General features: G+C 32.8%; 8 protein-coding genes, 3 long non-coding RNA genes and 2 pseudogenes across 20 annotated transcripts; 7 read left to right on the forward strand and 6 right to left on the reverse strand.

Annotated features, from left to right (window-relative positions):
• Window positions 1–9,000: 9,000 nt before the first annotated feature.
• LOC132945553 (uncharacterized) lies at window positions 9,001–9,588 on the reverse strand. Its single transcript, XM_061015329.1, has one exon. It carries the CDS (start codon window positions 9,586–9,588, stop codon window positions 9,001–9,003), a length of 588 nt encoding a protein of 195 aa, XP_060871312.1.
• A 24,127-nt stretch (window positions 9,589–33,715) lies between these two features.
• LOC132945893 (uncharacterized) lies at window positions 33,716–44,195 on the forward strand. The gene is made up of 7 exons (XR_009664614.1): window positions 33,716–33,744; window positions 33,871–33,912; window positions 35,823–35,885; window positions 42,726–42,779; window positions 43,001–43,039; window positions 43,663–43,689; window positions 44,166–44,195. It is a non-coding gene; the product is annotated as an uncharacterized LOC132945893 (long non-coding RNA).
• Window positions 44,196–49,417: 5,222 nt separating this feature from the next.
• On the forward strand, window positions 49,418–58,821 carry LOC132945420 (uncharacterized). The gene is made up of 3 exons (XR_009664565.1): window positions 49,418–51,312; window positions 55,132–57,974; window positions 58,770–58,821. It is a non-coding gene; the product is annotated as an uncharacterized LOC132945420 (long non-coding RNA).
• On the forward strand, window positions 52,856–54,778 carry LOC132945477 (uncharacterized). The gene is made up of 2 exons (XM_061015237.1): window positions 52,856–53,588; window positions 53,655–54,778. Exons 1-2 carry the CDS (start codon window positions 53,504–53,506, stop codon window positions 53,981–53,983), a joined length of 414 nt encoding a protein of 137 aa, XP_060871220.1. The 5' UTR covers window positions 52,856–53,503; the 3' UTR covers window positions 53,984–54,778.
• Window positions 58,822–60,206: 1,385 nt separating the features above from the next.
• LOC132945419 (uncharacterized) lies at window positions 60,207–68,562 on the forward strand. 6 transcript variants are annotated; one of them, XR_009664563.1, is made up of 6 exons: window positions 60,207–60,249; window positions 61,304–61,330; window positions 61,462–61,482; window positions 63,652–63,708; window positions 64,689–64,843; window positions 67,673–68,562. It is a non-coding gene; the product is annotated as an uncharacterized LOC132945419 (long non-coding RNA). The 6 variants fall into 6 exon arrangements; XR_009664564.1 differs by having other exon boundaries at window positions 67,680–68,562; XR_009664562.1 differs by having other exon boundaries at window positions 67,691–68,562.
• A 3,156-nt stretch (window positions 68,563–71,718) lies between these two features.
• On the forward strand, window positions 71,719–73,187 carry LOC132944431 (uncharacterized; annotated as a pseudogene).
• LOC132945555 (uncharacterized) lies at window positions 73,109–74,023 on the forward strand. Its single transcript, XM_061015330.1, has one exon. The coding sequence runs from the start codon at window positions 73,109–73,111 to the stop codon at window positions 74,021–74,023; it is 915 nt and encodes a 304-aa protein (XP_060871313.1).
• A 3,529-nt stretch (window positions 74,024–77,552) lies between these two features.
• LOC132945556 (uncharacterized) lies at window positions 77,553–79,073 on the reverse strand (annotated as a pseudogene).
• Window positions 79,074–87,497: 8,424 nt separating this feature from the next.
• On the reverse strand, window positions 87,498–88,112 carry LOC132945557 (uncharacterized). The gene has a single exon (XM_061015331.1). The coding sequence runs from the start codon at window positions 88,110–88,112 to the stop codon at window positions 87,498–87,500; it is 615 nt and encodes a 204-aa protein (XP_060871314.1).
• A 16,129-nt stretch (window positions 88,113–104,241) lies between these two features.
• LOC132945172 (transmembrane protease serine 9-like) lies at window positions 104,242–126,699 on the reverse strand. Of its 5 annotated transcripts, none has more exons than XM_061014842.1 (20): window positions 126,462–126,696; window positions 126,333–126,381; window positions 122,444–122,614; window positions 121,997–122,161; window positions 121,800–121,933; window positions 121,557–121,724; window positions 120,992–121,148; window positions 111,540–111,747; window positions 110,675–110,820; window positions 110,352–110,516; window positions 110,155–110,288; window positions 109,907–110,074; window positions 109,357–109,513; window positions 108,650–108,857; window positions 107,005–107,150; window positions 106,686–106,850; window positions 106,492–106,625; window positions 106,246–106,413; window positions 105,234–105,390; window positions 104,242–104,781 (listed from the first exon to the last, which is right to left on the reverse strand). In XM_061014842.1, the coding sequence occupies exons 2-20, from the start codon at window positions 126,364–126,366 to the stop codon at window positions 104,597–104,599; spliced, it is 2,970 nt and encodes a 989-aa protein (XP_060870825.1). In that variant the 5' UTR covers window positions 126,367–126,381; window positions 126,462–126,696; the 3' UTR covers window positions 104,242–104,596. The 5 variants fall into 5 exon arrangements, with proteins under 5 accessions (XP_060870825.1, XP_060870826.1, XP_060870827.1 ...); XM_061014843.1 differs by having other exon boundaries at window positions 126,546–126,695; XM_061014844.1 differs by having other exon boundaries at window positions 126,542–126,695.
• LOC132945173 (uncharacterized) lies at window positions 115,552–119,630 on the forward strand. The gene has a single exon (XM_061014847.1). The coding sequence runs from the start codon at window positions 117,780–117,782 to the stop codon at window positions 119,628–119,630; it is 1,851 nt and encodes a 616-aa protein (XP_060870830.1). The 5' UTR covers window positions 115,552–117,779.
• Window positions 126,700–134,897: 8,198 nt separating the features above from the next.
• On the reverse strand, window positions 134,898–135,485 carry LOC132945558 (uncharacterized). The gene has a single exon (XM_061015332.1). It carries the CDS (start codon window positions 135,483–135,485, stop codon window positions 134,898–134,900), a length of 588 nt encoding a protein of 195 aa, XP_060871315.1.
• A 5,424-nt stretch (window positions 135,486–140,909) lies between these two features.
• Window positions 140,910–143,157, reverse strand: LOC132945560 (uncharacterized). Its single transcript, XM_061015333.1, has 7 exons — window positions 142,671–143,157; window positions 142,494–142,604; window positions 142,125–142,435; window positions 141,762–142,071; window positions 141,573–141,677; window positions 141,042–141,516; window positions 140,910–140,979 (listed from the first exon to the last, which is right to left on the reverse strand). The coding sequence occupies exons 1-7, from the start codon at window positions 143,155–143,157 to the stop codon at window positions 140,910–140,912; spliced, it is 1,869 nt and encodes a 622-aa protein (XP_060871316.1).
• Window positions 143,158–144,179: the final 1,022 nt, after the last annotated feature.

The following is a 144,179-nucleotide window of genomic DNA, read 5'->3' on the forward strand; positions in this document are numbered from 1 at the left end:
TTCGTGCTACTCAAAATCTAAAATTAGAATTCGAATACATTTGTAATTAAATCAAGAAATAGGGCTTGGCGTGCTTAGTGTATCACGCTGTGGCTGTATATTTGGTCAAAAATCAAGAGTTCATGTCCCAAACCTCAAAAATTTTAAAATATGGTCTTAAAAACCAGAATTCGAATAAATTCATAACTAAATGTAAAAATGAAAAAATGGGGGTGAGCGTGATTGGTGGATCGGCCTAGGTCTGCAAATTTTGTAAGAAATTGAAAAAAAAATGTATTATTCTTAATTAGAATTTATAATTACTACTGACCTAATTTGTTTAGGTATAATGAAATAAATGTATAAGTAATAAATACTAAATTTTTTTTCTTGGGGTAGGGGTGGTAAATTTAAAAGGAGCAAGGGTCTAGGAAGGCACTTGTTCTGAATCCGGCACCGCCTGTATAATATGTATATTAGCATATTTCATAAAAAAAATGCACATACTTCACGTCTATATTTAATATTTCAATATTGCATATAAACCTTAGCCCTATATTATATTTGAGTATCGTTCTATTACGTCTTGTGAGCCGGATAAACAGCGGCTAAAACACCACCAGGCATTAAACCGATATTCTATCCATGCATACGGTAAGATAACCTTACATATTATGTAACTATAATGAGAATAGTCAATCTGTAATAATTATTATATTATATAATATCATTTATATAGATAATTTATTAATGTACCCTTATAAGTAGGTTATTATATCGAAATCAATTATTTGCTGTCACTTACTTTATTTTGGTGTAGTATGTTAAACTCAATAAATCTATAATATACAGTCCATTGAAGTGACGTAATAGATACACCTATGAATAAAAAAATAGTTTACCATACACATCACACATATTTAAACAGGTTGTACAGGAATACCTGACAAATGAAATAACTATTGTTCTAATCAATATTTTTATTTTTTTTATATATAATTATTACGAGTACATAATTTATTGTCAAGTTATTGCTTTACACGTATAATATAAACATTACGTTATTGAGATACTGAGTCAGTGAGATAAATTCTTATCGACAACATACTACAGTTTACCTACAAATCCAAGCAAAGCTATTGCGTATCCTTTGTTCCAATATGTAGCTTTCAAACGAATAAACCAGTCGATGAGCCGGACGACAGTTCTTCTGGTAATTGTAAGTGAGACGGATAATTCCATCTACTGATGGCGTTTTCTTCAAGATTCATCCTTCACTTTTTACAATAAATCAGAAGGAAAATGGGTTCAGCTGTGCATTTTTTTGACAGTCAAAACTTTAAACGGTTACAATATGTATAGCTAATAACTTATTTTTATAATTAAGCATTTTTTTTTTTATTATTATTATAATATAAGATGTTCCTGGCCATGGCCATCTACATATATTGATATTAATTATAAAGGTACTTTTTTAACAATTTGAATATGATAATTTAAGTAATTATAATAATAATAATACATCAATAATAATAATAATAATACATCAATAATAATAATAATAACAATATAAAGGTATAACAGAAATAATGAATGGCAAGTTGTATAGCTTAATATTGACACTACGTGACGCTACGAGTAGCAACAGCTGTTGTATAATGTGGAGCTGTTTAAACTAGAAGGTCGTGTGGACGTCCACGTTTTAGTCTGCGTTGAGGCGGATGTACATGGAGCTGATAATGAAGTGAGCCAGGAGAGTTGAGCAGTGCGGTATGGAAGTTTTTTGATGAGGTTTTAATGTGGTCTGTGATTTCCTGGATCTGAAGGTCTTTGTATAGGTTTACGTTCCTTATAAACCATGGTGCGTTGGCAATAATACGTAGCACTTTATTTTGAAAAATTTGAATTTTAATAATGTGAGTGGTCAATTGAGCACTAAAAATACAAAATTATTCATTTAACAACCTTTTTATAGATAAGTTATTGTTTACTCATATTTTTTTACATTAATCATTTTGAATTCTGAGCGGAGCGATGAATGTATTGGTTTTACAATAATGTGTGTTTTTTTATTTTTTTTTTGTGTCTGTGTATACGATTAATATTTGAAATTATGCTTTGATTTTCAACTTCAGTATCTTGTTCAATGGGAATATGAATCTAGTTGGTACTTTTGGGAGGTCAAAATTTAAAATTCCCAATTGTTTTCAAAAGCGCCCGGAAAAACAAAATAAAAATTAAGGAAAAACGGGAATTTTTACGCAAAATCGGTTTTTGTCAAAATAGATTTTGGTTTTAGGTGTCACTCTAAATCAAATGATCGTAAATACATGCAATTTTCCCAAAATGTTTAAATTAGACTTTTCTATACATAAAATTTTCTTAAAAATATTTTGACTTGCTTTTAGCTGTTTACGGATATGCTCAGTTTTTAACTGTTTTTTTTTTTCTATGAATGTCAATAAAACTTTAATTGTTGTGTAAAAAGCTTGCAAATTTTATACAAAGCTCCTACTATAATGTTACAATGAAATTTAAAAAATATTAGATATCCTTAGTCATAGTTTTTTATTATAACCATATGAAGTTCAAATCTGGAAAAAATACGGCAAAATCGCAAAAATTAGCAAATTATTTTGAGTTAAGAATTCATAAAAATTTTTATTTTAAAATCTATTTTTATCTAATTTGAAAATGTAATACAAGATTATTCATAAGTTTTTCTACCTTTATAAAAAAAAAAATGTCCACAAGCAAATCAAATTAAATTTTTATGAGCGTTTGAAGTTCATATTTTTACAATATTGGATATTCACTAAATTTCTAATGTAGCGATTTTGTTATTATGTTGTAATTCAAAAACTAATAACTGTAGATACATGAAAATAAAGTTTTAATATTATTTTATGGTTCAATCAAATTTGGCATTACTAATTAAATGAAAAATTGTATTGTATGAGTAATATTTTCATGGGCTTATCAGATTTAACACAATTTCTTTGAAGATATTCTTGGAAATATGTTTGAACAATTATGTACCTATTATTAGTTGGTAAGTTATAATTATTTTATTACCTATTTAACTATATTTTATTATGATATCATGCTTTATAAACATTTAGTCTGTAATTTGAACAGAAAATTAAACATCAAATAACATTTTCAATTTCTCAAAACTACTAATTACTTAACAAGAAAAATTTGCAAAATAAAATATAATGAATATTTATTTAATAGCAAAATAACATTTTTGTTACAATTTGAGTATTATTTGTTTTAAATTAATTTATACTTAACCCAATTGTATTATTTCTTATTGCTATTGAAGGATAATCTAAGCCAAGCGGTTGTCAACATTCAAGTATTTTTGGTGATGTTAGAACTGTTTTCGAGTTTGTTCTATAATCAATAAGCATATTACTATTGCTTGGTACCTTTCCATTTAATAGTACTAATACTCACTAGTTAAACCTATCATACCCAGAGGATGCAAATGCCTATACGTACATACAACCATCGGAAGACTAATAATAGTATCCAGTTCATTACCAAAACAACATAAATCAAATGTTTGATTTTATAAAAAAAAAAAAAATGCAAATGGTAAATTATAGCTCATAAAAAAATTGTTTGTTGTAAATAGCCAGGTACCTACCTAATATTAATGTTTTAGATTTAGTGATTTAGTAAATTAGGAATTTGATGTATTAAGTGTTAAAAATTTTTATAGAACTCTAATAATATAGGAATTTAATAAATACCTACCTATTAAAATTATCTTAACAGAAAAATACAGTTGGCTATCAGCAGCCGTCACGTAAGGTCATTAGTCCTTATCCTTATATATTAGGTCATTATCCGCCGTCACCGCCTGTGTTACATTTTATTACGTAATATTAAAACCCGTATGTTCCCTAGAAGTGGAACTGGGTCCTCCAGGACCCAAAAATCCACCAAAACCATTAAGCGAACTAGTAGTACTGCTCTCTCACCTCCCAGTGCAAAAAATAAAAATCGTTAAGCAAATATTTTCAAAAAGGAAAAAAAATCGAAATTTACAATATGTGAACAATTTGACAATTTTAAGTAAATTTAGGAAAAAAAAACGTCGGATTGGAGACACAATAAGCAAGGGGGGAGGATACGAGATGGCGAATTGGTGCGGGTATGCAGTGTTGTTGGCCACTGGTCACCTCTGCACGTTCTCACGACCTGTCCCACGGGTGACGAGTGCCGCTGGCGCGATTCCTCGGACGCTTGACGACCTTGCCCAGCCGGCGAAGCCAGACGTAGACGGCTCAGGAGCGACCACGGTTGACGGACGGCGAAGATCAAGACGCAGAGCGAGATTGTGTGCTGCGAAACCGGTGGGGACCACGGGACGAGCGAATCGGCCGATGTGGGATTACCGCGGGGTGAAAATGCGAGAGTTAGCGGACCGCACAGCGATCCTCGACTCTCGGTAATTTTCTCCCTGGCGTTGTCCCTTCGACCGCGTCTTCATTCCGGCGCCGCGGTGTAATCTCCAGCCGCCAGACCCTGAAACCATGAAGTTTTAGCGGGTCTGGCGTCGCTGACATCCCCGATTTCCTAGCACGCAAATTTCTACACCTGTAACGAACCAACTACTTCAGCTCAATAGTGGAAGTATTTTGAAAAAAATAACAAGTTGAATGTATGAGTTATGTATATTTATTTGTAATTTAACGTAAATATTCTAAGTCCAAAATAATTAACTAATAACTTTGGTAAACGAGCTGTGACTTAATATTTGACTTGGTGGTTTCTCTGCTGGTGCTCGTCTGATGGACACTTGTCCATCGACGTACCTCGTTGGGTATTCCTAAGAGCTCCCTCCTATGGCATTTTTAGTATAAAAACGGTATTGTAAACCACTGTGTGACGGGGAGTATAAGACCATTCCCCCGGGGGTTGTTACACCTTTAGCCATATTTCTCGAGGGTGGCTATTTCACGCCTTTGTGACGCGATCGCGTCCCTCCGACGGGTTAAGTTCAGGGCGCCCTGGTGCCAGACTGACGGTCCCCCGCCGGCTACTCTCGTACGAGGTAGATCGTTGGGTCTCGCTGATCCGCGTCGGCGAGCGCTGGATTCGACCCAGTCAAATTCCTCCCCTTCTACTAAGGCGCTATTCCCGACAGCCCCCGCGAGGCCATCCACATAAGTCGCGAACGCGCGGCCGGCGAGCGTGAGCACGCGAGGTACACGCGCGCGTCGGCCGGACGCACGCCACACAGCTCGACGGGCACTGTTACCGTTCGGGCGTTAGCTAAGTCGGGTTTTCAGTGGGGCTGTCCTCGTCGCCCACGGGATGAGATTGAAGGATCCGTTATCCAGAGTACTCACAACGACTCTTTTCCCACTAGCATCGACACCGGGGCAGTTCTTACGCTGACGCGATGCGACCTTTTTTGAGTGGTACGGTTTTCTTTTGCCAGGTGCCGTGTCCGTACCGAATGCTCGGGTTTGAGTGCTTGTCGGTGGGTGTCCCCCAGCCGGACTTCCACCTTGCACGTGTTTGCACACGAGTTGGTCGGGCCCGTGTGCTCTCAGTCAGGTTCGTGCTAGAAGCACCAGCGCGCTAACGGAGGCCCGCGTCAGCCTCCCCCGTCATGCTCTGGCACCTCTCGCCCAAGCCCACTGGTTTGTCGCAGGTGGTATAGTTCCCCCATTTGGGTAGATGGTTCCCGTGCGGAAAAGGAAGGAGCCCTCCATCACCTCGGTCGTCCTTATTCGGGGACCCACGTCGAGGTCTTCTGACGTGCCTATCAGGTCTTCCCTTCCTCAGTGCGTTGATACGCCTGGAACACGGTTATTGGTTTTCCCCGTGAGTCCGCGCTCTGCGTTTCGGTCCGCTCCGATCGCTTGCACCTTGAGCGCGGAACTTTTTCGTAGCTGACGGTCGGGCAGTCGTATGTGTAAGCAGATGCTCTGCGATCCTTGAGGACCTGCATTTGGCAAGCTGCCCATCTCTGGGGTATATTGTTGGAGTGGCTGGTCTGCTGAAAACTGCCTAGCCAGTCCTCTTTTCCTTCATTGATGACCCTTCCCCGTCACCACCGGTAAGTCTCTAAGACCACCTCCAGGTGCTTCCTATTACCCCGGGAAGCTCGGTTTGGAGATGCGCCCTCCACTGGCGTTGAGATCGGAACGGGGTCTTCAGGTGGCCCGGGGGTGCGAAGACGCCTTCCGGCCGTTCGTCATCCGCCCAGTCCTGTACCCAGGCAGGACATCGTCAGCCGCGGTCTCAATCCCGCGGCTCTTTTTTGCTCCGCACGATTCTGCACAATCATGAGTGAGCTTTTCGTGAGGGCGCTCGAGGGTGTAGCCTTGTTCGAGCGCCCCCCCATCTTCCTACCCATTTCAGACCTTTTGTGGCTTAGCGTGCTCTAAACCACCGGGTTGCCGCCCTGGAAGATACTTATTACTATTAGTCCTGTACTCCTATCGATGTAGTCTTTCCGGGATTACTGATATTAGTGATATTATTACTATTAGTTTTATTGATGTATGCCACCCGGGGTTACGTGCTCCCTGTAGCATTTATGTCTATTATTGAATATATCATTATTATTTATTTATTTATTTATAATATATAAACGCCAAACGGCAATTTTAAATTAACAGATTCAGTTTAAATTTAATAGATATAACAATAATATAATAATACAAATACACACAAAATTAGAACATATGGAAAAACACAACATAATATAAACTAAATGGTAATACCTTAATTTAGCTATATAAATCTATGATATAACATATTTATAACAATGATATTATTTAATTACTTATTAAAATCAAAATAAAGATTGTTAATATTACGAAGCATTCTAAGCAAGGGGTTATTATGTCCGTATAATGTATTGTGAGTTGGAACTTGGAAGAGTGCGTGATTTCTGGAGAAGAAGGAAGGGATACGAAAACATATTTTAGAGAGGAGATCGGGTGCATCTATGGTGCCACCTATGAGCGAGGTTATAAAGTGCTCATCGGCATCTTGTCGATGAGTTGACAGCATTGGTATTCCCAATGAACTACGAATTAAGGAATAGTCATGCGTAGGGTGAGGGATCTTCATTATTTAGGCAATGTAGGAAAGAAATCTAATTTGTACACGCTCGAGTCGTAGTTCGTCTTTAGCTAGGTAGGGATGCCACACAACCACACCGTATTCTAATATAGAACGTACTAATGAGAAGTATAATGTGCAGAGACAACGAGCAGAAGAAAACTGATTAGTATTGCGTTTAATAAAACCCAATACTTTTAAAGCTTTACCTACAGTGACATTTATATGGTGCTCAAAATTTAATGATGGTGAGTAATGAATACCAAGATCTTTATAGAGGAAGACATGGTTAAGAGAAGTGCCATTAAGAGAATAGTTGTGGTAGATAGGAGATCGCTGCCTAGAAAACGAGATAACATGACATTTGCTTATATTAAGGCTAAGACCAATGGAGTACGCCCAACTTGCAAAAATATCTAGTTCTGACTGTAGGATATGACATTGATTAAGATTGTCTATTTTAAGGAATATTTTTATGTCATCAGCAAAAAGAAGGAGTTTAGCCTTAGTGATCCATTTGGTTATTGAGTTTACAAACAGAATAAATAAAAGAGGACTAAGGTAGCCTCCTTGAGGGACTCCAGATGGTATCACAGCTAACTCTGAAATTGCATTTTTGAATTTTATGAATTGTTTTCTACCTGTGATGTAAGAGTGCAACCAAGATAGTAGGGGATTCCCAATGCCTAAAGACTTAAGCACCATTATGAGGCAATTGTGGTCCACTGTGTCAAATGCTTTATTAAAGTCTGTAAAGATTACATCTACCTGACCTCTGTGTTCGATAACTTCTGATAAATAAGAAGAGAAGGCAACACCACTTGTTACGGTTGATTTATGTGATCTAAAACCATGCTGCTCACTTATAATAAGATGATTAAGACTACGCTTTATTTTGGAGTATACAATCGATTCAAATAATTTACCAATATGAGGTATTATAGAAATTAGTCTGTAGTTTTGGATATCAGAAGCGTCACCAGATTATATCCGCAGGTAATAATCATTTTTAAATTTGACATAACATATTTTAATTTAAAAAAAAAATTACAGGGAAATCTAGCACAAGAGAGTCACCTCGAAAACATTCAGGAAGGACGTTCGGAAAACGATGGTCCATTTGGACCACAATATAATTAATTTTTCTGTATTATTATTTTTCTTATTGTGTAAAATAAAAACAAGCGTGATATTTAAAAACAAGTTTTTTTATTTATTAATAATAATAAGGTTACAATATTTTACATAAGAGGAAAAACAAAATTATATACATTTTTACAATTTTCTAACTTCGCCACTAAACGGGCTATAATTTATAATCTGATCATGTAATATTAAGCAATACGCTGTAGTTTTTTTCCGGAATAACTGAATCAGTTTCAAATTCAATACGTAGGTCTACGGTTGACGACTTCACATTGTCGTTTTGACACGATAAATCAACAACGATGATTGGTGAATAGTTTTGAAAAATATGTTTTGACAATAAAGGTTCACTATACTCTTTCTCATAATATGATTTTTGAAAGTCTGCATAGGCCTTATACAGTATACTAGTTATATTATTTTTAAAATCAACACGAAAATCTTCATATGGATACAATTCAGAATTTAAGTGAACCTTAAGATTTTTTAGTTGACAGTGATCAAAGCGTCCAGCGTCTATTTCAATATTTTTTTTTTCGATCTGTTTGTAATCCGAATAACACAAACCTCGGTTTTTCTAACAAGTTGCTGGTCTTTACCGTCCACGAATGTGAGGTATTTCTAGGAAGAATAGGATATTCGCAGAGATCCCAGGTTCTGAACGCACATGATAGTGTTTTACATGAATCTACCACTTTTATCAACCTTAATTTTTCTTTATCACTAACTCTGATAATAGGCATCTTCCACACCACCCTAGTAAGTTCAATTGTAATTTTTCTATTTTTTGAGACTGCTTCGGTTGCGCCCGCGCCAACAACGTGTATCGCATCCAGGTCGGTAGAAAATCAGCTGTTGATTACAATTAAGCAATATTTTTTTATAGTCTTCACAAAATCCGAATAAATGTTTTAGAGGGATACACCCGGTAAATACATTGTTGTTCATAAAGTTTTTATTATCTTCGCCATCCATCGCCGAGTCCCAAGCAGCGTTCCCCAACGTATTCAAATCGTTTGGAGTATACGAACAATATGCTTTCAAGCAAGATGCAACTCCAGGTGTTTTTAATTTTTGAATTTCTATTCCGTTTATTTCATAGCGCATTTTGGAGTATAAAAATGCCAATCCATTATTTGAAAAACGTACATCCCCCACTGCATCGGCCGGTTTATTTACTCTCCCCTCTATATAAATATAGCTTTCACATGGTAGAGTGTATGCATCCATATTTAAAACACTTATCCTAATTTCATCGTTATTTGATAAAGACATATTTGAGTATGGAGTGAACGAATGATAATGCTTTTGTGTTATTTTACACTCATCGACATAGTCGACCCCAACGTCTAAATACGAGTCATCCATAATTATTTTTATACTTGCAACGAACGTAGAAAATTTAAATTATTTTTTGTGAGCTTGATCTTGCCTTTTTTCGGTCTAGATGTTGACTTTTTCACGACAGTCGGTAAACTAACTGGTTTTTTGATTGTAGATCTTTTTATATTAAATTTTAATGCCATTTCCACACGTTATTTGTAATCGAATCGTAATTGGTTCACCGCGCAGATTTATTAGACAACCGTTCTGATCTTTTAACACGATGTATACTCTAGATATTGAAGTCGTATTGAGAGCATAAAAAACTAGATGTCTAGGTACTTCGATGATTTTATAACCTGGTGGGACAGTTGGATAAAGTTCATGTATGATCTGGCTCGGTGCTCCATCACAGAATGAACCAGTAATCAAGTTGCACTCTACTTTTATACTATTGATTTTCATTATCTTAACTGTACTTTCAGATTCATGATTAATACCAGAAGTGTATAAATAATTTCTAAAACCCAATAACTTCGCTATACTATTCTCAACTGATGAGTCTATGTCATGACTACGCGAGACTATAAACATTAATGTGGTATTGTTTGCTTTTAATTCAAACCAGTCGATATATTCGGGCATATTTTTTTTTATAACAGTCTCTAAATTTTCAAACTCATACGAGCCTGTGGGTATAATAACTTCCTCTCTTTGTCCAATCATATTACGGAAACCGATAGTACTGCAACCGGGTTCAATGTTCGGTATCGAATAATTTGTCTGTAGACTCAAAAGACATATTTGTGCTGTGCTTTCTACTTCTAGCGGTGGAAAAATGTCGCATGACAATTCACTCGAGTTCCCGTTTAACGTTATCGTATACATGATAAACATTTTAAACATAAGTGTCCACAGTTTGTAGTATTATATTTCTGCTCTCTGCTGTAATTGAAATTCATGTCACATCCGTGAAAATATCGTTGTACTTCTAATGGAGGTGGTAAATTTCCAAAACTGTCATAATATTTAACTTGATTTCCGATTTTTCTATACGCTACCCAGTGAGTACCTGTACCGTTTTCCGTATCCAAGTTAACAACCGCTGATTCTACTCATTTACGACGTACGGGTAACCTATCTTGAGTAAACATACCGATGAAATGAGGTATTTTATTCAAACGTGCAAATTTTATAAGTTCGAAATCGTACAGCGCTCTTCTGGGTAACGTAGTTATTAGTTTTTTTTATTTTTTTTAGTTTTTCTAGTTTTTTTTCGTTTTCAAATCCCCTCCACTTTTATATGGTGCAAGATATAGACTTGGTCCGATTTTATACGAGTTACTTTTATACGGCGCGATGTATAATCCGCCGCCAAAATGAGATTGCGTATTTCTTTTAAATTCATTCGCAACCTTGACAACGTTGGCAACGCCGTCACTCAGTGCTCCTAGTGCTGATAAACCGGCGAAAATCTGGATTAACGGCAACACTCCACTCTTTTTTGGTATTGATATAACCCTTGGAACTTTAGTCTTTTTATTTTTGAATGTTTTTCGTGCAACGGTTATACACTTTTTACTTAATTTCATCAGGTTTTTTTCGCCGATATTTTTCTTTATCACGTTTTTAGCTGCTTTGATAGCTGCTTTAAACCCACATCCAGGCCCAATTTTACGTTTCACTTTCATGGCGGTAGTCACGCCCCAAGCTACAGCTTTTTCTTTTAAACTCGAATCTTTAGACTTGAACCTATCCCAGGCTCGTTGCTCTAATATATAATCGGCCTCGTTGCGATCTGCGATAGAGTTACTAAGATCGTATGCAATATCGTGTTCTCTACACGCAGTGTCTAAAGGATTAACCCCTTTATCTCCGCGAGCTAATCGTTTTTTCAAATTAGTGCCAGGTTCACAATATTGATAACCTATAAAGAAACAATATTTTTATTATTACTATCACCACGTTAGTATACGTGTATTTACTCTCACCAGGTACGTGAAGCTCTAATGGTAGTTTATTTATAAGCGTGTTTATAAGACCAGCACCTTTATTCTTGGTCTTTCTTCGAGCGAGTGATATCGTGTACTGCTTACGCTGTCAGCGTTACAGGGATATTTATTTAAAAAATGAAATTCATTAAACAAGATATACAACTCACAGTTGAAAACGTGGACCCACCTACTTCGTATAAAAAACAAAAACACGGTGTACTTCTACCTAATACGATTAGAGCGCTTATCATGGGTCCTTCAGGCTGTGGGAAAACTAATTTAATATTCACATTATTAACACATATAAATGGTATACGATTTCACAACGTCTACATATATTCAAAAACATTGGATCAACCAAAGTATAAATTATTGAGTGATATTTTATCAGGTATTAATGGAATACAATTATTCACGTTCTACGAAAACGAGCAAGTTATCGAACCTGAAAAAGCTTTACCAAACTCTGTGTTTATTTTCGATGATATTATTACTGAAAACCAGAAGATTGCAAGGACTTACTTTTCCAGAGGCCACCATAATTTAGTAGATGTTTTCTATTTAGCTTAGAGTTATTCAAAAGTACCTAAACAACTTTTACGTGATAACGCAAATTTTATTGTTTTATTTAAACAAGACGAGACAAACCTAAAGCATGTTTACAACGAACATTGCTCTGGTGATGTGTCATATCCCGAGTTTAAAAACGTTTGTACTTCATGTTGGTGTAAAGGAGGATATGAATTTATTGTCATATACAAAGACAGTGAACGTGACAATGGTCGCTATCGTCACGGATTCGATACGTTCGTTGTTATATAAACTATTGTTTTTTTATAAGACACTTAATTCACAAATATGTCGTCTAAAGGCGAGGTACTCGGAGAATTGATTAAAGCTAAAGAAAATATTAAACGCAAGTATATTGCATTAAAATATGGAAAAGCTGATATTCAATCTTTTGTATCACAAACATTTCAGCCAATAATCGAACCTCTGAACAAATTACAGACTTTTTAATAATAATAATAATGAACTTTATTGCAACAACAACAGTACATACATAATAAGAAATAACAAAAATAACACGAGTTACATATTGCAGCATCCCCTAAAAGCAAAGCTTGTGCTGGGGGAGCGAGTTCTTTTGACCTACCTAGAAATATACATACATTTGAATAATATAATAATAAATCTGTTTTTTATACCATTACACTATAAACATAATAATACATAATACAATATCTTAAATAATAGTCTCATTAAGTATAATCATATTTTCTTTAAATCAAAATGTCTAAGATAAGTTTTGAAAGACTTTAAATTTTCAAACTGATTAATATTAATATTTAATAATCGACATAAATTTAAGCCAGTATACAATACACTTTTTTGCCCAAAGACTTCCAAAGTCGATGATGATATGGTTTCCAACGCATCCGACAACCGGTTTACAAATTTTCGTAAATTAGAAGACCAAGAAAAAGATAAAGTATATGGCCCAAAAAAAAATTCTCAAGGCATTATCAAATTAGGTACAGAAGTAATACAATTTAAAAACGGTGCAATAATTGTGAGAGAAAACTCTTATCCACTGACACAGGGGCTTGGCGAGTTATTGTGTTCCAGATATCCAATGCAATACACCGCTAATGACTTAAATACTTATAAAGAAATACTGATACGTTACGTTGAGTACTTGCTTCACATAAGGTAACCCCGATCCCTAGTAATAATATCACACACCGAGGTCGAGTCTCCGAGACCTCGTTAATATAAACAGATTGACACCTGAACGGGTAAGAGCCCAGGTGAAGAGGAGACGTTACAGTTGGTGGAGGCGCCCGTCCCTGGAGTCCTGATTTTTTTTTGGAAATTATATTTTGTTTTTTCTCGAGAAAAATGTTGATTCTAAGGTACACCCCTTGTGTTGTGATATTATTGTTGGGTGTCATGTGAATCTTATGTGAAGTTATTGGCCTAATAATTCTTAATGGATGTCAAATTTTATATTAAACGAAATACTAATAATCAGATTGCTAAAGTAATAAAATTAAATATTTTATTTTTAAATGAACATTTCGATTCAGAAATAAATGCAACAGAATTGATCAGCATATTACGACAAATCGATGAGAATAATTTAGGAGATTTTTTTTGAAAATTTGAAATTTGGAAAGATACATTTATCGGCTAAGTTAGTTAAAAAATTTACGCTTTGCACATTATACGAGGTCAAATGTTTAAGTAAAGATGAATTTAATGCACTAACACCAATAGAAAAAAAAAATTTGAATTCATAATATCACAGAAAACGGTATCGTGGATACTTTTGTTAGATAAATCTGAAGTAGTCGGTTTTTTTAAAATTTTGTAACATACATTGTGAAGAATCATCAACCCTCTTACACTTAAGGGATCTCGTGAAATCAGCAATAAAAACTTTTAGAGTTGGACTTCTTGATTATAAACTTAAAAAGCTTATAATCTAAGACCGTGCTTAAAAGTTAAATTATATTAAAACTTAAAATACATAATATCTAATGTATTTATTATTTCAATTAAGTTGTTTTTATAAGTCACGGTAGTCAGTGCGTTTGAATTTTTGTTAACTAGTTTATTTCTTTTGGAAATGTTTGCATTCGTTTTAAATTGACATCTGATGATGATTTGGTATATTTAAATATTTACACTAATATTTCAAAAGTACTTTATATCTCATAGAAAAATTATATTTTTATTAATTACTATCATTATTTAAAATTTGAGAATGGTACGTATAGTTTGATTACTTATCAATTTGTTAATGCCTTCAATGTCATATTTAATTATGATAGTAATAATGTACTAACGCATGGTACATATCGAAGACTTAATAGTACGTAGCTATTATTGTATTTTTGTTTTTTCTCAGAGTGAAAAATTTCTTTCATTCATGACCTGTAATTCTTACAGTACCTACTATAAATCTTTTACGTTCTGGCCGAAAAAGGTGCTGAATAATAAAATATACCACTGAATAAAATAATCATATTTAATTATATCGATAGTTGGTATGTGAATATAGTATGCTTAATCTAGTTTTATATTCTGAGTGGTAATGTTAATATATTTATTGATTACCTTTACATTATACAATATACATTTTTATACCACTAGATAAGAGATTGATTTAACCCTAATATTTATTGGAGGTTTTGACTTTTGAGAACAATAATTCTTTAAACTTCAACTATTAATCTTATGAAATGTAAATTTTAAATCTAAAGAAATAACATTTTTCTTAAATTCTTGAAAATATGTAGATTGTACTTTGTGAGATTTTTAATGGCCACTAAGATCTACTAATTATCATACATACTTATATTAATATATTATTGTTATTTATAATCTACTTATTAATTTTACTAGAGACGATTCATATTCTTCAATTGTAAGTCATTGTACATTTTGTACCTATCTAAGATTTCAAATTTGAAATTAGCATTTTTATCACAATTCAATTTGTAATTTTCATTTATTTACAAGTATCGAGATTCTAGAGTCTGTTATTTATTTACCATAATCTTACCATAATTTTCAGTATGTTCATAGATTTTTGCTGTCGAAAATAGGTATTGCCATTCGAAAATTGAAAGTTGATAGTGTCTTAGCCTCATGTAGTCGTTAAATATGGTCGAGCCGCAATTCATGTGGAAAAGGGATTTCGGGACGCAATTCATGTGCAGTGAATCGGATGATGCCCAGATACAGTGTTGAATAGCTACGTAACGCCAATATTACAAACTACTGTAGGTATCACTGATCATTTTAGTAATTTCAGTATATTTTATTTAAACTAATGCAATATTGTAACAAAATTACTTTTTAAAAGTAATTTATAATATAATCACGTGTTATTTTCCAAGTTATCAAAGTAAGTCATGAATGTAGAATGTATGACAAAAACTAGGGGCTAGGATATTCGAGAAAAATTATAAATCATAATTAACAGTATTATTAAAGATCCCAGAAATTATAACTTATACATTTTGTTCTTGTATAATATTAAGTCATTAAAATGTACTTAATACCTACTTAATATCAATTATGGAATGATTTTTTAAAAAATGTAACGTTATTTGTAACGCTTTTTTAAAAAAAAAAAAGTAAAGTAACGTGATAAAAATAATGTCGGTAACGTGAAATTGATTTAAATAAAAATACTTAATGTAACGAGTAAAGTCATTGTATTACTTTTAAAAAGTAATTTACCAATACTTTCCACGTATAAGGCACGTAGTAGGTACGCATCGAAACTGAGCTGTGACAACGAGGTTAGACTACGTGTCGAAATCGACTCCTCGCGACGTGCTTCTATGACAATATTACTATTAGGATCATTGTTTTATTAAATAATTCTACATACAAAATAGGTACAGCCTTTATTAATCAGTGATATAGTGGTTTAAGTATAGGATAAGTAAAGGATTAAGCTAAGGATAAGTAAGATTACACCAAACAAACAATTTTACCTCTTTAAATTATCGGTATAGATTTAGATATAGAATATAGATATAGAAGTATAACACGTCATGTAACATAACTTGGTACATTTAAATATTTACACTAATACATCAAAGGTAAAGGATAAAGGTTAAATGAATAATTAACGAATGGCCTATAATTTAAAAAATAAATAATTACAAATTCCCTTATAAAAAAATAATTTTGAAAAAACCGTAATTTACAGCTCTAGTTATAAGTAAGCTATTGCGCGTTTAAAATATAAAGTAAACAACAATGTTACGCAACACCTGTCACCTGACCTCCACCCCGCAACGACTTACCACTCCCGCTTTTTTTTTGTTCTATCCTACCAACCGATTTAATAAAGCGATAATATTTCAAAAAACTGATCTGAATTCGTTTGAAAATTCAGAAATTTCAATATATTCAAGCTAAATTTATAGATGTTGGGGGGGGGGGGGGGGGGTGAAATTGGAAAAAGTGAAATGTTCAAATTACTTATGAGATCTAAGTATGTGTTTACTGAAAATTTTTAAAATTTGTAATCACACAGAGAAATAGAATAAAATAACACAAAATGTTCAACATTTAAAGGTACCAAAATGTAATGGTTATTAGTAACGTTAAGAAACTACAATGGTAATTTGTAATGCTAAGAAACTACAATTTTGGTTTGCGGTATGTAGGACGATGGTACCTAATGAATACAAAATAAATAAATAATTTACAGTTGTACACACACAGTTTGAATATTATCGTGTGTTCTACATAATATTATCTGCAGAAAGCTAGCAACAATCCAACAGCAATTTATAATATATAAAACAAGCAAATTTTTATATTTTCAACAACGATTAACCTTGAGATCCTTGAGATTTTAACTAAATGTTAATATATAATTCTATAATATACATGATGCAAAGGTGGGCATTAACTTAACTAGTTAATTATTTTTGTTTTTAACTAACCCACTTATTTAGTTAACATTTTTACTGTTGTAACTTTTTATAGTTAATTATCATTGTCGTGCAATACAATATTACCACCTAACTATGCATAGTATTAATTTCCTCCGACCTATACGATTATGTTAAATATATTATGAAATTAAAATATAAGAATGTAAAAATGAATTACCGCGTATAAAATATTGTCGAGTAGTGAGTACTGCAACACTCAAATCACAACCATGACGATACATATTTAGACACCATTCGCCATACTTTAATATTGATAACAAAAATTTGTTGTAATATTCGTATTTTAAATAGTGCACTCACACCATTATTTAATGGCTCACAAAAAAAAAAATTTTAATTGTATTCGTTATTATATATGGGTGCAATTTATAACAGAAAGTAAAATATTTTTAAGTAATTGGCTGCGCGATTGTTGAGTTTAATTGTATACGCTCATGGGAAATACCGATTTGATTAAATCATACACAATTATAGTACAGTATGTTACTCATTTATTGTAAAGCAAAAAACGTACCCTTTTTTGTTCGATAAAAAAAAATATTTTATTTAAATGCCATTATATGTATATCATTATACAAACTAATAAATATTACTATTGGTTTTTGCTAAATCTATATCGTTATTTTTTTTTTATATTTTTTTTTAATATTTTCTATATTTATTTTATCATTGATGAATGATGAGCATAATTAATTTAATAAAAATAACCTTATAAATAATCCTTATAATTATAATCTAGAAGATACTACAAGAGAAATACAATCATTTGCAACCTTATGGGTGTGTGGCACATGGATTAAAGAAGTATATTTTTATAGGAAAACTATTATTAAGTTGGTTCGGAATTAGTAAATGTACTTTAAAAGATTAGATAGGGCCGGACGCAATTCGTGTACTCCCTTATCAATTATTTTATTTCGGGACGCAATTCATGTGTATCCACCCGATTGCGGCTTATACATAGTAGGTAGGAAATACCTATACAGTGGTTATCAAAACTAAAGTTTGTAAAGACAAATATAGTAATAGAGGCAAGTTTTTAACATACATATTTGGATTACCATTTTTAGAACCTGAAGCGGTAGGTGAATATTAAGCCATAGATTTAGCTTCTATAACCTTCAGTGGCTAAAATCCAAACATTTTTCGTTTATTTGGTAGACACTAGACACTTATAATGATGATGATGATGATGATGATTATGGTTGATGATTTTAATTACTATTTATTGATATATTAATTGTTTTTTCTATGTTTTTTTTTATTGTAGACAATTATTTGACAATTTGTATGTATATACATATACTATTTACAGTCTTGTAAAATATAATTTTCGACTCTCAAAGGTCGGTATATTATTTGTAATAATCATAAACGAGACATTGTATTTGAATTTTATATACAAATATCTCCAATACTTTATTTTATTAATTACAAGCTGATCCAACGTACGTCGTTGCCAATTAAAAATACAAACTCTATATGAATTATATGTTTTACATATCATCATGGCAACCATTTATATACAAAACATTCCATCGGAAATTTCAAAATAATATATAAATGGTTGCCATGGTAATATGGACACACAGATACACAGACAGACGACATACATTCATTTTTATATTTATATAGATAAGCTATTTTGTGAACCAATGTGTGTTTGGACGCGATCGGGATACTTATATTTGGTATAAAATACAACTACCTGAATTCTGGTTGCAATCGGGCAACTCCGTGCTGGTCGACCACCAATTAAGATGGATTGAGTGGGTTAGGATAGGTTCTAAAAAAAGTAAAGGTTAAGATAATGATAAAACTAAAATAAGTACGAACACTTTTATTTTTATAATATTCTCGGTAATATATAATTTAAATAATAATAGAATTTTTCATAAGAGTTTTCAAAAGTATGGATAAGTAAAAGCAATCAGTTATATTATATTTATTCATTCATGACAGTACTTTTTTAGATATAAATAATAATTGTTTCTTCTTCGTAGATCAAACCTAATAACAATTTTCCTGTTCAAATATAATCATATAAATTATACTTCTGTCGATATTTAGAAGTAAAGCAAGACAATATCTCAAAATGTATCAATACAGGATGATTTTTTTATCATAAACCAGTTAATATCTCGGGAAGTATTAAAAATTTTAAAATAATTTTTTTTTAAACTTTCTAGGTTTTACTATTTTACACTGTGTTAAAATGTTGATAGTTTTAACTTCCTCCCTTATTTGATAAAACATTATCAATTTTCGATTTTCAAATGGTAATACCTTTTTTCGATAGCGAAAATCTATAAACATAACTGGGAAAAATAATTTTAACGTTTACATAATTTAATTTGAGTAATCCGTTTGCGACTTATTAATGCCTAAATATTCGTTAAATTTACGGGGGGGGGGGGGGGGGGGTGAAATTGGAAAAAGTGAAATGTTCAAATTACTTATGAGATCTAAGTATGTGTTTACTGAAAATTTTTAAAATTTGTAATCACACAGAGAAATAGAATAAAATAACACAAAATGTTCAACATGTAAAGGTACCAAAATGTAATGGTTATTAGTAACGTTAAGAAACTACAATGGTAATTTGTAATGCTAAAAAACTACAATTTTGGTTTGCGGTATGTAGGACGATGGTACCTAATGAATACAAAATAAATAAATAATTTACAGTTGTACACACACAGTTTGAATATTATCGTGTGTTCTACATAATATTATCTGCAGAAAGCTAGCAACAATCCAACAGCAATTTATAATATATAAAACAAGCAAATTTTTATATTTTCAACAACGATTAACCTTGAGATCCTTGAGATTTTAACTAAATGTTAATATATAATTCTATAATATACATGATGCAAAGGTGGGCATTAACTTAACTAGTTAATTATTTTTGTTTTTAACTAACCCACTTATTTAGTTAACATTTTTACTGTTGTAACTTTTTATAGTTAATTATCATTGTCGTGCAATACAATATTACCACCTAACTATGCATAGTATTAATTTCCTCCGACCTATACGATTATGTTAAATATATTATGAAATTAAAATATAAGAATGTAAAAATGAATTACCGCGTATAAAATATTGTCGAGTAGTGAGTACTGCAACACTCAAATCACAACCATGACGATACATATTTAGACACCATTCGCCATACTTTAATATTGATAACAAAAATTTGTTGTAATATTCGTATTTTAAATAGTGCACTCACACCATTATTTAATGGCTCACAAAAAAAAAAATTTTAATTGTATTCGTTATTATATATGGGTGCAATTTATAACAGAAAGTAAAATATTTTTAAGTAATTGGCTGCGCGATTGTTGAGTTTAATTGTATACGCTCATGGGAAATACCGATTTGATTAAATTATACAAAATTATCGTTGACTCCAAAAACCGCACACTTTTGATAAAATACAGGACAAAACCGCACACTTTTGGTAGGTTAAAACCGCACACAATTAATAGGTTAAAACAGCACAATTTTAAAAATTTTCGTATTCAAAAACTGCACACTTATGATTTTGACCCCAAAAGGTCGATAAACGAAAAACGCAAAAATATGTGATAATTAATTATTTGTTCTCATTATTCTCATAGTTCATCAGACAAAATGTATATATTTAAAAATTTAAATTATTAATTTGAAATAAATGTCAACTAAAAAATGTATATATTCAATAATTTAAAATATTATTTTAAAAAAAATGTACGTCAATTGGACGGATTATATTTTGAATTCCCTTATGGTACTGGTTCATACGTGTCAATGTATCGATATGAATATTTCTTAAAACATCAATAACTATAAATACAGATGGATTCGGAGAATAAAATTCAGAATTAAACCTTTGGTGAAATCTTTCAGCTCCATTTGTAGTCCTTGTAGTTATTTTTGCACTGATTGGATGGGTCCAAATTTCCATTGGGAATTGTCTTTCAATGTAGGTGTTAAGAATGTAGTCTTCAAATGCAGAACATGCATCTTGTGGACATATGGACATTAAATCAATGAATGCCTCAGTGACTTCATGTACTGGTAAAATTGGTAATCCAAAAAACATTTTTAGCCACTCACCAGTTTCATTTTGATTAGCATTATATGACTGTCGAAGGTTATTGTTTGATTGGATTTTCCACCATAAAGCTTGACCAAAGTGGAATCTACAGCCTTTTTGAATTGTACATATCTTATAATCTTATCTTTTCACTATTTTCAATAAAAATAGTGTGCGGTTTTAACCCACTATAAATGTACGGTAATTTGTTATACAATGACCGATAAGCTGTGCGGTTTTTGGCTATTGACCTTTTTAGGGTCAGAATCAAAAGTGTGCGGTTTTTGGATGCAACCAAAATTATAGTATAGTATGTTACTCATTTATTGTAAAGCAAAAAACGTACCCCTTTTTGTTCGATAAAAAAAAATATTTTATTTAAATGCCATTATATGTATATCATTATACAAACTAATAAATATTACTATCGGTTTTTGCTAAATCTATATCGTTATTTTTTTGTTTATATTTCTTTTTAATATTTTCTATTTTTATTTTATCATTGATAAATGATGAGCATAATTAATTTAATGAAAATAATCTTATAAATTATCCTTATAATTATAATCTATTTAAAGATTTATGAGCACCACTCCAGTACCTACCGGAGATTACCCCAAACAAACAATTTTACCTCTTTATAATATCGGTATAAATTTAGATATAGAAGTATAACACGTCATGTAACAAAAAATGAACAAATTGTGGTCATGCGCACTGCAGTTTTATATTATCATGTTTCAAGAAGATACATGTTTTTCAAACATCAAATATTTAGTTAGTTGTTAATTCATAAAAACTTAAGTATTATATTTTAGCTAGTCAGAATTTAGTTATATTATATTCTTTGTAAAGTAACATTGGTGGTCGTTCTTTGTAGTTATCTTAACACCAACTATGATTTCTTTTACAGTTTCAATAACAATAACTGTGATATTTATTGTAAGTTGTAGTGGTGATCCTGGATTAAAAGGTAATGATGATTTTGTATTTATATTAAAATAAGAATTAATTATAAGTTAAGAAAATATATCACAAATATTATAATATATAAGTTAATATCAAGTAATTTTTAATTTTGATAATTTTTCTAGTTATGCATGTACTTACCGTTTTTATGGGTATAATGTAGAATAAATAGAACAAACTAATTGTTAATACTAAATTTCCTTATATATTATATAGGTAATACTATTGTATTAAAGATAAAATAAGTAATAAGTATAAAAAAAATAAGAGTGTGTGAGCCCACCATTACACTCTGGGGAAGTAAAACTTCTTTCATAAGTATTGAGGCCCGTGAAATATTATATAAATTATTATCCTAAGTGAATAAGGGAGAGAATGAGAAAAATCAATACGTGCACTCCGCATGACATTCAAAATAAGTAAATAAACAAACGTGTCGTTTCATTTTTCATTACGATTTTTTTTCCACTCCCACCACAAGAAAGACGTTTTACATCAAAAGGTGGACAAGTTGGTACCGATCTTCTGTACAGTAGTTGTAGTGTTGTATTTGAATACAATGATAAACCATGTTGAAAATTCGCTACAATAATTTCTAGTTAAATTTGTTATAACTCTGTATAATACTATAATAGGTATTTTTTTCTAAAATATTCTTTTTGGGAATTTTCAGTCATTAAATTTATAAATTCATAAATTTTAAAATATTTACTGTCCATATACCTACATTGCATAACTTTATTTTACGTGCCGATCACTAGTATAGATTTTTAATTTTCAATTCGTCAGGTCTTTTAGACTGTATAACTAATATATAATACCAACAAAAATATTCCACTATACTCCGTGTAAAAAAAAAACGCTAATTATAAAAAAAAGGCTCTAAAAGTTGTGATATTATTTTATAGGTAGCTAAGTCTTTGAACTATAGATATTATTTATGCTTAAATAATATCTTTAGTTCAAAAAATTATAGCAACTACTTTTAGAGCGGTTTTCTTTATTAGTATGGGATTTCACTCATTTTTTGTTGATACCTTATTATTTCAGGAACATAATATTTATATTACAATGATGTTCTTATTTCTTTTATTTTTGCAGATTATGATGGTAATATTTGAAATTAGTATTATTATTTTTTGTTTATTTGTTGATTGGTTGCCATAGGAGTTAGATAGTGCATTGTTATGCGGCCACGGGGAATATTATCTAATATAATATTGAAAATAAGCTACAATAATTTTTCGTTAAATTGGCTATAACTCTGTTAATATTATTCACAATGATTTGAAAACTACACCAAGCACTTCTATGTAAAATTTCCAATTAGATTATTGTATTTTCAAACTTTATTCTTTAACTACAAACATGCTATGCTTTCTCAAGAAATTTTTTCGCGAATCGTGTTGCTTCCTGTAATTATGGTCCGGCAGTTTTTGCGTGTATTTCAACTATACGAGTATTTTATGGTGCCCCTTTATTTTAGATTCTGAGTGGAACAATGAATGTATTGATTTTACAATGATGCGTGTTTTTTTTAATTTTTTTAATTTTTTTAATTTTTTTAATTTTTTTTATTTTTGTGTCTGTCATCACCTTTTAAGACAGTAAAAGTGCTTGGATTTTCTTCAATAGTAACTTTTCTGTTAGGAAAGTGAATCTAGTTGGTACTTTGGGAGGTAAAAAGTAAAAATTTCCCAGAAGTATTCAAAAGCGACGTGAAAAACAAAAGAAAAATTAAGGAAAAATGGGTATTTTTAAGCAAAATCTGTTATCATATTTAAAATTATATCAAATTATGTTATATTAATATTATTAATATTATATCAAATATCAAATTTAAAATGTAATATTTATTTTGTAGTTAAAAATTTATAAAATGTTCAACTTTTATAGCTAAGAATTAGAAATTTAAAACAAGGTTCCACTTAAATAGGTTATATATAAATGACTTTGTTCACAATAATATCATCAAATATACTTGGTAATATCATAGGCTGACGGACCGTTTTCGCTCAGAATCGTTTTTCTTATACAATGATATTATATCATTGAATTCAAATTTAACACCATCCATTACAGTGACCCACTTGTAACATACTGTACAGCAGAGTAACATCCACTTTCCCACCTTTTTTTAGTTTTTTTTTCTATAAATATCAATAAAATTTTATTATCTGATATATCGTTTTGATAGCAGTTGAAAATACATAGCACAATTTTTTTTGATAAGCATTTAAAGTTCAAATTTTGACAAAATTTATCAAATTTATAATTTAATAATTATTTTGTAGTTAAAAAATTATAAAATGTTCAACTTTTATAGCTAAGGATAAGAAATTTAAAACACGGTTTCACGTAAATAGGTCATATATAAATGACTTTATTCACAATAATATCATCATATTTTTTGAGCTGTTTACGAACATTGTCAGTTTTCAATTTTTTTAGTTTTTTTTTCTATAAATATCAATAAAATCTGTTGAGTAAAAAAGCTTGAAAATTTAATAGAAGGCTCCTAAGTTATTGTTTCAAAGGCAGATGAAAAAAATTAAAAATCCTTTGTCACAGTTTTTATTTATAAGCATTTTAAGTTCAAATATTGACAAAATACTGAAAAATCACGAAAATTAGCAAATTATTTTGAGTTGAGAATTCATAAAAATTTTTCTTTTAAAATCTAAGATTTTAAAATGTAATATAAGATTAATCATAAGTTTGTCTACCTTTATCAAAAAAAAAATGTCTACAAGAAACTTAAATTAAATTTTTATGAGCGTCTGAAATTTATATTCTTACAACATTTGATATTCACTCGATTTCTCATGTAACAATTTTCTTATTTTATTGTAATCAAAAAACGAATGACTGTAGATACTTGAAAATTTCACTGAATGTTTATATTAGCATTTTCTATACACCATAAAATTTTGAAAATATTTTGACTCTTTTTAGCGGTTTACAGACATTGTCGGTTTTCAATTTTTTTAGTTTTTTTTTTCTATAAATATCAATAAAAAATTTTTTGTTGGGTAAAAAAGCGTTAAAATTTAATATAAGGCTCCTGATATATCGTTCTAATAGCAGTTGAAAAATATTAAAAATACATAGGCACAAAGTTCAAATTTTGACAACATTTATTAATCATTTTGTAATTAAAAATGTAAAAAATGTTTAACTTTTATGGCTAAGGATTGAAAATTTAAAACAAGGCTCCACGTAAATAGGTTATATATAAATTACTTTATTCACAATAATATCATCAAATATACTTGATTATATTATAGGCTGACTGACCGTTTTCGCTCAGAATCGTTTTTCTTACACAATGGTATTATATCATTGAATTCAAATTTAACACCATCCATTACAGTGACCCACTTGTAACCTAATGTACAGCAGAGCGACATCCACTTACCCACCTTTTTATACTTAGAGCGACCCTGCTGGGTCGTTGTATACCTATGTTTGTTAATACGCATATTTCTTCAACGAACATACATTACATTTCGATGTCATTATATTTATTTAATTCAGTTATTTTTTGTGTCTAGATTGCGAAGGTAAGCAACTTTATAGTTTATACTAGAATATAATACATTTTACAATTTATGTATACAAAATAACCATTATATAGCAGAACTTGGTCTACCTTAAATATTTAATTTTGAATAATGCAACAAACTTCAGCTCTATCCATTTATATCACACTTTTAATAAAGAACAATCTTTAAGGTTCTGATCGCTCCGATAAATATATTGATTTTTCAATGATAATAATATGTATATATATTATTTCTTTCATATTTTTTTCTGCCTGTGATAGATAAAAATTCGAAGTACATTTAGTAGTTATTAGGGGGGAGGGATTTTGTGTGGTACCTATTGCTCCATAATATGTGTCGTATGGGACACTGTAATGTGTATTGGATGTGCTAAATTAGAACAATTGAATTCAATGATATTATATTATGAAAAACGATTTTGGTCGAAGACAGTTTGTGAGCCCGTATTACTTAGTAAAATTTTACCTAGGTATATGCTTAAAATACATATTTAAGGTATTGTTGCGCCATCAAACTCCTACCTTGAGGCGGTTAATCTGACGACTCGCGTCGGTTAGTAAACTTATGTGTGTGGAACAAAAAGTCAAGACAAATTTTGACTGTAGTGATAGGAACACGCATTTTGTTTTATTACATAACAATATAATTTAACAACAAACACAAGAGAAATTATGTACTAAGTTCCTACGCGCAATGCAGGTAATCAGAAAGAAAAAGAATAAAATAATAAACAATATTGAGTAGGTACAGAAAATAACAACAACAAAAAAATGATACGACCGTGAGATTGATTACAGCTATTGACGGCGGCTCTCGTACAATTATTAGTGTACAGCGTACGGCGATCCGACGGAGTGGTATCAACAGGCTTGGCAACGGTGATAACGGCAACGGAGCAATAAACCCACCGTTTAACGTGATAGGACGGCAGGTAACAACGGCACGTACGATGTTCGCTCGCGGCGGCCCACAATTACGTAACTTTCGTTACCGACAGCGGCGGTCGACGCGACGTTCAAGAGTAACTCGTAGTACACGGCAGCGGAACAACGAACAACAAATTGACGATCGTCAACAGTGATGGACAGCAAAAAGACGGGTCCACACGACGAACGGCAACAACAGCGTTAAAACTTTAAGACGTAATTAATGACGCGTTTTAACAGACGACAGACGCGTACGCCAGTCGTGCAGGTCCGGAGCATCCTAGAGTGGTGACGGGACATTGTACGCCACACAAAAACTGGCGGCACAGATAGCCGATAACGATAATCGCCGTTGACCGGTGCCACCGGGACCAAAGTCCACAGGTAATCGCGGACTTGTGCACACGCACGCAAAAACCGGTCAAAGCGGCGGCGACGTTGATAGTCTAAGTCTTCAACATTCTCCCCCATGGGAGGGTGCGATGATCCAGCCTCACATCTTTTGGTCACAAGGTCTCTTTCGCTGATTGATGGCGTATTTCCTGGAACGGCATGTGGTGGAATTGCGGCATAACAGAGGCCACCGTCATATGGGACCGTAATCAAGCACACAGAAGTTAACAGGTTTTTTCCTTTCTTACTTACAGTACACACCCCACAAGGTTCTAACCAAACGACTTATCGTAGCAACATTTGGGTTACAGATTTAAAAAAAATTTTTTTTATAAGCTAACATAAAGGAACAGAAAAGAAATAGAGAAGTGTTTAAGTATGTTTATGTAGGTTCATTGTTTAAGGAAAAGGATTGCAGCCATCTAATAAACCTTTAATCCGTGCGCAATCAGACGTTGATAGTCTAAGTCTTCAACAGGTATATTTATATTTGCGATGAATAATATTATAATCTTACTCATAGTAAAAGGATTAATTAATTTTGGCCGTAAACATTGCATTTAAAAATGTAATTATATGTATAAAATATAATCCATACCTACTTAAAAAGTTCCAAGTACCCATGAGTATCTCATATCTATATACATATATTACAAATCGTCTCATTGAAGTAAAAAGTAAACCATAATAGTTATAATAATTTTACATATTTAATTTGATTTAATTTATATTCTTTTTGTGCATTAAATACTTTATTAGTTTATTATATATATATTTATTTTATATTATCTAATTTTGTAACTCCTAATGAAATACAATTCTATACAATATATAACATAAACGTATACATTATTAATAAGCAAAAAAATGGTCAGGTGGTAGGTACGTAAACATTTTCAAATTGTGTAGGTGGTACGTGACTATAAAAAGTTTGAGAACCGCGTCTGGTAAAGGTAGTTTCCTTTTCTCCGAACTCCATTTTTTCTTCAAACGATTTAATATATTGATGTGATCGTGACTATATATTAAATTCTGGTGTTAGCTCAGGATAGGTGAAATTCTAAGTTGCGTAAAAAAAAATGTTGTTTAATGGGAATCGAAGCACATCTATTGTTCATGCGTTTTAGACCTATAAGCAGTGTTAAATTGCTCATAACTACTTTGGAATATCCAATTTTAATAATGTATTATGTATGAATGTTATTGGACAAAGTATCTGGGTATTTTAAGAAGTCAATTTTCAATTTTCAATTTTATAGCACCTTAAAATTAATATATTATTTAAAAAATTGCATTACATTTGTATTTATTTTGGGCAGATCAGATTTTAAATCAAAAAAAATATTTTGAAAGAGCATAGTCTAGAGCCTTATGAATTTAACTATTATTTTGAAATTAAAATTAAACTTCATAAAGTATGTTTAAATTTTAGTTGTTTTTAAGAATATATTTCATTTTCGCAAAGTATTAATATGTGCGTACGTGTGCGAGACTTGTATCGAGCGGAGCACGACGCGGCGTGACAGTGGTTATCGGAAACACACTAATGTTATTTACTACTCACACATAAACATAGCCTGAGTGTACATGTCATATGAATTGCCTAAATATTACTCCTATAAATATGATACGGTCCAAAGTCTGAAATATGTAATAAATAATATTTAATAATCACGGGTTTTTATTTAAAATTACTACTGATTATTTTCTATTTATAAAACTAACCTATTCGAATTTAACACCGTTATACGGTAAGTCTGTGTTGACTTAAAAGTTTATAACAATAATAATATATTACAATATAAATAATAATACTATTAAGGGGGTTCGATACCGTGATTTTCTGTTTTTGTCTAACACACGCGCGACATAGTATTTTAGACATGTTTTTCACCAAACATTCCAATTAATCTATTGAAGCGATAAGAATTATGAAAACCGATTTGAATTTATCGTCAAGTCTAGTTGAAATCGACTTTCCCACGTGTTTGATATTATCCCCTAATTCCTAAAAATGTCATATTAAAAAAAAAGAGAGAGTGTGTGAGCCAACCATTTACCCTGGGAGAGTAAAACATCTTTCATAAGTATTGGGGCCAGTGAAATTATAAGTGAATTAAGGAGAGAGTGAGAAAAACCAATACAATAAAAATAAACGTGCATACCGCCATCGCCGTGCATGGCTAGCAAAATAAATAAATAAACAAATGTGTAGTTTCATTTTTCCTGTCGTTTTATTTTTCATTACGATTTTTTTCCACCCACACCTCAAGAAAGAAGTTTTACCTCAAAAGGTAGACAAGTTGGTACTGATCTACTGTACAGTAGTTGTAATGGATGTGTTATATTTGCATACAATGATAACCCATTGTATATTAAAAACGATGTTGAGCGGTTAGCGTAGCCCTTATAATATTATTACTTTATTCGTTACCATGGTGATTAACAAACATGTATACATATATAGGTCATAGGTGTACAATGTACACGTTTATTTTAACTAATTAAATTACATAACACTTATGTTAATTAACTTAGACAAATGCTATTACCACAGGAACCTTCTCCGTGATACCTATAATTTTTCATTAAAAATAAAAATTAAGACAATCGGTCGAGTTTTCGAGAACATTAGCATCAAGTGTCTTTTATTTTTCATTACAATTTTTTTTTGCCCACATCTAAAGAAAGAAGTTTTATTTCAAAAAGAGTATTTAAAAATTGTCGTATTTTAATTTCTGGAGAAGTTAAAATCAAAAAAAAAAAATGTGGAAAAGTCAAAAGTCTATTTTAAGAAGAATTGACGACAAATTAAAATGTTTTCTTAGAATTCTTATCACTTCATTAGATCAATTGGTATGTTTGACAAAGAACCCGTCTAAAATCTTTGTCATGCGTGTGTTAGACGAAACAGAAAATTACTGTATTGAATCCTTTTAAAATAATTGAAAATATAGTAAATGAGATTATTATTATTTGCATATGACATATTCGACTTTAGATAACGTGGGAAATGTTATAGATAAAGTTAGTAAAGTTAAAACAAATAAATAAATATGATACTTAAGATAACTAGTCAACTATTTAAAAACAAGTAATAAAATATATAAAATGTTAGTATGGTAGGTTATAGTAGGTATAGTAAATTATAATAACATCAATACTAATAGCAATAAAAATCACAGACGAGTATTTAGTTCTTCAAGCCATTTTATAGCTGTTGGTCCACCCTCGTGTAGTTTTGTTAATCCTTTTTTGAACATTGTAATGGGACACGACTCAACCATATGTTTGATTGTCTGCGTTTCTCCACATTCGCAAAGTGGAGAGTCTACCATTCCCCATTTGTGAAGTAGGTAGTTGCATCTTCCTTGTTCCGTTCTTATTCGATTAAGCGTTGTCCATGTAGCCCTTGTGCCATCCCAGCCAGGGACTTTTTTAAATGGTTCTTTGATCAGGTCTTTATTACGGGGTTCTGACTGTTCCCAGCGTCTCGTCCATAGGTACTCAACTGATTCGTTTTGAGTTTCTGCATGCCATATGGGAGCTCTAGACTTAAGGCGTAATGGCGGATGTTCGAGGATGTCAATTTGTAGTGGCAAAACTGGTAGCAGGCTTTTTAGCTTATGTAATATCTTTGTGGTGTGTGATAGTCTCCTTAAGTCTGGGGGGGCTATATTCGAAAGGGTGGGTAACCATATTGTCTGAGTGGACCTGACTGTACCTGATATGATACGCATGGTATGGTTTAGTTGTACGTCAATTTTAGCGCAATGAGCGCTTCTAGCCCACACGGGTGCACAGTATTCGGCTACGCTATAAACCAGCGCTAGTGCTGTAGTCCGGAGTACATTGTTGTGGCAGACCCAGGTGGTGCTAGCTAACTTAGCCATAATGTTGTTGCGTGATTTTAGTTTATTTTTCGTTCCCTCCAGGTGTTGGTTATATGTTAGGGTCCTATCAAATTTCAGACCGAGGTATTTGGGACATTCTTCTGATACAATATTTTCCCCATCAATTTGTATCTTTAATTCTCTGTTCGCTTCTCGGTTGTTAAGATGGAAAACCTTTGTTACAGACTTGCTTGGATTTAGTTTTAAATGCCACTTTCGAAAATATTTTTGTATGATTATTAGATCATCGTTTAGCGTTTCCTCAAGTTCTGTGAAGGTTCTGGCTTGGGCGACAAGTGCTACATCATCAGCGTATATGAATTTTCTTGAGCTCGTGCAGGCAATGTCAGCAGTATATGTGTTGAAAAGAATTGGTGATAATACAGATCCCTGTGGTAGTCCATTTTGTAGTATTTTGTAACTGCTTACTTTCCCATTGAGAGATACACTGAATTTTCTGTTAGAGATTAGGTTCTCTAGTAGTCTTAGCGTTGTTTTACATTTTATTATTTTAGCCAGTTTTAGTAATAGTCCTCTCTTCCAGACCGTATCATACGCAGCTGACAGATCCAGAAAAACTGCTCCGGATTTTTCCTGCCGTTGGAAACCATTTTCAATGTGCGTTGCTAGTGCGAGGAATTGGTCACAACAACTTCTATTTTTCCTGAAACCGGCTTGTTCCATGGATTCTTCTAAGAGTGGTTCTAGGCGTCTTAAGAGGAGTCTTTCAAACAGCTTGTACATTGTTGACAGCAGGGATATAGGACGGTAGTTTTTTGGGTTCCTGGCTTCTTTGTTGGGTTTCAAAATAGCTATCACTTTAGTTTCGCGCCAGAGTCTTGGAAGAACATTAGTGTCTGCTATTTTACTGGCCAATTTTGCAATCCAGCAAATGCTTCGTGGTCCTAAATTTTTAAGGAATTCTGGAAGGATCCAATCTACTCCAGCTGCTTTTCCGTTTTTTACAGATTTTAATGCGTTATAGACCTCTTCAGTAGTGAACTCGTTCATAAGAGTCGACTTTTCTTTACACCTCCTTAGCTCTTCTTGGAATTCCCTTTTCACCTCGATTTTTTCGTTTTTATGGGGTTTAATATTTGATGTTTTATATAGTATATTAGCAACATCGCCGGCAGCTACACTACCAACCTTTCTTGTTGGTTGTGCTGCACCAAGCTTTCTCAAGAGTGACCAACTTTTCCTACTTGAATGCGTATAATCCATTTCTCCCATTGCAGCTATCCATCTGTTTCTTCTCTCTTCATCCAGGAGAGCTATCAATCGGTTGGCAGTTACTTCATTTCCGGTTTCATCGTATTCACGCAGTAGGGAGTCGCACTCTTTGCTCCAACATGGGATGTAATTCTGTCTATGCCCTCTTGGTATAGCCAGTGAAGCGGCTTTTTTAATAAGCTTAACAAATCTTAGATAGTTTTCTGGGATGGGGGGAATGCGATTTATGTTCTCCTCCATGTATTTAGTGAAATTTGGCCATACAGCTTTTCGTAGATTCCACCGGGGCATTTCGGGTTTGTTGATCCTTGGGAAATTTACTCCTATGTCTATAATAACTGGTTTGTGTTGGCTTTTGGGGAAGTTTGGTATGATTGAACGTGATACTCTTATAGGTTGGTCATCCTTGTCTCTTGACGTAAAGCATAGATCAGGTGATGTGGTCGTCCCCCAGCGGCCTGATTTAAAAGTTCCCCCCTGCTTAGCGTCGTACACTAGATGTAAGCGATGGAGTGTGGCCCAGCTGGTGAGTTTTTCCCCATCTTCGTTATCTCTAGAGTAGCCCCATTCAGTACTATGTGAGTTGAAGTCTCCTATATCCTAGTAAATGAGATGTTTTCGGCAAACAATAATCCAACTTACCTTATTACTTTTTGTGAAATACATTTTTATTATAGCATTATTATTAATATGATATGATGATTAAATATACGTAGGTAGGAAGATACGGGCTACGACACGATTAAGCATAAAACACCTTTTTTGCAACCCTATTGTGCAAATTTGTCGGCGTGTCATAGAATATAGAAAGACAAAAGAAAAGCTACATAATTGAGTATACAAAACTTTGCAATGTTACCATTTTCAATTTTGAACTAAATTTTATACATAGACCTTATACTCATAGACAGAGCATTATAGGTTGGCGGGGTTGGGTCGAGCAATCACAGACATCATCATGATAGCAGTATTGTCATTTCTGGCAACATAAAATATATTTATTAGCATATTTATACAATATATTATGAAAACACAAAACTAAAAATGCATATTTTTAAAAAGCATAATTACAATAATAATTAATAAATAATAAATCATAATATATTCAATAGATGAATAAATTATTCATTCAAAAACAATATAGTTTTTGTATATTATTCATCAATCCATTATCATACAATAATATTGAGTATGGGTATGGTACGAATCAAATTAAATAGCACGATGTAGCAACGTCGCATAAAACATTATGTGCCCAATCGTGTTGCTAAACAGGTATAGTATGCTCAATCGTACAATAGTAAATATGTGAAAGTGGCTGACAGACAACACCAAGAATCGCTAAACACAACCTTAAAATTTAATACAACAATTAAAGTGATGTACTCCTTGACGAGGTACACAATATTACATCTATACTGTACAGAAGAGTGATTAAGTACCTAATTTCCGTTATTTTTCTTTCTGACAACACACACCTGGTCTACGGTAGTATATATATATTGTCCTACAGGTATGAGAGTTGGAACTAACTTAAATTATTTTACATTATTATTTATTTGACTAAAAAACATTAAATTAACTTTGTTAATATTATATTTTGTATGTTATAAATGACTAACAGATAGTTTATCGTACGTTGGATTTTCAGGTATGTAAAAGCTTAAAAAAATTATTGTAATTAATCAATTATTTGATACCGTATTTAATTCGGTATTTTAACGAATCAGTATGTATCATAAAGTAACGATAAACGTTTGATAATTTACATGTATAGACGATTTTGGATTTATAAACTACTGTTTTGCAAAGCAATTTGGTAAGTAGTATATAGTGATAATAATGTATTTATTATAAGTATGTAAATTATAATTTCTATGTTTTTTTCTTTTCGTTTCTATAATAATTGTAATACAGTGAAACCTCTGAATAGCGGACACTCTTGGTCACCAACATTTTGTCCGTTATTCGGAGGTGTCCGTTATTCAGAGGGGATAAATTTTTGAAATTTATTTGTATAATAATGTACTATGTATGTACATATATGTAATGTTTTTACTTATTATTTATTGTAAGTTATTACATTTTTATATTTTTACAAATTACATATTATTATTTAAAGTATATTTTTACAATCAAAATCAAAAATTATTATTTATTATTTATTATTACATTTTTAGATTTTTGAAGCTTTAAAGTCGTTTAATCCGTGAACTTCAGCAAGTTGTTTAGCCTTTTCTTGTATTGTTGGTCCGGAAACTGGTAAATTTTTTTCTCGAGTTTTGCTAAACCAGACCAAAAGTTCTTTATCAATCACACTGCCTTCACATTTTCTTAGTTTCGTTAATTTGCATTCTTCATTTCCATTTTCAACCCACGCTTTATACATTTCTTCTGTGTTAGAAACAATATCCGCGATCTGTGTTTTTCCAACTTGAAACTTTTCTGCGAGTGCACGAATTCCCACGTTTCCGTTGTTTTTACGGTAATCTTAAATGTCAATTTTTTCGCGAAGCGACAACCGCTTTTGTTTTAACGTAGTCATCGCGTCGAAAACCGTCACTAACTGACATAATTTTGTCATAACACATAATCGCTTCACCGATAACCGAATTTGTCATAATCGTATCGTCACATAACGAGTTTGTTATCGTAATTATGTTACATTATTACAAGAGTGCATACGAATGTGAATACGTATTACAGATAGGCATATTACAGATTGTATTTTCAAATAATGATTAGGGATTTACCATTGTTTTAAAAATTCCCTAATAAAATAATGTCCGTTATTCGGAGGTTTTCCTATTGAAAAGTAGTGAAAATGTCCCCGTTCCCCAAAAAACGTCCACTATTGGGAGGTTTCCGCTATTGGGAGGTGTCCGTTAGTGGAGGTTTCACTGTATTACTATACATTTTAATATATTTTTAAGAGGACGGATTCTTCAATTTTTAAGCAAGATACGAGTCTGTGAAATATCACAAGTTAAACAATTGAGAGAGTGTGTGAGTCCACCGCCGCCAGCGTGCATGACTTGCAAAATAAATAAACAAACGTGCCGTTTCATTTTTCATTTTTAGTGTTTTTCGAAGAATTTGGAGAAAAATCACAAGGCCGAAAGTATTATCTCCATAGAAAATTCGCTCGGTACAAAAAAAAGTATACCAAATTACCAAGTACCAACTATATTATGATGGAAGAAATACTTATACTTTATTCAATTTTAATTTAATATAATATATTCTTCTTCTTTCTTCTCAATTTTGTAGGTGGGCCACGTACCCGTGTGCCCCATAGCATGAGCCACCACTGCCAACAGCACACTATTGAAACTAGTAAACGAAAAATTTGCTATACGTATTTAATATGGCGTATATATGCGTACATAATATATTAAAAATTTTCATAAATCACTTAAAAAAATGAAATGTCGTAAAAATGTATACGAACATCGCAGGATAAATACTGGTGTGTTCTCTCACTGGATAGAGTACCTACAGATCTAGTCTATAATGGATATCGAACTACGTATTATTCCTCTCTTGTGATTTAACTTTTTACTATGTATAAAATCTTAGAGCTCATAGCAGGTGTTACCTCATATGGAGTTGCCGTATAACGTCTATTTCAATAATAATATAATATATTAATTAACTCATTTTTATTTCATGCAATTTTGTGGTGATTCACGTGTCCTGATGATTGTCTTAAAAAAATGAATATCCCAGAGGGTATTGAACAATTTAAAAACCATGTAATAAAAGAGTACAACAAAGTTGTCCCAAAAAACAGTGAGTTTTTACAATTATTATACTGAACTTCATATTTGGCTACAATCTATCGTTCCGCTTAGAATCTAAAACAAATCTTAAAATAAAATAATTATGTTGTATTCTACTATAAGGAATAAACAACACAAATGTGTACGATATTATTATTATTTATTGAAAACGTGTGATATTGGTTTATTCTGAACCGTAACGTCGACTGGCATGTGCGTGCCGACTGACTGCGGACTGCGTACGCGGTGGACAGTCCCCACCGCGTACCTATATTATATATACTATTATAGTGCTGAATCGATGTACGATATATAACACCTCTCCCCTAACATTAAATAGCTTGATTCGCTTTTGAGTTTATATAACCACGCGTGCTTATTCTACTTACTGACTAAAACTTAAATCTAATTTTACATTTTTTTTTTTTTTTATACTCTGTGTCGTGTATATCATATTTTACATGCTAATTTCTCTATACTATAACAAAAGAGGTATACATGTATATGAACGTATAGTATCGGTCTTATTTCCTAAAATCTACTGTTGTATAGCGGTCGGGCGATCTTTTCATTCTAGTCGGGCGAGAACGTCCAGTAGAGGTTATCTCGGGTTCCCTGTCTGGCCCGTCCGTATCCTTCCCGGTCCCCTCTGGAACTTGTCCCCCCCTTGGGTCAAATGGGTTTTCGTTACATTCGACTTCCAACACTCCTGGGTCCCTATTTGGTATTTTAATGGTCTGGTCTATGTGTCGCTTCCAAGTGCCCGCCTCGGTATCCACCTCAAACGCTTGTTTCCCCACATTTTTCGTAACAGTCCCTATTGACCACTTATTTTCATTCGTCCGATAATCCCGCACGGCCACTGTGTCTCCCTGTTGGATTTCATGCTGTCGTTTACCGTGACGTTTGATTTGGGAATCCTGGTGATCACTAACCACGTCCTTTGTGCTGGGAATCAGCATATCGAACTGTGTTCGGGTGCTACGTCCTAGTAATAATTTTGCCGGTGTCTGGCGCGTTGCCGAGTGCGGTGTATTGCGGTGTAATAACAGGAATTTCTGTAATAGCGTCGGGCTGGTGGTTTGGTTTTTCTTAAAGAAATTTTTCACTATTTTAACCCCTGATTTGGCTGCCCCGTTTGTTTCCGGGTGGAACGGAGCTCCCACCAAGTGTCTTATGTTCCCATTTACGCAGAACGTGCTAAATTCCGTACCTGTGAAACACTTGGCTCCATCGGTGGTAATGGACTTGGGGACCCCGGAACGAGCGAAAAGTTCTTGCATTTTTACGATTACCACTGACGCCGTACTCGTGCTTACCTCAAACACTTCGAGCCATTTTGAAGTCACGTCGACTACTATTAAAAAAATTTTATTTTTGTAAGGCCCTAAAAAGTCTACGTGTATGAGCATCCACACTTGTTCCGGCCACTTCCATGGCGTTAGCACTGCTTTTGGTGGTGCGGGTTTAACCTGTATACAATTTTCGTATTTGCGCGCCGTGTTTTCAATGTCGTTGTCGATCCCTGGCCACCAAAAATACGAACGCGCGATCGCCTTCATGCAGCTCATTCCCGCGTGCGTGAAGTGCAATTCTGTCAACAGGGCCTCCCTGAACTTACTTGGCATAATCACCCTGTACCCCCACATCAAACAGTCCTGTTTGGTTGAAATTTCGTGACGTCGCGTGTAATACGATTTAAGCGATTCGTTTTTATCCGCGCCTGATGGCAATTCGCCTGTGTTGATAGCCTTAATTACCTGCGATAAGATTTTATCGGTTCGTGTTTGTGTTTTTATTTTGACCCAATAAACGTTAAACGGACAGTTGTCGTATATCAAGTTTAGACACTGTGGCGCCGTAGACACTCTGTCTGCTGTGCCTATTCTTATGCGCGATAAGAAATCCGCTGCGTTTTTCCCTGACTTAACGAACAAAATGTCAAAGTCAAATTCTGTGAGTACGTACGCCCACCTCTGTAGTCTATTAGCCGCGTAAATTGGTATACCTTTCTTTTCCCCGAAAATATGGTAGAGTGGTTTATGGTCGGTGATTAAAGTAAATTTTCGTGCGTACAAGTAATCGTAGAATTTTTGAACACCGTATATTATCGCTAACCCCTCTTTTTCAATTTGCGGGTATTTGCGTTCCGCTTCTGATAAGACACGCGATGCGTAGGCTACTGGTTTTTCGGCGTTGCCGTATACCTGTGATATGACCGCGCCGATAGCGAAAGATGACGCGTTTATCATTAGTTTAATTGGTACCGACGGATCATAGTGGTCGAGTACGGGTTTGGACGATAATATCGATTTAATGCTATTAAACGCCTCGTCTGCTTCTTTGTATCCGTGCCGCATTTTCCACGAACTTAGTGTAGTATGTTACCAACCCTGGAAAACTTTTTAGTTCCGACCTGTCTTGGGGTGCCGCAGCCTCTTTAATCGCGATTGTGTGTTTGTCTAATGTGTGCAGACCCTGTCCGTCTATTTTATGACCTAAATATTCTACTTCCATCTGTATAAAGGTACACTTCCGTTCTCTTACCCTCAGCCCTGCTGAACCGAGTGCTTTTAGAAGTTGCTCCAAACGTATGTTATGTTCGGACATCGTCCTACCTGATACTATTATATCGTCAATGAATACCTCGACTCCCTCAACCTTTTTTGTGATACTTTCGATCGCTTTCTGAAATTCACTCGCCGATGATTTCAGTCCAAATGGGACGCGCGTGTACCTGAATAAACCTTTTATTGTGTTTACTGTCGTTAACGCGCGTGAACTATCGTCGAGTACTAACTGCTGATAAGCATCTTTCAGGTCTATTTTTGAAAAATATTTCGCTCCCGCTATTCTGGCGTAAAGGTGTTCGATTTTTGGTAGGGGGTATTCTGTACTGACCAATACGGGGTTTACGGTTATTTTAAAATCTCCGCATAGCCTGACGCTACCGTCCTCTTTCAAAATCGGAACTATGGGGGTTGCCCACTTGCTGTGGTCGACCGGTATCAGAGCGTTGATGGCCAGCAACCGATCTATTTCAGCCTCGACTTTTATTCTTAGCGCTAGGGGCACTGGTCGGTGTTTAAAAAATTTTGGCGTGGTTGGCCGGCTTTGTTGTCAGTGATATTTTGTACCCCTTAATAGTCCCTAGCTCTTCGCTAAATACGTTAGGATACTTTTTTAAAATTGTTTTAACGCTATCCTCTGCGCTGGTAAATTTACATTCGAACACGTTTTTAATACCGAGCGTTGCTATATCGTTCCTACCGAGTATTGGTGGTCCTCCGTTTGGCACTATATATACCCATATTCCGATTGTTTTATTATTGTACATGGCCGTGAGCGCTACTTTGCCTATCGGTATAATTCTATTACCAACGTAATCCGATAACTCCACGTCGTTAGTTACGATTACCTTTGGACCTATTAGCGCTTTAAACCTCGACTACGGAGCTACTTTAAACTTATCTCGGGAAATATCGTTAATTGTAAAAAAGAATCAATTAATTCTACGGTAGATTCGTGATCGCCTGACCGCTCATTTTCTGTCACAAACTTATTTTGTGACTTGTGCTTATTGCCTTTATCTTTGCACATGGGTGCCAAATGACCCGCTACCCCGCATGTATTACATGAATAATTTTTGAACCTGCATAGTCCGGTGTCGTGGTTGGAACGGCCGCATACCTGGCACTTCTCTTTCCTGTTGGTTTGGCCCCGTCCACTTGTCCGCTTTGGTGTCGTCTTTGTAGGAGACCCTTCCTGCTTGGTGAAATGGAACGCCCCGGGCGTTTCCTTTGACCACTCCTTGCTTGCGTTGATGTTGGCCTCTCTAGTGGTTGCCACTTCCATCATTTTTGCCCAAGTGGTTGATGCTGCTGACGCGTCCTCTTCCAGTAACCGGTCCTGGATCTTTCCGGAACCCATTCCGACGACAAATATGTCCCTCACTACTATCTCCAGCTCTGGCCCAAAACCACATAAAGAAGCAAGTTCACGTACGCGGGCACCCCACTGGGGCACACTTTCGTCGTGATTCTTACGAGCCAAGTAGAGCTGGTGACGGGCGGCGAAATACGACTTTTTCGGCTCATAGTGTTTTAGCAGTATGGCCGATAACGACTCGAAAATCTTATTGTCGGGGTCCTCTGGTAAACACAAACTGAACAGAGTTTTATGCACTTCCTCCGAAATCGAGGTCAGTAAAATTGCCCTCTTCTTGTTTTCTTGCGTGATTCCGTTGGCAGTAAAAAAAATTTTTAAGCCGTGCGAAATATATTTTTACGTTCGTTTCCTGGTCGAAAATTCCAGGACTGCCGATTACTTGCGAGTAGATCGTTCTTACGGCCGGCTGCTCGTTAGTGCCCGATTGCATGATTAATGGCAAATATAAACAGAAATATATAGAATGTGCTATATGTACTAGTGACTAAAGGTGAATATAAACGATGTAGCCAAATCTTCGTCGCCACTTGTTGTATTCTACTATTAGGAATAAACAACACAAAGGTTAGGTTAGGTAATATTATTATTATTTATTGAAAACGTGTGATATTGGTTTGTTCTTAACCGTAACGTCGACTGGCGTGTGCGTGCCGACTGGCTGCGTACGCGGTGGACAGTCCCCACCGCGTACCTATATTATATATACTATTATAGTGCTGTATCGATGTACGATATACAACAAATTATATGAAATCAATTACAGTAATTAATATTATGATTTGCTTCCTTAATTCTGGGCATATTTTTAATGTAAATACAGAAAGACAAATACCACTCTTAAGAGGATGTCAATGTAATATTTATTTTCTCTTTCAGACCAATACACAATACTGTCATCTAAAATCGTTTTTAATGATTATTAAGTAATCTAAGAGTAAAATCATCCATCACAAAAATTATAGAATATAATTTTTTTGAGGGTTTTATATTTTATTATTATTTGACTTTATATTCAGGGTTCAAAATAAAATTTTTTTTTTCATATTTAAAAAATACGCCTCAATTACCTTGGTGTTTTCAGATACATGTCACAATTTATTTAAATTTTACAAAAGAATAAGGTGTATATAAGAAAAATTATATGATGCAATAAGTTTTAGGATAGTATAAGTTGTATGTGATATATCTAAGTGTTCATGTTATATTTTTTGAAGAAGGTTCGTCTCATTGAGAAGTTTTAGAAGTTATGATGCTCTCTCTGTGTTTGGCACTAGTATTTTTTATTTTATACGTCACTCCCACGCAGGCATCAAATCATAATCAACAGATTACGAATCGGCCACACATTATACACTCATGAACATTTAATGAGGAAAAAGGATCAACGTATATGCACCCCATGCAACACTGCGACTACAAATGTTAAACACCTATTGTTACAAGTCGGTTGACCATAGCCTCGTACTTGTAGAGTTTGAATATAGATTTATTAAATAAATGAACAAACTCACGTCTTTTTAGATGAAGTTTATTGAGTTGAACATATACAGACAATAGCACTGTCCAATCTCCACTCCTTATCTTTCAATCTTTTGGTTCCTTATATCTAAACTTATCTAGGACAATCCCTCCTATATAAAAAGTGCTTACACGCAGTTTCGGGATTGTACCTGTTTACACTAATTTACAATCATAATTTAATTTCATAATTCTATTTGTTTTCTAAATACTACATTTCTTATTTGTTTACTAATTACTACATCCTTGCTTATTTCCTATGTTTAATAATACCAATTCATAACGCTATTAACTGAATGTCTCCTCACAAAATACACCAGAGACAAACTGATGCACCCCAACAAAAAAATTATTGTAAAATTAAATTAAATAATTGTTTTGTGACAATATTTAAACAAACTGATGATATTATATTATTCTCTCGTCTGAATATTATTCTCTATCATTTTTGTAATAGATGATTTCACTTTAAGATTTCTCAAATATATATATATTTTTTTTTTAACATTTATTAGATTATATACAATCTGTAATATAATATTTACAATGAGCATATGTGCTGAATTTATTTACATGGCTTTTGAATTCGGGAGGTGAGTAGTTACCCAGCAGTAACACTCGACTATGTCAAATATATAAAAAAAATACAGCTAATCCTCAGTTTTTGACCGATTTTCATAAGATTTTTAAGAAGAAATATGTAAATCCAAGGGCATTTAGTTTGACACAGGCTATGCCATCCAGAATCAGCTACCTGCCTAATATAGCAAAATTACATAGAGTTTTGTTTAGAACTCTGATGTGTTTCCAAATCGATTTAAACAACATATTTACAATTTTTAATACACTCATAGGCCTGCGCAAACTGGAATTTCGGGGAGGGGAAGCGTGCATACAATATTATTGGGTTGTTTGCCAATTTCAGTTCTGAGAGTGAAATAGCTTACTTCCCGCCCATGATACACAATATACTATTACGTTTTATTATTTTTTTATCACGAAAAATGATTTATTTTTTACCACATTTTTTAGAAAAAAATATTTTATTTTATTCTAGTTATATCAGATAAAATCACTGTCCCTAGGCCCTGGGATTTTAATTTAAGGGACACAATTATAAAATGTCAGGGGTGCCCGGGCACACCAATCACCTCCCGTGCACACACATTTGAATATACTACGAGTCTAAGACAAAGAGTGGTCTAAATAATATATTATAGAAAAAATGATCAAAAAATGTATAGCTAGACTTATCTGTCTCATCAATATTTTATTGGGTATATAAAATTATGTTAATATATTATTAAAATAATACAATGTTCTTGGATATTATAAATGTTAAATGTTATAAATATAATTAACAATCAAATATTATACTTTCTAGTCGATATACTGCTGGCATTCTTCGAGGTCAGTACGAGTTATTCGAATGCTGACGGTGAGCATAATTCTATATTATTTAATAATTATTTACATATTATATAACATTATAACTCCCTGGCAATTATTGTATTATACTATTATATAGACTAGGTATAGATATATAGTTGTGTTTGTGTAATTATATATTTATATTTATATAATGTACCTAACAAGACAGTGAAAAATGCAACAATTTGAATAACCAAGGTAGGTACTTGTTATTTACTTGATTTACAGATGATTTATATGAGCCACGACTGTTTTGTTATAAGGAAAGTGAGTAACAGTATTAACCATGGTATTATAATATAATATAGTTAAATAGCACAAGAAATATAAACTGAATGTCAAATTGTGAGTAGCAAGAGCTCACTTACATTTTTTACCCCGGTTTTTACATGCAAAACTTTACGATTTACATTGTTTCTTTTTTTTATTATTTGTAATACTTCACTAAGGTAATTTGGTTTTTCTGTTTTGTAGTTTTGCAGTAAAGATTTATGTATATGCCTATTGTTCCAACTTTCCAAGCGTGTGGGAGATAATATAATACAGGCTGTAACAGGAAGACCTGAGATGGTCCAATTCTTGAAATTTCGTTAAAAATAAAATATATTACTGTCAGTTAAAAATTAAAATATACAGTATTGGTAATATACAGTATCTAAGCATTGTAATTTTATTGTGTGCTATGAATAGTGCGTTTTAAGTACCTACCTATCCATATGCATTTTAATAATATATTTTTAAATTCAATAACTATATTTAATTTTTTGAGATTATAAATTAATATTTGTTTCTATTAATTTTTATGAGAGATACCTATTTAATATTTATTAAATTTCATATGATTAGTCATTACGTCCAAAAATAAAATATTTATGTTTATAAATTTGCAGTTAATAAGAAAAGCCTGCTCAGTAGTGGTAAATTTGAATACATTTATTTTAAATTACAATGTGTAATTAATATAAACTATACATTTTGTCGACTTGTATATTATATTTTATTTATTTATTCTGTGACGAAGAATAGATGAAAAGTCATTATGGACAAATACCTATGTTTGTATTGAAATAATGTCTAATAACTGAAAAGTGGTAACAAAAATATCTATAAACTTTTGAACATTTCATTGGTATATTAAACATTCTGTCTTTTTCTAAAAAAAAATTGCTTGATAAATTATTGTATTATTATGTGTTGAGAGTAGTGAGTTATAGTGCCTTACAATCACTATGCATTTTAATAAAATAGTTTTTTATAGATTTAATTTTTTAAGAATGTAAATTAATAGTTTTTTTCTATATTTTTTATGATTGCCTATTTAATATTTATTAAAATTTATAACATTAGTCATTGTACATACGTAAATTTAATATTAATATTTATACATTTCCAGTTGTCTGCAATAAGAAGATCGTGAAATTAGGTAAAATGTTATTATACAATGTGTAACATGGCTGTGCTCAAGGTGGAGGATTCAACTCACCCCCCCCCCCCCCATTCAATGGATTTTTTACAAATTTAGTATAATATGTACCATAGTGCGTTTTATAGTAACTGTGACTCGACGCTATCGCGGCTTGTGGTGTTTTTCATTAGGGTTTCTAAAACTAGCGCGTATTAATGCGTGGAGAATTTAAAACTGTTAACTAATATTTTAGACTGCTTAAAATTATACCTTTATTAAACAAGATAATTAATGAATTATACCAGCTTATCTTACCATTTGTTATAAAACTTACGAAAAAACGAGCTATACATTTTTCTATCCTATAGTTTGAAAACCCCCGGTTTGAGACGAAACTACCACGAATTGCGTTAGCGTCGAGTCATAGTTGCTATGAAACGCATTATAATTGTACATATAAATATAATAATTTTTAAGTTACAAATTTAGTTTAGAGCCCTTGCGAGTTTTTCAATTTTTTTTCAGAAACCTATGTATTAGCAAAAATGAATTTCCGGAAATCATTAGTTTTAAGTTAAAAGTTCGGTGTTTTACTGCACTTTTAGAACCTTACAGTTTTACTGAACACCCTTTATTTATGTATATGTGGTGATTACACGGGATGCTTTTTGAAGCAGTAAGGAACAAATAATATTAGGATCCAAAATCCACGCCCCACTCATTAATACTATACGTATAATCCAAAACGAAATATTTCCATCAATTATTCCTAAACGTACTTATTTTATGTTATGCCAAAACGTACTAATAATATACCTGTCTATTTGTATACATTTATAGACGATCCAGGTAAGTGCACTAATTCTACATATATTTAATATTATAGAGCCATGAACCTACCTATAGGCACATAATATTAAAAACTGACGTCCGACACCATCACATTACAAAAAAATAAATAAGGTTCATAAACGTTTTCAAATATTTTATTGTTGAATGAAAAACGGTGTACCTACGTCCTTACTCGTGATAAATTTGCAGGTTGTTATATCGTACAAAATAGTATAAACTTTACTATATTACTATATAAAATATTTTTTTATATTATTTTTTATTGTATAGTGTATTTACAGTATTAATCTTATTCTATTTTACATCTGTGTTTATTGTTAAAAACCAAAATATACTAAAGACAATAATATAATGTCATTCGAACGTTAATTATTAATCATAGGTAGGTATAGAGAACATTTTTGGTGACTTTTCAGTTTCAATACTTAGGTACAAATACACGTTTGTTGAAATCGTTATAAATAAAATAAGTTTAAAATCAATATTTTATATGAAATGGAAATTATTAATTAATCTATAAAAATTATTAGTTTGAACCTTATACTAATAGTTTATGATTCATAACACTAATCAATTATAATTACGTTTATATATTTACAGTTGTTGACAGTAAGCTTATAATTTTATAAGTATATTATTTTATTTAAGCAATTTATAATAAGTGTGCACTAAGGTTTAGTATTGAGCCCCTACCTGTTATTCGTAGTTATTGAAAATATTATGAAATATACAAACAAGGGTAACATGTTATAGCCTATAGTGCATGATGTTTTCTGACAGTGTTGTGTTAGTAGAAAAAGCATGGAAAGTGTGAATGTGAGAATTTCAAGAATGGTGAAAATTGCTGGAGTGGAGGGACCAAACATACAAATATGTATAGGAATAAAATAAAGACAATTGTTGAATTGTGCATGATTTTGAAAAATTTAATTAATAAATGATCGTGGCGAGACATTTAATGAAGATTGGGAATGATGTCATGTATGAATTTATTAGGTCCAAGTACTTAGGAATGCTGGTACAGAAGAATAGTGGTTTTTAGTATGACGTCTGAAATAGGATTATTTGTCCGTGGTTGAAGTGGAGAGGAGTGCCAAGTATTTTGTGTGACAAAAAGATGTCATTGAGATCAAAAGTCAAAATATAAAGCAGTTATAATGGTAGTCATATTGTAAAGATTTTTATTTTTTTATTTTATATATTTATAAACGCCAATGGGCAGTTTTATGATAACATTTGAAATTTAATATATTAATACTTAGTAAATGTTTATATCACACAGTAAAACAGAACATATAGAAAATACAACTCGATATAAACATAATAGTATTATAGTGATACAGTACAGGCGTACAGGCGTACAGCAAACTTATAACTAATACATTTATTAATTAATATTAAAATCAATATTAACATTATTTAGTTTACGGAGCATTCTATGTAAAGGGTGATTGTGTACATAGGATGTTTTGAGGGTTGGAACTTGAAAAAGGGAGTGATTTCTGGAGAAGAAGGAAGGGATTCGAAGACTTACGTTGGAGCATCTATAGTGCCACCTAGGAGCGATGTTATGAAGTGCTCATCAGCATCTTGTCAACGTAATGATAGTAGTGGTATTTCCAATAATATACTACGTTATAAGGAATCATCACGAGGAGAGTGTACTATATTCATGATATGGGCAATGTAGGAATGAAACCTATTTTGGACACGCTCGAGTCTTCATTCATCTTTAGCCAAGTAAGGATGCCATACTTCCACTACAATATATTCCAATATTGAACGTACTAATGAGAAATATAATGTGCAGAGACAACGAACAGTCAACAACTGTTTGGTATTGCACTTAATAAATCCCAAGATATTTAAAGTTTTACCTACCGTGACATTTATATGATGCTCAAGTTCAGTGATGGAGTATAATGAATACCAAGATCTAAATAAAGGAAAACACTGTCAAGAATAGTGCCATTAAAAGAATAGTTATAGTGAATAGTAGAGTGCTTTCTATAAAAAGACATAATGTGACATTAATTGTTTGTACTGACCAATGCTAAGACCAATCTGCGTGCCCAATTCACAAAAATATTGAGTTCAGATTGTAGGACCTAAAACACCACTATGTTCAAATATAGAATTTGAATATAGACAGCTAGCTAACCTAACCGTTGAACAATACAACTGAATAGAAGTTGACTGTAGCAAATATATGAAAAAAAGGTGTGTGTGTTTTGTGAAGAGTGGTTAGGGAGGATAGAATAAGAAATAATTTAATTTAATTTAGGCGAATCAATAATTTTAGACAAAAAGAGGAAGAATAATATGATAAGATGCTTCCATCGATAAAAAGACATGGATAAGACAAAATATTTTATCAGGAAGGATAGGAAAGTAATTATTATTTTTAACACAGTTAAATTAAGTTAGTATACATGAATAACAAAAAGTGATTTAAATAATTTTTGGTGAACTTAGTTAAGTTAAGAGTTAATTTTTTTTTATAGAACGCTTGCGTTGGTACTTTATTTTATATCAGCCTAAGGCTAAATTACAGATTATAAGGTTTATACTTTATACAGTATTTCTATATATTATGTATATGTTTCCGTATAATATAGAATAAAAACATATAAAATGATTAACTTAAAACCATTTACTTATTGAAATAGTGAAATGAAATAACATTTTATAATGTCATAAATAAAAACCAAAATATAAATTTAAAATAAAATTACATTTCAACTACTTCAACTATTTTTACTATTTTTTTTTTTTAGTATAGTATACTTTATACAGTTTTCAATAATTGCATATTAATTATAAAAAAAAATCGTATACTAAGATCGTTACAAATGATAAATGACTCGCTGTAACAATCTATCGTTATACAAACCTAATATTAACAACTACGTTTCGAAACAAAAATTTTTTTAAATTATGCGGCGTTATGGGATGGCGAAAAATTGGGATTAAATTGGCGGCGAAATGAAACCACTGCAAACTGGGGTGTGGCCGTATTTCGAATATTTCAGAATTCTATTGTCAGGTTTATGACTATTTCCCTTCTAGCTTAAAGCACGGACTAAAATAAAATGGAATATCATCGAGAGTGCTGGGGGTGATTGGGGAAATAAGTATCAAATATTATGTCCCTTCCTTAATTCCACTAATAAAACAAAATACCAGTCGCTTTCAACGCTATCTTCTATCATTATTTTGGAAATATGTATTATAATTTTTAAATAACTATTTATAATCAAATACTTATTTTACAATTAGCCTAGTGTTTGCGCCAAATCTACAGCGCTACCCGAAGAACTATTCGCGATCCCACCGAACCCAATTACACATATACCTGACCAATGCCTACGCCTCATAAATTCTGGATAGGCAATTTTAGGTGCACGACGACACCGAGGAACAGGAACACACTACCACAGGAATTACGATGATTCAAGTTAATTATGGGGAGGGGGTCTCTGTGGTCAGGTGCAATGACCACAGAACTCAAAAAATAGGGAATATACCTTAATTCTAACTTAAACTATTGAAGTCTGTTGAAGTATACAATTAATATTAGTAGTCAACCTTGACACGTGTGTACAATTTAGTATCTAGTTATACTAGTATACGACTCACTCTCTATACGGAAGTAATATGACCTCGGTTGTGAATATATATAGGGCCTTTGATGTATGTAATACTCACTTGCACAAGCACCGTCGTACAGTGTGTATACGGTGTGTGTATACTGTCACAGTTAATTGTCCAGTTGTACGATATTATATATTATACTTATTCATAATCATATTGTCGTATTATTATTCATTTATACTAATACTAAAGTCATTAAACCGTCAAGCATCGCATTCATCAAAGTCTGATTATGGTGATGGTTTTCCGAGGATTAGAAGAGGACTACCGAACATATTGTTTATTTGGTTCACTTATACTTGCTAACTTTTTGAAACTAAATCGACGCAGTACCACCACTGACGAGGGGCGCGTCAGTAATTGTTGCTTAATAGTTATAACCAATACATATTAAACCAGTGTTTATGACTTAAACTAACAATCGTGATACCAATTACCAAATACCTGGCGTTCATGGTTCAAATCATTTTGAGCTTATAGGTATGTTTATAAATCTTCTCCTACAGGTGACAAGTCCCACATAGATCCTGTGTAACCTGATCAAACATGTGATTGTCAGGGATATTCTCCCCTATACTACTGAAAAGGTTGGGTTTCAATTACATCCTTAGCAGCGTTTACATATTAAAACCCGTTTGGGTGCACATTTTATGAAATTTAATACAGATCTAAAAGTATTTATTAAATTAAAAATTTTTTATTACTTCTTAGAATGTGCAGGTAAGTTAACCGCTTTTACATTAAATAGTTTTTGAAATTAGCTGCAATGATAGGAAAGTTATTTTTAAAAAGGTGCAGGACAGGAGCAGTGTACAATAGTTGTCGAATATATCATTGTAATGGATGTGTTGGATTTGAATTATTCAAAGATAGATCATTGCATAGAAAAAATTATTCTGTGAGGAGACAGTGTGTCATTCATACTTGTGTAAATAATGAAATTTCTTAACTAAAAAAAAAAGGCTTGGCAAGTCAGGGATCGGCATTTAAACTTTCTTGGTTCTTAATTTTTAGAAATTTATTAACTGATATCACACCCAAGCAGTATAACAATTTAAATCACGAAAAATGTCTGTGTGAACAGCCCCATAAAAAAATCTTTTAATTTTCATTTAGTGAGATAGATCTCCGAAACCAGATACAGGATTTCATTGTTTGGGGTCTTGTTAGATTCAAATTGGTTAGGAGAAGTGCAGTGAAGATTTTCATAACTTTATCTTTAATATTTAATTCACTACAGAACATTAAAAAAATTAAAACAAATTTTACTGGAATTTTCGATGTTTTTCAGCTTTACAGCTTTGTAGTGAGCTAACGATTGGAGATAAAGTTCTGAAAATCTTCATTGCACTTCTCCTAGCTAATGTGAATCTAACAAGACCCAAAACAACAAAATCCGTGTTCCAGTTTCGGAAAATTACCTCGCTAAATGAAAATCTAGCCAAAAATAACACTTTTTTTATCTGTGAAAAAATACATAAATTTAAAAAAAAAACTTTAATTCCATATTTAATATCTACTTTATAATCCCTTTTTAATGTTATCAGCCAACTTTCTAGCTATCATAGTTTAGGAGAAAAGTTAAATAATAGACATTTTTGGACTGTTCACGCCGGCGTTTTTATGGATTCAAGTGGTTATACCACTTGGCTGTGATATCGAATCTCTCTCATTAATATTTTATATTAAAGCTAGCTAAATTACCCACACACTCATCATTGCTGAGTTACATTTTTATTATTTTCCTATTTAACACAAATCCTTGAAGTTTTCAAAATTCAGACTTTTTTCATTTCAATTACCATAATTACTTGATTAACAATCATGAAAGTAAAAAAATTTAAAATATCTCATGATTGTAAATAGAAATATTTTCCGTTAAGGATTTAGAAAAACTTGTAGGGAATCTTCCATTAAAATGTTAAATGTTAGGTATACCTAAAAGAATAAACTTAAACAACTTAAAAAATTAGACTTGTGAGACGGATACAACAAATTCTCTAAAAAATGGCTGTGTAGCGTCCTCGTGTCCTCTTAAAGAAAATTCCATTGCAATAAGTTGTAATATATATAAAATGTCAAACATTAAATATTTAAGTATGCAATTTACTCAATTTTTGTGGGTTAATAAATAATATTAAATTGAACAAACTTTATTAAATAAGACTATTGTAGGTACATATTATACCTATATATATCAGTATGACAGTGGTTTTTATCCTTTTTTTTATGACGAAACACTTAATATTTTATAAGATATTCACGGAACACAGCACACTATAAAATAGAATTTATATCCGTAAAATTGTATAGCATATTAAACAATGCATGTATAGCATAAAATAGTTTACATAAAAATTACAAATTAGCCAGTAAAAACTAATAAAATCAATAAAAAAAAATTTCACAATTTTATAATATTTTTCCGCCGATTTTAAAATGTTGGCGGAACATTTATTCTAAGTCCACGGAACACAGGTTAAGATCCACTGCTATACGACTATGAATTTTTATTGGTTAAACTATTATTCATAAACCGCTATTATAATAGCATTTCATTTTAGTAATGTCAATATTAAATTTATAAACATGTATTTTCAAGAAAAAATAATTATTAGTGATGATGATGGTAAGCATATTATTATTAAATATTAATACTGCGAATACTATTTTTATTCATATTAAAAATCTTATATAACGCTGTAACTCAATGAAATATAGTGATAATTTATGCCGTATAACCTGCAGCGACAGCTCAGACTTATTTTTTAAGATATTAACATTGTAACTCATACATTTAGTTTTGCCCATCATATTGTCGCCATATTATCATTTTATATTTTAATGTTTTACTAAGAGATTTCCTATAGGCTATAGGTAAATAAATTCTCTGTTTGTTTTTTATTAATAAATAATTTACACCTACTTGGTGTTCATACAACACAAAATGTTTAAACTAGCATGCAGTGAGTTAATTATTGGGTTGATGTAAATATTATATTAGTTTGTAAAATATTATTTTTTTTAAACTGTGTACATGCCCAATATTTAGGACGACCCAAAAGATTATTTGTGACACCCGAAAAACAAATTACACCTATATCTGGCCAATGCCTACATTAACGTCGACTGTTTGTGAGGTAGACTATTAATTCTGCCTTCGCCTCATTTATTCTGGATAGGCAGTTTACGTGCACGATGACACCAAGGAACGGGAAACATCTATCACGAGAATTAGAATGATGCAGTTTAATAATGAGGAGGGGGTCTCTATGGTCGGTCCGGTCTTGTGCAATGACCACAGAGATCATAAAATAGGAACAATACTTAGAATTAACTTAACACGTATTGAAGTCCGGTTATGGTGATGATCCGCTGAAGATGTGAAAGGACTGCCAAGCTAGATGACCTAGGTGGCCTCTCACACAACGGATTAGTTACTGGCGGACTAAGCGGGCCCAGGTACCATCAGGCTTATAAGTTTGGTTATGTAGTTCTTAAAAACTTAAACTTACCAGTAATAGTATTTTTTTTATAAAAACAATAAATATTTTAAGATAATATCTCATATTATTGACTTATTGCATTGATAATTGTATTAACTACAATTTGTAAATGGGTACCTATGCAATCAGAATTTATTGGTCGGACTTAGTTCCAAGGTTACAGCCTTTTGAAGATTGCAATTTTGAGTATTTTACGTCTACACAGATTATTCCACAAACCTTCTCGAAAAACTATATTTAAAACTTTCTTAAATAGTATTATTAACGTTCAGTAGATATTTTAGATACGATAAATGTAATTGACCACGAAATAATATACAAACTCTCATGACTCATGACATATGACAATCTTTGGTATCTACGTTCTACGTGTAATATGTTATTAGTTATTAGTAATAGGGTTCGGATTTGAAGGCAAATGCCTTTCTTTTATTAATCATAATAGAAAAATAATTTTTATACAAAAATGTGTTTCATTTAATTTCTTACACGATGGAACCTTTTTTTTTTGTCTTTTTTTGCCTTTTTACTTATAAATGCCTTTTTGCCTTTTTTTTACCTTTTGTTCTTATAATGCCTATTTTGTCTTTAATTTTTCAGTTGATTTTATAATTTTATACTCAGCTTGCGTATTATCGCTACAAATGGGTTTTATTATTCGCAATATTTATCGATATCGTCTTATCGAGTATTTGGTATGACCATAAAATTACCCGTACACCTAAAATATGGGTGTGTATTGACGAAACCACAGATTCAGAACGCCAAAACGTGGCTAACATAATAGTTGGAATTCTACAACCAGAAAATCCTGGAAATTTGTATCTTCTTCACACAGACTATTTAGATAAGGTAAATAGTAGTACAATTACCCAGCTATTTGACAAAGCAATGCATATATTGTGGCCAACTAATGTAAAATACGACAATATTTTGCTTTTTATATCTAACACGGCTCCTTATATGAAGAAAGCGGGTAGTACAATTCAAACTTTGTACCCGAATATTATTCATTTAAATTGTTTGGCTCATGCATGTCATAACGTCTGTGAAGAAGTACGAGCATATTATAAAAATGTAGACCAGTTAATTTCTGAAATGAAAAAGACATTTTTAAAATGTCCTAAGAGAATCGCAGTTCTGAAAGAAAAATGTCCAGAATTGCCAAATCCACCTAGACCGATAATTACACGTTGTGGTACATGGATTAATGCAGTAAAATACTAATGTACAAATTTCAATGAACTGAAATCTATAATTGAAGAATTCGAAGAAGAATCTGAATGTGTGAGAGCAGCTAAAAGACTTTTTAAAATGTCTTCGATACAAAGTAATCTGGTGTATATTGTATCTAATTTTGGATTTTTGCCTGACACAATTACAAAACTAGAAACAAGAGGTAACAAATATTATTTTTATGTGTTTTACATGTTTTATATATTAAAATATACTGTGTATGTTTTAGGTGTATTACTATCGAAAAGTGTAGATGTTGTAAATAATATAAAGATTAAACTCGAAGAATGCAATGGCGAAATAGCTAAATTGATTTTGGATAAATTCAACAAAGTTATATCGAAGAACAAAGGATGGGAAAATATCAAAAAGATCAACCGAGTATTGATTGGAGAAACCACAAGCGATGACGATCTATCAAGTAGCAATCTTAATTTAGATAACTATTTAAGTATGAAATACGCCCCGATAACTTCGGTGGACGTAGAAAGATCGTTTTCGATCTACAAAAATATTTTAACCCCAAACCGTAGCCGTTTTACTGAAGACAGACTATAAAAATACATGGTAGTCAATTTTTTTTTTAATACCAATTAGTTTATTTTGCATGCAGTTTTAATTTTTAATTTGTATTTTTCTCAAAATGTGTGCAATTGAAAGTGTTTAAAAAATGTTCACTTTTTTTTTTTATAGTATATTTATGAATTGCCTTTTTATACAAATTAAATGCTTTTTTTTGCCTTTTTTTACATTTTAAATGCTTTTTTTTGATTATATTGCCTTCAAATCCGAACCCTATTATAGGTCCTATAATTTATTACTTATTGTATATTTTCGACTGCAGTTCGCCAGTTGAACCTCGGCCTACAGGTCTTTATTTATTATATGTACATAGGGAATTAAATGCAAATAACTTAATAAAATCAGTCATATAGATAGTTTATCCAATAAACATAAGCGTCGTTTAGAATTAGTTGTGTAAATTATAAAATATAAATATTGCGAGATATTTTGTAGATGTTTTAAATTTCTTTGTAATTTTACCCCTAACCTGAAAAAAAATAATAAGCTCTAGATCCACCATTGAGTTCATCTAGTATTCCTGAATTCTGACCAACACACACATAATGCACAGGCACTAAATTTTGGTGTTAAATTATAGTTACCCATTTTCAATTTTTAGGAACAATGGATAGAAAATTACAACAAAATAATATATTAAATTTAAAAAACTAGCACGTGGTTTAAATTATATTATAAACTAGCTGATCCCATGCATTTCGTTGCCTAGCAACCAATAATTATTATTATAATAGCTTCAAAACCCATGCCAACTGAAACATAGACAAACATTCATTTATATATATATATATATCACGATATATATTTATATATATAATATATAACATAAATAAGAACTAATATATTATTTAAAGAGATTTCCAATAGTATTTTTATATAAGTTGGTACCTATTATATTATAAAATGTCAAACATTAATTATTCAAGTTCAATATAATATAGGTACTTAACTGTTATAAGTTAAAAAAGAACATTAAATCGAACAAGCATCATTATATAAGGTCTAATGTATCTAAACATTTTTATTGTTTAAATTATTATTTATTAATCACTATACCTTAAAATAGACGTGGTTAATTGTATTAATATCAATATAAATAAATAATAAAATATTATTTTAAACAGGTGAAATAAGAAAAATAAAGAAACGCAAGTATACTATTAACTAGTGATGCACAATGATGTCGTATTTCGATATCGATATCGATATCAGACCAATTTTACCGATATCGATATGACAAAAATAATATTCGATATCGAAATACGACATCGCAGGTAAATATCCAACATTTTATCGATATCGAAAATTGATATCAATTCGTTGCAATTTGAAATTTCTATTTTCTATTTATATAAGTTTTGACAGTAAATCAATGTCTAAGAACGATTAAACACCAACGATAAGCAATACGATAAAGCTCTTACAATAGACGTATATAGCTGTGACTGTTGGATTTTTACAATTAGTCTCGTTTTTTCCGTCGTCTACGTTGAGTTAAATAAGTAATAAGTTTAATTAATAATAATTTATTTGTCAATAGTTATAATTAATAAGTTAAATATTTAAATAAAAATTATTAGTTCTATTAAGATAGTACCATTACCTGGAGGTCGTAGTGACATATGGAAACATTTTGGCTTTCAAATAGATAATAATGGTACAATATTAAATAAAAAAGAAGTTCACTGTCGCGAGTGCAAGTCTATTATTGCGTACAGTGGTAATACTAGTAATTTAAAATTACATTTACAACAATACAGCGCGTCAAAAACATCTAGTGCATCGAGTGATATTCAAAATTATTTTAAAGTAAGAACATCAAAATTATCTATATATCGTAGTAAAGAGCTCACTAAAAGTTTAATGACATTTGTCATTAAAGATTTAAAACCGTATCGTAGAAGTTGAAGGATTTCGTGAATTTATGCATATAGCTGTGCGAGAATATATTGTCCCGTGTAGAATGACTATAACAAGACAAATTGACCAAATGGCAATAGTTGAAAGAGAGAATTTAAAAAAGGTTTTGAAAGATATACCTAATGTGTGTTTAACTGTTGACTTTTGGACTTCTGTGGCAAATAATAGTTATTTGGGTGTAACATGCCATTTTTTGGATAATTGGAAATTATCAAAAAAATACGATCTCTTATAGCTGACAGTGATGAAGAAGACGAAGACGAAGGAAATGAATTACATAAATATAAAAGTATGACAGATAAAATAAGCCTTAACCAAGATCCATTATTATGGTGGAAATACAACGAGAAAAAATATCCTGTAGTTTCACAGATGGCAAAAAAATATTTAAGTGTAATAGCAACAAGTGTTCCTTGCGAACGGTTGTTTAGTGAAGCTGGTCAAGTCATTACCAAAAGAAGAAATCGGTTATCACCAGACAGAGTCAATCAATTACTTTTTATTTAAAAGAAAAAAAAATGTGGATAAGTGGATGTCGCTCTGCTGTACAATAGGTTACAAGTGGGTCACTGTAATGGATGGTGTTAAATTTGAATTCAATGATATAATATCATTGTATAAGAAAAACGATTCTGAGCGAAAACGGTCAGTCAGCCTATGATATTACCAAGTATATTTGATGATATTATTGTGAATAAAGTAATTTATATATAACCTATTTACGTGGAGCCTTGTTTTAAATTTTCAATCCTTAGCCATAAAAGTTAAACATTTTATACATTTTTAACTACAAAATGATTAATAAATGTTGTCAAAATTTGAACTTTGTGCCTATGTATTTTTAATACTTTTCAACTGCTATTAGAACGATATATCAGGAGCCTTATATTAAATTTTCACGCTTTTTTACCCAACAAAAAAATTTTTATTGATATTTATAGAAAAAAAAAACTAAAAAAATTGAAAACTGACAATGTCTGTAAACCGCTCAAAAAGAGTCAAAATATTTTGTAAATTTTATGGTGTATAGAAAATGCTAATATAAACATTCAGTGAAATTTTCAAGTATCTACAGTCATTTGTTTTTTGATTACAATAAAATAAGAAAATTGTTACATGAGAAATCGAGTGAATATCAAATGTTGTAAAAATATAAATTTCAGACGCTCATAAAAATTTAATTTAAGTTTCTTGTAGACATTTTTTTTTGATAAAGGTAGACAAACTTATGATTAATCTTATATTACATTTTAAAATCTTAGATTTTAAAAGAAAATTTTTTATGAATTCTCAACTCAAAATAATTTGCTAATTTTCGTGATTTTTCAGTATTTTGTCAAAATTTGAACTTAAAATGCTTATAAATAAAAACTGTGACAAAGGATTTTTAATTTTTTTCATCTGCCTTTGAAACAATAACTTAGGAGCCTTCTATTAAATTTTCAAGCTTTTTTACTCAACAGATAACATTTTATTGATATTCATAGAAAAAAAAAATAAAATAATTGAAAACTGACAATGTTCGTAAACAGCTCAAAAAGAGTCAAAATATTTATGGTGTATAGAAAATGCTAATATAAACATTCAGTCAAAATTTCATGATTCTACGGTCATTTGTTTTAGAGTTACACCAAAAACCAAAATCGATTTTCTCGAAAACAGATTTTGCGTAAAAATTCCCGTTTTTCCTTAATTTTTCTTTTGTTTTTCACGTTGCTTTTGAAAACTACTGGGAAATTATTACTTTTGACCCCCCAAAGTACCAACTAGATTCACTTTCCTATCAGAAAAGTTACTGTTGAAGAAAATCCAAGCACTTTTACTGTCCTAAAAGGTGATGACAGACTCAAAAATTAAAAATTAAAAAAAAAAAAAAAAAATACACATCTTTGTAAAATCAATACATTCATCGCTTCGCTCAGAATCTAATATATCAGAAAACGTAATGGTATGAAAACTATTAATGAATAATAATATTTTTTAGCTAAATACTTAATAATTTTAAATGTATGCATATTTTCAGAAAGCGATTTTACACCACTCCGAGGTATATACAGTAGATGGAAAATAAATAATGTACCTGTAATTTTAATTCAATTTAAATTTTTAAATTTTTGTTTATAATAATTAATAATATAATATGAAAACTTTTTTTATACTTTTTATTTACACTTTTTTAATGAAAGAAATATTAATTTCAAAAAAAAAACCTATTACCTATATATAAAAATAAATTATATCGATATCGTTTGTCTTTCGATATCGCGATATGATATCGATATCAATAAACCGATATTGATAACGGAAAATATATTGTTGTGCATCACTACTATTAACGTTACAATAAATTCTATTTTTATTCAAATTAAAAAAAGGGGGACAAGTGGGTAGCTCTCTGCTATTCCTATATAGTTGTTTTCGAACATACATTGTCGTAACTTTCCGGTAAAATTTTTTTCTTTGTCAAAGGTAAAGCAATTTGTGGGGAATATTCTATTAAAATGTCAAATATTAGATATGAAAATAAAAACTTTTATGAATTTTTCGTGGCTAAAAATTGCTTTTAATTGTTTAGTTATAATTCTTTATTTATGAAAATGTTATTAAAAACACAGATAGTTATCATAGTCATGCAAAAAGTTCAAGTAGGTACTCAAACAAGTTCTTACCAAAAAACAAAATTGTATGTGTTAGTTTTTAATTACTATAGTAAGTAGTAATATATAATTTGAAATTTAAATCTATACAAAATCACTATATGACTATATAAGTATGGAGTAGTAAATATTACGTTAATATTTTGTTTTTAACAATATTAAATTTGTAAAATAATATTTTTTAGAGTATGATGTATATGGAGAAAAAATATATTTATCGAAAATTGACTATGGCAAGTATAATATACCGAGAACACATTAATTATTCAATTTAAAATTTGATCTTTAAATACTTATAAAAAAAATTGCGCCCATGTCTTTTTAATATTTTTCAACTGCTATTGTAACAAGAAATCAGGAGCCTTGTATTAAATTTTTACACTTTTTGGCCCAACAGTTAAAACTTTATTGATATTCACAGAAAAAAAATTTTAATATGAAATTGTCCGTAAACAGCTCAAAACAAATCAAAATATTTTAAAAATTTTATAAAGTATATGAATTGATAAAATAAACATTCAGTAAAATTTTCATGTATGTACAGCTATTCGTTTTTGAAACCGACAAAATAAAAAAATCATTACATGAGGAATCGAGTGAATATCCAATGTTGTAAAAATTTAAATTTCAAACGCTCGTAAAAATTTAATTTGACTTTCTTATAGACATTTTTTTTTTGATAAAGGTAGATAATCTTATAAGGAATCTTGTATTACATTTTAAAGTCTATGATTATTAATGAATAAAGTAATTTTTATAAAACCTATGTACGCTGTGGCAGTACTGGATCTACAAATTATGTAACCCGGGGCACAACATAATATGAGCGCCTCCATGATATATGCTTTATGAATTTAAAATTTGAAATTTGAGCCCCTCTATTATTAACACCCGGGGCATGGGCATGGCCCTTTAAATCCGGTACTGCGCCGTAAAATTTTGTTTCAAATTTTCAATACTTAGCTATACAAGTTGAACATTTTATACATTTTTAACTACTAAATAATCATTAAATTTTAAATTTGATAAATTTTGTCAAAATTCGAACTTCAAATGCTTATAAAAAAAAATCGTGAATATTTTTTTAAAATATTTTTCAACTGCTATTATAACACTATATAAGGACCCTTTTTATCAGTTTTCAATTTTTTTACCCAACAAATAAAATGTTATTGACATCCAAAGAAAAAATAACTAAAAAAATTTGAAACTGAAAATATCCGTTGACAGTTCAAAACAAATCAAACATTTTATGGTGTATAGAAAATTCTAATATTAACAACCAGTGAAAATTGCATGTATACGGTTATTTATTTTTGAGTTACACCAAAAACCAAAATCGATTTTCTTAAATTTTATGTTGTTTTTGCGGCGCTTTTGAAAACAATTGGAGTTTTAAATTTTGACATCCCGAGTGCAACAACTGTATTCACTTTCTCATCAAACAAGATACTGTTGATGAAAATTGAAACAGTTTTACTGCTCTAAACGGCAATGACATAAAAAAAAACACACATCATTGTATAATCATACATTCATCGCTCCGCTCAGAATTTAATAACATACAAATAATATGTAATAAACTATTAAAGAGTAATACAAGTGTTATTTATATTTTATTAGGGAAAGATAAAATCAGAAATGCCATCAAATCAAATAATTTAAGTAAGATCATTTTTATAGATTTAATAATGTACCTAGGTACCTAACTTTATTAATTAATACAATGAAAATTAATTATGTTTCACTAATAAATATTAATAAAGTTAACATTAAATTAATATTTTAATGCACGTCTTTTCAATGGTTTCACTCTAAATCTGTCGATGATCAACTAACCAAAGTGCACAGTAAAAGGATAATCTATTGTACATTAACATAGAAGTATTCCCTGTTATACGTCATCTAACAGTACAAACTCCAGAGATAAGTATGTATGGCCGAAATAGATTTAATCTATGGTTGTACCTTATACATCAGGGATGGGCAACGCAATGCTACTAGATGGCCAATTTTGAATGTGCAAAAATCCAGTGGGTCAGAGAACATAGGAAGCAAAAAAAAAAACCATAAAAAAAAATGTTAACTATACCTCTATAGGTTAGGTTTAATTTTAATAAAATATTATTTACATTTAATAGTTCAATACTAGATAAGAATTTATATCTACGTTTTGCGGTTAACATTATATCGATTTTAATAATTTTGTAAATATAATAAAATAAAATACAGAAAAATCTTAACATTTTATATTTGTATAAACTAAATTCAAATGTAGCACGGGCCAGTGAAAAATGGTACGCGGGCCATCAGTTGCCCATCCCTGTTATACATGATAATATTATAATAACAATATTTTGTATCAATCTAACAATATATTCATCACCAAATCGTAATTTAAACAATAATTATTATATTTGTACGGCGATGACATCATGTAATTCGTTATGTATTCTACCAATTTAAGAAAAAAAAAAAATGTTAAATTATTATTTAGTAACCATATTTCTATTTCTATTTTTTTTGAATAATTAATAAACATCATTACTATAATCATGATTTTATAGAAGTCCGTTTTTGAAATGTTTCATTATATGTCCATAAAATAATGATAAGTTTGTAAACAGTTCTAGAAATTAGTTTTAACATGTTGTAGAGGACAACATTTAAAATATATTATAATTATAATTATCACTAGGTATCTTATCTTATTTTGTAGGTATGCAAACACCTTTAACAATTCAAAGTAAGTTCGTGGAATGAGGTTATAAATTATAATACCTATAGTTATATTATTATAAAAACTAATCTTACTAAACGTATAGTTCGTGCAAGTGCCCTACATTAAAAATTAACATATGTATTTTTTTGTTAAAGCGGCCAAAAGAACCTGGCCAGGTAATTTTTTTTTTGATATTTCTCCTGAGGTTTAAATTTAAAAAACTGGTAATTAAGTGACGATCTGCTGTACATTAGGTGTCTATAGAGTCACTATAATGGATATGTTAAAAATGAATTCAATGATATAATATCACGAAAATGGTCTGCCAGCTTATAATATTAGTATATCACTAGGTAATTATATTTTATGATATTATTGTGATTAAAGCAGTGACTGGAACTGAACCTAAATAAACTGGTTCTGGAACCGGAATAGAAAACTTTTTTTTAACAAATAAAGTACCGGGACCAAACAGGAATTTTTAAATTAAATAGCTTCTAGATTCACTTTCCTATCAGAAATGATGACGTTTAAGAAATCAAAGAATTTTAACTGTCCTAAAAGATGATAACAGACACAAAAAAACCTCCGCTCAGAATCTTAAATATTATATTAGGCTATCGAACGATTGAGAACGTTATACCTTTTGGGCCGAACGATTGAGAACACTTAAAAATAACAAAGAACTTACAGCTGACCCAAAAAAGAATACGATTGAGAACGAATTTACATGCAAAGTTATCATATCGTTTATTTGGCTATTGAAAGATTCATGCCCGTATGCATAAAATAAATGTTCTTGAAAAAAGTCATCAATTAATAATTGTTAAAACGATTAAAATATTCATACTATTTTTTTTTTCTATTGCTATAGGGCATAGTCATATTATTCTTAGTACCTTGACTCTAACTATCGTAGCTATTTTCAATATTGTTTCCGCTTGAGTTTCAGTTAGAATTTCAATAAAATAAAATATCTATTATTTAATTTGTATATTATTAGAACAAAATTATGATCTCATTTTTATTTACGTAATATACAAAAACAAACCTGTCAAACCATAGAAACGGCACGCATCAATCAGAACCCAAGGGAGTGACAATATCATAAAAAAATAACTAAGAACCAATCAAATTGATTTTATAAAATAACAGAAAAATAAAATGATAAATTATTGATAACAAATAATGAAAAAAAAAAAATAATAAATGGAATAGGTAGTAGTACTGTAGTAACACAAGAGTGGGTCGGTGAAAGTTGATAAATTTGCTTTTAAAAATGTATTAAGATCTATCTGTATAGTAGTGCTTCTCTATAACATTAAGAAATATATTGGTGATAAGGTTTAAATAATATAAACCAAAATCATTGTCTAATAATAAGTTTATTTATTACATTGTAATTCAAATGTGAAGGCCTTAAACAAAAGTCTCTAGTTTTCAAAAATACTATGTTAAAAATGTATAACCCATTGTGATATTTGCTTATTATTGACTAAACAGTTATTTTAATAAAAATTATTTGAGATTTATCTATATTTTTTGAATGACAGCATAGAGTTTTCATTTCATATTCCAAAGCATAATATTTTTCTAAGTATTTTGATTTATAAAATCGAATTTAGGGCGAGTAGTTTATGAGTTATAAGCATTTAAAGTTTAGATGGGCGGAGTTGAGTGGTATGGAGTTACCCCGCAAAATATTTATCCACTACTGCGCTTGTCTAAACTTTAAATACTTACAACTCATAAACCACTTGTCCTAAATTTGATTTTTATGTATCAAAATACTTAGAAAAATATTCTGCTTTGGAAATTAAAACTCTATGCTGTAATTCAAAAAAGTAAAAAACTTAAAAAATTATAGAGGTAAAAGATATCTAAAAATATAATTTTTTATAAAAACGTTGTTTTTTTAACAACTTGAAACTATGTTCAAAAATATTTTAAAAAACATTAATACTTTTTGAGATAATGAGTGTTTTACGCTTAATGAATAAGCGTATTATTTTAAAAACAAAATATAAACCAATAAATAACAATTTCCCCAATATGTTTATATTAACAACATTATTAATATAATTAATATATATAAATACAGTGGACTGCTCAGTTTGTGAGTTGCCTTACGACACAGTTTACCGTTCAACACATTCGTACATAGCTTATAAAAATAAAATAAAATAAAATAGGTGTAATTAAATAGTAGGTAAGTAGATAGATAGCAAAATAAAATGTCAACCATCAAGTTGTAGAAGGATAATTATTATTACTATTATTATATAACTATCCATCTTCTCATAGTACCTACGAAATTATTTTTATTTAAAAATTCTTTGTTGTAGACATTGCAAGAAAATACTACAATAATCAAATGGCCACTTTAAATAAAAAGAAGAAATGTACGTATTTTTTTGCAAAATAATTAAAAATTATATTTATTAATTTTCAGTTAAATAATAACATAACTATACAATTTGTTACACTATATTTATGTTATTCTAAAATACTTATAAAACTGGTATTGCACTAATGTTCTAACCGTCGCGTTGTCTTATGTTATTCCAATTATTAGGTAATAAATTATTGATTTCCCATTTTTGAACCCCAATGTATGAAATAGATCAAATTTGATAGCAGAAATGACCTTCGACATTGAACATTGTAGCAAAAAATGCCTGCTCTAAAAAGTATTGTCGGAGAAAATCGTCACACCATTCTTCGACTCAACTTTTTAAACACTTCAAAAACTTCGAAGTTCGAATTCAATGATAATCATTAGTTAATAATTATTATGCATGGCAGTAGATTAATTTGAATTTTTATTAAAAAGTTTTCAGCTCCCTAGGTTAATCTACTAGTTTTATATTTTATAAATTATTATCAATTCAATTTCAAAAGGTCGAATAAAGTTCAAATATGATTCAAGTTTGAGTTCAAATAGTTCGTGAACATTTAAATTTTACCCATCTTCAGTGAAATGATAATGTTTAATTATAGTCTGGCTCGGAGGTGCTACAATTATATAATATCCGAAAATTGTGTGTTAATTATGCCATTTAGGGTCCCCTTATAAATGGTTTATACTCCACACCTGTATGGGTAGTGTAACATGGGACAAAATGTAATTTTTTTAAATCCCACCGTACACATTGACGTGCATAAAAGTATCTCTGACTGGTTTTAGTTTATTACTCTATTTCCTTTACATATACATAATTTAAAAGTACATGCACAGAACTAAGCGTCCAGTTATATTTTAGAAAAGAACCGATAAAATTCATAGAATATAGGGTAAAGCCCGTGTTCATTAAAACTGCATAGTTTGCTTTATTTAATTTATTAATGATAATTGACCAATATGATTAATGTTTATACCTAGCTGAAATGTTTTTCACTACAAAAAAATGGTGCGAAAAAAAGAAGGCTGAAGCAAAGGCTGCAGAAGAGAAGATGGCTGCAAAAAATGTTTAAGTAAACGTTGGTCATGTTCATCTACATCGCCAAGTTACCTGATCTACCTAGCTACGCTATGAAGTAATTTTGCATAAATATTGATGACCTTTCATTGTATTTTTAAAATATTTAATATTTAAAAAAAAACTTCCTTTTGCTATAATATATTATTATGATTCAGGTGTTTACATTTAGCATTACAATATTATTAAGGATACCTTAGATTTTTGACCAAGACTCATTAGCTGACCGTAGACTGATGTTAAGCAATACTTTTCTTAGCGATCCGTTATCTAATCCTATAAAAACTCCTCTTATCCGTTATAAACTTTAAATTTCCACAATAGTCTATCCGTACAGCTATGTAGTTCTCATATTCTCCATTCCCAAAATTAAAATAAATTATATATAAAAAAAACAAGCAACTAAGGCGCTTATTAATGTCTATATTGTCAATAAAAATCTCGGTTTCATTTAAAATTATTTTTCTTTTTGTTTAAATTTCTAAAAAATGTTGTATGTTATTTAACATTATTATTACTTTTATTATTATGTCTACAACTCGCGGTATTATACTATTACTCAAATATCAAATAGGTACCTAGGTACTTACTTTATATTCAAAGAGCACTGGCAAATTATTTGTAATAAATAAACGTACCTATTATAAATTATAAGAATAGCACGATTCTAGATAGAATTCTAAAAATAATTATATATTTAACAACATATTTTATATTGTTTGTACTACGATTTTAATTAACGAGTACAATAAATTACAGTTGTCTAGATATTTGACTATTACTGTTTATTGTGATTCATGAATTGTGAATAAAATCGTTTATAAGTAAAACTTCTTTCTTGAGGCGTGGGTGGAAAAAAATTTGTAACGAAAAATGAAACGACACGTTTGTTTATTTATTTATTTTGCAAGTCAAGCACGGTTGTGGCATTTCTCACTCTGACCCTAATTTACTTATAATATCACGGCCCCCAATGCTTATGAAAGATGTTTTACTTCCCCAGATTGTAATGGTGGGCTCACACACTCACGTTTTTTTTTCTGTCTTTGTTTCAAAATGACGATATTACCAAATTATTGTTGTATTTTACATAATATAGTATAAACCAGCGTTTCCCAATCCATGTGTCGTGACTCGCGAGTCGCGGTATTATACTACGGTAAAATGATAAATACTCAAGTTATATTTTATTTGATATATCTATGTATAAGAATAATGCAAAGTCTAACTACTATTGTAGAATGTATGCCATCAATTTTACATTGGATACCTATATCAATATATTTTTATTTACTTTAATAATATTTTATTAAAACTATGGAAAATATGTTATCTTATAACACACATATAAACAAGTCAGCAAATTCAGGTCGATTCATAATAAAATCGGTATTTAATGTTATAAAAACATTATTATTATAATATACCCACCGCGTTTGCGTCCATCAGCTCTCGGCCTGGTATTTTAATGACATATTATTTTCAATAATCCTATTTATTTTAAGATCATAACACAGATCTGTATTGCTTAAATATTGTTTTATATTAGTATTAAATTCTAAATTATTTTATTTAGCCTGTTATTTGACTACATGAAGCTTAGTTAATTTGTATTTATTATAGATAATGGAACGGAACGCTTCGTGTGCAAGTCCGACTCACACTTGTCTGGTTTTTATTATTATTATTATTATTATTATGCGTCGGAACCAGTGAGCAACAATTTTACATATACATTTTTTCAAAATGTGTTCCTATTTGTCCAAACTGACTTTATAACATCTAAAACTGATAAAATATTTTCTTATTTTTCTAATATTCTCAAATAAGCAATAACGTCAAAATATGCACAAATATACAAAGTTCAATTTTCAATGTACCGGAACTTTGTTACATTACCGGACACCTGTTTTTTTTTTTTTTTAGACTTATGTAGTTAATTATACTGAAAACGTTGGGGAAGTCAGAATTTGGCGGTCGGCCTTAGTTTCGAAGTTATGTTTTAATGAAGTTCGCTATTTTACGATTTTTGCACATTCGCGCGTCACTAGTTTACTGCACCTATTTCGAATATTGATTTTTTTTTTGAAACCTATGTACTTCAACGAGTTAAAAATGACGGTGCAATCAAAGTTATATAGCCAGACTTTGTTTTGAAGTTATATGCTAAGGCAGTTTCCAATTGTGAGTTTTTACGCATATGCTCAACGCTCTAGAAGCTCTCTACGCCTATCGGCTCCGGTCACCAAACTCGAGGTCCTGCGGACCTCTTACTGGATGGGGCAGACGGATGAACGTAAAAAATAATATCGTAAAATAGCAAACTTCATTAAGCCATAACTTCGAAACTAAGTCCAACTGCCAAATTCTGACTTCACTATCGTTCTCAGTATAGTTAACTACATATGTCTGAAAAAAAAATTGCAAAAAAAAGGGTGTCCGGTAAAGTAACAAAATACCTCACATTTAAATCAGAAAAACAAATATTATCGATACCTAATTTAAATTAAAATTAAAATAAAGCCTTAGTTACTAGCTAGTGAGAAGTGTTATGAAATATATTTTGTATAAATTCAAATTAATAAATACAATTATTCATCACTCACATTGTTCTCGCCTTTCTAGACAAATATGAAAAAACTAGAATCTGAGGGCCCTTGTCATTTATAACTTATAATTTGTAGATAATATTATATGCATTTAAATAATATAATAAATATTACTATATTAAAAGTAACAATACATACAGTTAAATAAAAACAACAAAATTATTATTATTTATTATAAGTTAACTTATTTCATTATAATAATTGTACCTACCTATATACTTAGGGCATGGAAACTTGATGATTTTTACGGTTTTGGTTTTTATAAAAAAAAAATTTAGGTTTCAGTTTCCTTTCAGTTCCTAAAAATGAAAATTTATCACGATGAGGCAGACGCGAGACGGCAGCTTACTTTTGGAGCTTCCAAAGGGGGCGAGCTCCACCACCGCGGCTAGGAACCTAGTGTCGGCCATGTCGGATAGGCTCGGTCAAGCCATCGGCAAGGTCCACCAGCTCGGTATACAGGTGGAGGTGGAAGTCCTGGACATCGACGCTGCGGCCACAGGCCAGGAGGTGCTGGAGGCCCTCCGCAACGCCATCCCAGGGAAGGACGACCCGACGTCGAAGGTCGACCGTGACCGTGAAAAATTTAATTTCCTGTTTTGTTGTATACTTAAGTAAAAAATGTTGGTTCGAAAAAATCCAAGGTTATACAATATTTTTTAAATATTTAAAAAACCCTATTTTTAAAACTTGTATTTCTGATAGAATGTTGTAACTACATTAATTTAAATCAATTACCGAATTGTAAAAGAACAAAAAAGTTTAAATTATGAGGTAAAGAATATAAAGATCTTTGGAATATTAAATTAAACATGTATGTTGTCTTTCTAAACAATAAAAACTTAAAAATAAATTAGGGTTTTCTGAAATAAAGAGTGTTGTGCGTCAAATAGATCAATATAGTGACAGTGATGCAATTATAGGTATAATTTTTCAAATCATTGCAGGGGCTCTACGCAGTGATGAATCGCTAAAATAACATCAACATTACACATTGCCAATATTTAGTTTATACCTATATTATTAATTATTATATTCTGATATTAACAATCTGATATAAGAAAAAAATGTAAACATATTTTATTTTTAATTATTGTATTATAATATAATATTCTAGTGATAATTTAGTTATCACATATACATAGTGATAACAGTAATAACACTTCGCTCTTACCGGTTTTTTTTTTTTTTTTCATTTGTAAGTACCTCTTTTTCTTTGCGGTCGCTTTTATTCGTTTTGTCTTTGTGCCTTTTCCGCCTACACATGTTTTCAAGCTTCATCTCGACAGATTAACTAGAAGAAGTATAGTGCAAAAGAAACTGCATCTGCCAGCTTGTGTACATCAGGTACGTTCTTATCACTTGGAACCCCAAACTTGTCAATTACCACCTTATCAACAAACCAGTCAGCTGTTTTTCGGTGACTTTAACGCTGGGCTTTTTCATTATCCACCTGTGTTTCAACTCCGACTTAGCTTGCATGCTGTACTACATTACTGTACTTTATGTTGCATGCTCTTGTCTTAAGGAGTTATTTTTAAGTATTTTTATATATTTCTTTTTTCTATACTCTTGCATCAAATTATGCCTTCAACACCCTCTTCCGTGGCTTCAAATACTCGTGCACAGGCTCAGAAACCTCCTTCTATCTCTGACATTTTGAAGGCAATCGAATCGCTCTCTACTTCGCAATCGTCGCAGTTTAGTGAACTTAAAAGTAGCATTTCGACACTCACTTCCCAAGTAGCAGATCTGGTTACTGAAAATGCTTCTTCCGGGCTGAAATTGGTGTGCTCCGTTCAAGAATTGATGTTTTGGAATCACGTCCGGTCCCCTCTATCGATTCGTTTTCAGTGATTTTTCGTGAATCTACTGAACGAAGCAAAATTGAATTTAATGCAATTGCATATGGAGTGCCTGAGTCCGCTGCCAACACCGCTGCTTTAAGAGTTAATGATGATCTACGTACACTTAGCAATCTTCTTAAACAAATAACTATACCTATACCCACCAATCTTAAGCTAATACGCCTAGGCAATAGTAATGCGAAGAAACCGAGACCTTTGAAGGTAATTTGCCAATCCCAGGCCGATGCTTCTCAACTTATTTTAAATTTTGATTCACAAACGCAGAATGGATTATTACCAGAACCTGGTTTTCGCATTGTTCGGGACAAAACCACGCTTGAACGGGAACTTTTGCGTAAAGCTCATTCCGATCTGCAACGTAAAATCGAAAGTGGCTCTTCAGATTTTACTATTTCATATGTCAATGGTGTACCTTCAGTGATTAAAGCCGGTCCAAAAAACGTGAACCCCAGAAGAGGAAGCAACCATCAACCGAGTTCCACTCAGCATTTGCATTAGTTCCTGATTTCAACTCTGGTATGCATGTTTATTGTAAAAATAATATTTTTTGTACCATTTGCCGTTTTTCTCATTCTACCTTTAACTCATTTTTATCTAAATTTAATAATATTAAAACTAACTTTTCTTCTATACCCTACCCTAAGTTTAATAATTTTAATGTTATGCCTAATATTGATCATTGTTTTAAAATATACTACCAAAATGTACGTGGCCTTCGTAGTAAATTGTTTAATCTCCGAACTAATTTTATTTTATTATCTTATGATGCTTATATTCTCACGGAGACTTGGCTTTCGGATGACATCTCTAATTCTATAATGCTTTAGTCCGGTCGGTCATTGAATATGGGTCTATTGTTTGGTCACCATATACCACAGTTGACATTTGTCGGATTGATCGTGTACAAAACAGTTTTATGCGTTTCGCCGGTTATTGCATCAACATTCCTCATCCACCACATGATTATGGGCCATTAAGTCAAGCTCTGAGACTAGTTCCCCTTTCTGTAAGACGTGATAATTTTTATATCACTTTTATTCAGCGTCTGATAGAAGGACAAGTTGATGCCCCAAGACTACTTGGAGAACTTAGCTTTCCCCACTTACAAGAATGATGCATAATGCAAATAATCATATAGACTATTAAGCCATATGTAGTACGAAGGCTCACATTTTTTTTTACTTAACTTACACCACATTGTTTTTTTTGTTTTAATAACTTACTAATTCTTTTTCTTCTCTCTATTATTAAGTTAGTATAAGTTATGAATCTTATATATATTGTATATGTTTTTATACTGTTATCTATGTACTTCCTGTCTGTTATTTTGTAAAAGCCGTCTGGCGTTGATTATAATAAATATAAATATATAAATAAATATAAACATTATTTTCTATCCATGGTAGCGAATGTATTCAGTATCGCTTTCGAACTAATTGAATTGTCTAGGTCTCTCTCAATATTCATATCACTTATAAGTTATAGGTAATGTTGAGTCGTTGCATTGATATGAATGCTATGATTAAACGTTAAGCAGTATAATTGCAGTTTATAGACATAAATGAGTATAACGTGTTTATTTTAGAAACAGCATAAGTAAACTGCATGTAGTGCGACGCACACACGTGGCGTTTGGTAAGACAATACCCCATCGTATATATATAAACATTATTTAATACGTAACAGGTAATGAGTTTGTAAAACGCAGATTCACCTCGGCCGATTCGCCGATACTGCTTCTCAGCATTTTTTTAATCTTCATATTCAAGCTTATTGCAGAACTAACATGGATAATGGTCAACCTGCATTAATAGAATTTTACAAAATGGGAAATTCTTCTATATTTATAATTTTTTATTTAAGTTATTTGTACTGAGGTTTAAAAATTTTTGCTTTCAAGCAATTCCGCTTTTAAACACTCCATGTTAAAATGTATTTTATCCTAAAAACAGATTGTTATAGAATTTTTCTAAAATTTAAAATTACAATTTAAATAATACAGACAATACAGATATATTACAAAAAGCATTGATTTAAAGTAAATAATTTGATAATTTGTTCTTAAAAAATAAAATTACATTGTTAAAACTATTATAGATATTTGAAATTATAACGACACGGAAGTAATGTAGCTATATTGCCTATACAATGTTCCGTGTTTTCGTAATAATATTGTACGGGCCGGAGTATATAATAATAATATACGAGTCCGGACACCAAACTCCCTTTTTTACGCCACTAACACCTAGGTCTAAAAAATATAGAATGGAGGACTAGCTGGTGTGTAGTGTTGTAATAGTTCGAACAGTAGTGGTCGGGATCGCCTAGCAAATACTGTCGGCTATGTAGTGCTTGTTGTGTATTATGTGTATTTGTGTATTAATATGTGTATGTTTGTGGGTGTGTGTACAATAAAACAAATAATAATAAAATTATTAATCCAAATTATTTATCCAACATGGAAGATAGTTCTAGTGAGGATAATGCTGAATATGGCCCATCACCTGTCAAAAAGGGAAAAAGTGGAAAAGTGAGTACTATATGATATAATACATAAATCTGTTATCATTCTCAATTTCAAATACGCAGACTTTGGTAAAATACATTTAAAAAGTATTTGAAATAAATACTCATATACTTATGATAAATAGTATTCAGAACATATATTCAAATACTTCATAAAAATAATATTCCGAATAAAGTATTTTAAATACTGCATTATAAAATATAAAAAATATACACGACCAGTTAATAAATACCTACTAATATAAATCAAATTTTTAAATTGTATTAATAGTTGAATGAATGTAAATAAATTAATAATATACATATATTTTTAGTGGTAAAGTAATTAATATTTTAGGATATAAAATACATTAAATGGAATTGTCTGTTGTTGTTTTTTTAAGAGAACCTTATACTAAACGGCAATAATAAACTATTGTGAATTGTAATTTTTGTGATATTTCAGGAACAAAATAAGTATAAATGAATTTCTCATCAAAATTATTATGTTAAAATTTAAAAATTTGATTTATATTAGTATTTATTAACTGGTTGTGTATATTTATATTTTTTATTGCAGTACCTAGCTATACGACTAATTTGTTTTTATTTATACAATTTAGTATAGATTAACAAAAATTAATTATGAACTCTATACTTAATATTCATAATTTCATCTATTAGTCGGAAAATAATTTAAAAAATTTGAAAGGTGTTTCGCATTCACATTATCGACAATTGAATTTTGAACAAGCAAAACCGTTTATTACTTAAATTTAACTTTTTTAATTTTTATAAAATTTTATTTGGCTTTTTTTCCTACATTCTTTATTCAGGAACACTTTATTCAGACTACTACCCAATACTGCCAATACGTCCTCCAAGACAGCAATTTTATTAAGACTTACGTTTTTAAATATTTTTATTTCAGATTATAAGTGAGGATTTAAGAATCCATGTTATAAATATGTACAAATGTATTATACAAGACGAACCTGCCATATCCATGAGAAAAATTCGAGACCAAATATCTGAAGTATTGTGTATTAGCGACCGTTCAGTCCACAACATTATTAAGGCGTATAAGGAGACACACATGGTACTTATACCAAAACGAACTAGAAAAAAAAATCATTTCGTGACCTTTTTGATGATTTTGACAAAAACGCAGTACGTAGGCATGTTCACAGCATATGGTTTCGACGTGAAATTTCTACGGTTGATAAAATCTACCAAGCCGTATCCGCCGACGACAGTTTGCCACCGATATCACGTACAAATTTATTTCACCTTTTGAAAGACTTAGATTTCCGGTATAGTAAAAGAAGTAGAAATAGTGCTATGACCGAAAAAATTGAGATTGTCGTGTGGCGAAGAATGTATTTGGACAACATCAAAAAATACCGGGAAGAGGGTCGAAATATTTATTTCCTCGACGAAACATGGGTGAATGCTGGTGACTGTACTTCGAAAACGTGGGTCGACGGAACGATTAAATCTCACCGGGACGCATTCCTAAAAGGTTTATCGACAGGTGCTGTCAATCCTTCGGGCAAAGGGAAACGGCTCATTGTACTCGACATCGGCTCAGAAGACAGTTTTCTACCCGGGGGTTTGCTATGTTTCGAATCTAAAAAAAATACACGTGACTACCATGATGAAATGAATGGGGACACATTTGGTGAGTGGATGGAGGGCATTCTACCTCACCTAAAACCAAACTCCGTTATTGTCATGGACAACGCTTCCTACTATTCAGTTAAACTCGACAAAGCCCCAACATCAAATACAAAAAAGGTGGATATAATTAAGTGGTTAGAGGATAAGGGAGAAGTCGTAGACCGGTCAATGGTTATCCCTCAACTATTGCACATTGTAAAACGATTGAAGCCACTACATACTACGTATGTTATTGACGAGCTTGTTAAAGCTAATAAACATATAGTGTTACGACTCCCGCCATACCACTGTGAGCTTAACCCCATTGAGCTCGCTTGGTCATCGGTGAAGAACCACGTCCGGATGAATAATACTACTTACAAGCTTCCGGACGTCAACAATTTACTAACAGAGGGCATCAATCGAGTTGACGCAGAAATGTGGAAAAATTTCATAAGCCACAACAAAAAGGAGGAGGACAAGTTCTATGAAGTTGATAATATTATAGACGAGGTCTTGTCGGTGGAAAAAACGGATTTGTTGATGTCCATTACGGGGAACACGTCATCATCTGAAACGGATTCAGATTCTGATTAAAAACGTAAAATGTAACTTAATTTTTGTAAATAATTGTTTAAAAAATATCAGTAAATTTTTGTAAATAATTGTTTAAAAAATATCAGTAAATTTTTGTAAATAATTGTTTAAAAAATATCAGTAAATTTTTGTAAATATGAATTTGTATTTATTTATTAGTTTTAATTTCCTATTTAAATTACATGTGTTGGTATATTTGGTTTGATAATAATTTTATGCTACTTAGGCATTGTGTTAGGTTTTAACAATAAAGTAAAAGTACAAGAAACATGGTAAAGAAAACAAATATACATTATAACATAATAATAAGTTATAATTATTACGATTTTGTAAATTGTTATTATTATCAACTGTATGCACGGCGGCGGCTGTCGATAGCGACGGGTGACGGCAGCGGTCGACAACTGGCGACCAATCACAGCGCGGCTGACACTCGCTATGGGGGTCTGACGGCTGTCGGCGGCTCAGTTGCATGCGCAAAAGTGGGAATTCATATTCTGAATAGAGTATACTAACTATTAATTAAGAGTACTAATTTGTATTAATTTATTTAGTTTTTTTTTAAAGCCTTAAGGGCAAGGTAGTAGTAATAATAATAATAGGACTTAAACATTGCCTGTATATTATATAGTAGACTTTACTGTCCAGTGTCTACCACAAGTTAAGATAATTTCGGATAGTTATCTTAAGCTATAATTGTAATCATCATGAGCATAACAATTTTAATTTGTTGTGTCTACATAATATATTTTGTAATACCAAATATAAGTAGGTACATTCAAACCTATCACTATATATTATATTATGACATTAAATGTAAATATAAATTTTAACTGTATGAATATTTTACTTACCACATAAATCGCATAAACTTCACTGGTTATTATAAAGTCTGTAGTACAAACGCCTGGTGTAGTGGTGTAGTCTGTACCAAATATGGCAACTGTGATAAAGTCAATAATATGTGCTAACTTGCACGTGTATAACACTATAACTATTAAACTATTGTGTAACGTCTATTATACATTTCAAAAGAGAATAACATACCGCTTTCGTGACCCATTTACGTTCAGCGGCGCGCATCCCCCACCAAGAACCGCCGGTTTTCGACGCGCGCGCTACCGCCGTCAGCCTATAGAGTTGTGAATCATATACAGCCAGTTCCAATTATCACCACAATAATATACGAGTTAACTCTCACGCTAACCGTTTACGTACAATTTATTTGAAATCGGTGTATACTTATCGGACAGTTTTGATCGGCGGTCGTGCACGATCGAGCGTGAGAGTGGGAGAAATTGGGCTCGGGACGGCCGCCAGCCGCCAGCCGTCGGTCGACGCACTAAGCACGAAACCGGTATATTTTCATTCGAAATGAAGTATATAGATTATAGAATTCTGGAAAATATAAAAATACATTTTTTAAAGGCAAACTGGGTACGAACTGCCTATATATATTAAATATAAATACGACATACGTACCATCGGTGATAATACTAAAATACATTACAAGATAAGCATTTACTATTAAAATGAAACTTCTGTAGGCACGATAGGTCGATAGCTTTAATCTGATCCATAGCCACAAGAACAAAATATAATAGAAAAATAATACACAAAGTAATATTATCATATTATTATTATGCAATAAACGACGATCGCCGTTCACAGTAATCGTTAGCGCAACACGATCGACCGCGGTCCGCGATGATTAGAGACGACCGAAATAACTATAATAATATATAACCGCGTGCAATGTAAAATAGTCTATTGTTTATTCAATACTGTCTGAATGCATTAATGAACAATAATAATATAACATATACAGGGTGATTTATTAAGCGTAAAACACTCATTATCTCAAAAAGTATTAATGTTTTTGAAAATATTTTTTTACATAGTTTCAAGTTGTTAAAAAACAACATTTTTATTAAAAAATTGTATTTTTAAATATTTTTTATTCTTATAATTTTTTAAGGTTTTTACTTTTTTGAATGACAGCATAGAGTTTTAATTTCATTTTTAAAGCACAATATTTTTCTAAGTATTTTAATACATAAATATCGAATTTAGGACGAGTAGTTTATGAGTTATAAGTATTTAAGGTTTAGACAAGCAGAATAGTGGACACACATTTCCGGGGTAACACCATACCACTCCACTCCACCCATCTAAACTTTAAATGCTTATACCTCATAGACTAATCGCCCTAAATTAGATTTTTATGAATCAAAATACTTAGGATAATATTCTGCTTTGGAATATGAATTTAAACTCTATGCTGTCATTCAAAAAAGTAAGAAACTTAAAAAATTATATTGATAAAAAATATTTAAAAATATAATTTTTTAATAAAAACATAGATTTTTAACAACTTGAAACTATGTAAAAAAATATTTTCGAAAACATTAATACTTTTTGAGATAATGAGTGTTTTACGCTTTATGGATCACCCTGTATAACAATATTAATCTAATAATTTTAATTTGAAAATTCATAATAATAAACTGGAATTCCTTTTTATGTTGTATAATATTTATTAAATGATTTGTTTATTACTTTCATTTATGGTTCAATTATAGTAAGCAGGGGCATATATGTTTCCGTGATTTTGAAGGGCAGTTGCCCTATAATTCTAAATGGGTGGGTGGATGGGTGGGTGAGTACTGGATTTAGTAAGTAATTATAGTACAAGATTAACTTCATCTTTATATATGGTGTTTATTAAGAATAATAACTTCAATAATAAGTATTATATTAAGAAATCAATATATGAAGAGGTGGCTTCGCTCGAACCACTCGGCCAGGAACAGTCCGGCGAGGAAAGTGTCATTGGCGACACCGCCCGCGGTGTTCCAGGCGCGTGGGGCGACGGTTATCGCGGAAGTGGATCTGCCTTGGTCGCGTCCGGGAGTCAGGGAAAACCTGATGTAATGGTGGTCGCTGTTGTTGACCAACTCCAGTACTCTCCAGTCTGTAATGCGAGCTGCAAGGGAGTCGCAGGACAGGGTGACGTCGACGATGGATCCGGCGCCTCTAGAGAAGGTTGGAGTTGAGCCCGAATTCACGATGATCAGGCACTCGATCAGCAGCTCCAGTTCTTCACCTCTCCTGTTGTCGACCCAGTCGCCCCACGCAGCAGATCTCGCATTGAGATCCCCGGTGACGAGGACGGGGACTTCCTGTTGAACAGTCCTGATACTATCCTCGAGACGGCGGAGCAGGTCTTGGAAATCTTCGATGGGCCTGTTGGGCGATGCGTAGCAGCTGTACACCTGGACGCCGTTGAGCCAAGCTGTGACAAACTCGGGGTCGCTGATGACGTTGGCCACCGTTACTCCCGTGTTCGCGACATAGATGGCCGCCTTCCGTTGTCCGGAGCTCACGTGCCAGGCACTGGATGCGGGATTCGCCTTGTGGGGGTCGCTGATCAGGGCGACGTCGACTCTTTCTTCAACCATGAACTGCGCGACGAGGTCTTGTGTCACGCGACAATGGTTGAGGTTGTACTGCACGAAGTCCAGTCCCATCACACCTCTTTACTTGCTTCTGCAGGCGCCTTACAACTTGAGGTTGAGGGCTACGGCTGCTTCTGCTGTTGCGTCTGCTTCTGTAGGGTGCAGTCCTTCACCAGGTGGTCGTCCTTCTTGCATCTGTGACAGCGGCGGGGCTTGGCCTCGTTCCGGCACTCGGCAGCCAGGTGTCCTTTCCCTTGGCAGTGGAAGCAGGTAGGTTGGTGGTCGGCCAACAGCTTGACCCTGCACCTGGTCCACTCCACGGTGACGGCTTTCTTCTCCGTCAGCGTGATGGCGTCCTTGAGTGGCAAGTGGAGGCTCGCGACGAACTCCCCTCTACAACCGGAGTTCTTGCCGATGGTCACGTTCTCGGAGGTGACTCCGGTGACTCCCGCTTGCGTGACGCCGTCAACGACGTTCTCTGCCTCTGCCCATTCTGGAACTCCCAGAAGTAGAACGGGTGTACGGGGCTCGGGTAACCTGACCCTGGCCGCATCTCCTACCACCTCCCGAATCTTCCCGGCTAACAGCGTGGCTTTTTCGATCCCCTCGACCTTGAGGAGAATACCTCCCACCCTGGTCTTTCTTGTCGTCAGGACCTTGACGCCAAGGGATTGAAGGTTGATCGAGCCCGATACCTTTTTCATCACGGCTGCCAGCGACCCTCCATCAGTCGGGCGGTCGATAGTGACTGCCATAGATTTAGGGGCCCTCCTCAATAGCAAAGCGATTTTGTCGATAGCTGAGCGTGGTTGCCAGTCAGCTGGTTGTTGTGGCTTCTTCCTTCTTCTACTTACCACCTCGCTCCAGGTCTGCTGCGCCTGAGGTTGCTGCCGCGGTTCATGCTGCTGTAGGGGTTGCTGTTGCTTTTGATCCAGCTGTAGCTGCTGCTGTTGCAGCTGCTTTGGTCGCTGCTATTATTTGGGCTGCTGCTGCTGCTTCCACTTCTCGCCTGCCAGCTGAGGCTTTGGAGGAGGTGGCTCGAAGGCGGGAGCGTCTGTGTTGGTAGTGGCGTCCTTGGTAGCCACGCCTCCCAACACATGCTCCAGGATTCCCTCTCCGTTGGCCTGGAAGGGCGTAGCCCTAACGACCTCAGCAGGTGTTTGTGTGAACTGTGACTTACACCCATTGCTCTTGGTGCCCGTACTGGGCGTCCTGCTCTTTACTTTGATGTATTGGGTCAAGATCATACTTGAATTTGATAGGATTTCCTTGAGCTCTTTGTCCACGTTCCTGTTGCTCTTAGCAAAGGCACCCATGGAATTTACATATCCCCGGATCATACCCAGAAGTTCATCTTCATCGAGGGCACCGATGTCGATGACCCTGTTCTGGGAACTGGTTAACCGCTTCTCTAAGCCCTTGCTGTCCACGGGATCAGTGGCTTTTGTACCAATGTTGATAGTCCTAGACTTCAGTTGTGGAACATCGGTAGAAACGCCCCAACTGCTCGCTACTTGTACGGCTTGGCTCCCGTTCAACGTTTGACCAGTCGTCGACTCTGGGGTCTTGTTTAATGTGTTTAGGTTGTCCATATAGTTCCCACGAGAACCTAGGGAAGTGGTCGTCCGCCGTTCCAGAGCCCCGGGTAGCACGGTAAGGCTGAATACTGTGGGGGGCGCAAGTTTCCCACAGGGTCCTCGTTGGCACGTAACTACCCCCGTGCCAAGTGACCCCCTAGACAAGTTGGGGGTTAAGGGGTTTTTTATCAAGGTTTTCCTTCCCTTAGGGCAATCACTCGGTGCGAGTAGGCTGCCTCCGCCTTACCGGCCCCGACCAACCAAGGTAAGGGCCGACTCAGCATTTTTTATATAGTGGTTGCCTTCCACTAGGGCATTGCTAACAGCTAGCAGGCTACCTCCAACCTACTACCCCCAACCATCCAAGGTCAGAGTTGGCTCTTAGAACTCAAACTCCAGACAATTAAGGCCAGAGTCAGGTGTGGGACCGCTTAGTAAGACCCTGTTAAGGGCCCGCAAGCTCCCCCGCCACGTCAAGGCGGGTCCCGATGGGGGAGAACCTAACCTAACCTTTTATTTTTTTTTTGTTTGAATCGCAAAAAAGGGGAGGTGTTTTTTATCACAGTACTTCTCCCCTAATTGCATCGTTTATTTTACAAAAACAAATTAATTTACAAACATTAATATACAATTATTTTAACATTTATCTGGGGGCCTCTAACCACCCTGTAGTTGGCCTTCGGCCTACAGTGTAATTCCTTAACTACTTTTACTCTTGACTAGTCAGCTCTTCTGCCTCACTGGTTACGGCCACGTTTCTCCCTTTCCCTTTCCGCTACTTCCTTGGCAGTCACGACCTTTCCCGCGAACTTCGTCACAGCTTCCCACCTCCTCGGGCTTGACAACATGGACGAGATGATATTCTCCGAATCCAGCGTAGACTCGTTCACGCTGTTCATCTCCCACCTGTCTTCTTCCCACGCCGGGCAGTCAAAAAGCGTGTGCTCTGCCGTGTCGTTTTCTGCAGGACAGTGGTGGCATTTGGCGGAAGGTTCTTTGCCGATTTTCCAAAGGTACTGACCAAAGCACCCGTGCCCGGACAATAATTGCGTGGTGTGGTAATCGAGGCATCCGTGATTTCGATTACACCATGACTTAATATCTCTGATTAATTGCTTCGTCCAGCTTCCAGTTAGAGACTCCACAATGCATGTACTCCACGTCGCAACCGTCTTTGCCCGTGGTGCAGTATCGGGAATTCGACCAGACCTCCTTCCCTGGAACAGCATGCTGCGTTCTCGAGCGAGAAGGTCCGCAGGGGGCACCCCGGAAAGGATGTTTGCTGCCGTTTCTGAGGCAGTGTGGTACGCGCATATGCTTCTGAGTAGGGCTTTCCACTGGACCCTATTTATGTGCGCCACGTTGTCCAGGACATACTCCATCGTATGAGCCCATGAAGGAGAACCGTACAGCAGGACGGACTGCGTAACAGCCACGTACAACTTTCTTCGGAGCTGTTTCGGCCCGCCAATATAAGGCATTAACCGCGCTAATAAATTTGCCGTCCTTTCGTCCTTTGCTGCGGCTTCAGAGGTGTGCTCTTTGAACAACAGCTTCCGATCCACCACCATCCCTAGGTACTTCATTTCCTGTTTCAGCTCCAGTGCCTGCCCGTCGAGTAAAAACGCAGGATTGCCGTGTTTATACTTGTATGTAAACAATACCGCCTCCGTCTTGTTTACCACGAGTAACAGTCCAAGCCTTCTTATTTCTCCGGAGACACGATTAAGAGCCTCGTTGGTCTTCTGCTCTAGCTCCATGATGGTTGCCTCAGACACTATGACCATGGTGTCGTCAGCAAAACCCAGAAGCTCGGTTCCCACCGGAAGTTGCAGGCGGAGTACACTGTCGTATGCAATATTCCATAACAAGGGTCCAACCACCGACCCTTGTGGTACACCACATGTCACCCGTACCTCGACGCTGTTGTTTCCGGCCTGTGTTTTGGCCGTCCTCCCCTGGAAGTAGCTGTTGAATATCCGCCTGAGGTAGTTGGGCACTTCTAGAATGTTTAGTGCTGACATTACCTCCGTCCACTCTATGCTGTTAAATGCGTTTCGTATGTCTAGACTGACGGCAACACAAAACTTCTTGGATGGGAGATTGATTGCTGCCAGGATGTTCTGTTGCAGTTTCAAGACGGCGTCATCCGTGGATATTGCTTTCCTGAAGCCGTGCTGGTTGGGCGACAGGCCACCTCTGGACGTAATGTGTTCCTCCAACCTTGCCACAAGCATTGTCTCGAACACCTTACCGACGACATTTAGAAGGCGATCGGTCTATACGAGGACGGTTCCCCTTCCGGCTTACCCGCTTTCCTCAAAAAAACCACTCGCGCTCTCTTCCATCTAACTGGAACGGCTCCATCCCTAACACACTGGTTATACAATCCAATCAGCATGGACGGACAGAGTAGGTGGACCGTGCTCAATATTCGTCCCGTTATATTGTCGAGACCCGGGGCGGTGGCTTTTCGCTGGGCTCTATGTACCGCCATGTTCACTTCCTCGATAGTAAACAGAGGGAATTCCTCACTCGCCGGAAAAATTTGGGCTTCCAGCGTGACACGTGACGGGAAGAGGACGTCGGTGATCCTCTGCACGGATCCCGTTTCCATTTTGCTGAACGCAGGGGGTCCTTGGAGCTTACGAGTGACCAACTTATATGGCTTGCCCCACACGTCCCCATCGACAGACTGGATGAGCTGCTTCCAACTGAGGGCTTTGCTGCGGGTGATTGCCATTCTAAGGTTCATCCGGGCCTCTTTGTATGCTCTCGATGCAGTCTCTAAAGTTTCTTCTTCGCGGGCAGTATTAACGACAAGGCCTTGTGTCCTGGTTCGATTGCGGAGACGGTGTAACCTAGCGCTGCACCTCGTTTTTCTCCGTCTCGCTGCGATGCAGACTCCACGTTGGGTCGCAATTTCAGGGTTCCACCAATGCACCGGAGGCTTCCCTGGGTGAATGGGTGCCCTTCTCTCTAGGGCAAAGTCACAGGCAATAGTGATCATCTCTTCGACTGCTCTCGACCGCTGATTCGCGTTTGCCGCTTCGGAGTACATCTCTGGGTCGCCTATCCACCGGTTGAGGAGTAGTCCGACTTCCATGTCTTGGGCGCTAATGCCTGCCTCAGTTCTCCAGCCCCTCGGTTTATTCTGAGTGGCGCCTTCTAAATTCCTTTCGTCTCTAATCTTAAATTCAATATATTGGTGGTCCGACGCACTCTCAGCCTCATCGCAGACACCCCAGTCCTGGATGCGACTTGTGATGTGCTCGGAGACCACTGTTATATCCACTATTGAGCCTCTGCCTCTTCCCACGAAGGTTGGTTTGGACCCCTCATTCATAACTATTAACTCCAAAGAGTCGAAGAGGCTGCTCAACTCAGATCCTGACACCAGTCACCCCATACTGCAGATCGTGCGTTAAAATCGCCCACAATCAATACTGGCACTACAGGTTCAACAGCTCTGATGGTGTCTTCAATTCTTTGCAAGAAGTCGGTAAATTCTGGCATGGTCTTGTTAGGAGACGCATAGCAGCTGACCACATGAATTCCGTTGAGTCGTGCGGCCACAAACTCAGAGTCTCTATGAATCATAGCTGCTGTGACATCGTTGCCTGCCAGCCATATAGCCCCGCTCTCCTGGTACCAGAGCTCACGAGCCATGAGCTGCAATCACTGGGAGCAGCGTGGGGATCGCTCACCAACGCGACATCCACCCTCTTTTCGGCTGCGTACTGCCGAAGTAGATCCTGAGCCATCCTGCAGTGGTTCCAGTTGCACTGGATGAAATTAACCATCAGTGCTCATCCTCCGTGCAGAGCTTACCACAGCACTTTCTTCCTGCTCAGCCGTAGCTGGCATGTTCCGCGACTTCGCGCCTCTGCAGTCTTTGATTAGGTGACCGACTTGCCGGCAGCGGAAGCATCGTTTCGCCTGGACTGTTAGTTCAGGAAACGTGGAGGCCACGTGTCCAGTGCTAGAGCACTTGAAGCACTTCGGACTTTTGGGTTCGAGAAGTTTTTCACGGCAATGACTCCAGCCGATTCTAACTGTTTTATTCTCAGCTAAACGCAGCAGCCGCAATCGGAACTTCAAGCTGTACCACCCTGCTGCCACCTATGTTGTCTCTCACCAGGACTTGGGTTTCCAAGAGACTCTCGACCGCCATTAAGACTTCTCTTGTAATGTCCTCAGGATTCATCCATTCGGGAATGCCAAGAAGGAGCACTGACGTCTTGCAGATCGGTCTACCTACCGTCGCATCCACACCGATAACTTAACGCATACGGTTAGCAAGCTTTTCGGCCTCTTCACTGTTCCCCACTTCCAGCAGTACCACTCCGGACTTCGTTTTCCGCGTCTTGATGACCTCTACACCTAGCTCTCTGAGGTTCACCTCCTGCGTCACTCGCTTCATCACACTCGCGTACGTTTCCCCTTCTCTAGGGGCACTAATCGTGATGGCTTCCATTTTCAGGGTACGCTTGCGCACCAGGGCAGCAGCGTCCCACGGTTTACGAGGGGGCCGGGTTGGTTCCCGGTTGACTAAGGCAGGGTTCGGCTTCTTCCTCCTGGCTTCCGTCCATTCGGGGTCTCCTGGATTCTCCGATTGGTCCGATAGCGTGCTCTGGGTAACCAATTTCTTCTCTGAGTCAGGCTGTGTATGCTGCGACTGCGACTGTGACTGCTGCGGTTGCTGCTGCCGTTCCTGCCGGCTAGCCTGTTGTTCATCAGGTTGGATCTGCAGACTTTGCCGCCGTTTCCGCCGCTGGTTTTTCGTACTCGTGATTTGCCGTTCTGATGGCAGTGTTGGCTGTTCCTGCTGAACCTACTGCCTCAGAGTCGTCGTCTTCTTTTTCTGCTGTTGTGACTGTTGTTGTTGCTGGTGTATCCTTTCAACTTGTTCTGCAAGTTTTCCAACCGCATCGCCCTGAGCTGCCATCATATCCCGAAGCACCTCGATGCAGGCAGGGAAACCTAACCTAACCTAACCTAGCCAAACCTAACCTAACATAACCTTTTTTTTTTTTCCTGTTAAATCGAGGACCGGAAGAGGAACCGCGTTAGCATTACTTCCACTCCGGACCACATCATTTTTGAATCACAATTACACGCTTAAGTCAGTTGCGGTGAAAAAAATCTCTCACTCGCTGACTGTCACAAACAACAATACATACAATGATATGATTTACTAATGGGGAGACTCTACTCTCCCAATGTTGCCTTCGGCTACAAACAAATTTTAAGCTTAACTACATGTTATCAAACTACGGGTTATACGTCTGGTCCGTCGGCTAGCTCTGCGGCTTGGTGGGCTCTCTCCTCGTCCTCCTTCGCTGTCATTATGTCTTCGACCATCCGATAAAACAACCGGAACGTTTCCTCCGCGTTCGTTAGGATCGCCCGCTTCTCTTCTTGGTCCACCGGTATCTGGTCGAAGGGGGGGGGGGGGGCCGCACACGATGTCGCCGATGTCAGCTGCGGTTGGACTGTGGCCCAGCTGAGTGGCCAGAGGGACCCGGAACGTGCTCCAGTAGGGGCACTCTGTGAGGGTATGCTCGGCAGTGTCCTCGTGGCTCAAGCACTGGAGACAAGTGGGGCTAGTGGCTCTGGCTCACCTGTGCAGGTATTCTTGGAAGCAGCCGTGTCCCGACAGTGCCTGTGACATGTGGTACGTCAGAGGCACTAGCGGGACCGTTCTTTCAAGCCAGCGTCCCACTGATGGGATGCACCGTCTGGTCCAGGACGCCTTCCTGGTGGCCTCCCATCTGTGCTGCCATGCCTCTATAGTTCGGGCTCTTTCTTCCCTTCTCAAGGACGCTTTGGATGGTCGTAGCGCCCCAGGATCCGTTTCGGTGGCGAGGCGGGACTGGATCCTCATCCGCTCGAGGCCGAGTAGGTCCACAGGAACCGTTGAAGCCAGTACCAGGGCGGCTTCGTCTGAGACTGAGCGGTAAGCGTGGATGGTCCTCAACGCGACCGTTCTCTGCGGGCAGATCAGGTACGCTCTGGTCCTGGCCGCGACGGTTGCTTTGCCGATCCACGTGGGTGCGGTGTACAGCAGCTGACTGTCCACCACGGTGCCGAGAAGCTTGCGTTTCCATCCGCAGGGGCCTCCGATGTTCGGCATGAGCCTGGCCAGCGCGGCTGCCGTGCGTGAGGCTTTCTTCGCCACCGTGTCAACGTGGGCCGCGAAGGTCAGGTTTTTTTCCAGGATCACCCCGAGGTATCTGATCTTCGCGTACGGTGTGATCGGGTGACCACCAATCGATAGCCTCGGGGGGACAAACGCCCGTCTCCTTGACAAGATGACCGCTTCAGTTTTCTGGTGGGCCATCTCCAACCCATGACGCGTCATCCACTCGTCTATTTTCGCGAGGACGGGGTTGACCAGGTCCTCCAACCGCTCGCCCATCACCGCCGTTCCGACGACTGCCAGATCGTCGGCAAACCCGACGAGTTGGACCACCGGGGGCACCTCCATTCTCAGCAGGGAGCTGTAGGCGACGTTCCACAGAGCCGGCCCGATTACGGATCCCTGTGGTACGCCGCACGACACTGTCCTTGATATCCTCTCGGCTCCGGTCAACAGCGTCCTGTCGGACAGCCATGACCTAAGCATCTCCACCCGGTACTTGGGCGTCCACACGCGTCTGAGAGCAGCGTCGATCACAGGCCACCTCAAGGAGTTGAAGGCGTTCTTCACGTCCAGGGTGACCAGGACGCACAGGCTCTTCTTGCGGGGGGTGGTGGCTGCCTGGGCTGCCATGTTCAGGATGCTGTTGACCGCAGACTCGGTACTGATGCCCTTGTGGAAACCAAACTGGTTGGCCGCTCTCCTGAAGCCTCCGTGCTCGTCCAGGTGGGTCTCCAGGCGTTTGAGCAGGAGTCGTTCGAGGAGTTTTCCGGTCGAGTCTAGCATGCAGATCGGTCTGTAGCTCGATGGGGCTTCCGGAGGCTTGTCTGCGCCTTTCCTTAACAGCACGAGGCGAGCCATTTTCCAGCGTGGTGGAAATGTGAGGGCGCCTAGGCAGTCATTCATTATCCTAAGTACTGCATGAGTCTGCGTGGTGACGAGGGCCCTCAAGATCTCGTTCGGGACGCCTGATGGTCCGGGAGCCTTTCCTGGCGAGAGTCTGCGGGCAGCTGCTCGGAGTTCCTCAGCCGTGAACTCGGGGACGCTCCTCTCGAATTCGGGTACGCCGGTTTCGGGGTCGAACATGCCGAACAGGTCACAGACGACCGACGAAGGCTCCAGGCTCCAGTCCGTGGCGGGAGCCGCCGGGAACAGGGAGTCCGCTATCTGGGCCTCTCTACCCCTGGAATCGGCTGCGGGGTCGCGGGTGCCAAACTTCTTCATCACCAGCCGGTACGGTCTTCCCCAGGGATCCTTGTCCACCAGTGAGCAGAGATCAGCCCAGGCCTTTGACTTGGCTGTGCGGATCGCGATCCTCAGAACTTTCTTGGCCGCGGAGTAGCTGAACCTGGCTTCCTGGACGCCCGGGTGGTCAGCACGTCTGAAGCACGCCTGGTACCGCCTTCGGAGTGCAAGAGCCGATCGGCGTAGCTCGGCAATCTCGTCGCTCCACCAGTAGACGGGACGCCTGCCTGCGGGGCCGGACCTCTTCTTCGGCATGCTAGCGTCGCAGGCGCCGAGGAGAAAATCTTTGATTTTGTCCTTCTCCGCGCTTGTTGGCCCCGGTACGGGACTCAGGCGCGTGGACGTCAGGTGGAGGCTCAGGGCGTCTGCGTCCAGCTTCTTCACCGTCCAGCCTCGGTGGGTGTCGACTTGCGGCTCCAACCGCGCTTGGTCCTGGTCAGGACTGGGTGTTTGGAAGAGCACGTAGTTGAGGTCGCTCAGAGACTCGGCTTCGGACACCGTCCAGTCCGACAGAGCTACGCCTCTGTAAAAGGTGATGTCGATGACCGAGGTGGCTGCACCGCGTCTGAACGTGGGGGCTGTGCCCGAGTTGGCCAGTAGGAGCCCTAGGCTGGAGGCAAGGTCGGAGAGCGCCGTACCCCTGGGGTTGCTGGCTCTGGAGCCCAACTCGGTGTGCCAGGCGTTGAAGTCCCCGGCCACGATCACGGACGAGTTGCCCCTGGCCCTGATGGCGTTTTCCAGGTCACCCAGCGCAGCGTTGAACTCCTGCATCGTAGCGCCCGGGTGGAAATAGCAGCTGAAGACGGTGACGTCTTGGAGGACCATCCGGGCGAACCCGTTCCCGGAGCCGCGGAGGTCGCAAATGAGGGTGGAGTGGCGGGAGATGCCCACGGCAGCCTTACTGTCGGAGCTGAAGCACCACCTGTCCTCCTGGCCGTAGTGAGTCGCTGGTTCGGAGACTAGGAGCACGGCCGCTCTCTCTTCGTCCGCCGTTTGTCCCATCAGCTGCTCCGCTGCCCAGTTCACATTTAAATTAATCTGCAGGAATTTAATCATTGGCCTGGTTTGGAACCTCCCGACATCTTTCTCGCGGTGCAGGCGCCTGAGCCTGGTTCGTGCGAAACCTTCGGGAGTCCAGCAGACTCGCAAGCGACGCAGCGGTCGTCGGCTTCGACGCAGTCCTTCATGGCGTGCCCGATGACGCCACACCTCCAGCATGCCCCGGTTCTGTCGGCAGCCTTGCAGTCCCGAGTGTTGTGGCCGAACGCATAGCAGCGAAAGCATCTGGTCGGGGCGAGGGTCCTAGGGCGCACTCGACACATGGTCCACCTGATCGGGACCCTGGTGATGGCGGAGGCCAGGTGCTTGGGCATCTCCGCCGTGGCGATCTGTTGACCGGATCGGGTGCACCATATTCGGTCGACCTTCGACGTCGGGTCGTCCTGCCCTGGGATGGCGTTGCGGAGGGCCTCCAGCACCTCCTGGCTTGTGGCTGCAGCGTCGATGTCCAGGACTTCTACCTCCACCTGTACACCGAGCTGGTGGACCTTGCCGATGGATTGTCCTAGCCTGTCTGACATGGCCGACACTAAGTTCTTAACCGCGGTGGTGGAGCTCGCCCTCTTTGGAAGCTCCAAGAGTAAGCTGCCGTCCCGCGTCTGCCTCATCGTGATGCTGGTCCCGAGTTCCTCCCTAGATAGGCCACAGTTGCGGACCGCAAGCACCGTGTCGCGGAAACTCTTGCCCTCGGCGTTTCTGACGAGGATAACTTGGGCCTTCTTCGAAAACCCCGATGGCTGTGACAAATGTGTATATATGTATGAAATATATATTATGCTGACGCGATGTTTAGCTCACACGTGTAAATAACCGACCGGGAAGCCTGGCGGTAGTCAGTTATGATAGAGTCTACAGTGAGGTAGTCGATAGAATATGGTCGGCGGTTGATAGTTGGATGGTCAAGAATGAAGAGTCATAGTCGGTGGTCGATAGAGGGACTCGAGGACTGACAACGACCTGAAGAGTACCTGCGGACGACCAGCTCAACCCACATTTGGACATCGGCACCCACGACACACCATGGCCCGATCGGTAGCCCGGAGTTATAATTTATAAGTATACATTCGATGTTGTAACTTGTAGTAAATAATAATAATACATCAATAACCGATATATATATATATATATATATATATACATTACGTTGAGTACTTGCTTCACATAAGGTAACCCCGATCCCTAGTAATAATATCACACACCGAGGTCGAGTCTCCGAGACCTCGTTAATATAAACAGATTGACACCTGAACGGATAAGAGCCCAGGTGAAGAGGAGACGTTACAGTTGGTGGAGGCGCCCGTCCCTGGAGTCCTGATTTTTTTTTGGAAATTATATTTTGTTTTTTCTCGAGAAAAATTTCGATTTTAAGGTACACCCCTTGTGTTGTGGTATTATTGTTGGGTGTCATGTGAATCTTATGTGAAGTTATTGGTCTAATAATTCTTAATAGATGTCAAATTTTATATTAAACGAAATACTAATAATCAGATTGCTAAAGTAACAAAATTAAATATTTTATTTTTAAATGAACACTTCGATTCAGAAATAAATGCAACAGAATTGATCGACATATTACAACAAATCGATGAGAATAATTTAGGAGATTTTTTTTGAAAATTTGAAATTTGGAAAGATACATTTATCGGCTAAGTTAGTTAAAAAATTTACGCTTTGCACATTATACGAGGTCGAATGTTTAAGTAAAGATGAATTTAATGCACTAACACCAATAGAAAAAAAAAATTTGAATTCATAATATCGCAGAAAACGGTATCGTGGATACTTTTGTTAGATAAATCTGAAGTAGTCGGTTTTTTTTAAAATTTTGTAACATACATTGTGAAGAATCGTCAACCCTTTTATACTTAAGGGATCTCGCGAAATCAGCAATAAAAACTTTTAGAGTTGGACTTCTTGATACCGAAGATAAAGATAATTATAACGATAATACTGCAGATCTTACCTTTAATGAAAATAAGTTATCATTAGATTTCAATAATAGCCAGAAAAATCATTGTGAAAAAAATATTAGCGAACCAGACTCACAGGTAGAATTAGAAAATAAAGGTACCGATACGGTTGGACCTAAAGACGTGGCCCAACAGTTATAAAATCTCTTAATAGACCAATCACTTTCACCAATTAAAAATACTGAGCAACCGAATAATTTAAAATTTGAATCTGCAGAGGTAAATCAAAATAATAAATTGGACGCTAGTTCAAAAATTGATAATATAATTAAATTAAATACGAAAAATAAAATGGCAAGACCTCAACAATTTGTACCTAATATTTTCAACGATTCGGGCGATGAATGCGTTTTTGAATTTTTTGAGTACTGTAACGTGGTAGCTACTGCTAATGAGTGGTCTCCGCAAATAAAACTAACTTACTTGCCATTATATTTAAAAAATTCCGCTTATAAATTATACAAGTTATTAACAATTAATAACTTATATCCGACTTTTGATGAAATAGAACAAATATTTAAGGAAAAATTTGCATCGCCGGCTAGGAATCGTATATTAAGAAACAAATAACGAAATAAAAAATTAAAATCGACAGAAACAATATCGGAGTTCTTAGCAGATATTTTATACTTAATCAGTCAAACAAATTGCACCATTCCTGAGACCGAGAAAATTGATATAATATTAGAGGCACTAACACCAGAATATTATAACACTGTAACTATTATGAATAATGACACTTTAGACAACTTGGAAATTAATTTAAAGAAAATAGAAAATTCGAAATTGATGCAAACAGATTTTCAAAATATAAGTTCTGTAGATATTGACACTCTTAGGAAAGAAAATGAATTTTTAAAATCTAAATTAAATAATATTGACAATGGTAATAGAAATTTTAACCAGAAAAAAAAAAATTAATAATAATATACATGTGAATAGTCCTAGCCCATATCACAATCTTCAAAATAATCCAAACAATGCATTCAATAATAATATGTGCAATTACGACCCATGCAATAATAACAATAATGGTTATAGTAATCAAAAACAGAATTCAAATAATTCATTTAATCTAAACAACAATTTTAATAATCAAATGTATAATGCAAATGATTCATTTATTCCAAACAATTATGTTAATAATGAAGATTATCATCCAAACAATACTTTTTATCCAAATAATAATTACACCACAAATAATGAAATTAGACCGAATCAATACAGGGTGTCCCACTGAGATCTGACAAATGAAATAACTTTTGTTCTAATTAATATTTTTTAAAAATTTCTTTTAAATATAATTCATAGACTATTGCGCTACATTTTTAGTATACATTTTTTATTTTTTATTTTTTAATACTGAAAAAAAAAACTTAAAAACTGATAAAAAAAATTTCCAAAATATCCAAAATAGCTAATTTGTAAATCTGATTTTCAGAAAAATTTATATCGTAAAAACATTTATTTAAGTCAAGTGGCTGATTTTTTACCATTTTTTTAAATATCAATATTCTTGTTAAGTAATATACGATCTAGTTTATGTTAGAAACATTATAATTTCAAAAAATATAAATCATTTTGAAATTATTTTATATGAACATTTTGAAATAGGTGCATGTTAAAATCTAACTATTTTTTTTATTGTATTTATTATAATAATAAGTTGTGTACTGGTGTATAAACTATATTAATACAATGATACCCGCAATTATTGATTAAATAATTCATGTGCTTATTACGAGAAATGTATAATACTATTTTTACCATTAATTTTAGCGTTTATACTTTTCATTTTAAATAATCCGTTGGCAGAATACGGTTATTTCAAATAATAAGAGACGCTACGGTATTGCGTAGCTTAATCGCGTTAGTTGTATTTATTAAAAACCAGTAGTTAAAACATTGTTCTTTTATCTGAAGATAGGCCATAAATTGTGTGCACAAAAGTTTATTGTCAATGGTACTAATTGGATAGATATCAATTCTGTGGTACTCGTTTTCTGAATTACCGGAAAAACATGTCATAACAGCTATATTATAAAAATAACCCATATTATTGATAAAGATTATATTGAATATAAAATTATCAATTATTATGTTTTATCAATTGGATCAAAGTATCTATCTAAGACCGTGATATCAATTATCATTTTTAAATAATAAACAGTGATAGCGGATCAATAATCCAGATTCAAAATCAACCACATTAATTATTCTTTACATTTTATAATGAAATAATTTAATTTTAATAGTTAATTATTTATTATAAAATTGTTTACATAGTAGCAATAATAACAATAACAATAATAACATAATATTTATTTTTGAAAAACATAGTTAAATTATTTTAATGTATTTTCAAAATGTCAAGCTACGCTTTATTTAATATTTATAATAGATTGTATGTAGGTACTAATATAATTTATAAAACATTTATATTATTGTTAATTATTAAAATATTATTATTATTCTACCTGTTTGTTGCAATGTATTTGCTACATTGGTAAATATAGCTCGTGAAGGTTGTCTTCGTTTTGGATATTTTTGTAAATAGCCAACATATCAGAATACTCTGCATTTCTATAAATAGCAAGCATCGTTAAATTAATTATAATATAATATAATATATTATATTATAGTTAAAATTTGAGAAAAATCTTCAAGTCAGATAGACATAGGCTGTTAGAGCCTCAATAAAAAACCCAACTAATAAATACATTACCTACAGTTTTTAAAAAAAACCTAAGTTATCGGTGGGGACAATTTTTTTTTTATGTTAAACAGGTTATAGACCGGTAGTAACTCGTCTGCCACCGCGATTACGCAATACCGCAGGCAAGTGTGAACTGTAAACACTGTTACGTCCCAACCGACGTCGATATATACATCAACGCAGAGATAGAATACGTGATGTACTAGGTATGATGAATGTTTATTTACGTAGTACAAAAATACAATGTTATAATATAAAGATAGAATATAAACTGTGAGTGGTGTTACAAACTGACTCTGAATGTCCCTAACCTTCTGAAGAGCTCTTGTCCTGGGCTTCTATATATATGATTGTGTCCTTTGGAGTGGGTGGTTGAAGTAGTGGCTAAGCTCGGTCATGAGACAGAGTTCGGGTCTCGTATTTGGTATGCTGGTCGACTCGTATCCTGCGTATGGGCGTTGGCTTTCCAGGAAAGATACGTATGTGACGGCACCTTCTATAGTTTAATTGTTTTCTCTACGATTTTGCAACGACCTCCGCATGTTATACTATACTAATTGCCTTATTAGTTATAGTGTCAAATATTATTAGAAACGTGCGGCGCGCTGTACATAGTTAATATATGATTAATTAATACGTGGGTACGTAACAACACTAAAAGCGTCTTCTATTTTTCTATTACTGCGTTTTGAAATAACTGTATTCTGCCAACGGATTATTTAAAATGAAAAGTATCAACACTAAAATTAATTGTAAAAATAGTATTATACATTTCTGGTAATAAGCACATGAATTTTATAGTTTATACACCAGTACACAACTTATTATTATAATAAATACAAAAAAAAAAAATAGTAAGATTTTAACATGCACCTATTTCAAAATGTTCATATAAAATAATTTCAAAATGATTTATATTTTTTGAAATTATAATGTTTCTAACATAAACTAGATCGTATATTACTTAACAAGAATATTGATATTTAAAAAAATGGTAAAAAATCAGCCACTTGACTTAAATAAATGTTTTTACGATATAAATTTTTCTGAAAATCAGATTTACAAATTGGCTATTTTGGATATTTTGGAAATTTTTTTTATCAGTTTTTAAGTTTTTTATTTTCAGTATTAAAAAATAAAAAATAAAAAATTTATACTAAAAATGTAGCGCAATAGTCTATGAATTATATTTAAAAGAAATTTTTAAAAAATATTAATTAGAACAAAAGTTATTTCATTTGTCAGATCTCAGTGGGACACCCTGTATATAGATCCTAATAAACACTTCCATCGAAAAAATACATATAACCTTCCAAATCATTTTAATAGTTATAATGGCTATACACAACCAAAGTGGAATGATAGGTATAAAAATATGCCTAACCAAAAAAATCAGCAATATTATAAAAATAATGTGTATAATAGTAATCAAGGTGCAAATTTTAACGAACAAAACGTAGGCCAAAATTATCAAAATCCATCGCATGCTACAAATGGTATCGTCAAAATAATGTAGCCGTAAATAACGTGATGAATCAGCACATTATCGGTCAGGTGCCTGATAATGATACACGTAATTTGAATAAAACATATTTTCTTAATAATCAAAAAAACTATTAAGGCAAGAGAGAGTGGTTAGACTCCCTCTGTGCCAGCAAAAAAATTCTAACGATAACATTTCTAGTACAACATTGTTGGAAACAATAATAGCGAAATAATATAAAAATGATGAAACCTTATTTCCAATTCCAAAACAATTAAAAAACTTAAAAATTGACGATAAGCATAATGAAATTGATATTAATAATAACACTGACATATACGATTATAATATAGATAGTTTATTCAATGAAAAAAAAGTAGCAGTCATGAGTGACCATAACATTCATCACAAATTCGCAAGTAAAAATTCAGTAACTGTTGAACAGCAAAAAAATAATGACAATACGATACAAAAATGTATAACAACGTGTAATCCGACCTCGCTTCCGGCAGCATTCGAACCAGGTCAAAGACTTGAAGTAGTAGGAAAAATTGAAAACGTAAAACATAATTTTGTAATAGACACAGGGGCCACTGCGTCTATAATTAATGCTGACAATTTACCAGTAGGAATCAATCCAAAGGCAATCGATTGCGTAAAGCTAATTACGGCAAACGGTTCCGATTTAGAACTACTTGGTATTATTAATACAGTTGTTGTGTTCGAAAATATTAAATTCCCTATTAAATGCATGGTTGTTAGGAACTTAGTTGGACCTAGCTTAATAGGTACAGACTTTTTAGAATTATATCAAGCCAAAATAAATTTTGTTAATAAACAGATAGTTTTAACAAGTGATAAAGGTTTAGTTGTTTTGGAATTCGATCAAAAACGTAGAACGTCAGATAATATTAAATTGAAAATTGAAAAAATAGTTGATGAAACTACATTAAATAAGGATACGTTTAATGACAACAAAATTGAAAAAATGGGAAATTTAATATTAATTCATCCAACGTTACGTGAAATTGTTAGATGTAGTAGTAAGTCGATTGAGGTCCCGGGAGACGGATTTTGTGCAATATATGCGTTGACAGTAATGCTGGCGTACGAAAATATTTATGTAACAGCAGAAACCATTTCCCATTTACTTGATTTAAATTTACATGAAAAACAAATTTGGTTAGACGGTGAGGACGTAGCAGCAGTAGCTGATTTTTATAATTTCAATTTAATAATCATATGCCCAAATTCCGAAAATTTTAAAAAAACTGCAGGTTTAGGGTTTTATAAACTAGGTAGGAAATTTCTAGTAGTTTTTTTTGAAAATGATCATTGGACACCAGGATGTTATGACAAGAATAATGATAATCCCGACCTAGAAATGACACAAGTTACTTTTACGCATGATTTTCGTTCTCTTCATACTTCTCGCGCTTTACTAAGGGAAAGGAAAATGTTAGAAGCAATCAAGTTACCCGAAACCGAGGTAATAAACAATGAAAACGACTTGAAACGCGCTAATTGTCCATTGACCGAAGTTCGCGAAGTAAAACACATTTTATTAAATTCAAACAATCCAAATATTCCTTGCCAAGATAGAAATATAAAACCTTATACGGCATTTCAAAAAGTCGACCAAAATCTACCTCACGACAGTAAAGATTAATACAAGAAAAAATACATTTTCGGATAGATATGAGCTAAGGTCCCCACACAATATTAAAGAAAATTAACCCAGTTACTTATTTAATCGAAATAGATAAAAACGGGAAAAAACAAGCTGAGAAAAAACATATTCAACAAATAAAAAAATATAGAGATCGATCGCAAATAGAAAACGTGTACTATTATAGTTAGAGATAATAATTAATTGAACATTTTATTATAGTTATTTATAATATGTAAAATGTAAATAGAAATCAAAACATGTTTAAGGAGTATTTTTATTCCTATACAATTTAATCAGGTATATTTAAAAATATAAGAAGACAATATGGTCTCTCACAACATATTATTTACCACGTTGTAAATAATATTACTGTCGAGTGACCACCATAATATATTTCACAACTACTTAATTTCTTAATATTGTTAAGCAATATTAACGAAGCTAAGTTGTTTGTAAAAAAAAAAAAAATGTGTGTGTTCATCACTTCATTTCCTAACGATAGATTTTAATATAATATTATAGTGTAGGTATATTGAAAACCACTGTGTGACGGGGAGTATAAGACCATTCCCCCGGGGGTTTTTACACCTTTAGCCATATTTCCCGAGGGCGGCTACTTCACGCCTTTGTGACGCGGTCGCATCTCTCCGACGGGTTAAGTTCAGTGTAGGTATATAACGTAATTTTTAACAGTTTGGCATTTTAGCTGAATAAATATAGGTTAATGAGTGAACAACATAAATATTAATTCAGCACAATTTCATTCATGGGCATATATTATAATATTATAGTAAGGATATATATATAGCGTATACATTAGCGAATGATATTATAACACACCTAGAGCGTGACTACGACAGTCAATGAACAATGTGTCATAACTATCGTTTTTAAAATTGAAATTTAATATTTAACATTAATAATATTTAATCGGCAATCTTTATACTATATTATGATTAATCATTTCGTTTTAATTTTTATAATTTAATAAATTGTAAAATGTTCGCAATAGTTACAGTTGTTCTAGCATTAAGCGTGATAATACCAGATACGTTGCAAACAGAAGAGACGATTATCGACAACTACCAAGGACACGGATCGGGTATTTATTATGAACCAATTTATAAAATGAGAGTATATTCGAGTGAATTTAACTTACTAACACAATATGTAAATATTTCCGTTTTTGTCGAGAAATTTTGAAAAAAATACATTTTTAATGTAAAAATACTGCGTTATTGAATTAACAACCAATCCAAGTTTAGCCAAAAATTGGTGCTCTACTGTTGAGTTTATTTATAGTTAACTAGTACAGTTTTGATTAATAAAAAGGTGGATAAGTGGATGTCGCTCTGCTGTACAGTAGGTTACAAGTAGGTCACTGTAATGGATGGTGTTAAATTTGAATTCAATGATATAATATCATTGTATAAGAAAAACGATTCTGAGCTAAAACGGTCAGTCAGCCTATGATTTTACCAAGTATATTTGATGATTTTATTGTGAATAAAGTAATTTATATTTAACCTATTTACGTGGAGCCTTGTTTTAAATTTTCAATCCTTAGCCATAAAAGTTAAAAATATATACATTTTTAACTACAAAATAATTATTAAATTTTAAATTTGATAAATATTGTCAAAATTTGAACTTTAAATGCTTATAAAAAAAAATTTTGCCTATGTATTTTTAATATTTTTCAACTGCTATTAGAACGATATATCAGGAGCCTTATATTAAATTTTCACGCTTTTTTACCCAACAAATAAAAATTTATTGATATTTATAGAAAAAAAAACTAAAAAAATTGAAAACTGACAATGTCCGTAAACAGCTCAAAAAGAGTCAAAATATTTTCAACATTTTATGGTGTATAGAAAATGCTAATATAAACATTCCGTGAAATTTTCAAGTATCTACAGTCATTCGTTTTTTAATTACAATAAAATAAGAAAATTGTTACATGAGAAATCGAGTAAATATCAAATGTTGTAAAAATATAAATTTCAGACGCTCATAAAAATTTTAATTTAAGTTTCTTCTAGACATTTTTTTTTTTGATAAAGGTAGACAAACTTATGAGTAATCTTATATTAAATTTTCAAATCTTAGATTCAAAAAGAAAAATTTTTATGAATTCTCATCAAAATAATTTGCTATTTTTCGTGATTTTTCAGTATTTTGTCAAAATTTGAACTTTAAATGCTTATAATTAAAAACTGTGACTAAGGATTTTTAATTTTTTTCATCTGCCTTTGAAACAATAACCTAGGAGCCTTCTATTAAATTTTCAAGCTTTTTTAATCAACAGATAAAATTTTATTGATATTTATAGAAAAAAAAAACTAAAAAAATTGAAAACTGACAATGGCCGTAAACAGCTCAAAAAGAGTCAAAATATTTTGTAAATTTTATGATGTATAGAAAACGCTAATATAAACATTCAGTCAAAATTTCATGTTCCTGCAGTCATTTGTTTTAGAGTTACACCAAAAACCAAAATCGATTTTCTCAAAACAGATTTTGCGTACAAATTCCCGTTTTTCCTTAATTTTTCATTTGTTTTTCACGTCACTTGTGAAAACTACTGGGAAATTTTTACTTTTGACCCCCCAAAGTACCAACTAGATTCACTTTCCTATCAGAAAAGTTACTATTGAAGAAAATCCAAGCACTTTTACTGTCCTAAAAGGTGATGACAGACACAAAAATAAAAAAAAATAAAAATAAAAAAAAAAACACACATCATTGTAGAATCAATACATTCATCGCTTCGCTCAGAATCTAAAATTTTCCAGTAGTTTTCAAAAGCGACGTGAAAAACAAAAGAAAAATTAAGGAAAAACGGGAATTTTTACGCAAAATCTGTTTTCGAGAAAATCGATTTTGGTTTTTGGTGTAACTCTAAAACACATTACCGTAGGGACATGAAATTTTGACTGAATGTTTATATTAGCGTTTTCTATACATCATAAAATTTACAAAATATTTTGACTCTTTTTGAGCTGTTTACGGCCATTGTCAGTTTTCAATTTTTTTAGTTTTTTTTTTCTATAAATATCAATAAAATTTTATCTGTTGAGTAAAAAAGCTTGAAAATTTAATAGAAGGCTCCTATGTTATTGTTTCAAAGGCCGATGAAAAAAATTAAAATTCCTTAGTCACAGTTTTTATTTATAAGCATTTAAAGTTCAAATTTTGACAAAATACGGAAAAATCACGAAAAATAGCAAATTATTTTGAGTTGAGAATTCATAAAAATTTTTCTTTTTAAATCTATGATTTGAAAATGTAATATAAGATTACTCATAGGTTAGTCTACCTTTGACAAAAAAAAAAATGTCTACAAGAAACTTAAATTAAATTTTTATGAGCGTCTGAAATTTATATTTTTACAACATTTGATATTTACTCGATTTCTCATGTAACAATTTTCTTATTTTATTGTAATTAAAAAACGATTGACTGTAGATACTTGAAAATTTCACTAAATGTTTATATTAGCATTTTATACTAGTTACTATTGAAGAAAATCCAAGCACTTTTACTGTCCTAAAAGGTGATGACAGACACAAAAATAAAAAAAAAATAAAAAAATAAAAAAAAAACACACATCATTGTAGAATCAATACACTCATCGCTTCGCTCAGAATCTCAAATTATGTACTAAATTATGTAATTAGGTTTTGTACTAGTTAAAACACTAGACGTAACTTGACTATAATATTTAAATGTATATTATTATATCAAAAAAAAAAAAAATTTTTTATTATTATAATTTAAATTATATATTAAGTTGAACAAAACAAATATTTGTACATTGTTTTGTATGCTATTTTTGAATTCAAACATGTTATAATGTATTATGAACATTTATTATAATAGTGATAAAAAAAAAATCAATATAAACAGAACGACACCTGAACGGGCAAGAGCCCAGGTGAAGAGGAGACGTTACAACGTTTTTGCCGGTTGTCCACAGCTGATCTCGTTGCCAGACTGTCCCAGTGCGCTGGGGTAACCTCCATGTCCGTGGAGGCGTCAGACGTGGACTTTCCGATGGTAGGTCCGGGCAGGTCAGCAACGTCGCCGTTCTTCTCCAGCAGAGAGTCGACCGTGCTGTAGGCGTCACTAGTAATATTTTACTTATAGGTGATTTTAATTTATCGAACTTCAATTCCCAAGATAATGAATTATCCCATAACCCAGCTATTAATATTCTTAAAAACAGTTTTGTCAATTATTTGGATCTTGAACAATATAATAATGTACTTAATTTTCGAAATGAAACTCTTGATTTGATATTCTCAAACTTACAAATACACACTGTGCGGATTGGAACCTCATTAACACCTCTACCGGAAGCTTATCACCCAATACTTGATTTCATTTGTGAGGATCGTACTACTACTGGTATCTCAATCTCAACCAATCCTATCATTTATAATTTTAAAGCCTGTAACTTTAATAATATTTGTTCTTTCCTTGATGACTTAGATTTTATATCGAATCTTAATTCAATTGATTTGGCTTCATCTGTTTTAAAGTTTCATGAAATGATACTTCATTTTTTTGATGTTTTTGTTCCAAAAATTCAGTTGAATACCAACAATGTACAAAATACTATCTGCTCGAATTAATCTTTGAGAAACTTAATAAAATTGAAAAAATTAGCTCACAAAAAATATAAACTAACTAATTCTAATATTGATTATGTAACTTTTTCAGATCTGCGTAAAAAATGTAAAAACTTATCGGTACTAGCTCATAATCAATTCATTTCTAATTTAGAGCTTAACATTAATTACAACATAAAATCATTTTGGAAATTTTGGTCTTCCTAGATAATAACAAATCGAATACCATTGAAGAAACCTTAAGCTTATTCGCTACCTACTTCTCATCTGTCTTTGTTGATTCAAATTCAAACACCGACTACTTTGACATCGAAGCTCCAAATGATTTTAATCTTAACATTAACTCTTGGAATATATCAGAAGTAGAAATCCTGGTAGCGCTTGGTACTCTAAATGCACATTCAGGTGTAGGACCAGATGGGATACCACCTTCGTTTTTGAAATCATGTAAACATTCTCTTATTAAACCGTTACATATTTTATTTAACCGGTCACTTAATCAAGGTATTTTTCCAAAACTATGGAAAAAATCTTTTGTCACCCCCATTTTAAAATCTGGTAGTAAAAATAATGTTCGTAATTACAGACCAATAACTAAAATGTCCTTAATACCAAAAATGTTTGAAGCAATTATCACAAAGAAGTTATCATCATTACTTTCGAATTTAATAAGTCCTTCTCAACATGGCTTCTTAGCGAAACACTCTATCTCTACTGATCTATTAACATATCAGTCTGATCTCATAAAATCCTCTGAAAATGGTCACCAAGTTGACACCATCTATACCGATTTCCAAAAAGCCTTCGATAAAATAAATCATTCACTTCTTTTATACAAGTTAAAATTTTTTGGTATTTCTGGATCGTTTTGGAAATGGATTGCCTCATATCTGCACGATCGAACACAAGTTGTAAAAATTTCCTTTCAAATTTCAAAAGAGTTTCAAGTGTTATCTGGTGTACCTCAAGGCTCTCACTTAGGACCTCTTCTTTTTTTATTATTGTAAGAGTTTGGTAGATTTTACCCTACCAAAAACTGCTCACGACCAAAGGAGAACACTTTATTCGTGACCTGTGAGCCGCACCTCGTGAGACCCGAGGGTCAAGTCGGTGGAGCTCACAGGCTTTGTTACACGCATGGGCTAATGAAAGCCCAAGATTTATGGGGGGAAATGAGTTAAAATAAAATAAATAATACGAAGGTTTCTTTTTTTGGGTAATCAGTGAGTGTATTGTACACAGGTAAAATAGTGATTAATTTATAAGGTGGCACATGGCAAATACAAGTTAAATAAATATGATGTAAAATAAGGTGGCACATGGCATATACAATTTACATTAATATAATAAACAAACGAAACATGGGGACACTTTTCCCGGCCCACGGGAGGCTACACACCGTATCAATCACGGTGTGCCCTCACGGGGTTACCGGGAAAATGTGCAGGTGGTTCGTTTAAACCGGGGAAAATTACAGCGGGGCCCGCGTCTTGCGACGCCTAATATCGTGCTTTTCAGGGGGGGGGGGGACAAGGGAAAGGTATAGTTACGACATCGACGGTGCTGGTGTGGTCTGGATTAGACGGTGCTGATGTGGGTTGACTTCGCCTCATCGGGCCGATGGAGGTCGGCTTAGCCCATCATGGCTGGTATGGACCTCGTTGAGAAAACTATGATATAATATATATGTTACTTGCAAGCCCGGATTAAGGATCGATTGGACCCCGGGACACCATACACTTAGTGGGGCCACCTTTCAACTTTAACTTGAAAATAATTGTATCATTACATATTAACGACTTTATATTATTGTATAATTTTTACTATAAAAAAATAATACAGTGTGTATCTTATGTCACTGTACAAGGGTGTTTTTTTAACAATTATGGATCAATGATATGGAATTTCATTGAAACAAAAAAAAAGTGTTTCTTTATTTTTAACAGGTAATTTTTTTATAACAATTTTAAACACGCAGTTGTACCAATATAAAATCGACTTTTATTTTTAAAATGGTAACCACTATATTGTTTGATGGATTCTGGTAAAGTTATTTTTCTGAACATTCTGACAGTCAAATGATCAATTTTGGTTCACTAGGTTATATTTACTATGGTCCTTTAAAGCTTAGTATAATATGCATTAATACTTTTAACCAAAATACCTAATTTACAAGAGCTAAATAATTTTATCTTATAACTACTTTTTATATACTTAAATAGTTAAATCGGTAATCTAATATGTTCAAAAAAAAAAAGACAAACAAAATTGTTGGCAAACATAGTTCATTATTTATATTATTTTTTCGTGATATAAAATTGGGAACAATTTTATTTTATAAATATTAATAATAATTTATCTACTATAGGTATCTACTACCTACCTACCTACTAAATAGTATATTTTTTCAAAATGTATTGGACGCGTGAAAAAAATATATATTGGAGATAAAGATGGGCCCCCAAATTAATGAGCCCCGGGACCGTGCTCCCCCCCTTAATCCGGGCTTGTTAACTTGATATAAGTTTAAAACAAAAATTTCCATGAAGTTGTTGATGTACCTCCAAACTAGCGGGGTCCGCAATCCACCGCAGGTGGATTGCATACCTGAGAGTATAGTGTTCTCATATTGTCTGCTATCCGACGAAGTCGGATTGCCTACGTATGTGGCTTAGTCACAAGTCACCTAGGTATCGAACTACAATGGTTATGACTAATAGCTAGACAATCAAACAAGCTCCAGACAATTTAGTAATAAATTTAAAACGGTCTTGACAGATGGCAAGACGCTTAAACTCAAAATTCAAACATTCCCACCATCGAAAGAGTCAATAAAAACCCCCAAGTTATCACAAGTCCTTATCACCGTCGTAAAAATGAACACCTCCATAAACTTTTAAGTTTGTGGTTTTGAGTTTTTAACCAACCATCATAGTCAGGTGTGACTTATATAAGTGACTAGACCTCCAAAATGTGTGTTCACACTCAGCGAGTCTCATAAGCCCACTAGAAACAATATTTTCCATTCTACACTTACCTATGCAACTAACGGGGTCCGCAATCCACCGCAGGTGGATTGCATACCTGGTAATATAGACTGCGCATATTGTCCGCGATCCGACGCAGTTGGATTGCCTACCTATGTGATTTGATGATTGATAGCTAGGACAATCGAATACACCAATGGAATCTACACTTTTTAACAAACAAAAGTACCATACGAACGATGGCAGTATCCAGGTATCCAATACGTCGTTTGTGGCTTTCGCAGTCGATTATAACCTTACACCAGTGATGAATGTTAGCTAGACACTTAGCAACAATAGTGACGGATTGCTAGACGCTATACCTTTTTAACGTACCTGCCAAATCGCAGGCCTTATCCAATCCACACCACTTATCCTTAGCACAAATCTTCATGAAACTTTCAACTTTTAACCGATAGAAACTATTTTCTCCAATATTCACTTACCTACGCTACTAACGGGGTCCGCAATCCACCGCAGGTGGATTGCATATCTGGTGATATACGTTTCGCATATTGTCCTCGATCCGACGGAGTCGGATTGCCTACCCATGTGATTTGATGACTGATAGCTAAAAAATCTAATACACCTATCGACTCTACACTTTTTAACAATTTTAACAACCGAAAGCAGTGGACAAACGCCTAGAGATCCTGAAGATCGTATCCATTTACAATGTTTGTGACGGATTGCTAGACGCTCAAAATGACGTCTCCAAAATCGGCACTCACTTAAAACACACACATGGGGGGTTAACTATATTTTCCATTCTTCAGTTACCTACGATACCAACGTTGTCGGCAATCCACCGCAGCTGTATTGCATACCTGGTGATATCCGCTTCGCATATTGTTCGCCTACCTATGTGATTTTTTGACTGATACCTAGACAATCAAATAAACCTATCGACTCTACACTTTTTAACAACCAAAAGTGGCGGACGAACGGGAGGTGATCCTGGAGATCGTATCCAGCCTATCCATTTACAACGTTCGTGACGCTCAAACTCTTAAACATTCCCACCAAAACGGCAAATCTCTAATCCTTATCATAAATCCTAAACTTTCATCTTACAACCTTTGCGACTTTTATAATTCTAACTACATTTTCTCCAAAATCGGTACCCATTCTCAGCGAGTCCAACGGGCCCCGAGTTTCACTTTGAGCTAGTAATTCCTAAAATATGTTAGTTTTGTAGCAGAAGTTGTCATTACTCATTCACAAAGAACACAATTAATAAAAAGTAATACAATTTTATTAGTAGATATTTCAAATACAAAGTAAAATACATAGTAATAATAATTATAAAACAATTAATCTACAATACAAAATTGATATATGCTAAAAACTGTTCGAATTTAATAAGTCAATTATACATTATATATATATAATGCTTAGGTACCTACTAACAATCTATTATGAGTTATAACAATATATGTGTTAGGTTTAATTTAAATGAACAATTATTGTGTGAACTGTTTAAAATTGTTAGAAATAAGTAAAAACCTATTTATATAAATCTAGATTTAAATAACAATTTATTGGAATAAATTATTTTAATGACAATACCATAGGAAATGTTATTGAATTAGTTATGTTTGTTATACAGATCACGAATCCATTGAATGTGGAACTTAATATCTGTAAAAACTGCGATTGAATTATTTGTATCTGGATCTTTGATACTCGTTACTCCAGTTAAATAATAAGAATTAGAGTGGAAAAAGCTTAAGCCTCCTCCACCATATCCCTTACCCACTCCTTGTCCTGAAACTAAAAATATTTTTTATTAGTCGATGAGGTCTTACAAATAATGGAACTAAAACGATAATCTTATGCCATTGTATGACGTACATTCTTACCCCAAAATAAGTTAACGGTAAAACCCCTTTTGGATAAAATGGATCATTAAGTATTAACTAGTAGAGTAAGTACCTACGAAGGCAAGGTGTTTTAGTGTGTGCCTATCAATGAAAACAAGCAACAGGTAGGACAAAGTGGCACCCAAGGTACGTTCGCTATGTACTGATAGGTACATATTTAACTAAATTTGATCGAATTTAGAACTATATTTTATATACTTATGCTAATTGTAAAATGTGATTCATAGTTTAATACAAGTTAAGTTTATTTTCATATTTAAAAGTATCTGCCTTCAATATTAAGTGTAGTTTGTAAAAAAAAATCAATGTTTTCATGGTATTAATGTTTAAATATTATATTACCCAATGCAGAACCGGCACAAAACTTATCATAAGTCACATATGATTCAAATCCATTTGTGTACATATTTCGACAAGAGTTACCATCGATATATGGTAAAGATGCTTCAAATAAAATAGGACTTAAGCTGCCGTTATTCAAATGTCCCCAACCAACAATCTGTAAAATTATAAAATAGTAAAATGTATAATGCACATACAATTATAATTAAGACGGCTCTAAACGATTGATTTTTTCATGCTTTTAGACCTATAAGCTGGTGAAAAAAAACATACTTCTAGTAGTCCAATTTTAATTTTGAATACTTATTTGAATTTGTAAGCCTCTTCTCTATGTTTTGTAGGAAAAGCTTTTTCATTTTTTTTTTTCTTAGCACTCTAAAGTGTAAGTTAATTTTGAGAAATTAAGGAAAATCATTTGGAACCGTAATCCGTAAACTATTCAAAATTTCCAAAATCTGTTTCCTATATATATCTTACAAAAGAGAGTAACGAATTCAAATCATTTTTCAAAATTGAAATTGGATTAGTTGTATGAAGTATGACAATTTTTTGACAGCTTATTAGCATTATTTACTGATGCGTGTGTACAAATATATTTGTCGAGAGTGGTAAACTATGCCTTATGGCTTATGTGACACTTAGGTGCATTTACTATACATATGGTCATAAGAGCATTAATATTTACAATTAATCACTATATGTAGCTGTTGGGAATGTGTATAGGTTAGTTAAATATAAACTGACTGAACAAAGTTTTTTAATTTTAGAATTCGATCATATTTGAAATAGAAATAATGTTTAGCGAATTATAGTTTTAAATTTAAGGTTCAATTTTTAGTTATGTATGAGTATAGTAACATGCCAATAGTTATGCATAATTTAGCTGAGAATCTCACGGTATTTGCTATTTACATACAAATGAACAATGATCAAAAGACGATAGTGATAGGTACCGTAGTTAACTTTAATTAAATCACAATATTTTAATGTTTAAATAATACTACAAACCAACCTTTCCTTTATCTCCATTGACTTCATTGTATTTACCATTCCAATCGATACAAATAGGTTCAACAGTATCACTAAAATAAACTCGGTTTTTTAACACAATAATAGCTATATCATCAGTATGAAACACTCTACTTCCATAATAACCTTCTCTCAGGTAAACAAATTCCACCTATAAAATTTTTTTAATTTACATTATAATATTTGTGATACCATTTATTTTTAGACATTTGAATTATTAATAACTTACATCCATTATTTGAGTAAAGTTGTTGTCAATAATTGAAATATTTACATCATATTTTCCAACAGAAATTTTGTATAAACCTTCGTTTTTTAATATTCTATCGAATGACATACCATTTTTCCAAAAACAATGAGCCGCTAAAAATTATATTTATGTTATTTTATATTTTTCTTAAATTCGATTTACAAATATATTACCAGAAACGACTAAATTTGAAGAGATAATTGATCCTTCACAAATATAGTCATAACTGGAATTCCTTTTATTGAATTGATATGCTCCAACGTTCCAAGGTGCTGTTCCATAAAGTGCTTTTTGACCATTCTTTATCGATACTTGGTTTGTATACACATTACCGCAATCTAAAACAATATTAGATACATATAAGTTGTAGTGTTAGAAAATAGAAGGTCTAAATTTAGAATAATTTGTGTAACGCTGGCATCCATTAGTTATTTCTTATTACACAAACATTTTATAAATAATAATAAAAGTCATAAAGCTATTATTTTGTACCCATGGTAATATTTTTTCCATACACGTTTCTAGCACACAACTCATTGGTTTCGTCTGAACCATCTGAACAATCCTTAAGACCATCGCAAACCCACGACTTTTCGATAGACACTCCATTTGAACAATTAAACTTGTCTTGTGCGTTTCTATAATTTTATACAATTATTATGCATCAAAACATTATTTAATATTATTTATAGATACAATTATAAACAAAATTATGAAAGCTAATCGATTTTAAAAATTCCGATACATATACTTAACACAACTATAAATATATGTGCCAAATTCTACTATAATTACTTATTTGCCATTAACGATATATACCTAGTGAAAAATGACAAAATTCGCTTAAACTATTATCCGGCATAATATTATCATAATATTGACTGAACTAGAGACAGTGAAAAAAAGATTAAAAAATATTTGAATAATAAGATAATAGCATAGACCTATAAGCTAATGGACTGCGCATTCTACTCCACCTGCCATCAATGCTATGGAAACATAATATAGCTGAGAAAAAAAATCAGAGATGTCCTTTGCACAGTGGTCAAAGTTGTGGGGGTGTTAATAGGTGGAATATCATCCCAATAGTTATTATTAATTATATTTTCCATCCCTTTACTTATTTTGCAAGATAATACATCCCCTTGACCCTTATAATTATATACAAATATTATCGATTTATATTGGTGTTTTTCAAAAATATTTTTATTACGATGGTTTTTTTTAAATTGGTTTTACGATATAAAATGAAAAATTATCTTTATTAATATTTAAAATATTACTACTACTTATTTTTATGAGGAAAAAGTATACCTATTTGTTTATTGGTTTAAATTGGGTAATAATATATAAATACGACAACTAGATATAATAAATCTAAACACAATTCCTTAACATTTTATGAAAATAAAATAAGATAATATATTATATGTTTTATAGTTCAAACTTCCAACTTTTTGATTAATTTTACAAAAGTTAATATATATAATAAAAACAATTGGTACCTGTTCAAATATATTTAGTTTTTCTACTATTTTTTTCACACTTATAAGTATAAACCATACTATTAATATTTATAAGTTGTATCTACATAAATATTTAAAATATATTATACACTTATATTGCAATAATATAATATTTGTTATGTTTTTAATTCAAAATATATTTAAATGTAGGTACTTACTACTTACTTAAGTAGCCTATATTAGGCCTATATTGATATATGCAAAAACAAGATACCAAACTAAAATGTATACTATGTATAAAATTGTATTATAAAAAAGGTATACAGGAGTTAAAATCCCCCCCCCCCCCCACCAACTCTGGTGTTTAAGCAATTTCGAAAACTGCATATGTGTGGTAAAAAAATTAACAATAGAAAATAAATGAAAGGATAGTCGACGAAATTAGATTTTTACATAATGATGATGTATAAAGAGAAGAGATTTTGATTTTTTGGTTAATGATGTATACCTAGTTAGTATAAAGAATACCTACCTAATATCAAATATATATCGGAAATCGTATATTGTTTGATGGTGCTTATTAAGACTTTAGGGCCCTAAGCCCCCAAGGCCCCAACCACCACAAACTTTGCCACTTACAGAACATAATATTTATTTATACAGTCACATACACTGAGCAAGATGATATAGCTTGTCGTCTGTATCTGTTATAGAGTCCGCGAATCCATTGAATGTGGAACTTAACTTCTGTAAAAACTGCGATCGAATTATTTGACTCTGGATCTTTGACACTGGATACTCCAGTTAAATAATAAGAATTAGAGTGTAAAAAGCTTAATCCTGCACCACCATATCCCTTACCCACTCCTTGTCCTGAAACTAAAAATATTTTTTATTAGTCGATGAGGTCTTACAAAGAATGGTACTAAAACGATAATCTTATGCCATCGTACTACACTTGTACCTGAAAATAAGTTAACAGTAACAGTGAATTACTTATTGGATATAACGGATCATCAACTAGTACAGTAAGTACCTAAGAAGGCAAGGCGTTATAGTTTTAGGCGTTTTAGTTTGCATCTATTAATGAAAACAAGTAATATAGGTAAGTACGACAAAGTGGCACCCAACGTACGCTTGATAAGTACTAGCTGATACATATTTAAAATTTAACTTGTTTGATAGATTTGTAGAAATATATTTTATATTTTTATACTAAAAGTAAAATGTGATTCATAGTTTAATAAGATTTAAGTTTATCTTCGTATTTAAAAGTGGTTTTCCTTCAATATGAAGTGTGTAATAAATTTAAGTCGAGTTTGTTAAAGACATCAATGTTTGCATGGTACCTACCTATTAATTTTTAAATGTAAATTACCCAATGAAGAACCAGCACATAACTTATCAAAAGTAACATATGATTCAAATCCGTTTGTGTACAAATTTCGGCAGGAGTTACGGTCGATGTATGGTAAAGATGCTTCTAATAAAATAGGACTTAAGCTGCCGTTATTCAAATGTCCCCAACCAACAATCTGTAAAAGTAGAAAATAGTTGTATAATGAACTTACAATTACAATTAATGAATTGAATTAATCACTTGTTATGTTGCTGTTGGGAATATGTATTGTGTATATGTTAGTTAAATATATTCTGACTGATCAAAGTTTTTTAATTTTATAATTCGATCATCATATAATATGAACTACTATGAATAACGTTTAGCGGTTTGACAATTTTAATTAATGTATGAATTTTGCAACACGACAATATTTATGTATACTTTACCAGATAATCTCACGAAATTTGCTCTTTACATACAAATGGACAATGATCGATAGACAATAGTGATAAATACAATAGTTAACATTGAACTACATTTAAATCACAATATTTTTATATTTAAATAATAGGTACTACAAACTAACCTTTCCTTTACCTCCATTAACTTCATTGTATTTACCATTCCAATCAATACAAATAGGTGCAACACTATTACTAAAAGAAATTCGGTTTTTTAACACAATAATAGCTAAATCTTCAGCATGAAAAGCACTAAATCCATAGTAATATTCTTTGAGGAAAACAATTTCCACCTATACAATTGTTTTAATATATATTATATATGAGATATACCTGAAATTATTTTTAGGCTTTTGAATTGTTAATAACTTACATTCATTATTTGAGTAAAGTTATTGTCAATAATTTTAATATTTCTATCATATTTTCCAACAGCAATTTTGTATAGACCGCCGTCTATTAATATTCTATTAGACGACATATCACTTTTCCAAAAGCAATGAGCCGCTAAAAATGATATATTTAATTGAATTTAAATTTTTTCTTAAATTCACTTTACAAAGATTTTACCAGAAACGACTAATTTTGAAGAAATAATTGACCCTCCACAAACATAGTCATAACTGGAATTCCTTTTATTGAATTGATATACTCCAACATTCCAAGGTGCCGTTCCATAAAGTGCTTTTTGACCATTCTTTATCGATACTTGGTTTGTATATACTCTACCGCAATCTAAAACAATATTAGATACATAATATAAGTTGTAATATTAAAAAGTCGATGGTCCATATTTAGAATGATATTTGGAACTCTGGTATCTATTAATTTTTTTTTATTACACAAACATATAAATATTGTTAAATGTCATAAAGCTATTGTTTTGTAGGTACCCTCAGTTATTTTTGTTCCATTCTCGTTTCGAGCACACAACTCGCTGGTCTCGTCTGAACCATCTGAACAATCCTTAAGACCATCACAAACCCACGACTTTTCGATGGACATTCCATTTGAACAATTAAACTGATCTTGGACGTTTCTATAATTGTATTCAATTATTATGCAACAAAACATTATTTAATATTAATCATAGGTAAAATTATAAATAAAAGTATGAAAGCTAATTTATAAAGTGGGTGGCATCCCTCTACTTTTTATAATTTTTATTTCCCATCCTTCCACGTATTTTGTAAAATGGTACATCCCCCTTGGCCCATAAAAATATTTTTGAGTTATAGTGGTGTTTTTCAAAAAAAATTTTTTTATGATGGTTTTTTAAATTGGTTTTACAATAATAAAATGAACAATGATGTTCATTAAGGGGATCACAGCACATGAATTTTTCATTCGTTTTAGACCGATAGGCAATGGTAAATTACACATACTTTTTTCAAAAATCTCATGAAATAATTGCTTTTGTATTTGTTTTGGGCACATCTGGTAATCCCTCTACTTATTTTGAGCAACTTCGATCACTGCCTATGTGTAATATAAAAGTTTGACAATTGAAAATAAAGGAGAGGATAGTACACGAAGTTAGACTTTTACATAATGAAAATATATAAAAAGAAGAGTTTCTGATCTTTATAATAATAATGTGTATTTAGTATAAAGAATAGATACCTACCTAATGTTAAATTTACATCGTAGCTTGAAGTGCTTATTAAAACTTTAGGGTTCTAAGCCCCCAAGGCATCAACCATCAATAGTTTCACCACATACAATAACATAATATTTATTTTTACTACAGTTACATACATTGAGCAAGATGATATAGCTTGTCGTCTGTATCTGTTATAGAGTCCTCGAATCCATTGAATGTGGAACTCAACTTCTGTAAAAACAGCGATTGAACTATTTGACTCTGGATCTTTGACACTCGATACTCCAGTTAAATAATAAGAATTAGAGTGTAAAAAGCTTAACCCTGTACCACCATATCCCTTATCCACACCTTGTTCTGAAACTAAAAATATATTTTTTTGGTCTATGAGGTCTTACAAGGAATGGAACTTAAACGATAACCGTATGCCATCGTACACTTGTACCTCAAAATAAGTTAACAGGAACGGTGAATTTCGTTTTGAATATAATGGATCATTATTTAGTGGAGTAAGTACCTACGAAGGCGTTATAGTTTTAGGCGTTTTAGTTTTCACCCAGCGTTGGGTAAGTTACTTTCAAAAAGTAATCAAGTTACTTAACTCGTTACTAAGAGATAAATGTAATTAAGTTACTGTTATGATTTGGTATTATTAAACATAGGAAGTAAGTAAGGATGTAGCAGTTAGTAAACAAATTAGAAATGTAGTATTTATAAAACATTTAGAATTATGAAATGAAATGATTATTGTAAATTAGTGTAAACAGGTACAATCCTGAAAATGCGAGTAAGCACTTTTTATATAGGAGGGATTGTCCTACAGAAGTTAAGATATAAGGAACGTTAAGATTGTAAGACGGGCAGTGGAGAATGGAGATAGTGCCATTGACTGTACATGTTCAGAACGCAATAAACTTTATTAATTGAATATTTGAACGTGTGTTTGTTACTTTATTTACTAAATCTATATACAAACTCCACAAGTACGAGGCTACTGTCAACCGACTTGTAACATTGGTGGCAGCGGATCAAAAGAACCATTAATTCAAACGAGGCGCGTTCATTCAATCAGGAGCATTTTCATTCGACTACAAGGCATTCCAGTCAACTACAGAGCATTCCAGTCAACTACAAAGCATTCCAGTCAATTACAGAGCATTCCAAACAAATTCAGCATTCAACTTTTTCAAGGCAACAGAGAAACAACTTCGATAATGTTAAATTTATTGGTATTGTAAGTTTGTTATTTTTATATATTGTATTGTAAGCATATCTATATTTTTCTATTTATATTTAATTAATGAGCGACGATAGTGGTAGTACTAGTAGCGTAACACAGAGCGATAGTGAAGACAAAACATTTGTCCCAGATAGGTCATTTGATTCAGATGATAGTAGGGCAAGTCAAACGACATTAGGCAGGGATAGCGTTAGTAACCAAGTAGAAAATACAGTGCAGAATCAGAGTACTTTATTAGGACTTCAAAATCCTGACACCGGTAGAAACACATTACATTTGCCAATACAGCGTAGACGGTTAGGAGTACCAGCAGAATTAAGTTCAAACATTGTTAAGGAAAATATTTCTTTTGATAGTAGTACTGAATCATACAGTTTTGTACCAAATTTGTGTCAATCAAGTACTGAATTAGTAAATATGAGTGTAATTACTTCTTTAGAGGCAGCATTTCGAATATTACCAAAGTTTGACAAACAAGACTCTGAAGGCTTACATAATTTCATAAAGTCATCAGAATTTGCTTTTTCATGCATTTGTGAGGAGTTAAGACCCATAATATTAGGGGCAATAGTTGCAAATTTAACAGCAAAAGCAGCTCAGGTTGTCCGATTTAAAAGAATAAATTCATGGGAAGAATTGAAAACACAGTTAAAAAATTGTTTTGAACCACAACATACTTCCACACATTTGATGTTAGAATTGACCACAACTCGTCAGAAATATGATGAAGAAATTAGTACATTTTATAGCCGGTTAGAAAAGCTATTTCATTTGACGTTGAATGTTCAAACCAAAGATAAAACTGCAGCAGTGGCAGAAGTCATAGAGGGAATTTTAAAAACTCAAACATTAAGTATTTTCATTGAAGGACTAAGACAACCTATAAAAATGTTAGTAAAGGCAAGTCGTCCGAGTACAATAGAGGAAGCATTTGCGGTGGCTCAACAGGAGGAAACGTCATACAAATCAGATAAGGAAACACAATCAAAAATGCCGAAGCAAAATACAGCGAAAATTACATGTTTCAACTGTGGCAAAGTAGGTCACATGGCCAAGGTATGTAGGTCAAGATCAAATCATCAATTTATAAAACAGCCACAAGAGAATCAAAAGAACGGGGTTACGAATACTGGGCAAAATTCAAAACCAAACAATTGGTCAGCAAATATTCATCGGCAAACTGCAGAAAGTAATAGTGCGATTAATAACAAGACAATTGTTTGTAAATATTGTAAGAAACTAGGTCATGAAATTGGAGTATGCAGGAAATTAAAATACAACAATGAGAAAAGAGCTAGTCACGCAAATTCAAGTTCAATGTCAGAACCATCAACTTCGGGAAACGAGACAGGGTCGATTCAGAGCGGCGAACGATCGGTCCAGGAAATCAAAGCAACAGCCGTAACATTTCAAGAGCATTTAAATTAAAGGCTCAACTTTTTAAAGATCACATTATATGTCAGGCTACGGAATTCGTTAATCAGGAATCAAAATTTTTACTTGACACAGGGAGCGAAGTAAATATAGTAAAATTATTGTCATTAAAAGATGACGTAAAAGTTAACGAAAGAATTTTATATCGATTAAAAGGGATTAATGAATATTTTGTGAACACAATTGGGTCAGTAAATATAATGATAAATTTTGGAGAAGAAAAAAGACAAGTAAGGTTTCAAGTTGTTAATAATAATTTTCCAATACCTCATGATGGGATTTTAGGTAAGGAGTTTTTAGAGGATAACAAGATAGCAATTGATTATTCAAAAAATGAGATAACGTCAACACTTACTGAAGACAATTTTACAGTGGTAAATCAAGACATTCCGCATGTAGATAATTTAGACATTGCAGTAGTACCACCGAGATCGGAAATGATCATTCCAGTAAAAATTACAGATAATCAAATAAAGGAAAATGATACAGTGATTATATATTCACAAGTATTGCAAAATCGAGTTCAATTTGGTAATGTAATTACTAAAGTGAAAAATCGGCAGGTGTTAACAAAAATTGTCAATCAAAATGAAAATTCTATTAAGTTACAGCCAGTAGATTTGAATAATTTATTATATGAAAAATTTGAAGAAGCGAACATACAAGTGTGTACTAAAACTATAGGAAGTCGGAATAATGAAAATCGGTTACAGTTATTGGAGCAGTCGTTAAGATTGCAGCATCTCAATAAGGAGGAGTACCAATCATTAAAAGATATATTTAATCAGTATTCAGATGTTTTTTTATTAGAAGGTGACAGGTTGGACGGGACATCAGCAATACAACATAGAATTAGAACAACACCTGATATTCAACCAATTTATATTAAACCATATAGGTTACCACAGAATCACAAAAAAAGAGATATCAACGCAGGTAGATCTAATGGAAAAAGATGGAATCATTACAAAGAGTACTTCACCTTGGAACGCCCCGTTAATAGTGATACCAAAGAAGGTCGACTGTTCAGGGAAGCAAAAATTTCGTATTTGTGTAGATTTCAGGAAATTAAATAATGTTACGATCGGAGATGTGTTTCCGATTCCTAATATAAATGATATTTTGGATCAACTAGGCAATTCTAGATACTATACGACCTTGGATTTAGCGAGCGGATACCATCAGGTGTCGGTACATGCAGATGATAGAGCTAAGACATCATTTTCGACAAATAAAGGACATTATGAGTTTCTTAAAATGCCTTTTGGATTAAAAGGAGCACCAAGTACTTTCCAAAGATTAATGAACACAGTTTTATTAGGAATAAATGGAATAAAAGCATTTGTATATATAGACGATGTTATTGTATATGCTCATGATTTAAGAGATCATAGTGAAAAGTTAAAAGAAATTTTTCAAAGGGTCAGAGATTATAATTTAAAAGTACAACCTATGAAATGTGAATTTTTGCGTCACGAAGTTATATATTTAGGTCATATTATCACAGAACAGGGATTGAAACCAGATCCATCAAAAATTCTGAGTGTAAAGAATTTTCCAGAACCAAAAAACCAAAAACAATTGAAAAGTTTTTTAGGTCTGTCAGGGTATTACCGTAGATTTATAAAAAATTATGGTAAGATCGCAAAACCGTTAACCACATTGTTGAAAAGCGATACACTATATGATTGGACAGATCTTTGTCAACAGGCATTTATAACATTAAAAGATGCATTGGTGAGTGAACCTATTCTTAGTTATCCAGATTTCGATAAACCATTTAATGTAACATGCGATGCAAGTAACTTTGCAATTGGATCAGTTCTTTCACAAGGTAAAATAGGGGAAGATTTACCAATCGTATACTCATCAAGGGTACTGAATAAAGCAGAGCAAAATTATGGTACGACAGAAAAGGAGTTGTTAGCTATCGTATGGAGCTTAAAACAATTAAGACCATATTTACTGGGAAGAAAATTCTATATATTGACAGATCATCAGCCTCTCAGATGGTTGGTTAATCACAAGAATCCAGGATCAAGGTTAATGCATTGGAGATTAGCAATGGAGGAATACGAGTACGAAATTATTTATAAACCAGGTTTATTAAATACTAATGCTGACGCTCTCAGTAGAATACCACAAATTATGCAAATAGAAGGGGAACAAGTAGTAAGCAGTACAACATATAATGAATATATGGAGTATATTAAGACAAATATAGTCCAAAACTTAAATATTATAGAAATAGCAGGTGATATTTTTGAAGACGAACATTCGCATCTCGTACATTATGTATCACGGGAATTGACGTTAAAGGAAGGATTGGCACTGGAATTCCGAAGACGATTCGGGAATCTGGAAAGTAATCAAAATAAAAAAGTTACAGATTTAGTATATTTAAAAAAAAGTAACCGTTATATAATATATATGATTTTATCGGAGAAAGGAAAAAGTCCAATTACTTACGAAAATATGTATAATTGTCTACAGAATTTAAAAACATTTTGTTTAAACAATCAAATTGCAGATTTAGCAGTATCAAAAACAGGTGATCAAATTTTTCAGCTCGATTGGGCAACAGTAAGAATAATGATAAGATATTTGTTTAAAGGCACTAGTATAAAAATCAAAATATTTACACCGAATGAACTTACGGATCAGGAAAAAAGAACTATTATAAAGGAAATGCACGAGAGTCCTTTGGCAGGACACAGAGGGATTTCAAATACAATAAAAAAGATTAAAAAACAGTATAATTGGCCAAGAATGGCAAGAGAAGTAACAGATTATGTACAAAAATGTCAATCATGTCAAAAGAATAAAACTTCGAATAAGCATACAAAGCAACCGATGGTTATCACTTCCACGGCAGACAAACCATTCCAAAAAGTATTTATGGACATAGTAGGACCACTTCCTGTTACACACAAAGGAAACAAATATGTACTTACAATGCAAGATGATTTAACAAAATTTAGTATTGCGACACCTATGGTATGCCATGAAGCTAATACTGTAGCGCATAGTTTTGTGAACTCATTTGTTTGTATACATGGAATTCCAGAATCAATAGTATCTGATTAGGGAACAGAGTTTTTAAGTAAAATTTTTTCAGAAGTATGTAAGCTATTAAAAATTTCTAAATTCAACACAACACCGTATAGACCACAAAGTAATGGAGCATTAGAGAGAAGTCATTCAACATTAGGGAATTATTTGCGACATTATGTCGACAAAGATTTAGCAAATTGGGATGAATTTATTCCATATGCAATGTATGTATATAATACAACAGAGCATGAAACAACAAAATTCCAACCGTATGAACTACTGTATGGATTTCCAGGGAAAATACCTACATCGTTAAAGAAAACACCTGAACCAAGATACAATTATGAAGATTATAATTATGAGATTAAGCAAAAATTTCAACAGTCTTATGAAATTGCAAAACAACGTATAGTGAATACAAAAGAAAATACAAAAGGTCGATATGATAATAAGGTTAATCCACTTAGGTTAAAAATAAATGACAAAGTATGGCTTATGGAAAAACAACAAAAAAATAAATTAGCACAAAAATGGTTAGGTCCGTATGTAATAGCAGAAATAAATAATAATGAAAATGTAACAATCATTAGAGGAAAAAAATTAGTTAAAGTACATAGAAATCTATTAAAACTATGTAATCAATAAAATAAAAATAAGTAGTAAACCAATGATATCTTATTATTACAGGATATTAATCATACAACCTATCATGGCAACAAATTTAACAGAAAATTATCGAATAAAGGAAATTGAATCACCATCAGGAATTTTTTTTAATCATTTGACAAAAATAAAAACAACAAATTCAAAGTGGAAATTATCAGTCTATGTGAATTTAACCACGTATGATGGTAATTTTGAACGAATTAAGAAATTTCAAAAGGAAACAATAAAACATTGTTTAAAAATTGCAAAAAACACAGAAATAGTTCCAATAGAACACTTTGTAATTTGGTCGTATTTATGCGAGCAATTTAATACAACAACAACATCATATATCCATGATATAGAGAAAACTCGACAACAGATAAACTATGCCGTTAGTAGAAACGAACGCTATAGAAGAGGATTGATAAACGGAATTGGTAGATTATCAAAAACATTATTTGGAATATGTTCGGACGAAGATTATGAATTTTTTGATAAGAAAATAAGTGAAATAAGCGAAAAACAAATTAGGGTTATTCACGATATGCGACAGCAAACGCGAATAGTACAGTCAACAGTACATGATGTAGACCGAGCAATGGTGAAGATACAACAAACTGAAACAGCGATAATAAGTAATATAAACAAGTTGGAAAGTAAAGCAAACCAAGTAGGTAAATTGATTAATGAAATGGAAGTTAGACAAATAATGAATGAACAAACTGAGGAATTAAATGTTTTGTTAACACAACATTCATTCCAAACTCACAATCTAGTAGCAATAGTAAATACAGCACAAGTAGGTCATATGCATTCTAGCATTATTTCGGCGACAGATTTTTTAGCAGAGTTACAACAAGTGAGAATACAATTAGATTCGAGAGAGAACTTCGCTGAACAAGTCACAATACAGAATGTACATAAGTTAATGAAAATGAGTAACTTACAAGTAATAAGAGTAGCAGATACATTGATATTCATAATAGCCATTCCGAAAGTCGATACAAGGGAATACCGCCTATACAAATCAATACCATTGCCTATAAAACAGAAAAAGTCAGTTTATGCGTTAATTCAACCAACGAATAAATACTTGGCCATGTCAGAGGATAATGTGTATTCAATATACATAGATGACATAGAGTTAAGCAAATGCATACATATGCAAGAATATTATATTTGTTCGAACACTCAGACGCACTATATTCAAGAAACGGACAATTGTGAAGCGAAATTATTTAGTAGTCAGGATAAAGATGTAATTCCAAAAGCATGTGAAATAAAAATTACACGTATTCAAAAATTAGTGATACACAAGTTAGATAACGAAAATGTTTGGTTGTACACGGCAGAACAACCAACGACAATCAACATTGATTGTGCGAGTGGAGAGCCAGTGTTGCAAACCTTGCAAAACACAGGTACAATCTCTCTCACGTATCCGTGTCGTGCGATAACAAAAGAGTATGAGCTAACCCCCACCAGATCAATAGTAACGAAAACATCGTATGATTTCATTCCGAGAGTGAACATAACGGCTAATATGAAACAATATCAAACTAATAAGATACAGGATGATTTTCCAAAAATAAATAATTCATATTATCCCGATTTTCATTCATTAGCAAATAACGCAAAACAATTAGATTTATTATTACAGTCACAAATAGATGATAGTATAGAATATGTAACTGTATCTAATATAACATACGTAACAGTAGGAATAGGTATAGGTATATTAGTGTTAATAACTGTAATAAGTAAGATAAGTTTTAAACTGTACAAACAAAATAAAGTGTCAATGAGTTATATAAAAGCATTGGTCAATACAAAAACAGTAGACGACATACAATGCGTAGAAATTAAGTAGATTTAAGATGTAATTATATAATGATTTATGAATGTATAAAATATTTATTTTTATGAGGAAAAAAGAATGTAATAAGAAAATTGACTCATGAGGACATGAGCTTTCATTCAACAAGGGGAGTGTTATGATTTGGTATTATTAAACATAGGAAGTAAGTAAGGATGTAGCAGTTAGTAAACAAATTAGAAATGTAGTATTTATAAAACATTTAGAATTATGAAATGAAATGATTATTGTAAATTAGTGTAAACAGGTACAATCCCGAAACTGCGAGTAAGCACTTTTTATATAGGAGGGATTGTCCTACAGAAGTTAAGATATAAGGAACGTTAAGATTGTAAGACGGGCAGTGGAGAATGGAGATAGTGCCATTGACTGTACATGTTCAGAACGCAATAAACTTTATTAATTGAATATTTGAACGTGTGTTTGTTACTTTATTTACTAAATCTATATACAAACTCCACAAGTACGAGGCTACGGTCAACCGACTTGTAACATTACTTTACCCGTTACTCAAATAAAATTGCAATGAAATTAGTTTACTTTTCATATAGAAAAGTAACTCATTACTTTCTCGTTACAAAAAAAAGAAAATTAAATTTCTTGGCAATTATGTTTTGCAAGCAAATTGAACAAGCAGATTCTTTATAAAACCTGTATAGTTAATAGGATCGTATAAAAATTAACTTCCACACAAGCTTTCATAGGAAACTTATTTAAAGGAATCAAATTAAATAATAAATTTAAACAACTGTTCTCGTGACTTACGGTGCAATTAGACATTTCAAATGTCAAAACCATTGAAAACTGAATTGTGGTGAGTTACAATTAAATATACATAAAATTGGTAAACATAATAATACCCGCATTATACATATATTTTTTTTTCAATTGATAATAGGTAGGTAGGTACTTAATAATTTGAAACTGTAACGCGTTATTCTATAGAAATTACTTTTCAAAAGTAATTTCCATTACATGTTCGTAACTTGGAAATAATTCTAATGAAATTACATAACGCGTTACAAGCAAAGTAACGCCGTTACAGTTACGCGTTACTTTCGTTACGTTACTGCCCAAGAACGGCAAGAACTGTTTTCATCTATCAATGAAAACAAGCAACAGGTACGACAAAGTGGCACCCAACGCACGCTTGCTATGTACTGACACATATTTAACTTGTTTGATACATTGTAAGAAATATATTTTATATTCTTATACTAATTGTAAAATGTGATTCATAATTTAATAAAAATTAAGTTTATCTTCATATTTAAAAGTGTCTGCCTTCAATATCAAGGGTTTAATAAATTTAAGTGGAGTTTGTTAAATACATCAATGTTTAAATATAATATTACCCAATGCAGAACCGGCACAAAACTTATCATAAGTCACATATAAATCAAATTCATTGGTGTACAAATTTCGGCAAGAGTTACGGTCAATGTATGGTAAAGATGCTTCTAATAAAATAGGACTTAAGGTGCCGTCATTCATTTTTCCAAAACCAAAAATCTGTAAGAGTAAAAAAAAGTTGTTTAATACACATACAATTATAATTAATATATTGAATTAACCATTTAGTATGTTGCTGTTAGGTATGTGTATTGTGTATAATATGTTAGTTAAATGCATTCTGACTAGGTATAAGGAATAGGTTAAGTTTTTAATTCAGAATTCGATGGTTTAATATGATATAAGAATAATGTTTAGCTGTTTACTGTTTTAATATGAAGGTTCAATTTTTAGTTATATATGAGTATGGTAACATGCAAATATTTATGTATACTTTAGCAGAGGATCTCATGGTATTTGCTATTTACATACACATGGACAATTATCGATAGACGATAGTGATAGAAACAGTAGTTAACTTTAATTAAATCACAATATTTTAATATTTAAATAATACTACAAACCAACCTTTCCTTTATCTCCATTGACTTCATTGTATTCACCATTCCAATCAATACAAATAGGTGCAACACTATTACTAAAAGAAATTTGGTTTTTTAACACAATAATAGCTATATCTTCAGCATGAAACACTCTATATCCTTGATAACGTTCTTTCAGGTAAACAATTTCCACCTAAACAATTGTTTTAATTTACATTACCTATGAGATACCAATTATTTTTAGACTTTTTCATTATTAATAATTTACATTCATTATTTGAGTAAAGTTATTGTCAATAATTGTAATATTTCTATCATATTTTCCAACAGCAATTTTGTATAGACCTCCGTCTATTAATATTCTATTAGACGACATATCACTTTTCCAAAAACAATGAGCCGCTAAAAATTATAGATTTAATTTAATTTCAATTTTTTCTTCAATTCGCTTTACAAAGATTTTACCAGAAACGACTAAATTTGAAGAAATAATTGATCCTCCACAAATAAAGTCATAACTGGAATTGCTTTTATTGATCCGATATACTCCTACAGTCCAAGGTGCCATTCTATAAAGTGCTTTTTGACCATTCTTGATCAATACTTGGTTTGTATATAGTCTACCGCAATCTAAAATAATAATAGACACATATAAGAATATGTTAAATTAGAAAATAGAAGGTCCATATTTAGAACTATAAGAGTAACTCTTGCATCTATTATCTAGTTATTACCATTTACCATTGATTTTAAAATACACAGATAAGCCATGGAATATAGCATGGGATTTTAAGTTACCGAAAACTCCTACGCTATGGCTTATTTGTGTATTTTAAAAATCAATGTTATTAGTGATTACTTATTACAAAACATATAAATAATGTTAAATGTAATTTAGCTATTATTTTGTACCTGTGGTCATATTTGTTCCAAACTCGTTTCGATCACACAATTTTTTGTTTTCGTCCATCTGGACATCTGGACAATCCTTCCAACCATCACGAACCCTTGACGATTCGATAGACACTCCATTTGTACAATTAAACTTACCTTCGGTGTTTCTATTACAAAAAATGCCGGATCCTGAAATAATGAATTTTCATGCATTACATACGTAATCAATGTTTAGCCGATTAGAATTATTATTTAATGTTTTCTAATCAGCATTTGCAGTTTGAATTCAATATTATCATAATATTATAATATTATAATCTTAAATATCTTGTATTCATGTGTAATAAGTACTGTGGCATCAATTCAGTTATTAATAGAGGGTATGGGGAACAAACGTTTTGACAAGCCAATAATTAATGTAAAAAGAATACCACTCGTTTCACTAGCAAGCTACTATTTTCACTTACTATGTTTGTCTCAAATTAATAGTTATCTTGTATTATTTTATATAAATTATCGTAAGAACGAATTCAATATTGTAACGGTATGTTTGTAGTTATCGCCAAATATTAAAGAGTGGTTATTTTATACTCAGACTTTTTTGATATATTATACAGTATGCAACAGTAAGACTTTTTTCAAAATATTATTTTTGACATGGGTATATTTCTTAACATAATATTTTTTCCAACAAAATTTAAATAGCGTAATTATTTTTTTTATCAGGTCATTTTTTTACACTGTATACTACCGTGCATATATATTTACCATTTAAGTACCAACGTATTATGATTTATTTTTGAAATTACTTATTCATAATTATATGAATAGGTATTAATAATTTCTATTGTAACATTTATTTCCCTGTAAATGTACCTACATACAATTTATTGTATTAAATAATATTTCTTCAAAATTATATAAATAGATAATGGTACCTAACGTCACACCAAAAAACCATCGTATTTGGTTACTTTTAAAAATATATATATAAAAAAAGACAGTAACGTATATAGCATTTATTTGAAGGTGGATATATTGTTTTTCTCCCTCCACTAGAAATACATAAATATATCTATTTTATTTATTTTAATTATCTCATCTATTTTATCTATTTTACTATTACATCTATCTCATTAACCTCCCTGAAGCCAAATATCCCAGCATTTAATTACCTACTGATAATGTGGTAAATGAAAAAACATAACTAACTATATTTAATATTATATTGAATATCTCAAATTTAAGCTATAAAAAAGGTCGGAAGTGGGTGTCATTCTGCTGTACAGTAGGTTACAAGTAGGTCACTGTAATGAATGGACTTAAATTTGAATTCAATAATATAATATCATTGTATAAGAAAAAAGATTCTGAGCTAAAACGGTCAGTCAGCCTATGATTTTACCAAGTATATTTGATGATTTTATTGTGAATAAAGTAATTTATATTTAACCTATTTACGTGGAGCCTTGTTTTAAATTTTCAATCCTTAGCCATAAAAGTTAAAAATATATACATTTTTAACTACAAAATAATTATTAAATTTTAAATTTGATAAATATTGTCAAAATTTGAACTTTAAATGCTTATAAAAAAAAATTTTGCCTATGTATTTTTAATATTTTTCAACTGCTATTAGAACGATATATCATGAGCCTTATATTAAATTTTCACGCTTTTTTACCCAACAAATAAAAATTTATTGATATTTATAGAAAAAAAAACTAAAAAAATTGAAAACTGACAATGTCCGTAAACAGCTCAAAAAGAGTCAAAATATTTTCAACATTTTATGGTGTATAGAAAATGCTAATATAAACATTCCGTGAAATTTTCAAGTATCTACAGTCATTCGTTTTTTAATTACAATAAAATAAGAAAATTGTTACATGAGAAATCGAGTAAATATCAAATGTTGTAAAAATATAAATTTCAGACGCTCATAAAAATTTTAATTTAAGTTTCTTCTAGACATTTTTTTTTTTGATAAAGGTAGACAAACTTATGAGTAATCTTATATTAAATTTTCAAATCTTAGATTCAAAAAGAAAAATTTTTATGAATTCTCATCAAAATAATTTGCTATTTTTCGTGATTTTGTCAAAATTTGAACTTTAAATGCTTATAATTAAAAACTGTGACTAAGGATTTTTAATTTTTTTCATCTGCCTTTGAAACAATAACCTAGGAGCCTTCTATTAAATTTTCAAGCTTTTTTAATCAACAGATAAAATTTTATTGATATTTATAGAAAAAAAAACTAAAAAAATTGAAAACTGACAATGGCCGTAAACAGCTCAAAAAGAGTCAAAATATTTTGTAAATTTTATGGTGTATAGAAAATGCTAATATAAACATTCAGTCAAAATTTCATGTCCCTGCAGTCATTTGTTTTAGAGTTACACCAAAAACCAAAATCGATTTTCTCAAAACAGATTTTGCGTAAAAATTCCCGTTTTTCCTTAATTTTTCATTTGTTTTTCACGTCACTTGTGAAAACTACTGGGAAATTTTTACTTTTGACCCCCCAAAGTACCAACTAGATTCACTTTCCTATCAGAAAAGTTACTATTGAAGAAAATCCAAGCACTTTTACTGTCCTAAAAGGTGATGACAGACACAAAAATAAAAAAAAAATAAAAATAAAAAAAAAAACACACATCATTGTAGAATCAATACATTCATCGCTTCGCTCAGAATCTAAAATTTTCCAGTAGTTTTCAAAAGCGACGTGAAAAACAAATGAAAAATTAAGGAAAAACGGGAATTTTTACGCAAAATCTGTTTTGAGAAAATCGATTTTGGTTTTTGGTGTAACTCTAAAACAAATGACTGCAGGGACATGAAATTTTGACTGAATGTTTATATTAGCATTTTCTATACACCATAAAATTTACAAAATATTTTGACTCTTTTTGAGCTGTTTACGGCCATTGTCAGTTTTCAATTTTTTTAGTTTTTTTTTCTATAAATATCAATAAAATTTTATCTGTTGATTAAAAAAGCTTGAAAATTTAATAGAAGGCTCCTAGGTTATTGTTTTAAAGGCAGATGAAAAAAATTAAAAATCCTTAGTCACAGTTTTTAATTATAAGCATTTAAAGTTCAAATTTTGACAAAATACTGAAAAATCACGAAAAATAGCAAATTATTTTGATGAGAATTCATAAAAATTTTTCTTTTTGAACCTAAGATTTGAAAATTTAATATAAGATTAATCATAAGTTTGTCCACCTTTATCAAAAAAAAAAATGTCTAGAAGAAACTTAAATTAAATTTTTATGAGCGTCTGAAATTTATATTTTTACAACATTTGATATTTACTCGATTTCTCATGTAACAATTTTCTTATTTTATTGTAATTAAAAAACGAATGACTGTAGATACTTGAAAATTTCACGGAATGTTTATATTAGCATTTTCTATACACCATAAAATGTTGAAAATATTTTGACTCTTTTTGAGCTGTTTACGGACATTGTCATTTTTCAATTTTTTTAGTTTTTTTTTCTATAAATATCAATTAATTTTTATTTGTTGGGTAAAAAAGCGTGAAAATTTAATATAAGGCTCCTGATATATCGTTCTAATAGCAGTTGAAAAATATTAAAAATACATAGGCACAATTTTTTTTATAAGCATTTAAAGTTCAAATTTTGACAACATTTATCAAATTTATAATTTATTAATTATTTTATAGTTAAAAATATATAAATTTTCATTCATCACTTCGCTCAGAATCTAAAAACTAAAAAATTGGAAACTGTAAAATGTCCGTAAACAATATTTTTTTAGTATATTTAATATTTTAATATTATAAATATTATAACATGTACTAAATAAACACAAATAATGTCATCATAACATTATTTTCTATCATTATATTGATAACACTGATATTACGTACCGAAAAATAAATATATTATCCAGGAATATCTCATTTCTATCGCGAATGGCTGAAATTAATGTAAATATATTTAAAAATATATACAAGAAATATGTATACATATACTTAAGTTATATCAAATGAACGCACAATACACTAAACAATATTTTACCGTACATTTTCTAACAATTAGGTATAGCAAAATATACTATAATAATAATATAAAGTACCTACAAAACACTGACAATATCTGTTTATTAACTTTTTACTTCACGAGATAGCACTTTGTAAGAGACGATAATTCAATACAACTTAACAGCACGAGTGTTCTAGGCACATACTATCGGGTCTTCTATAAAATCTAATATATATATTGCATGATGCTGGTGTGCAGTCTGGTTGTTACTACGCACCTATATGTACTATATGCGATAACGTAATTGACCTAATGTCCAACTACGTAGATGGGTGGAAAAGAAAAAAATTATGTTTTACTAATTTGGTTCAAAAATCATTGTATATGTTGAAAATATAATAAATTTATTATATAGGTAAGTTACAACATATAGCTTATCAATTGCATCATACTGTTATTATAAGTGTAAATCACGCTTTCATGTATTTCTATATCATGGTCATAAGGTCACTATATAGTATATATATTATATATATCTATATATATATATTAATTATAGGCTACAGCTAATTATAATATGTTATCTGAAAGAGGAGACTTGGGACTGTGTTTCATTATTGAAAAAAATGGGTAAGTGGGTAACACTCTGCTGTATATTAGGTGTCTAGGGAAGTCACTGTATAATGGATGTTTTGAATTTGAATTCAATTATATTATAAAATAGTATAGTATCTGCGATCTGCCTATACGAAAAACGATTCTGAGCGAAGACGGTTATAATATAAGAAAATCGCTCCATGAGAAATCAAATGAATTATAGTGTTGTGAAAATTTGAACTTCAAACACTCATACAAAATGTATTTGACTTTTGGGTAGACATTTTTTAGATTCTGAGCGAAGCGATGAATGTATTGATTTTATAATGATGTGTGTTTTTTTTTTAATTTTTTTTTTTTTTTTTGTGTCTGTCATCACCTTTTAGGGCAGTAAAAGTGCTTGGATTTTCTACAGCAGTAACTTTTCTGATTGGAAAGTGAATCTAGTTGGTACTTTGGGGGGTCAAAAGTAAAAATTTTCCACTAGTTTTCAAAAGCGACGTGAAAAACAAAAGAAAAATTAAGGAAAAACGGGAATTTTTACGCAAAATCTGTTTTCGAGAAAATCGATTTTGGTTTTTGGTGTAACTCTAAAACAAATTACCGTAGGGACATGAAATTTTGAATATATACATTTTTAACTACAAAATAATTATTAAATTTTAAATTTGATAAATATTGTCAAAATTTGAACTTTAAATGCTTATAAAAAAAATTTTGCCTATGTATTTTTAATATTTTTCAACTGCTATTAGAACGATATATCAGGAGCCTTATATTAAATTTTCACGCTTTTTTACCCAACAAATAAAAATTTATTGATATTTATAGAAAAAAAAACTAAAAAAATTGAAAACTGACAATGTCCGTAAACAGCTCAAAAAGAGTCAAAATATTTTCAATATTTTATGGTGTATAGAAAATGCTAATATAAACATTCCGTGAAATTTTCAAGTATCTACAGTCATTCGTTTTTTAATTACAATAAAATAAGAAAATTGTTACATGAGAAATCGAGTAAATATCAAATGTTGTAAAAATATAAATTTCAGACGCTCATAAAAATTTTAATTTAAGTTTCTTCTAGACATTTTTTTTTTTGATAAAGGTAGACAAACTTATGAGTAATCTTATATTAAATTTTCAAATCTTAGATTCAAAAAGAAAAATTTTTATGAATTCTCATCAAAATAATTTGCTATTTTTCGTGATTTTTCAGTATTTTGTCAAAATTTGAACTTTAAATGCTTATAATTAAAAACTGTGACTAAGGATTTTTAATTTTTTTCATCTGCCTTTGAAACAATAACCTAGGAGCCTTCTATTAAATTTTCAAGCTTTTTTAATCAACAGATAAAATTTTATTGATATTTATAGAAAAAAAAAACTAAAAAAATTGAAAACTGACAATGGCCGTAAACAGCTCAAAAAGAGTCAAAATATTTTGTAAATTTTATGATGTATAGAAAACGCTAATATAAACATTCAGTCAAAATTTCATGTTCCTGCAGTCATTTGTTTTAGAGTTACACCAAAAACCAAAATCGATTTTCTCAAAACAGATTTTGCGTACAAATTCCCGTTTTTCCTTAATTTTTCATTTGTTTTTCACGTCACTTGTGAAAACTACTGGGAAATTTTTACTTTTGACCCCCCAAAGTACCAACTAGATTCACTTTCCTATCAGAAAAGTTACTATTGAAGAAAATCCAAGCACTTTTACTGTCCTAAAAGGTGATGACAGACACAAAAATAAAAAAAAATAAAAATAAAAAAAAAAACACACATCATTGTAGAATCAATACATTCATCGCTTCGCTCAGAATCTAAAATTTTCCAGTAGTTTTCAAAAGCGACGTGAAAAACAAAAGAAAAATTAAGGAAAAACGGGAATTTTTACGCAAAATCTGTTTTCGAGAAAATCGATTTTGGTTTTTGGTGTAACTCTAAAACAAATTACCGTAGGGACATGAAATTTTGACTGAATGTTTATATTAGCGTTTTCTATACATCATAAAATTTACAAAATATTTTGACTCTTTTTGAGCTGTTTACGGCCATTGTCAGTTTTCAATTTTTTTAGTTTTTTTTTTCTATAAATATCAATAAAATTTTATCTGTTGAGTAAAAAAGCTTGAAAATTTAATAGAAGGCTCCTATGTTATTGTTTCAAAGGCAGATGAAAAAAATTAAAAATCCTTAGTCACAGTTTTTATTTATAAGCATTTAAAGTTCAAATTTTGACAAAATACGGAAAAATCACGAAAAATAGCAAATTATTTTGAGTTGAGAATTCATAAAAATTTTTCTTTTTAAATCTATGATTTGAAAATGTAATATAAGATTACTCATAGGTTAGTCTACCTTTGACAAAAAATAAAATGTCTACAAGAAACTTAAATTAAATTTTTATGAGCGTCTGAAATTTATATTTTTACTACATTTGATATTTACTCGATTTCTCATGTAACAATTTTCTTATTTTATTGTAATTAAAAAACGAATGACTGTAGATACTTGAAAATTTCACTGAATGTTTATATTAGCATTTTCTATACACCATATAATTTTGAAAATATTTTGACTCTTTTTGAGCGGTTTACGGACATTGTCAGTTTTCAATTTTTTTAGTTTTTTTTTCTATAAATATCAATAAATTTTTATTTGTTTGGTAAAAAAGCGTGAAAATTTAATATAAGGCTCCTGATATATCGTTCTAATAGCAGTTGAAAAATATTAAAAATACATAGGCACAATTTTTTTTTATAAGCATTTAAAGTTCAAATTTTGACAACATTTATCAAATTTATAATTTATTAATTATTTTGTGGTTAAAAATGTATAAAATGTTTAACTTTTATGGTTAAGGATTGAAAATTTAAAACAAGGCTCCACGTAAATAGGTTAAATATAAATTACTTTATTCACAATAATATCATCAAATATACTTGGTAATATCATAGGCTGACTGACCGTTTTCGCTCAGAATCGTTTTTCTAATACAATGATATTATATCATTGAATTCAAATTTAACACCATCCATTACAGTGACCCACTTATAACCTACTGTACAGCATAGCGACATCCACTTATCCACCTTTTTAGTGATAAAAGTATACAAATTTATGAGAAATCAAATATTATAATTTTCAAGTCTTAGATATAAAAGGAAAATTATTATCAATTTTAATTCAAATTAGTAAATTGTAAATTTTCGTGATTTTCGTGATTTTTACGTAATTTTTCAAAATAAATGAAACAATTACTGTGGATTTACTTAAATTTTTTTTAATTTCTTCTAACAGCAAATTACGAGGAACCCGGTATTACATTGTCATTTGTCAAGTTATTTGACAACATTTTTTTATCGACATTAATTTTAAAAAAAACTAATATTAATCGAAAATTTCATACGCCTATATATAAATAGCTCAATATGAGTCGAAATACTTTATGTTAATAATTGTATGGTGTAGGTATATAACATTTTAATATAAACATTCATTGAAAATTGCATGCATCCACGGTAATTTTTTTTTAGATTAATTAATTTAGATAAGTCCGAACACTGCATACACTGCAGTTTATGCGCACACACACACTATAATGACGTTCAATTACACTCACACACATTGACATGGCCCGGTTGTACTTGCCACATAATTTGCCTGATTCATACTCTTTGGCAAATAACCGAATGGAACCCCCTTAATAACAAAAATAATTGACTAAATAAGTTAAAATATTGACTTTTCAACTTAACTTTAACTTTTAACAAGTTGGGCCTAGTTAGCAGTGTTCGGATTTATCTAGATAATTATTTGTTCATCTTTTATCTTATCTAGATAAATAGTTACTAGTAGTTCAAGATAAATAGGTATCAAAACGTTCATCTTAGATAATTTGTTTACTAATCTAAATAAACTCATCTAGATACATTTTTTATTGATAAAATCGCGAAATTGTACAAACGCATTTTAAATATTTATACTGATTCTCAAACCAAGTTTATGGTTTATAAATAATGTAATTATTTTTATTTATATCATTATTATTATTATGTTCCTAGTGCCCAACTAAAAAATACCTAATTTTAAAACCTATTTAAAAAAATTGTTAATTTTTTTTTATCTAGATACAAAAGTATTTATCTTTATCTTTATCTAGATAAATATGAGTTAAGTTATCTTGTATATCTATCTAGATACATTAGAGTTGCATTATCTTTATCTTTATATAGATAAAAAACTACTTATCTAATCCGAACACTGCTAGTTAGGGGCTTTACACGGGTTTTGCCGCAGAGTTTTCCGTCGATTTGAAAATGCATTGGTTTATTTCGAAGCATCTATACACGACGGGCGTAATTCGCCGTGTATAACCCCAGCCTCCGACTTCATTTCGCGAAGTGCAAACTTATAATAGCTATTTGTAACGCCGAGTGAATTGACCTATTATTAGTTATAACCTATTATTAGTATTATTAATAATGATAAGAATATTATCAGTTTCGACGTACGAAAATACAGAACATTTTTTTTTATTTTAATTATAATCTGATTTGAAATTTAAAAAAAAATGTACAGCAGTGGCGTTTATTATCTTGTATAATAATAAATATTATCTAATTAAAGGTATACGTCATTGGTTTTTCCGACGGGCAGTTGATTATAAAAAATGTACATAGATTTTACTAAGTAATTGCAACACAGCTAATCTAAAAACATTATTTCTAATTACCCACTATAATGTGGATTGTAGGCTTCGAACCTCTTAAACAAATTAAAATAATTTTAATTACGACAATTTAAAAAAATCTTACAACTGTTTTACGTATTTTATATCTCAATGATGATAACACCTTTGATAGATGTTTCTTGTACCTATATCGAATGATGATATTTTTTTCCGATATGTTAAAATAAATTTACAATTGGCCATTATAGTACCTACTATATGTATTCATAATATCAAACCAGTATTTTGTGTTCAGAACATTAACCAAAAAATTGAATTCGTACACGTTAAAGTTTAAAGTTTTTTCAAATGAACACGTTCACGTTCTTTGAAAAAATGAAAGCGATAATTTAATTTTAGATTCTAAGCGAAGCGATGAATGTATTGGTTTTACTATGTTACTGTGTTTTTCTAAATTTTTATTTGTGTCTATTATCACCTTTTAGGACAGTAAAAGTGTTTAGATTTTCTTCAACAGCGCCTTTTCTGATAGAAAAGCGAATCTAGTTGATACTTTTTTTTTTTTTTTTTGGGGGGGGGGGTTAAAAGTAAAATTTTTCCAGTACCTAGTTTTCAAAAGCATTCATGTATTCATACATACATACATACATACACACACGTTATACATCTCAAACAAACACACATTCAAATATATTATAATATAGTCTACATATAATATACATAGGTACTTACATATATCTAAACAATTATACACACATCATTATCACAGTGACTTGAACATATTATTATAATATTCCACTGATATTTCTAACAATAAACATTCTATAATTCCCCCCCCACCACCACCACCACCACCACCACCAACACCACCGACGCTACACCTTACAAAGGGCCGCCGCGAACGCGCGCGAGCCCGCCACCGCGTTATCATATCTATGTTATCAGTTATCACATTGGCGTTAGCATAATCTTTAAATAATTTCGCACGCATGGCATTCGAGAATTATTACAAAAATGTTTTCCGTTTGTAAACGTAAACAACTTTAACGAACATGTAGCTTCCTGCATAGCATACAGAAATATAATACACACATACACAAACGCACATTCCTTTGTAAACATCATCAGCGTTAACAGACCTGTAGCTGCATGCATTACCACGATAAATCTGTAGGGACTATTCGATGTCCCCCCCACCAATTAATATTTAATATAATCGTCTAAGAACACAGCTACACTTCATAAAATCAGTCGCTCTTCATCATTCCAAGTGTCTACATCGCTCCGAGTGTCTACTCCGCCCATGTGCTCGTCTCGTATTCAACGTTTAAATCATAATTATTTTTCAGTGTTTAAAATTAAAATGGCTGGTCCAATCGAAAATATGGCTGATATTTACAAGAAAACTTTTAAATATACTCCACCGTCACCACCACCCAACCTTATCGATTGCAGTAATCTAACCATCGACTTCACAGCTCGTAAATTTTTAAACATTGGGATAGATCCTACCGATGAATTCAAAACCGTGATTCATGTTATAACATCTTCGCGGTATGTAAATATTCCTATCGATTTTCTACAAAGTATATTCAGACTTAAAGGGAACATTCTATCATTCATACTCGATCGTCCAGAAAAATACAAACGAAATTTATTTTTGGATAACGACGTAATTTCAATGTCTAGTATGACATATCAATCGGAGAACACACTTGTTTTAGAATCAAAAATTCAAGACGGATGTCGTGTTCTGTTAAATCGCACGGATCTTTTGACCTTACAAGATTTAGAATACACCATTTTTGAGATTATCAATAGAAAATCTATTATAATTAAACCGATTGTAATACAGCAAATTGATCTAATCGCTTCATTCTTAAAATCAAACGTAGCGTTAGAAAATTCTAAGACCGATATGAGAACTCATGTGAGGAACATCGATAATAATTATCTTTCAATACATGTTATTGGTGAGAACGACGACTACATTTTCACAAATCAACTAAAATTATATGCAACTGATTCTATCGTTCAAAAATGGATGGAGAAAGTAAAAAAATATGAGGTACTAGCAATTTTCCTTTTAGCTTATATTATGTTATGTTAATAAAATATTTTTTATTTACAGGGATACAATGACGAGTGTTCCATAGCTTTTTCTCCACAATCGTACTTCAGTTCATATCCGCAGGTAATAATCATTTTTAAATCTGACATAACATATTTTAATTTAAAAAAAAAATTACAGGGAAATCCAGCACAAGAGACCCACCTCGAAAACATTCAGGAAGGACGTTCGGAAAACGATGGTCCATTGGACCACAATATAATTAATTTTTCTGTATTATTATTTTTCTTATTGTGTAAAATAAAAACAAGCGTGATATTTAAAAACAAGTTTTTTTATTTATTAATAATAATAAGGTTACAATATATATATATATATTTAGCATAAGGTTACAATATTATACATAAGAGGAAAAAAAAATTATATACATTTTTACAATTTTCTAACTTCGCCACTAAACGGGCTATAATTTATAATCTGATCATGTAATATTAAGCAATACGCTGTAGTTTTTTTCCGGAATAACTGAATCAGTTTCAAATTCAATACGTAGGTCTACGGTTGACGACTTCACATTGTCGTTTTGACACGATAAATCAACAACGATGATTGGTGAATAGTTTTGAAAAATATGTTTTGACAATAAAGGTTCACTATACTCTTTCTCATAATATGATTTTTGAAAGTCTGCATAGGCCTTATACAGTATACTAGTTATATTATTTTTAAAATCAACACGAAAATCTTCATATGGATACAATTCAGAATTTAAGTGAACCTTAAGATTTTTTAGTTGACAGTGATCAAAGCGTCCAGCGTCTATTTCAATATTTTTTTTTTCGATCTGTTTGTAATCCGAATAACACAAACCTCGGTTTTTCTAACAAGTTGCTGGTCTTTACCGTCCACGAATGTGAGGTATTTCTAGGAAGAATAGGATATTCGCAGAGATCCCAGGTTCTGAACGCACATGATAGTGTTTTACATGAATCTACCACTTTTATCAACCTTAATTTTTCTTTATCACTAACTCTGATAATAGGCATCTTCCACACCACCCTAGTAAGTTCAATTGTAATTTTTCTATTTTTTGAGACTGCTTCGGTTGCGCCCGCGCCAACAACGTGTATCGCATCCAGGTCGGTAGAAAATCAGCTGTTGATTACAATTAAGCAATATTTTTTTATAGTCTTCACAAAATCCGAATAAATGTTTTAGAGGGATACACCCGGTAAATACATTGTTGTTCATAAAGTTTTTATTATCTTCGCCATCCATCGCCGAGTCCCAAGCAGCGTTCCCCAACGTATTCAAATCGTTTGGAGTATACGAACAATATGCTTTCAAGCAAGATGCAACTCCAGGTGTTTTTAATTTTTGAATTTCTATTCCGTTTATTTCATAGCGCATTTTGGAGTATAAAAATGCCAATCCATTATTTGAAAAACGTACATCCCCCACTGCATCGGCCGGTTTATTTACTCTCCCCTCTATATAAATATAGCTTTCACATGGTAGAGTGTATGCATCCATATTTAAAACACTTATCCTAATTTCATCGTTATTTGATAAAGACATATTTGAGTATGGAGTGAACGAATGATAATGCTTTTGTGTTATTTTACACTCATCGACATAGTCGACCCCAACGTCTAAATACGAGTCATCCATAATTATTTTTATACTTGCAACGAACGTAGAAAATTTAAATTATTTTTTGTGAGCTTGATCTTGCCTTTTTTCGGTCTAGATGTTGACTTTTTCACGACAGTCGGTAAACTAACTGGTTTTTTGATTGTAGATCTTTTTATATTAAATTTTAATGCCATTTCCACACGTTATTTGTAATCGAATCGTAATTGGTTCACCGCGCATATTTATTAGACAACCGTTCTGATCTTTTAACACGATGTATACTCTAGATATTGAAGTCGTATTGAGAGCATAAAAAACTAGATGTCTAGGTACTTCGATGATTTTATAACCTGGTGGGACAGTTGGATAAAGTTCATGTATGATCTGGCTCGGTGCTCCATCACAGAATGAACCAGTAATCAAGTTGCACTCTACTTTTATACTATTGATTTTCATTATCTTAACTGTACTTTCAGATTCATGATTAATACCAGAAGTGTATAAATAATTTCTAAAACCCAATAACTTCGCTATACTATTCTCAACTGATGAGTCTATGTCATGACTACGCGAGACTATAAACATTAATGTGGTATTGTTTGCTTTTAATTCAAACCAGTCGATATATTCGGGCATATTTTTTTTTATAACAGTCTCTAAATTTTCAAACTCATACGAGCCTGTGGGTATAATAACTTCCTCTCTTTGTCCAATCATATTACGGAAACCGATAGTACTGCAACCGGGTTCAATGTTCGGTATCGAATAATTTGTCTGTAGACTCAAAAGACATATTTGTGCTGTGCTTTCTACTTCTAGCGGTGGAAAAATGTCGCATGACAATTCACTCGAGTTCCCGTTTAACGTTATCGTATACATGATAAACATTTTAAACATAAGTGTCCACAGTTTGTAGTATTATATTTCTGCTCTCTGCTGTAATTGAAATTCATGTCACATCCGTGAAAATATCGTTGTACTTCTAATGGAGGTGGTAAATTTCCAAAACTGTCATAATATTTAACTTGATTTCCGATTTTTCTATACGCTACCCAGTGAGTACCTGTACCGTTTTCCGTATCCAAGTTAACAACCGCTGATTCTACTCATTTACGACGTACGGGTAACCTATCTTGAGTAAACATACCGATGAAATGAGGTATTTTATTCAAACGTGCAAATTTTATAAGTTCGAAATCGTACAGCGCTCTTCTGGGTAACGTAGTTATTAGTTTTTTTTATTTTTTTTAGTTTTTCTAGTTTTTTTTCGTTTTCAAATCCCCTCCACTTTTATATGGTGCAAGATATAGACTTGGTCCGATTTTATACGAGTTACTTTTATACGGCGCGATGTATAATCCGCCGCCAAAATGAGATTGCGTATTTCTTTTAAATTCATTCGCAACCTTGACAACGTTGGCAACACCGTCACTCAGTGCTTCTAGTGCTGATAAACCGGCGAAAATCTGGATTAACGGCAACACTCCACTCTTTTTTGGTATTGATATAACCCTTGGAACTTTAGTCTTTTTATTTTTGAATGTTTTTCGTGCGACGGTTATACACTTTTTACTTAATTTCATCAGGTTTTTTTCACCGATATTTTTCTTTATCACGTTTTTAGCTGCTTTGATAGCTGCTTTAAACCCACATCCAGGCCCAATTTTACGTTTCACTTTCATGGCGGTAGTCACGCCCCAAGCTACAGCTTTTTCTTTTAAACTCGAATCTTTAGACTTGAACCTATCCCAGGCTCGTTGCTCTAATATATAATCGGCCTCGTTGCGATCTGCGATAGAGTTACTAAGATCGTATGCAATATCGTGTTCTCTACACGCAGTATCTAAAGGATTAACCCCTTTATCTCCGCGAGCTAATCGTTTTTTTCAAATTTGTGCAAGGTCCAGTTAGAAGGTCCAATATTGATAACCTATAAAGAAATATTATTTTTACTATTTCTATTACCACGTTAATATACGTGTATTTACTCTCGCCAGGTACGTGAAGCTCTAATGGTATTTTATTTATAAGCGTGTTTATAAGACCAGCACCTTTATTCTTGGTCTTTCTTCGGGCGAGTGACATCGTGTACTGATTACGCTCTTAGTGTTACAGGGATATTTATTTAAAAAATGAAATTCATTAAACAAGATATACAACTCACAGTTGAAAACGTGGACCCACCTACTTCGTATAAAAATCAAAGACATGGTGTACTTCTACCTAATACGATTAGAGCGCTTATCATGGGTCCTTCAGGCTGTGGGAAAACTAATTTAATATTCACATTATTAACACATATAAATGGTATACGATTTCACAACGTATACATATATCAAAAACATTGGATCCACCAAAGTATAAATTATTGAGTGATATTTTATCAGGTATTAATGGAATACAATTATTCACGTTCTACGAAAACGAACAAGTTATCGAACCTGAAAAAGCTTTACCAAACTCTGTGTTTATTTTCGATGATATTAATACTGAAAACCAAAAGATTGCAAGGACTTACTTTTCCAGAGGCCGCCATAATTTAGTAGATGTTTTCTATTTAGCTCAGAGTTATTCAAAAGTACCTAAACAACTTTTACGTGATAACGCAAATTTTATTGTTTTATTTAAACAAGACGAGACAAACCTAAAGCATGTTTACAGCGAACATTGCTCTGGTGATGTGTCATATCCCGAGTTTAAAAACTTTTGTACTTCATGTTGGTGTAAAGGAGGATTTGAATTTATTGTCATAAACAAAGACAGTGAACGGGACAATGGTCGCTATCGTCACGGATTCGATACGTTCGTTGTTATATAAACTATTGTTTTTTTATAAGACACTTCATTCACAAATATGTCGTCTAAAGGCGAGGTACTCGGAGAATTGATTAAAGCTAAAGAAAATATTAAACGCAAGTATATTGCATTAAAACATGGAAAAGCTGATATTCAATCTTTTGTATCACAAACACTTCAGCCAATAATCGAACCTCTGAACAAATTACAGACTTCCAAAGTTTCCAATGGTTTCCAACGCATCCGACAACCGGTTTACAAATTTTCGTAAATTAGAAGACCAAGATAAAGATAAAGTATATGGCCCAAAAAAAAATTCTGAAGGCATTATCAAATTAGGTACAGAAGTAATACAATTTAAAAACGGTGCAATAATTGTGAGAGAAAACTCTTATCCACTGACACAGGGGTTTGGCGAGTTATTGTGTTCCAGATATCCAATGCAATACACCGCTAATGACTTAAATACGTACCTATAAAGAAATACTGATTCATACTTCAGCACATTTAACACAGGACGGAACAAAAATTAGGAAGGGTGGTACAAAGTATGAGCAAATTATTAGCAAACTATTCACCTCGGGTTCGGGTGTGAAATTACAAGCGCATAATTTAGTATATTGGAATGATCCAAACGAGTTGGTTGATAGGTTACGAATTCTTTTAGCCTCACAAGCTGCCGGTAATACAGGGCTTTCCAACGAAATACTTTCAATTTACGAAGAATTGTATGAAACGGGTTTAATAAAACGAATTCCAAATGTCTAAACGTGATATAGCGAACGAACTACACAAGCCAGCAAGAAAAAATTATACAAGGCGAAGAGTTAATGAGTATGGTAAAAACGATCTATGGCAGGCAGACTTGGTGGAAATGATACCTTATTCTAAAAAGAATAAAGGCTATAAATATTTTCTAACTATCATAGATTGTTACACGAAATACTCTTTCGCTATACCTTTAAAGTCGAAAACGGCTAAAGAAGTTTCAAATGCAATGTCAAAAATACTACTCAAGCGCTCGCCAAAACTATTACAGGTCGATAACGGTAAAGAATTTTACAATGCGACATTCGATGCGTTGATGAAGAAACACAATATACATAAATATTCTACGTATAGTACAACGAAGGCCTGTATCGTTGAACGCCTGAACAAATCAATTAAAGAAAAAATGTATAGGGAGTTCACTGCACGAGGAACACATGAATGGGTTTCTATTTTACAATCTCTGATTAATGAATATAATAATTCAAAACACAGAACAATATCTATGACACCCAGACAGGCTGATAACAATCCTTATTCGGTAAAATTAAAGCAACGTCCGATTCTTAATAGAAAAATTAAATTTAACATTGGTGATAACGTCCGTATCAGTATATATAAAGGGGTATTTACAAAAGGTTATTTGCCGAGCTGGTCCACAGAAATATTTAAAATAACCAAAATAAACAAGACATCCCCCACTACTTATCAACTACAAGATTATACAGGAAACCCAATTTTAGGTTGTTTCTACTCTGAAGAAATTCAAAAGACCAATCTCCCAAACGATTATTTAGTCGAGAAAATTATCCGTAGGAAGGGAAAACAGATGTTCGTAAAATGGCTAGGGTTTGATAATACGCACAATAATTGGATAAATACGAGTGACATTAGAAAATAGCATCAGTTGAGCTCTAGGTATGAACGTGTTGGGATATTCACAGGCTGGTGAAACAAGAAAATTTGTAACAAATCTCGAACCAACCATCAAACCATATTGTATAAGACTAGATAAATTTGGAAATTTACTCGAGGAAAATCATAAGTCTATTCAAACACAAGAAGAACAAGTTGAAACACTTCAATTAACGTGTGATGATATACAAGAGCACCTTATAAAAATCAAAGCATTGTTACAAAATATCAAAGAAAATACAGACAAGTTGAAACAAATTCCTGAAGTACTGTCATGCAAATAATAATTATGTCTACTGCCATCATTGATTTCCATTGCATTCTCGGGAGGGATAATAAATACATGATAAAAGAAATGTCTATAGTAGATGTAGAAACATGGGCCACCCAACATTGGATTTTTAAAAATTCAAAATCAATACAGGATAACAAGAGTCGGAAAACTAACAAGTGGTTGGAGCGTAATTATCACAAACTATCTTTGGAATATGGAGATGTTGAGTATGAAGAACTAGGTAGAGTACTGAATTCGCTAAAGTTCAGTTTCATATACGTTAAAGGCGATCAGAAAAAACAACTTCTTTTAGAGTATACTCCTCACATCAGGATCATCAATATTGACGACATGGGGTGCCCTCCATTAGACCAAATATGTGATGAAGAAACTTTACCATGCTGTATTTTTCATATGGATTTCAATCCTAAACAATGTTCATTTTATAAAGTATTTAGCCTAAGAAAATGGTTTGTAAATAATTTGTAAAAATAAATATCATATTTATTTATTTTTTTATATCAATGAGTTATTTCTTTATACTATCCTATCCTATCCTAACTAGAATCAATTCAATAATAATAATAATAAATATAATATCCACATAATATCTACAGAGATATTTAACAAAATAAAAAAAAATAATAATATCTACAGTGATATTTTACAATATAAAAACAAATCATCTATAATGAATAAAAAAAAAACTATCTGTCTAGCTCGGCTTCCGGAAGTTGTATTAATTCGGCTTCTGCTTGCTCTAGTGTTCTGGTGTCCCTATACAATTCAGAAATATTTAAAGTACAATAAATTAAAATATACAATTATTTCTAACACACTCTATAGAGTAGTGACCGTGAGCCAAGGTATGTATTTGATCCAAAAGTATAACCCTCTTGTCATCGAAACTATTATAAGTTAATTTGGTTGATTTAATAGTCTTCAATCGATGTTTGAACGACCGGATAGAGACATTCTCCGTCATCACATCCAAAGTTGTATCACAAAACAGACAGCGATAATGATCGTTGAATATCATATGGTTTCTGACTACATGCCCGCGGATTCCTTTCGCCCTGATCTTCTCCTTGCCATTGATCTTATATGAATAAGAATTTGCTCTGAGCCCACAAAAATGCGTCATAACCTCTGAATTTGTTTCATCGGAAAACAAACCAGGGATTTTCTTTCGCTCAGCAATGTAACATGGATGATCATGTGGTAAGTGTGATGTATCCATTCGATCGAGTAAATTGGAATTATTCTCCAGGTCTTTGTAAAAATCATCGGTTTGAATATAGTATACCAGTGAATCTAAAATTACAATATAAATGAATATATGAAAATTAGTATAGTTTGAAAACATTTACCTGTATCAGTATACATGAGCTCAATTTTATCCCTATAATGAGCCTGCATAACGTTATAATGATAATCATACATGACGGTCTTAGAAATTTCCAACACTGCAAAACCTGGTCAAAATTAAAAAAATATTAAAATATGTTTGATAATAGTAAATTAGTTATATATATATATATATATATATATATATTTACCTATATATATTGGCTTGTTAAACATGATAATTTTGTTTTCTAATGAGACAGCGTTGAGGGTTTCGTCATACGTAGTACAGTGTTTGAATGTAGTAAGATTTATAAGTTTTTGCAAACGTTTTTCACTACAAACAAGCTCCATCTTAAAACGTTTCCTTAAACATTTCATGGTTTTCCTAAAAACGGCATTGTTTAAGAGTTTGAAGAAATCCTTTTCAAAGTCGTTCCTCGTTTTTTTCCGCATCTCAGTGTTTAATTCTATGTATTTTTTAAGCCAGTACGACTGATTAAACTGCACAACTCTGTGAACCTACAATAAAACAAAATATGCAATAAATAAAATAAATAAAATAAATATGCTACTTTTTCCACAACGAGTCCGTTGGCTATAGCCTGCTGCAGGTTCCAATAATGAATCACATAGTTTTTCTTTGATTCTAAAGTCGCCATAAGTTTATCAACTTTTGAACCAGGTGGAATACTATTTTTCGGTAGGAATTGCAGATCATTATGCTTGTCGTGAAGTTCTTTTGGATATGATATATCGACTTCATACATCCACCCGATTGGTGATCTATCGTTTAAATCATTTAACCCCTCTAGTTTCGGCTCAACCCACTTAAATCCTCCGTATGGCATGAATTGTGACATTGCGTAACCGTACAAGTTGTTACCTGCAATTTAAGTAATATAATAAATTTAATATTAAATTAAATATAACATTATACTCACAATCCTGATAAACAAGCCATGATTTTGGTTGTGTTGGATCATAATCTGGTGTCTTTTCATTATTCGCCTTTGCATATCTCATGCTCGCCTGGGTCAAGCCGCCACGAATTCCTATAATAAAAACAGATATTTTATCACATTATTTTTTATTTTTTTTAATAAATAACCTGACCTCACCTTTCTTGAACATTAACAAAATATCATAATCCGAAATCAGTTCAAGTTGTTGACCCGTGTATTTCAGCATACAGTCAAAACTAAATCCCGGTGCTGTGTAGTAAAATGATGGGTCCAGATGGTAAGTTCTTATACAGAGACCTCGGAAATTTTCAAACACATAAATTAGCAGCAGCACGTCGATTTTTAAATAAAGATCAGAGTATTCCCCGAGTGTTTGACGGTTGAAATGATTCCAAACTGTATTTGCATGCTCAAAATCCTCATGTTTTATATGTGATTCGTCCAATGTACTGTAAAAATATTTTTTCGCCGGTAAACTGGTTTCTTCAAGCTTATCCCAATCATCTGTGTAGTCATACGGGTATACCCCCTTACGAGTAACAAGTGGTAAATCTTGTGTAGAAAAATGTTTTGCACTGTCTCTAAACTTTTCAAATCCTGGTGTAATTAAATTTTTTGAAAGTGTTGATAAACTGGAGGCCATAAATCTTAGTGTGTTGATAAATCTTAATGTGAAGAAGTTGCTAATGTATTTTGAAAACGTAATAAACTTTTCTTCGCTGTTTGGTATTACCGAGATAGAGTTTGTGTCATACCCGAGACGAGTGACAATAAAATGTGCATCGTAATTTGATAAATTATGAAAAAATACTGGTATGAAGTTAGGTGTTTGAAGTTTAAGATTACACGTTGTGAGAATCCGGAGCTTTTTAGGGCTCCGTAAACCACCCACGACAAAAGAGGAGCACTTTTGTCGCGACCTGTGAGCCGCACCGCGTGATGACCCGAGGGCCAAGTCGGTGGAGCTCACAGGCTTTGTACACGCAACGACAACTGAATGCCGAGGATTTAATTAATTTAGGGGAAATGATATCAAAATAATAATAAGAATGACGCGAAGGTTATGAACGAGATATATTGGCACATGGCAATTACAAAATCATATATAATTTGTCGCATGTTTTTCCGGCCCACGGGAGGTGACGCACCATATCACTCATGGTGGGTCCTCGCAGGGTTACCGGGAAAACGTGCTGGTAAAGGGAGAAACAGGGGAAAGTAGGTATATTACGACTTGATGAGCGTGCAGCATGCATGGTCGATGTTGACAGGAGCTGTCGGCCGCCGCCCGGGCCCTCGTGGTGGACTTAGCCCATCATGGTGGATGACTATAGGCGTCGAAAATGTTGATGGCAGTTGGTGTATATTCAAGAAGTCCGTTGGTGGGTCGAAAAGGCCTGTATGCCGCGTGGTTCCTGGGTGGTTGTGTCGATTGTCGAACAGACGGGTAGATGGTCTCGACCGAGCAGGTGTGGAGCCACCAGTACCAGCCAGGTAGAGCGTAGGTGAAAAAATGTATTGAGACGGAGACCCGGCGACGGCGGTGGTCTTATGCCGGCGGCGGAGCTTTTTTGTGTTGAGTGGGGCAGGTCAGTGTCGTCATATTGCGGGAATACATCAGATTTTCGGGGTGTACAGTATTGTTCCGCCGGTGCGGTGCCGCCG

Source organism: Metopolophium dirhodum, chromosome 5, assembly GCF_019925205.1.
Source record: "Metopolophium dirhodum isolate CAU chromosome 5, ASM1992520v1, whole genome shotgun sequence".
NCBI classification, from domain to species: domain Eukaryota; kingdom Metazoa; phylum Arthropoda; class Insecta; order Hemiptera; family Aphididae; genus Metopolophium; species Metopolophium dirhodum.

What these genes read in the sequence shown, in the direction of transcription:
- LOC132945553 (XM_061015329.1), bottom strand. Translation starts at nt 9,588, where the DNA reads ATGGATGACTCGTATTTAGACGTTGGGGTCGACTATGTCGATGAGTGT.
- LOC132945477 (XM_061015237.1), top strand. Translation starts at nt 53,504, where the DNA reads ATGTCTTCGATACAAAGTAATCTGGTGTATATTGTATCTAATTTTGGA. An exon ending in TACAAAACTAGAAACAAGAG is followed by an intron (nt 53,589 to 53,654) that starts GTAACAAATATT and finishes TGTATGTTTTAG; the next exon opens with GTGTATTACTATCGAAAAGT.
- LOC132945555 (XM_061015330.1), top strand. Translation starts at nt 73,109, where the DNA reads ATGACCGAAAAAATTGAGATTGTCGTGTGGCGAAGAATGTATTTGGAC.
- LOC132945557 (XM_061015331.1), bottom strand. Translation starts at nt 88,112, where the DNA reads ATGAGGCAGACGCGGGACGGCAGCTTACTCTTGGAGCTTCCAAAGAGG.
- LOC132945173 (XM_061014847.1), top strand. Translation starts at nt 117,780, where the DNA reads ATGATATCTTATTATTACAGGATATTAATCATACAACCTATCATGGCA.
- LOC132945172 (XM_061014842.1), bottom strand. Translation starts at nt 126,366, where the DNA reads ATGAGATATTCCTGGATAATATATTTATTTTTCG. An exon ending in TTAATGGAGGTAAAGGAAAG is followed by an intron (nt 109,514 to 109,906) that starts GTTAGTTTGTAG and finishes CTACTTTTACAG; the next exon opens with ATTGTTGGTTGGGGACATTT. An exon ending in ATGTGCTGGTTCTTCATTGG is followed by an intron (nt 108,858 to 109,356) that starts GTAATTTACATT and finishes AAATATTTTTAG; the next exon opens with TTTCAGGACAAGGAGTGGGT.
- LOC132945558 (XM_061015332.1), bottom strand. Translation starts at nt 135,485, where the DNA reads ATGGATGACTCGTATTTAGACGTTGGGGTCGACTATGTCGATGAGTGT.
- LOC132945560 (XM_061015333.1), bottom strand. Translation starts at nt 143,157, where the DNA reads ATGGCCTCCAGTTTATCAACACTTTCAAAAAATTTAATTACACCAGGA. An exon ending in ATGGCTTGTTTATCAGGATT is followed by an intron (nt 142,436 to 142,493) that starts GTGAGTATAATG and finishes CTTAAATTGCAG; the next exon opens with GTAACAACTTGTACGGTTAC. An exon ending in ACGGACTCGTTGTGGAAAAA is followed by an intron (nt 142,072 to 142,124) that starts GTAGCATATTTA and finishes GTTTTATTGTAG; the next exon opens with GTTCACAGAGTTGTGCAGTT.